The 144,179-nt window shown below is 44.6% G+C and overlaps 7 long non-coding RNA genes across 8 annotated transcripts; all 7 read left to right on the forward strand.

The window, feature by feature from the left end:
- Positions 1 to 998: 998 nt before the first annotated feature.
- Positions 999 to 71,174, forward strand: LOC309536499. Its single transcript, XR_014221528.1, has 2 exons — positions 999 to 1,129; positions 71,015 to 71,174. It is a non-coding gene; the product is annotated as an uncharacterized lncRNA (long non-coding RNA).
- Positions 12,950 to 21,149, forward strand: LOC309536504. 2 transcript variants are annotated; one of them, XR_014221535.1, is made up of 4 exons: positions 12,950 to 13,021; positions 19,587 to 19,680; positions 20,241 to 20,370; positions 21,101 to 21,149. It is a non-coding gene; the product is annotated as an uncharacterized lncRNA (long non-coding RNA). The 2 variants fall into 2 exon arrangements; XR_014221536.1 differs by lacking the exon at positions 12,950 to 13,021 and adding an exon at positions 17,711 to 18,035.
- On the forward strand, positions 29,604 to 36,195 carry LOC309536492. Its single transcript, XR_014221520.1, has 5 exons — positions 29,604 to 29,758; positions 29,981 to 30,146; positions 31,383 to 31,476; positions 33,835 to 33,964; positions 35,457 to 36,195. It is a non-coding gene; the product is annotated as an uncharacterized lncRNA (long non-coding RNA).
- Positions 36,389 to 37,143, forward strand: LOC309537538. The gene is made up of 2 exons (XR_014221961.1): positions 36,389 to 36,713; positions 36,891 to 37,143. It is a non-coding gene; the product is annotated as an uncharacterized lncRNA (long non-coding RNA).
- Positions 71,175 to 91,615: 20,441 nt separating the features above from the next.
- Positions 91,616 to 98,239, forward strand: LOC309536494. Its single transcript, XR_014221523.1, has 5 exons — positions 91,616 to 91,803; positions 92,024 to 92,189; positions 93,428 to 93,521; positions 95,879 to 96,008; positions 97,501 to 98,239. It is a non-coding gene; the product is annotated as an uncharacterized lncRNA (long non-coding RNA).
- A 199-nt stretch (positions 98,240 to 98,438) lies between these two features.
- On the forward strand, positions 98,439 to 99,172 carry LOC309538263. Its single transcript, XR_014222150.1, has 2 exons — positions 98,439 to 98,763; positions 98,919 to 99,172. It is a non-coding gene; the product is annotated as an uncharacterized lncRNA (long non-coding RNA).
- Positions 99,173 to 117,764: 18,592 nt separating this feature from the next.
- On the forward strand, positions 117,765 to 124,749 carry LOC309535925. Its single transcript, XR_014221442.1, has 4 exons — positions 117,765 to 117,901; positions 119,283 to 119,379; positions 121,593 to 121,725; positions 124,602 to 124,749. It is a non-coding gene; the product is annotated as an uncharacterized lncRNA (long non-coding RNA).
- Positions 124,750 to 144,179: the final 19,430 nt, after the last annotated feature.

Consider the following 144,179-nt stretch of genomic DNA (forward strand, 5'->3'; position numbering starts at 1 on the left):
TGAGCTCCCGTCGTTCGGTCCCAGCTCCTGCCCACCTAGCAGTTCGAAAGCACTCTTAAGTGCAAGTAGATAAATAGGTACCGCTTTATAGCGGGAAGGTAAACGACATTTCCGTGTGCTGTGCTGGTGCTGGCTCGCCTGAGCAGCTTCGTCACGCTGGCCACGTGACCCGGAAGTGTCTGCGGACAGCGCTGGCCCCCGGCCTATAGAGTGTGATGGGCGCACAACCCTAGAGTCTGGCAAGACTGGCCCATACGGGCAGAGGTACCTTTACCTTTAATGTTGATAAGCAATCTATTTATGGCCAGATCATTATTTAATGTTTCAGAAATGTGTTCCTGACTAGAGATTTTTTAGCATACACCTACCAAATCTGCTCTTGCAGAACCAGAACACAGACCAAAGTGCAGCTACCTTCAAAATCTACACTTCTCCGGATGTTGTGATGCTGCTCAGAGTCTAAAATGACCTAACGCTGCTCCTGTCTCATCTTCTCATTGATGAGTCCCTGCTTAAGCTCTTACTTTTATTATGTATTTTGTGTTTCTTATATTGTATTTTTAGGTTGTGAACTGCCCTGAGGATGGTATATAAATAGTAATAATAATAACTGGTAGAAATTGAAACGGCCAGATTCCCCATCCACAGGGCACCCCATTCACTCCCACCCTGTTTTAAGCTTGGAACCACCGTCTGCAGACGCAAGCAGGAGATTGCATGGCCGCAGTATAAGCAAGACAGACGTCCAGGGTCACTACCTTTCTTGTCAGCAACCAGGACATGCAAGAATAAAGGTGGCAAAGCTTCCCACTCCACTCCGTGTCAGGAAACGCTTTACCTACTACATTTTCACGTATCAGGCTGCGGTCAGAAGCACAGGAGGAGCTGGACAAGTGGACGAGTTGCAGTCACTGTGCTTCTCTTGCGCAGTCTCTGCATTGTGCTGAGCAGCAGCTTCTGATTGCATTGATGCTAAATGTATGGGATTTCTCTCCCTAGGTCAGCCGGTGCTGCCCACTGAGTGTACCGATCTCAATGATGGGAGCAAGCATGCATTCGGAACTCAGTGGAATACAGCGGATTGCATGGAATGCACATGTAGTGAAAGGGGAATGGACTGCTGTTCCAGGTAGGCCAAATAACCAGAATAGCACTGGGTCTATTAATCTCTTTCAAATTATTTTGCTCCGTTCTCTCTGGAAGATCTTCTGCTCAATAAACATTCATGGACAGAATTAGCTGAAGACGAGTGATCCAATTAATCTATACATCTGAAGATAGGTTGCATAAAATTGTTGCCTACATTTCCTTGAATGAAACAGTGAATTGATTGATTAATTAAGATATTTATAGACTTTATAGAAAGCAGAGTCATGAAATTTGATCTGGTAACAAGTATTGAACATGTCTAGAGTGCCTTTCCAATCATCCGCTGACCAGGCATTCGCTGTGTGGAAGCTTGGACTTTGGGATCTCCCTGAGTCCCAGATCCTCTCAACCGGAGACCACCTAGGAGCTGGTGCTGGGGAGAGGGACCCCGATGCGCCCAATGGAAGAGGACCCCTCCTCTTTCCTGCACCTTCCTGTCTCCTTCTGTCTCCCTCCTGGCTGGCCTCTTGGTTTCGCACCAACATTTTGCTACACCCTTTTTTGTGCATGGGTGCTGCCCTCAACCACCGCAAACATATGGGGTGGGAGAATCATCATACAGCAACATGCAATGGCATATTGTGCAAGACATGTCCTTTGTGCATTCAGTTTGGGTTCCCCAGGTGAATTTGGCCTCAGGGCAAATGTTTTCCAAGGGCTTGGTTTTCCCTGGATCGAGGAAACATCTTGCAAAACTGATTTTCTGCCAGGTAGTTCCAATCATTCTTGGCATGTCCTAAGCGAGCAGGAGAAAGGAGCGCTCCTCTACAAGATCTCCATAAGCTCAGGGAAGCCTTAGTTTACACATTGTTCTTCTTCTTTTTAGGTACGGTGGTATTGTTGATGTTCCGGGATGTAAAGCAGTGGTAAATCCAAACACATGTAAATATGAGTTCTATAAACTGGATGATCCCTCCAAACCCTGTTTCTGAGCTTTACAAATTCCTTTCATGTAAGAGAATCTGAATAAATCAGTCATATATGCATTTTGGTGTGTATCTGTTGTCTTTGCTTGATATCACTACTTGCAGAATTTGGTACATATCATAATGATAGTGATGGACATGCCTATCTCAGCTTTCAGCAGCTTTTTAGATTCTAATGGGTGGTGCTGTGGTCTAAAAAACAGAGCCTAGGGCTTGCCGATCAGAAGGTCGGTGGTTCGAATCCCTGCCACGGGGTGAGCTCCTGTTGCTCGGTCCCTGCTCCTGCCCACCTAGCAGTTTGAAAGCATGTCAAGTGCAAGTAGATAAATAGGTACCACTCCGGCGGGAAGGTAAACGGCGTTTCTGTGCGCTGCTCTGGTTTTGCCAGAAACGGCTTAGTCATGCTGGCCACATGACCCGGAAGCTGTCTGTGGACAAACGCCGGCTCCCTTGGCCTATAGAGCGAGATGAGCACCGCAACCCCAGAGTCGTCCACAACTGGACATAACGGTCAGGGCTCCCTTTACCTTTACTTTTTAACTCCTAGGTAAGTGCAGGTGTGGATTTATAGTTCTTTGAGGCCCTCTTCCTTCACTTAAACAAATATGATTATGTCGACACTGGGGGTGAGTCAACAACAATAATATTTCTGGGATTGCACTGTGATTCCCCTCCCCAAACAACTTGGGAACAATTCCTGCTGGAGGAAAAGGTGGTGCTATGCTTCTGAAATACACGCCTTCCCCCCAAAAAAAAAATATTGGGGGGAAATATGATGACAAAGCTGCTGCTGCTGCTGATCTTGATGATACTTTTGTACTGCCTCCCAAGACAACTTGTGAATCATCTGGAGAAAGTTTATAACAATGCTGATGCCTCCACACTGGGAACCCCCTTCCCCATACAAGGGGGGGGGACTTGGAAGATTTAGGGAGAAGATCAATATGATTTAAATTCCGATAATGATTATAATAATGCATCTGCACTGCCCCCAACAACAATAGCTTGAGAAAAATTAGGTAAAATTAGATCATGGGGCCAGGGCCGGATTTAGAGAGGCCCTGTGCTATTCCACTTGTGAGACCCCTCCCCTACCTCCCCCCTCATGACTAGAATAAAATGGAAGAGTGTTATAAACAAAATTGAGTGAAGCCATGGATGATGCCGGGTATTTAAAATTCTGCAATTCACAATTTCTCCTTCTAAAGGACATAAGATGTTATGGTTAAATACCATGGAGATTTTAGAAATGCATAATATTAACCCTGAAAAACTTTTGCAATAAGTGAACTTGTAAACCTTTTGTGGAATAGGCATTTTTTTTAAGGAAAATGAAGTTGCACCTTGAGTTTACAAATTATATTGCAGTGGAAGTGTAAACAATATTATATGATTACCTGACAGTGTGGTACTTTTAGAATCCACTTTATGTTGTCATTAGAAAGTCATTTTTAAAATAGATATTAAGAAGTAAACTACAACCATCAAATACAGTAAGGCTAAAATGTTTTTTCCCTAACTTCCTCATAGCAAAATCATCAAAAACTTCATCAAAATTTGTTTGTCTAACTTTGTCACTTTCAAAGTATGGTCTTCCTGTTATATACCTGCTGAGATTGATAAGGCATCTGACCCTCATCTGAATCTCATAGCTCTCCTGACAGGTGATTTGGTCTGCAGTCACAGTGTGGAAATAAAGGAGGAGATTGCCCACAAGATACCAGGCACTCTACTATTCAAATTAGGCCCCAGTGTTTTTCTTACAATCCCCTTCTCAATGAATTAATCAATTTTAATCTAGCATGTAAAATCTCAAAACTTTCTTATTGTGAATTCGAGCAAGTAAGCTACAGTGGTGCCTCGCAAGATGAAATTAATTCGTTCCGCAAGTTTTTTCTTCTTGCGAGTTTTTTGTCTTGCGAAGCACGGTTTCCCATAGGAATGCATTGAAAATCAATCAATGCGTTCCTATGGAGACCGTCCGGGGACAGAGGGGAAGCGGCGCGCGCCTTCCCCTCTGTCCCCGGACCTGTTTAAAGCAAGGGGTGGCGGGGAGAAGATTGCTTCTCCCCGTTGCCTGCCCCGCAATCTCCGGGGACAGAGGGGAAGGTGCGTGCGCCTTCTCCTCTGTCCCTGGACCTGTTTTAAAGCAAGGGAAGGGGCAGCGGGGAGAATCGCTTCTCCCCGTTGCCGCCCCTTGGTTCAAAAGGGGTCAGGGGACAGCGAGGAAGACGCGCTGCGCTTCCCCGCTATCCCCGGAGCTTGCGGGGCAAGCTTCGTTTTGCGAAGCAAGCCCATAGGGAAATGCGTCTTGCGCAGCGGCTAAGAAAATGAAAAACTCCTTCGTCTAGCGAGTTTTCCGTCTTCCGAGGCGTTCGTCTTGCGGGGCACCACTGTACTGCTCTCACTTCATTACAAACAGTATTTCTACCTGCAACACACTTGAGCAAACCTGCTCCTCTTCCTTTCACAGATATTTTGTTTCCATTTGCAACTGTAACCGGGGGGGGGGGGGATTAGCATCAAACGTCATGTGCATGGAAGTTGCCAAATCAATTAACCAACTAGAAGGGTTACTGTTAATAGCACCAGTTTTCCTATAACTTGTTATTGCTGGACAGTTCGGATGAACTGCAAAAGCGTTTTTAGTTTGCTTTCTGTTGCCACCCTGGAACTTTTCTTTATTAGTGCCACTTTGTTTTGTACGTTTACTTGCAAATGAAGGAAAACAACTTTTCTGCTTGTATATGTTGATAATATAATTTTGGTTGCTGAGAACAAACAAGGTTGTACAAAAACAAGATTGTGAGCAGGCCTGGCCAGGACATAGGCGTCCTGACTGTGACAAAGGTGACCTCATAGAATCATAGAATCATAGAGTTGGAAGAGACCACAAGGGCCATCGAGTCCAACCCCCTGCCAAGCAGGAAACACCATCAGAGCACTCCTGACATATGGTTGTCAAGCCTCTGCTTAAAGACCTCCAAATGAGGAGACTCCACCACACTCCTTGGCAGCAAATTCCACTGTCAAACAGCTCTTACTGTCAGGAAGTTCTTCCTAATGTTTAGGTGGAATCTTCTTTCTTGTAGTTTGGATCCATTGCTCCGTGTCCGCTTCTCTGGAGCAGCAGAAAACAACCTTTCTCCCTCCACTATGTGACATACTTTTATATATTTGAACATGGCTATCATATCACCCCTTAACCTCCTCTTCTCCAGGCTAAACATGCCCAGCTCCCTTAGCCGTTCCTCATAAGGCATCGTTTCCAGGCCTTTGACCATTTTGGTTGCCCTCCTCTGGACACGTTCCAGTTTGTCAGTGTCCTTCTTGAACTGTGGTGCCCAGAACTGGACACAGTACTCCAGGTGAGGTCTGACCAGAGCAGAATACAGTGGCACTATTACTTCCCTTGATCTAGATGCTATATTCCTATTGATGCAGCCCAGAATTGTATTGGCTTTTTTAGCTGCCGCGTCACACTGTTGGCTCATGTCAAGTTTGTGGTCAACCAAGACTCCTAGATCCTTTTCACATGTACTGCTCTCAAGCCAGGTGTCACCCATCTTGTATTTGTGCCTCTCATTATTTTTTTTGCCCAAGTGCAATACTTTACATTTCTCCCTGTTAAAATTCATCTTGTTTGTTTTTGCCCAGTTCTCTAATCTGTCAAGGTCGTTTTGAAGTGTGATCCTGTCCTCTGGGGTGTTAGCCACCCCTCCCAGTTTGGTGTCATCTGCAAATTTGATCAGGATGCCCTTGAGTCCATCATCCAAGTCGTTGATAAAGATGTTGAATAAGACCGGGCCCAAGACAGACCCCTGTGGCACCCCACTAGTCACTCTTCTCCAGGATGAAGAGGAACCATTGATGAGCACCCTTTGGGTTCGGTCAGTCAGCCGGTTACAAATCCACTGAGTGGTAGCATAGTCAAGACTGCATTTTACCAGCTTCTTTACAAGAATATCATGGGGCACCTTGTCAAATGCCATTGTGTGCTTGCTTGCTTGCTTGATTAACAGCCGTTGGGAACTTCAAGGTTCCTGCTCTCCCTTCTTATGGTCTTTATACTGGACCTGGAGACTCCAATAGAGAGCATTCCATGTCAAGAAGTAGGGCAAGTGGGCACCCTATCAAATGGCAGGGCAGGAGCTACACGGAGCTGGGCCTTTTCACTGGTGGTGCCCATTGTATGGCTTGCTCTTCCCAGACCTGCTCTCTTTTGGCCTCTATTTTGGAGCTTTATAATTTAGGAAGACTTTGGAGGAACTGGTTGACAAGTCTTATCAGTCGCTGATGTATGAGTGGATTTTATTTGCTGCTATTCTGGGCTTCTGGTGCACCAGGGTTTACACCAGTGTTATAGAGTTGGCCAAGATGGCAGAAGGGATACAATTTGTGAGCTTTCTCCATTATCTGCACAGCAGGGGGTGTTCAGTCAACAGTGCAAAGGCTGAGCTGAAGTGCTTCCTGCTGGTTACCTGCTTTCAGCAATAGGGGTCGCTGTTTGGTAGTACCTGATTGGTAGCTGTCAGATTCTAGAGCTCCCTATTGGTGGCTCTTAGGTAATTCCAAAAATACAGAGTCTATTAATAAAACACAGTGTTCATTCATAAAGGAGTAACATAAATCTCCATTGCTACATATTGGGTGTGTATTTCAGCAGTTGAACGTACACACTTATGGCCATGCTGTAGTGTAGTGCTTATGTGACTGTGAATAAAAGATGGCTGGGCTCTGTCAGGAGTTCAGCCTACACTCGAGTAGGACACTGGCAGAGACACATGCCCGACTGGCATGTTTTCTCCCTCCTGGTCGATCGTTCAGGAGCTTCATAAGCTTTCTTTAGCCCGAACATCACAGCGACCAATGCCAACCGACACCGGCACACTTAGGGATCCGCAGAGTTTGCACAGCATTGCGTGACAGACCTCAGCAACTCAGCATGTTGGCTAATCTACTTTATTTACATATAAACACACACAGAGCACTACAACATGGCTCCCTCTCTCTCTAGCATCAGACAGCAAAGAGAAAAAGAACAAAGGACAATAGTCCCACTTCACGGAACACAGTAACACAAACATCCTGTCTCTATCAGTTCTCACTCTGTGGAGTCAGAACATATACCGTCATGTGGGAGACAACAATCCTATGACTGCAATCATAGATCAGGAATTCTAACAGGCTCATCATCCCGGGTTTTTTGGTTTTGTTTTTTTTTTTGACAAAACTGATTTCAAGTAAGTGCCCCCCCTTTTATTTCCATAACAAGTCCTTGAGTCTGTACTCTGAATAGTGACACCAGGGACCTAGAAGGTGCAGGGCTTGTCAATCCAACCCATGCACAGTCTCATCAGGGCTGACCTTAAGGCAATTGGAGAAATTTGTCTAAATTGGGCCCCATGGGCTGCTCCTAAGGGTGCTCCTGCACCAGGGCAATCTAGATGGATTTTATTTATATGTATAAGATTTTGCAGACTTTGGCTGTGACCTGGGGCCAAAAAACCCCTCAAGTTGGGCCCACCCCACTGCTTCTAACTGGGCCCCACTGGCTAGCCCTGAATCTCATAGTTGCTGGGCCGGAGTTGCCCTGCTCTCGCATGAAGTCTTGGGTTTGCAATTTTGGGAGAGGGGAGACTGCGGCACTAGGGAGATGGCAGGCTGACGAGGCCCTCTAGATTAAGAGGCCCAAGTTGCCCTGCCCTCACATGAAGTCTTGGGTTTGCATCTTGGGAGAGGGGAGGTTGCATGCTGGGGAGCGGGCAGGCTGGCGAGGCCCCCTAGATTTAGAGGCCCTAGGCTTCAGTCTACTTAGCCTATACATAAATCCCGCACTGCATGGGGCTGATGATGCCTCTGAACTAGGTGGCCTCCTGAAACCGCTTTGCAACAACCTCTGCTGTGCAGCAGGCAGCAGAAACAAAAAAGCATTGCCATCTCCTCCCCTCTCTCTCTCATATTCCACTGAGGCGCCTCTCAAGTAGCTGCCTGCTTCATATGTCTGCAGGCAAGAAAAGAAACACGGCAGCCATGGTTTGACCCCCCTATTTCTGCCTCCAACCCACCCCGGCATTTTCAAAAAGTCCCCCAAGGAGCAACACAAGCAACAGGCAATTCCTGCACTGCTCCGCATCCCAACACACACTTTTAAAAGAAAAAAGTAGCAGCCTGCCTACTGCTCCATGTGGCTGGCAGGCAGCAAAGCAAAACTAGCAAGTGGGTGGATTCTGCCCTTCTTCCTCCAGCACTACATAGGGTGAGATGGGGCAGATTGATGCAGATAAATTCAATATCATATTTTATGTAACAAAAATGAGTCAAATAATTTTTTTGCTTTATGCATGGCATAACTAATCAATATTATAATAGCAATCAAACTATTATAGTTAGAAGAACGAGAATATAATGACTTTAGTAAAAAAAAATATGAATTTTGTATCATTCTGCTCCACCTACAGGGCACTTTGATACATTGGATGGGGCACTTTGATACAAAGTGTAAATTTTATGGGAATGGTAACTATTTACAAAAAAATAATGAAAAAAACAATTTTTATTGTGAGAGATCATAATCAGCCATACAATTCATTACTTAAAATCTAAATAACATTTCAAAACTAACACATATCATAGACTTTATGGCAGGTTTTCTTAACAAAACATCAAAACTTATATTAATCTTTCATCAAACACCTATCCATTAAAAAAAACTTTGAAAAAACTTTAAAAAGTATAAGAACTCACATTAAATGGTTAAAAAACCGTAATGTAAACAAAATACTTATAAGAAATAAGATAATTACTTAATGTTTAGTTTCTATTGCACATTATATCCACTGAAGTCAATAGAAAAAGTATAAAGAGATGATCGAGATGTGCCCTTTGAGAAATTTGGTTTTGGCAACTGCAAAACAATATCCTTGAAATCAATACTTGCCTTATCTTCTAGAATGGGGAAGACAAACATACAAGATCCTGTTTTTTTCCTAAGATATGACACTTGAAAGTCGGTCATATTATATTATTATATACGATGTAAAACAGCATTCGAACACTTTTACATTTCATGTATTTTTTTAGTTGGCTAAAAACACACCTACTCTCATCAAATGATAACAGCTAACTGGCGGGCGGCGCGGTCTCAGCTGCTGTACTCACACATGTATAGAAACATTTTAGTGATGTCACGACACGAATAATGTTTCTCAAAATTGAAATATTGTTGGTGTATCAATGTGCCCCTTGCATCAATGTGCCCTTCCTCACCCTATACACACACTTTGAAACAAAAAACACTCCTCCGTGGCCGGAGCAGCTGCCTGGCAAAGCAAGGAGGAGGGAAGCAGACCCTGACATGTCTGCTCCCTCCTATTCAAAAAGACGACCCCCCCCCCCCGCAGACAATAAAATATTTCCCTCCACATTTTCCACATTTTCCATAAGCCCTTCCATGGGTGGCAAAGTAAAGGGAAGGCTGGTGGGTGTGACACTTTCTAGCTCTCATGCTTTTTCAAATGCCCTTTCATGGGCAGCCAAAGCAGAGGTGGTGAACTGCACTTCCCATAACCCTAACAGCACCCCAAAAGTCCCTCTCTGTTTTAGTCCCACAGCATCTGCCAAGGCAAGGGCTTCCCTCCAGAAAGGAGTGGAGGAAGGAACAGCAGAGCCAGTTGTAGCTGGAAGTGGGTGCTCTGGGCTGCAGAACCAGAAGAACCATTAGACTCAGCCCTCGCTTTGCGTTGGGTTATCAGCCCTCAGCTTAGATGGTTGCCTGCACATTATTTGTCAAAATATTTTGTTTCTAGAAGCTCATCCTACAGGCCCAGGCTAGCATAGGTTCAGGTGCAATTACTCTAACTGCACCATTAGAAATTGGGCCCTGCTAGGATGTTGGGAGGGACGCGGGTGGTGCTGTGCGTTAAACCACAGAGCCTAGGACTTGCCAATCAAACGGTCAGTGGTTTGAATCCCCGTGACGAGGTGAGCTCCCGTTGCTCAGTCCCTGCTCCTGCCAACCTAGCACTTCAAAAGCACGTCAAAGTTCAAGTAGATAAATAGGTACCACTTCAGCGGGAAGACCATGCACTGCTGGCCACATGACCCAAAAGCTGTATGCCGGCTCCCACAGCCAATAAAGCGAGATGAGCGCTGCAATCCCAGAGTCGGTCACGACTGGACCTAATGGTCAGGGGTCCCTTTACCTTTAGGATGTTGGGGGCTCCTATTCCTTGGTGTCCAAAGAACTCACCAATCACAATTCTGACTTAGCTGAAACCTCTGACAGACAGGAGAGACCAGGCTGGCTCATTTAACAGAAAATGCACATTGTGCTTCATAACTTTCTTCCTAGGAGGGTTAGAGACTCACCTTTTAAAAGGCACCTCTCTCTGGGGCGGGGGGGGGGGCAGTTCAGAGACCTGGAGTGGCAGCAGTGACTGTCCAGAGGACTCCCAAGGAGAGGGGAGAAGAGGAGGCTGAGGAACCCTCCACAAGGGAGGGAGAGGGGCTACCGGCTCTGCAGGAAAGAGGTGACACAACTGGGCTCCTGAGCCCCACAGGAGTCTGCAGAAAGAATGTAGTTGGTCAAGGGAGCTGTGGACTCAAAAAGGCTGAAAACCTCTGCTCTAGCCAATTATCCCAAACTGTCTTTGACGCTGAAAAAAACACACACAACCACAGTATAGCTCAACTCTTGTTTCTTGGGTAGCTCATTGACAGTGCCAGAATGAGGCTGGTGTAGGCAGCTCCCCCACCCAGGTATTAATAATAAAACCTTTACTTCTACGGGTACCTACTCAAAGTTAAACCCTGGGTTATTGAGTCACCCCAACTATGACATAATGCACTTGAGAGCATGCGCTGAATGGAAGGTGGGAGGAGGAAGGGTGCCAAATGAATCTTTGGGGCGCCAAATTTTGTCCTCGCTCAGAGCGCCATATTCCTAAAGTCTGCCCCTGCCATTGAGTGAGATGCCTTTTTGTGCATCTCAGTGGAGCTGAAGTTCCTCCTCCAGATTTCACTGGAGTGCAACTCCCATCAGTTTCCCTGATTACAAAAGCAGATAAAGAAGCCGGTTTTGTTTCTGACACAGTTCATTAAAATGGCAATCAGCTTAATCTTATGGCTTAATTTAAAAACACAGCTAAATGAGCAAGCAAATGATCTCCAGATCTTGATAGATCCAGAATTGTTATAGTCATCTGCTGATTTTCCTTCTCTTTTGCCTCTTTCAGAAAGTCATCCTACCACTGATTGTTTTGCCCCATGGGTTTTGCTTCCTTGGCCCCTTCAAAGCAGAGATAAAAAATGGCAACATTGTCAAGCAGCCTATTAATATGAGCAAAGGATGATTTGATGCTTTGAACACACACACACACACACACACACACACACACACACAGAGAGAGAGAGAGAGAGAGAGAGATAAAGGACCCCTGTCCAGTCCAGCCAAAGGCGACTATCTCACTATATAAATGTGTTTTCCTACATTTTGTTATTTTCCAATTCAACAAAACTAGTGACTTCCCGCTCACCCAACATTGATGCTTATCACCCAGTTATCCAATTTCATCCTCTTTAGCATGTTTCTTAATATGTTCTGCTCTTTTCTTACACTTCAATCCCCACTATGGTCTTCTCGTATGGGAAATAACTTCTTAAATAGATTACAGTCTATTTAAGGCCATCTTTAGCATATGCGCCACTGGGGTGCAAATTTACTTTAGCTCCCAAATTAACTTTTATTATGCCTGTGTCACTATTAACATTTGTTAAATAGAGCTCACACCTGCGCAGCTCCAAAAGGAGGGCTTTTGTGTGTTTTTTGGTTAAAACCAGCTTTTCTAAAGAAGACAAAGAACACTTGTAAAGTGTAAAGACTCCAGGCATGCGCTTACAGTCGTAGGGAGGTGTCTGGAAGATGAGACAGGCGGGCATTGTGCGCATGCGTGGGAGAGCCGTCTCGGGCAGCCTTTCATTGTGGGAGCAATCTTCTTTCTAGAAGAGCTGGGAGGGCCCTCGTGAGCACACATATACGAGTTCTTCTTGGGAAGGTTCCGGAGCCTGCGCACACTCCCGTCGCTAGATAGGCGCGTTCTCTTTCTGTCTCTCCCTCTTTCCTGTCACTCCCCCTCCTCCCAGCTTTGGTGAGCGGCAGGCATGCGGCGCAAGATCAGTCGTGTCGAAGGTGCTGCTGACCCCGCTGCCGCAGTGCAGCTCAATACAATATGCTTAGGTGGCTTCATCGGTGGGCGCCTGGTGCCCCCCAGAATTCGGCGCCCGGTGCTCTGCACCCTTGCACCCCCGGGTAAAGACGGCCCTGGGTATGGCCATTCCCTTTAATGCAGGCATGGCCAAACTTGGCCCTCCAGATGTCTTGGGACTACAACGCCCACCATCCCTAGCTAACAGGACCAGTGGTCAGGGATGGTGGGAACTGTAGTCCCAAAACATCTGGAGGGCCAAGTGTGGCCATGCCTGCTTTAAGCAGTCCTCCTTAAAAGATTCTCAATTTGTGTCTAAAATGTGATAAAATGACCCCTCACAGTTCTTGCATTTGCAACATTTCTTTGATACATTCTTATACATTTGAGCTAGTTCTTTGTAGATAGAAACCATCTGCACATCTTAGTTGCTCACTAAGTTTCAAATTTTGTTGAACTTTTTAAGCTTACATGCATTTTCCTGAAAGCTGAATAGATCTCTGTATAGAACCCATTTAGGCTGCATGTTTATTCTTTTATGCACAGAGGCCTCTTTAACTGTGTGTGTGTGTGTCTGTGTGTGTGTGTGTGTGTGTGTGTGTGTGTGTGTGTGTGTGTTTGTGTGTGTAACTGGTCCTGAAAGCATCTGCCTCTCCCACTCTGGAGGGCACAGCTAAAGAATACCAGGCCATCTAGTCTCGGTTCTAAAACTTCCAAGGAAGGCCAGTCCCACCTTCCCAGGTAATCTGTTTCTGAAGAAATTTGTGTTTGTTCATGCTTCAGTCATAAGGCATCTTTAGCAACCTATGGCCAGGGGCTTCTAGCAAGAAAAGAAGATCTTGCCATGCTTCAGTCATAAGGCATCTTTAGCAACCTTGCAGTCGGGGGCTTTTTAGCAAGAAGGGAGAGGCCCAACGGCCACGCAGGGAGGAAAACATGGCTAACCAGGACCAGACTACGGCTGCGCTGAGGCAGAAATCACCACTTCCCTGCAGCCCCAGTTAAGTGAATTCCTCAGCAATATTTTGGGAGATGTATGTGGGTAGCACTGTGGTGTAAGCCAGTGAGCCTTGGGCTTGCTGATCGGAAGGTCAGTGGTTCGAATCCCCGCAACGCCGTGAACTCCTGTTGCTTGGTCCCAGCTCCTGCCCACCTAGCAGTTCGAAAGCACGTCAAGGTGCAAGTAGTCAAGGTGCAATAGGTATCATTCCAGCGGGAAGGTAAACTGCGTTTCCATGCGCTGCTCTGGTTTCGCCAGAAGTGGCTTAGTCATGCTGGCCACATGACCTGGAAAAACTGTTTGCGGACAAACGTCAGCTCCTTCGGCCAGCAAAGCCAGAGTCGTTCGCGACTGGACTTAACTGTCAGGGGTCCTTTACCTTTTTACAAGTAGTGTCAATTCCTCTCAGCGAGAGTAGTTTAACAATCAATCCCTCTTCCCAGGCAAGTTTATTAAAACTTCAGCTGTAGGGAGACCTTGGCTTAGGCATTGGGTGTTTATCCCTCCCAGTCCCCGGCCAGGGATCTGGGGAACATCAGGGTTATCCAGAATATGTGGGGATTGGGCTGGCTCTGGAGAACGTCTGTTCAAGCAGACAGCCCGCCCCCCCATTTCGCCACCGTCGCAGGAGGAGAGCAATGACAACCTAACAGCGTATGGCCAATGCCTCCCCCTCAAAACAACCCCTTTAATGGGGAACCCTGGGATCGGCGCCGTGGGGGAGGGGTCACCGCTCCCCCCCCCATTTAGAGAAGACAGACTAAAGGATTCCGCCCAAGGCCTGAAACCGCCAAAGTTGTGAGGTTTTGCTACGGGGAAGGCAAAATCTGCCAATGCAGGAAAATTCCTTTCCAGCCCTTCAACAGCGACCATAATGTAGCAGCGCCTGCGTACCTGTGGAGAAGAGGTTAACCTGCAAAAGAAGGCTTAACTGCGGGAGGGCAGGGTGGGAGAAGCTCTGGAGCCGACTGAGAACTCCCAGGCAAGTTCTGCCCACTGTTGTGTGGGCTGGTCAGTCCCTCCCCTTACCTGGCCAACTCTCTCCTGGTAACGCAGGAGATGTCCACAAGTTCTACTCTTATGAGAGATAAAAACTTTACTTTCTCCACTTTGCTCCACCCCCTTCTTCATTTTGCTGGCCTTTTTTGACAGTATCCTTCTTGAGGTGAGGCTGTAAAGACAAATATCTAGAGCCATATCTCTTGCAGAACTCAACACTGTTGTTGTTGTTGTTTAGTCGTTTAGTCGTGTCCGACTGTTCGTGACCCCCTGGACCAGAGCACACCAGGCACTCCTGTCTTCCACTGCCTCCCGCAGTTTGGTCAAACTCATGCTGGTAGCTTCGAGAACACTATCCAACCATCTCGTCCTCAGTTGTCCCCTTCTCCTTGTGCCCTCCATCTTTCCCAACATCAGGGTCTTTTCCAGGGAGTCTTCTCTTCTCATGAGGTGTCCAAAGTATTGGAGTCTCAGCTTCAGGATCTGTCCTTCCAGTGAGCACTCAGGGCTGATTTCCTTCAGAATGCAGAGGTTGGATCTTCTTGCAGTCCATGGGACTCTCAAGAGTCTCCTCCAGCACCATAATTCAAAAGCATCAATTCTTCGGTGATCAGCCTTCTTTATGGTCCAGCTTTCACTTCCATACATCACTACTGGGAAAACCATAGCTTTTTCTATATGGACCTTTGTGGGCAAGGTGATGTCTCTGCTTTTTAAGATGTTGTCTAGGTTTGCCATCGCCTTCCTCCCAAGAAGCAGGCGTCTTTTAATTTCGTGGCTGCTGCCACCATCTGCAGTGATCATGGAGCCCAAGAAAGTAAGATCTCTCACCGCCTCCATTTCTTCCCCTTCTATTTGCCAGGAGGTGATGGGCCCAGTGGCAATGATCTTCGTTTTTTTGATGTTGAGCTTCAGACCATATTTTGCGCTCTCCTCTTTCACCCTCATTAAAAGGTTCTTTAATTCCTCCTCACTTTCTGCCATCAAGGTTGTGCCATCTGCATATCTGAGGTTGTTGATATTTCTTCCGGCAATCTTAATTCCGGCTAGGGATTCATCCAGCCCAGCCTTTCCCATGATGAATTCTGCATATAAGTTAAATAAGCAGGGAGACAATATACAGCCTTGTCGTACTCCTTTCCCTATGTTGAACCAATCAGTTGTTCCATATCCAGTTCTAACTGTAGCTTCTTGTCCCACATAGAGATTTCTCAGGAGACAGATGAGGTGATCAGGCACTCCCATTTCTTTAAGAACTTGCCATAGTTTGCTGTGGTCAACACAGTCAAAGGCTTTTGCATAGTCAATGAAGCAGAAGTAGATGTCTTTCTGGAACTCTCTAGCTTTCTCCATAATCCAGCGCATATTTGCAATTTGGTCTCTGGTTCCTCTGCCCTTTCGAAATCCAGCTTGCACTTCTGGGAGTTCTCGGTCCACATACTGCTTGAGCCTGTCTTCTAGAATTTTAAGCATAACCTTGCTAGCGTGTGATATGAGTGCAATTGTGCGGTAGTTGGAGCATTCTTTGGCACTGCCCTTCTTTGGGATTGGGATGTAGACTGATCTTCTCCAATCCTCTGGCCACTGCTGAGTTTTCCAAATTTGCTGGCATATTGAGTGTAGCACCTTAACAGCATCATCTTTTAAAATTTTAAATAGTTCAGCTGGAATATCATCACTTCCACTGGCTTTGTTATTTGCAGTGCTTTCTATGGCCCATTTGACTTCACTCTCCAGGATGTCTGGCTCAAGGTCAGCAACCACACTACCTGGGGTGTACGAGCCATCCATATCTTTCTGGTAAAATTCCTCTGTGTATTCTTGCCGCCACTTCTTGATTCTGTTAGGTCCTTACCACTTCTGTCCTTTATTATGGTAATCTTTGTACGAAAAGTTCCTTTCATATCTCCAATTTTCTTGAACAGATCTCTGGTTCTTCCCATTCTGTTGTTTTCCTCTATTTCTTTGCATTGCTCGTTTAAGAAGGCCTTCTTGTCTCTCCTTGCTGTTTTTTGGAAATCTGCATTCAATTTCCTGTATCTTTCACTATCTCCCTCACATTTTGCTTGCCTTCTCTCCCCCGCTATTTGTAAGGCCTCGTTGAACAGCCACTTTGCTTTCTTGCATTTCTTTTACATTGGGATGGTTTTTGTTGCTGCCTCCTGTATAATGTTGTGAGCCTCCATCCATAGTTCTTCAGGCACTCTGTCCAGCAAATCTAAATCCTTAAACCTGTTCCTCACTTCCACTGTGTATTCATAAGGGATTTGGTTTAGATTGTATCTTACCGGCCCAGTGGTTTTTCCTACTTTCTTCAGTTTGAGCTTGAATTTTGCTATAAGAAGCTGATGATCTGAGCCACAGTCAGCTCCAGGTCTTGTTTTTGCTGACTGTATAGAGCTTCTTCATCTTTGGCTGCAGAGAATATAATCAATCTGGAATGCTGGTGATGTCCATGTGTAGAGTCGTCTCCTGTGTTACTGGAAGAGTGTTTGTGATGACCAGCTTGTTCTCTTGACAGAACTCTATTAGCTTTTACCCTGCTTCGTTTTGATCTCCAAGGCCAAACTTGCCAGTTGTTCCTTTTATCTCTTGATTCCCTACTTTAGCATTCCAGTCCCCTATAATGAGAAGAACATCCTTCTTTGGTGTCACTTCTATAAGGTCTTTCTTGTAAGTCTTCATAAAATTGGTCAATTTCAGTTTCTTCAGCACCAGTAGTTGGTGCATAAACTTGGATTACTGTGATGTTAAAAGGTCTGCCTTGGATTAGTATCAAGATCATTCTATCATTTTTGAGATTGCATCCCAGTACAGCTTTCGCCAATCTTTTGTTGACTATGAGGGCCACTCCATTTCTTTTACGGGTTTCTAGCCCACAGTAGTAGATATGATAGTCATCCGAACTGAATTTGCCCATTCCCATCCATTTTAGTTCACTGATGCCCAGGATGTCAGTATTTATTCTTGCCATCTCATTTTTTACCAGATCCAACTTACCCAGGTTCATGGTTCGTACATTCCAGGTTCCTGTGCAATATTTTTCTTTACAGCATTGGACTTTCCTTTCGCTTCCAGGCATATCCACAACTGAGCGTCCTTTCGGCATTGGCCCAGCCGCTTCATCAGCTCTGGATCTACTTGTCCTCCGCTCTTCCCCAGTAGCATGTTGGACGGCTTCCGACCTGAGGGGCTCATCTTCCAGTGTCATAACTTTTATACGCCTGTTGTCATTGTCCATGGAGTTTTCTTGGCAGGGATACTGGAGTGGCTTGCCAGTTCCTCCTCCAGGTGGATCACGTTTGGTCAAAACTCTCCACTATGACCTATTCATCTTAAGTGCCCTGCCTGGCATAGTTCATAGCTTCTCTGAGTTATTCAAGCCCCTTCGCCACGGCAAGGCAGTGATCCATGAAGGAAGGAACTCAACACTATCCTGGTCTAATAACATTTAACATGATTTTCCTGTTCCCAGTTCTGGTTCTGATCTGCACTTATCAGTGAATATCTCTGGAAGACGTAGAACTCTCTCAGCTGTTCTTTTAAACATTTATGTCATCAGAAGCAAATGTTTCCTTCCTGGCAAGCATTTCCTTCCCCCGTTAGGACCTCCATCCCTCTCATTTTGCCCCTCCTCCTTCCCATTTGTATAAAAGGGGGCATGGGATTCTCCACAGACTTACAGGAGGGACACCAGAGCTCTTTCCTCCACGCCCCAATAAGAGTTTGCCAGCAACTCATTGAAAAACCAAGATGGTAAGTGGAATGCTTTGGGGACAGTTGGTACAAAATTTTTTCTTTAATCTAGATTAGGTTTAAATGGTGGAAAGGGGGATTTGAGGTGGGGAGAGGGGGTGTGCAAAGGCATTCAGAATTATGAGGATTAAGTACCTCACTTGCTGAGGCTTTCTCAGACTCCAGGCTTATCTGAAGGCTTATCCACCCTTACTTTTCCTCTGCTTTTTCCAGGCACAGTCTGTGCTTTATAGCAGGGGTAGGCAACCTAAGACTGGATGCGGCCCAATTGCCTTCTCAATCTGACCCGCGGATGGTCTGGGAATCAGTGTGTATTTGCATGAGTAGAATGTTTCCTTTTATTTAAAATGCAACTCTGGGTTATTTGAGGGGCATAGGAATTTGTTCATATTTTCTTCCAAAATATAGTCCAGCCCACCACAAGGTCTGAGGGACGGTGGGCTGACCCACGGCTGAAAAAGGTTGCTGACCCCTGCTTTATAGCTTTAGAGCTCACATTTGGGGATCAAATCCAAAGCCTTTTGTAATTCTGGAACTGTCCCTGGAAAATCAGAGCATTTGGAGGTTATGCCTTCTCTCTATCCAGACCCCCATTCAGACCAGTGCTCACAACATTATTTAGCTATCTTTAGCTGGGGTAGTGAAACTTTTTTTATATCAATTCCAGTGCAACCCCGCTGCTCAGGTTAATTACTTAGGACTCATTACAATGACCTACAGTTGGAACTCTCACAGCAACAACTCCAGGGTACAAACCACATAGCCTGAGCTTCCCTCTGACTGTTTTCTTTCCTGCGTTTGTCAGGAAATTGGCCGGGGGAATTGGCCAAAGGCATTTTCTTGGCCAACCTGAGCATCACCCTGTGCTTTAATGTAAATAATCATTTATCTCTGAACGCTCCTCTCTTTGCTGTGGCTCAGAATCCAAAACTGATAGACTTTGAGAACAGATATATACGTAAACAAAATCGATGTTTCTGAGGTATTGAATGCTATGGGATATGTGGGGGAGGGCAGTTTACTTTATAAAAAATCCCACTAAGTATAAAATGACCCAACTCAGCTACTGAAGTGTATAAGCTTAATGTAGAGGGAATTTTTCAAAGGCCTTGGGTTGAATCCAGTGTGAATCATACCCAGAGTAGATCCATTGAAATTGATGGACAAGACTAACTAAAAGGGTAAAGGGGCCCCTGACCATTAGGTCCAGTCGTGACCGACTCTGGGGTTGTGGTGCTCATCTCGCTTTGTTGGCCGAGGGAGCCGGCGTACAGCTTCCGGGCCAGCATGACTAAGCCGCTTCAGGCGAACCAGAGCAGCGCACGGAAACGCCGTTTACCTTCCCGCCGGAGCGGTACCTATTTATCTACTTGCACTTTGACGTGCTTTCGAACTGCTAGGTGGGCAGGAGCAGGGACTGAGCAACGGGCGCTCACCCCGTCACATACAATGCATTTAGTCACATACAATGCATTTTCCAACAGCAAGAGAGGCTATAAATATGATAACACCATCTTGAATGATTTGTGCATGTGTGTGTCTCTTTTGCAGAAAATCCTCTTGAGTCTGACTGCCTTGTCTTTGACACTTGCCTTGTGTCAGGGATCCTGCATATTTAGGGAGCCCAAAGAAGAGATTAAAGATGGTAAGTTAACAACAGCAGCAGCAACAACAAATGATGTTGCCAAGTAGCCTATTCATTTAGCCAAATCAGTATTTAATGTTTGGGAAATGTGTTTTTTAGCATAAACCTATCTCCGGATGTTGTGATGCTGCTCAGAGTCTAAAATGACCTGACGCTGCTCCCGTCTCATCTTCTCATTGATGAGTCCCTGCTTAAGCTCTTACTTTTATTACGTATTTTGTGTTTCTTATATTGTATTTTTAGGTTGTGAACTGCCCTGTGGATGGTATATAAATAGTAATAATAATAACTGGTAGAAATTGAAACGGCCAGATTCCCCATCCACAGGGCACCCCATTCACTCCCACCCTGTTTTAAGCTTGGAACCACCGTCTGCAGACGCAAGCAGGAGACTGCATGGCCGCAGTATAAGCAAGACAGATGCCCAGGAGTTGGACAAGTGGAAAATTTGCAGTCACTGTGCTTCTCTTGCGCAGTCTCTGCATTGTGCTGAGCAGCAGCTTCTGATTTCACGAGCTGTTTGGGGGCTGATGTTAAATGTATAGGATTTCTCTCCCTAGGTCAGTCGGTGCTGCCCACTGAGTGTACTGATCCCATGGATGGGAGCAAGCATCCATTAGGCTCCAAGTGGAATACAATGAATTGCATGGGATGTGTATGTAATGAAAGGGGAATGCTGTGCTGTTCCAGGTAGGCCAAATACCCAGAATGGCACTGGGTCTATTAATCTCTTTCAAATTATTTTGCTCCGTTCTCTCTGGAAGACCTTCTGCTCAATAAACATTCAGGGACGGAATTAGCTGAAGACGGGTGTCCCAATTAATCCTTACATCTGATAAGTTGCATGTCCAGAGTGCCTTTCCAATCATCCGATGACCAGGCATTCGCTGCGTGGAAGCTTGGACTTTGGGATCTCCCTGAGTCCCAGATCCTCTCATCCGGAGACCATCCAGGAGTTGGTCCTGGGGAGAGGGACCCCGATGCACCCAATGGAAGAGGACCCCTCCTCTTTCCTGCACCTTCCTGTCTCCTTCTGTCTCCCTCCTTGCTGGCCTCTTGGTTTCGCACCAACATTTTGCTACACCCTTTTTTTGTGCATGGGTGGTGCCCTCAACCACTGCAAACATATGGGGGGGGGGAGAGAATCATCGTAGAGCAACATGCAATGGCATATTGTGCAAGACATGTCCTTTGTGCATTCAGCTTGGGTTCCCCAGGTAAATTTGGCCTCAGGCCAAATGTTTTCCAAGGGCTTGGTTTTCCCTGGATGGAGCAAACATCTTGCAAAACTGCTTTTCTGCCAGGCAGTTTCAATCATTCTTGGCATGTCCTAAGCGAGCAGGAGAAAGGAGCGCTCCTCTACAAGATCTCCATAATCTGAGGGAAGCCTTAATTTACACATTCTTCTTCTTCTTTTTAGGCACTTTGATCTTGACGAACGTCAGGGATGTAAAGCAATGTTCAATCCACTTAAATGTGAATATCAGTACCATAAACTGGATGATCCTACCAAACTCTGCCCCTGAGCTTTACAAAGCCCACCCAAGGAGCAACACAAGCAACAGGCAATTCCTGCACTGCTCCGCATCCCAACACACACTTTTTAAATAAAAAAAGGAGCTGCCTGCCTGCAGCTCCATGTGGCTGGCAGGCAGCAAAGCAAAACTGGCTAGTGGGTGGATTCTGCCCTTCTTCCTCCAGCACTACATATACACACACTTTCAAGCAAAAACAAAACCCACTCCTCCATGGCCAGAGCAGCTGCCTGGCAAAGCAAGGAGGAGGGAATCAAACCCTGACATGTCTGCTCCCTCCTTTTCAAAAAGACTCCCCCCCCCCGACAAGAAAATGTCTCCCTCCACATTTTCCATAAGCCCTTCCATGCTTCTTCAAAGGCCCTTTCATGGGCAGCCAAAGCAGAGGTGGTAAACAGCACTTCCGGTACCCCTAACAGCACCCCCAAAGTCCCTCTCTGTTTTAGTCCCACAGCATCTGCCAAGGCAAGTGTGAAGGGTTTCAGAACTTACAGGGTTAAGAGTTCTGAGTGACGTCTCACATCATGAGGCGTGGCTACGTTACACATACGGGAGTGGTTTTCTCTGTGTGTGTTTTTCTCTTCCGCATTGTGCGAGAGGCGAGATGTGTGCTTTGTCACCGGGTGTTTGAAGCTGAATTTACGATGTTATGCTACACGATTAAAGACTGTTGGAGATAAGAGAACGGCTTGCCTGCGTTCTGTTTTATTACCCCCACAGAGTAGCGGCTTCTATCGCTGTGTTTTACTCTGCTAAAACGGCCAGAGAGGCTGGAGGATTTTCCGACTGGCACAGACAGCTCAGTGGCGCAGTGGAAGAGTGCCGGACCCCATTTTGGCCGCATAAGGACTTCCCTCCAGAAAGGAGTGGAGGAAGGAACAGCAGAGCCAGTTGTAGCTGGAAATGGGTGCTCTGGGCTGCAGAACCAGAAGAAGCATTAGACTCCCTCCTCGCTTTGCGTTGGGTTATCAGCCCTCAGCTTAGATGGTTGCCTGCACATTATTTGTCAAAATAATTTGTTTCTAGAAGGGCTAGAGACTTCCTTTTGTTAAAAAGAAAGCTCATCCTACAGGCCCAGGCTAGCATAGGTTCAGGTACAATTACTCTAACTGCACCATTAGAAATTGGGCCCTACTAGGATGTTGGGAGGGACGCAGGTGGCACTGTGCGTTAAACCACAGAGCCTAGGACTTGCCAATCAGACGGTCAGTGGTTCGAATCCCCACGACGGGGTGAGCTCCCGTTGCTCAGTCCCTGCTCCTGCCAACCTAGCAGTTCGAAAGCACGTCAAAGTGCGGGAAGACCATGCACATGAAGGAGGCACATGAAGAAGGGCCTCAGAAGGTGATTGTAGGGTCCGGGTAGTGTCAGGCTTTGGAGGATCAGATCCCTCTCACAGTGGCAGCCAAGAGGCAGAGAAAGGATGAAAGTTCTTACCAAGCCATTTATTCAATGATTCACAAAGCGTGACAAAGGAATGCAGTCTTCCCTAAATAATGGCATTGCTCCAAGTAAAGTCTCCTCCCCTCCAGGTCTCCCCTATTCTACGTCACTCCTGCATCGGCTGATTTGAGCTGTCTGCCTCTGCGATCTCTGTTCTGCTACCCTGGATTCCCACCTGGCCGCGGAAGGGGGGCTGGCCAGGAATCCTTTCCAAGGACACAGAGTCTGTCAGCTGTCTCTCCCCTGGTGCTGCTGCTTCTTCGGCTCTTCCTCTCCCAATATTTCCCAGCTTCTCCCCTCTGCAGCCTCTCAGCTATGCCCTTCTGCAAACCACTGTTCTTCATTGGCTTCCCGACAGATATGCTATTTCCACTAATATACAGTGGTGCCTCGCAAGACGAAAAGAATCCGTTCTGTGATTCTCTTCGTCTAACGGTTTTTTCGTCTTGCGAAGCAAGCCCATTGACGGATTAGCGGATTAGCACTATTAGCGGCTTTTAGCGGCTTATCCGATCAGCTGATAAGCGGCTTAGCGGCTTAGAAAAAGGTGCAGTGCAGTGTGTGTGTTTGAAATGTTGTGTAGAATGTTGTGTAGAATGAAACACATTTTTGCACAGCTGGGCCTGGTGCACGTCCAGCCCGAGATTCCCCAAGCAAATTTGCTTCAGGACAAGCCCAGGTATGATTTCCCAAACCTTCGTTTCCCCGGGATCCAGCAAAGCATTTCCAAGATAGATGAAGGCTGTGGAAGAAAAACACCTTGGCGACTTTAGATCAAGCTTGGCCTGCATGTTCAGCTCCTTCTTAGATACGGTGATTCTGCAGGTGCTGATGGATGCAAAGGGAGGATAGATTAAAAAACATGGGAATATAAGTATATTAAAATCCAAGGCCCCTCCAAGGCAAGTTTCTAAGCTTTCAACACACATCCCTGTCCTTTCACATATGGGAATCTAAATAAATCAGTTATGTGTGTGTGTCTCTTATCTTTTACTGAATATTTATTATCATGGATAAAAATAAGTACCGTATCTTTTGCTCTATAAGACTCACTTTTTCCCTCCTAAAAAGTAAGAGGAAATGTGTGTGCATTTTATGGAGCGAATGCAGGCTGCACAGCTATCCCAGAAGCCACAACAGCAAGAGAGATCGCTGCTTTTGCTGCGCAGTGATCCCTATTGCTGTTCTGGCTTCTGAGATTCAGAATATTTTTTTCTTGTTTTCCTCCTACAAAAACTAGGTCCGTCTTATGGTCTGGTGCGTCGTATAGAGCGAAAAATACGGAATATTCCACTGTGACCAAAAAACAACCCCCATTCTCCCAAGAAAACTCAGGCAAAGCACCTGAGGCCCACAAGTCACTTGGGTCAGCTGAGATTAAGGCCACATGAGCAGCATCCATTGAAAGCACTCGGGGGTCACTTTCACAGTCATGGTGTCCCCCAAATCATCTTGGGAAGGATGTGAAGGGTGCTGAGGGGTGCCCTAGTCCCTTCTCCAGACTTGCCTGGGAAGGGAGATTGATGGTTAAACTACTCTGGAAGTGTAGCTCGCTGAGAGGAATTGATACTACTTGTAAAAAGGTAAAGGTGGACCCCTGACAGTTAAGTCCAGTGGCGAACGACTCTGGCTTTACTGGCCGAGGGAGCTGACGTTTGTCCACGAACAGTTTTTTCGGGTCATGTGGCCAGCATGACTAAGCCACTTCTGGTGAATCAAGAGCAGCGCAGGGAAAGGCCGTTTACCTTCCCGCTGGAGCGATACCTATTTATCTACTTGCACATTGACGTCCTTTCATGCAAAAGAATCTGAATAAATCAGTCATATATGCATTTCAGTGTGTATCTGTTGTCTTTGCTTGATATCACTACTTGCAGAATTTGGTACATATCATAATGAAAGTGATGGACATGTCTATCTCAGCTATCAGCAGCTTTTTAGATTCTAATGTATTATTAAATATTGCTCAATTTGATATACACTGTTTATTTTAAAATTATTGTGACCTTTTTTTGTATTGGATCTGATACAAGTCACTTACCAATCACAATTCTGACTTGGCTGAACCCCCTGACAGACAGGAGTGGCCAGGCTGGCTCATTTAACAGAAGTTGCATAGAACATGCACATTGTGCTTCATAACCTTCTCCCTAGAAGGGTTAGAGACTCACCTTTTAACATTTATTTTTATTATATTTTATACTGCCCTCCACCCAAATATCTCAGGGTGGCTGGCAGCATAAAAATACGAAATAAAAACACAAAATACGTACTAAAAACAGGGAGAGAAAAAGAAAAGAAAAAAGAAAACTACCTCTCAAGAAAGGAGGAGGAGTGGTGTTATATGTCAGGGATGTGTATACCTGTGAAGAGATCCAAGATTTAGAACCTCAAAGCCAAAGTGAGAGCATTTGGGTCAAAATTAAGGGAGAGAAGAATAACAGAGACCTCATTGTGGGAGTTTACTATAGACCCCCAAGCCAAACGGAGGACATAGATGATGCCTTCCTGGAACAGATGGCCAAGCATGCAAAAGGAAGGGAGATAGTAGTAATGGGGGACTTCAATTACCCGGATATTTGTTGGATGTCAAACTCAGCCAAGAGCATAAGGTCAAACAGATTCCTCACTGGCCTTGCAGACAACTTCATTGCCCAGAAAGTGGGAGAAGCAACAAGAGGAGCAGGCATTTTAGATCTGGTCCTAACCAATGTTGATGACCTGGTTTGTGGGGTAGAAGTGGAAGGATCATTAGGTGCGAGTGATCATGCTCTTCTGAAGTTTACTATACAGCGGAAAGGGGCAGCCAAGCATACTAGGACTCAATTTCTTGACTTTAAGAAAGCCGACTTCATAAAACTTAGGGAAGTGCTGGGTGAGATCCCATGGACAGTAATACTAAAAGGAAAGGGAATTCATGATGGCTGGGAGTTTGTTAAGAGGGAGATAGTAAAAGCACAACTTCAGGCAATACCAAAGAGACGGAAACATGGAAGGTGCTTAAAGAAGCCAGGGTGGCTATCTAAAGAACTTTTAACTGAGTAAGGTTAAAAAAGGATGTGTACAAAAAATGGAAAAGGGGGGAAACCACCAAAGAGGAATTCAAACAAATAGCCAGCACATGTAGACACAAAGTCAGAAAAGCTAAAGCACAGAATGTGTTAGAACCCAATGTTAAGAATCTGTCAAGAATGTATAACTTGTTGCTTAAGTGGAATACACAAGACGAAACAGTTAAATCGGCCATGATTAAGTGGGCACAGGATATTGGTCATAACATTATGTTTGCTGACTGGGAATGGTTGTGGAACACCGGTATAAAATTTACGGCATGTAATGCTTTAAAGGAAAATATTATGAAAATGATCTATAGGTGGTACATGACCCCAGTCAAGCTAGCAAAAATCTATCATGTGCCTGATAATAAGTGTTGGAAGTGTAAGGAATCTGAAGGTACTTTCTACCACCTTTGGTGGACGTGCCCGAAGATTAAGGCTTTCTGGGAAATGATATATAATGAAATGAAAAAGGTGCTAAAATGTACCTTCCCTAAGAAACCAGAGGCCTTTCTCTTGGGCATTAGTAACCAATTGGTGTTGAAGAAAGATAGAACTTTTTTTATGTACGCTACTACAGCAGCAAGAATACTCGTCGCAAAGCATTGGAAGACCCAAGATCTACCCACCCTGGAAGAATGGCAGATGAAGGTGATAGACTATATGACATTGGCTGAAATGACCGACAGAATCCGTGAACAGGGGAAAGAGACGGCGGATAAAGACTGGAAGAAATTTAAAATTTATCTTAAGAAATATTATAAAATTAATGAATGCTAAAATGTTGAGGTTCTTAGTAAGAAAAGGAGATTACAGTGACAAAAGATTAAGTAAAAGAAAAGAACAAATAAGGAACAAAATTTGATAAAATTCAGTTTAGGACTTGCTGAAACAATTTTGGAAATTGGGATGTAGAAAGGGGAGGTTTGGGGGAGTCAGAGAAATGAGGCTTATGAAAAAAGGAGATGAAATTATACATGTTTGTTTTGTCTTTTTATTTGTTTGTATTGTTTATAAAAAATTTGTAAAATCAATTAAAAAAATTATAAAAAAAGAGAAAAGCTAAAGCACAGAATGAACTCAGGCTTGCTAGAGAGGTTAAAAGCAACAAAAAAGGCTTTTATGGGTATGTCCATAGCAAAAGGAAGAACAAAGAAACAGTGGGGTCACTCACAGGAGAAGGTGGTGAAATGCAGACAGCGGACAAAGAAAGAGCTAAACTCCTCAATGCCTTCTTTGCCTCAGTCTTTTCCGATAAAGAAAACAATGCCCGACCTGAAGAATTTGGAGCAAATGATTCAGCAAAGGAAACACAACCCAGAATAACTAAGGAGATAGTTCAAGAATACTTGGCTAGTTTAGATGTATTCAAGTCTCCAGGGCCAGATGAACTGCATCCAAGAGTATTAAAAGAACTGGCAGATGTGATCTCAGAACCACTGGCAGTCATCTTTGAGAATTCCTGGAGAACAGGCGAAGTCCCGGCAGACTGGAGGAGGGCAAATGTTGTCCCTATTTTCAAAAAGGGGGAAAGAGAGGACCCAAATAATTACCGCCCAGTCAGTCTGACATCAATACCAGGGAAGATTCTGGAGCAGATCATTAAGCAAACTGTCTGTGAGCACCTAGAAAGGAATGCTGTGATCACCAATAGTCAGCATGGATTTCTGAAAAATAAGTCATGTCAGACTAACCTGATCTCGTTTTTTGACAGAATCACAAGCCTGGTAGATGAAGGGAACACAGTGGATGTAGCCTACCTTGATTTCAGCAAGGCATTTGACAAGGTGCCCCATGATATTCTTGTAAAGAAGCTGGTAAAATGTGGTCTTGACTATGCTACCACTCAGTGGATTTGTAACTGGCTGACTGACCGAACCCAAAGGGTGCTCATCAATGGTTCCTCTTCATCATGGAGAAGAGTGACTAGTGGGGTGCCACAGGGTTCTGTCTTGGGCCCGGTCTTATTCAACATCTTTATCAACGACTTGGATGATGGGCTCAAGGGCATCCTGATCAAATTTGCAGATGACACCAAACTGGGAGGGGTGGCTAACACCCCAGAGGACAGGATCACACTTCAAAACGACCTTGACAGATTAGAGAACTGGGCAAAAACAAACAAGATGAATTTTAACAGGGAGAAATGTAAAGTATTGCACTTGGGCAAAAAAAAATGAGAGGCACAAATACAAGATGGGTGACACCTGGCTTGAGAGCAGTACATGCGAAAAGGATCTAGGAGTCTTGGTTGACCACAAACTTGACATGAGCCAACAGTGTGATGCGGCAGCTAAAAAAGCCAATGCAATTCTGGGCTGCATCAACAGGAGTATAGCATCTAGATCAAGGGAAGTAATAGTGTCACTGTATTCTGCTCTGGTCAGACCTCACCTGGAGCACTGTGTCCAGTTCTGGGCACCACAGTTCAAGAAGGACACTGACAAACTGGAACGTGTCCAGAGGAGGGCAACCAAAATGGTCAAAGGCCTGGAAACGATGCATTATGAGGAACGGCTAAGGGAGCTGGGCATGTTTAGCCTGGAGAAGAGGAGGTTAAGGGGTGATATGATAGCCATGTTCAAATATATAAAAGGATGTGACAATGTGACATAGAGGAGGGAGAAAGGTTGTTTTCTGCTGCTCCAGAGAAGCGGACACGGAGCAATGGATCCAAACTACAAGAAAGAAGATTCCACCTAAACATTAGGAAGAACTTCCTGACAGTAAGAGCTGTTCGACAGTGGAATTTGCTGCCAAGGAGTGTGGTGGAGTCTCCTACTTTGGAGGTCTTTAAGCAGAGGCTTGACAACCATATGTCAGGAGTGCTCTGATGGAGTTTCCTGCTTGGCAGGGGGTTGGACTCGATGGCCCTTGTGGTCTCTTCCAACTCTATGATTCTATGATTCTATGACTCTCCCACGCACTGGACCTCTTGGGAAGGAGGCACATGAAGAAGGGCCTCAGAAGGTGATTGTAGGGTCCGGGGAGTGTCTTGCTTTGGGGGGTCAGATCCCTCCCACGGTGGCAGCCAAGAGGCAGAGAAAGGATAAAAGTTCTTACCAAGCAATTTATTCAGTAATTCACAAAGCGTGACAAAGGAATGCAGTCTTCCCTAAATAATGGCATTGCTCCAAGTAAAGTCCCCTCCCCTCCAGGTCTCCCCTATTCTACGTCACTCCTGCATCGGCTTATCTGACCTGTCTGACTCTGCGCTCTCTGTTTTGCTACCCTCGATGCCCACCTGGCCCCGGAAGGGGGCTGGTCAGGAATCCTTACCAAGGACACTGAGTCTGTCAGCTGTCTCTCCCCTGGTGCTGCTGCTTCTTCTGCTCTTCCTCTCCCAATATTTCTCAGCTTCTCCCCTCTGCAGCCTCTCAGTTATGCCCTTCTGCAAACCACTGTTCTAAATCTATACTGCCCTCCTGTTCTCAGGCTGGTTCAGGAGAAGGGGGGGTCCCCACCATTCCTCCTTAGTCCAGGCCCTGACCAGTAGGAGAGAGTCAGTCCTTGGTATTGTGATCCTGAGCCCTTTAAGGCTGGCACACAGCAACACAAGCAACAGGCAATTCCTGCACTCTTCTCCATCCAAACAAACACTTTTTTTTTTAAAAAAAAGGAAAGTAACCGCTTGTCACTCCCGCATGTGGCTGGCAGGCAGCAAAGCTGAACAATTAGAGCAGTGAGCATGACATATACACCCCTTTCCGAAAACTCCTGTATGGCTAGAGCAGCTGCCTGGCCAGGATGTGGCAAACCAGCCCTGGCACCCCTCCCTGCTTTTCAAAAGCCCCTGCCTACAAGAGAATGTCTCCTGCTCCTTTTTGTTAAGCAGCAAAGCAAAGAGAAGGCAAATGGGAATGACACCTTTCAGGTCTCCCACTTTTTCAAAAGGCAGCCCAAGCAGGGGAAGTGAAATGGCCTCAACACTTCTCCCACCCTTTGGGATGATGCAGAAGGATGCCCAGGCTTCCATCAGAGTTGCCACTGCTGCAAACCGTAGGAAGGAAAAACAAAGAAGCTGTGATCCTACTTCTGCTAATGGTAAGACATGCTGGACATTTTCTCCTCTCCCTGGAGAAATTCAATGAAATCCCACTTTCTCTGCCCATAAATAAGCTGGAGGAGTTTTAAAGACTGTTGCTCAAAGCTCTGTTTCAAATATTCCTGAAGAGGCTTCTGTTGCCATTCTTCAAAATGAACACAAACTAAAGTCTGAAGCGAATATTTTCTTCTCGTTAACTTTTTTTTTTTTTGACACATTAGTACACCAGAACTGCAACATGAAGGAGGCATCTCCTCAGCTTCATCTCTGGCCCCATATCTGCATACATTTGGGAGGCAGATTCCCTGGAGTCACTTGCAAGGAACAGCCCTTGGAGAAGCAGCTGTGTCTTAGCTGGAAGGATTTGTGCATCGAAAAGCCAGGATGGTAAGCAGAATTGTAATAATAATAATAATAATAATAATAATAATAATAATAATAATATGCCACCCATCTGGATTGTCCCAGCCACTCTGAGCGCCTTACAACAAATTATGGTTTTATGTGTTAGTGTATCCAACAGTTTCTTACAATTGGATCTTGTAAAATGCTGGAAAAGTTGCAGTGGAAAGGCAGATTTACACGGATCAGCAGCGAAAGGATAAGGTGCTTGAACGTTTCTCTGTCCTCTTTGACCTTTGGACCATCTACTGTCTGCCCTGCATTCATCCTGTGCCTGCAGACCTTTCATGGTTTCCTGATGGTTTCTTTGGAGCTTTGCAGAGGATTGGTTTGGTTTTTTTTAATAAAAACTAGATTTTAGAAGTAGGCTTCTGAAAACCTTTACAAATCAAGTTAACTAGCATAACATTTCTGAGTGCAGAATTCATTTTTTCTTGGGAGGGGAGTCACAAACACACCCAACACAGATTCTGGGTATTTTGGAGTGGTAATTCTGTGCCATTTTTTAAAAATGCTCAGTCTCTCAGTATTAGCCTCAACACAAGTTTGCAGAGGCCCAGTTTGAGGGCCGGAGTGGGGGCAGTTCAGAGACCTGGGGCAGCAGCTGCGGCTGCCCAGAGGACTCCCAAGGAGAGGGGAGAAGAGAGGAGGCTGAGGGAACCCTCCACAAGGGAGGGGTGAGGGGCTGCCGGCTCTGCAGGCAAGAGGTGACACAACTGGGCTCCTGAGCCCCACAGGAATAATGTAGTTGATCAAGGGAGCTGTGGACTCAAAAAGGTTGAAAACCTCTGCTCTAGCCAATGATCCCAAACTGTCTTTGACGCTGAAAAAAACACACACAAACACAGTATAGCTCAGCTCCTGTTTCTTGGGTAGCTCACTGACAGTGCCAGAATGAGGGTGGTGTAGGCGGTTCCCACACCCAGGTCTCTAAGCTGAGCGGGTGAAACGTATTAATAATAAAACCTATATTTATACGGGTACCTACTCAAAGTTAAACCCTGGGTTATTGAGTTGCTGCAGCTATGACATATCGCACTTGAGAGCATGCACTGAATGGAAGGCAGGAGGCAGAAGGATGCCAAATGAATCTTTGGGGCGCCAAATTTTGTCCTCGCTCAGGGCGCCATATTCCTAAAGTCTGCCCCTGCCACTGAGTGCGATGCCTTTTTGTGCATCTCAATGGAGCTGAAGTTCCTCCTCCTTGTGCTTGTTTTTCAGAAAGATCTCCTCAGCCTGACTGTCCTCTGTTTCAGCCTGGCTTCCTGCTGTGGATTCTGCTTCCAAGAAGTGCATAAAATAAGGGTTAGAAATGGTAAGGCTACAGTGGGTGACTACCTGTTCCTTTTGTTAGGGAGATTGCTGGCCAGTGGTCCTTAAGGGCCCATGTGGGGTGGTCAGTTTACTAAAGACAGTCCTCTATCTGGAGGGGGTCAGGGGCAGTTCTCTAGATGAAGAAGCCCTCTTTTGGAAGCAATGGCTGGTCCAAGATCAGTTCAAAGAAAAATTAGAGCAGGGGCCCTGAAGTTGCTCACCAACAATGAGCACCTAGGAAGCCAACCGGTTAGCCATACATATATATTGCACCTATACATATACAATAGCAGGTGCAAAGTTTGTGCAAATCTGTGCCCTCTGTTAGTAATGTCTTTCCTCTTTTTTGTGATCCATTAGTGGCCACTCATTGATATATCTTTAGAGGAGCAAACTGTTAGATCAGGGGTCAGCAAACCTTTTCAGCCGTGGGCCGGTCCATCGTCCCTCAGACCATGTGGTGGGCCGGACTGTATTTTGAAAAAAAATATGAACAAATTCCTATGCCCCACAAATAACCCAGAGATTCATTTCAAATAAAAGGACACATTCTACTCATGTAAAAAGACGCTGGTTCCTGGACCGTCCACAGGCCGGAGTGAGAAGGCAATTGGGCCGCATCCAGCCCCTGGGCCTTAGGTTGCCTACCCCTGTGTTAGATGGTTTCCTGTTGATAAAGAGATGCCCTTGAATGTGCCAAGGTCAGAGGCAGTGTCCCTCTGAACAGCACTCCACGCCACCCAGTGCAGGCATGGGGGGGGGGGAGCGAGGGGTGAAGGACAAATGAAGCCCACCCAGCCCCCGCCAGAGTGACACCAGCCCCAAGTGGCATGGCTGTTGCACCCCCCTCCCCAGTTCCGAACCTTGTGAGGCTCACACAAGGCTGGGATTGAAGGGCGCATGGTTGCCGCGTCCCCGCACCCCCTCCCTGAGCAGCCTTGCAAAGCTCGGATCGAGGGAGGGCGGCACAAGAAGGGCGCAACAGCCATGGCATGCTGGGGGGCCTGCACTGGGGCACCTGCTTCACACCCCTTCAGAAACCTGCGCCCAGGGCCAGGGCCCCTCTGGCTCTTCAATCTGCAGAGTTCATTTTATTTATTTATTTAGAGAGAGAGCGCGTGCAAGTTTTTAGCATTTGTAGAAACTGAGATCAACATGTCCGCAGATGTATTAATCATTTTATTGCTTGCTGGGGTCCTTTTGGAGAAAGGATGAGATATAAACAAAATAAAAAATAAAATAAAATGATATGCAGGTGCTATTCTCATCATTTTTAAAAAAGTGAAAAGCTTACCTACTCCTACCTTTCAGTTATTTATTTTATTTGGAGTATTTGCTTTGCTCTCATCTCTCTCTTGAAAAAAATCCTATGGACATCAGTAGGAGTTCCTATCTCCAAGTCTCTCTTTTCCCCCATAGATCACTTTATTTTGGTCATTCCATTGCCTGCTGGTAGGTGGAGGGGCTTGGTGGAACCTTGACCAGTTAGGCAAGAGCGGGAGATGGATGAGGTCCCCCCTGCACAATTCTTTAAGGTGCCAGATATTATCCCCATGTCTCTTTGTGACTATGGCCTGGTTCAGATGCTCAGTGGCCCTGGCAGGATTGCCTGTGTCTGAGGCCACTGCCATTTGCACATGCTCACATCATCTTAGAAACATGGCTCTGTGAATGCAACTGCATATCTCAGCCCCACGGAGGCCTGAGGATTCTCCTCATGAGGCTCCATGCTCCCTCACATGGGGCAAACAAAGGAGCATGTGAGATATTTGTGCAACAGGCATCATTTTGAATACAGTTATCTTGTGTCTGGTTTCCCTGTTTGATGCTAACATGATAAAAAAGCAACAACAGCTCCATAAAGGAAGCAGCGGAAAGTTTCTTTCTTGTTTCCTTTTCAAACAAAGAAGCTTGTCTTATTTCTCTAGCAAGTGTCCTTCATGCATTCCATGGCAGTATCTGTTTCACAGGTTAAGCCTGGGAATGTGAGAGCTATTATGTAGATTCCTGGTGACATAAGCCTTCTTTCATGAAACCCATTTCCCTTGCCTTAAAATTCCCTGGTGTCCAGGGGATCCCCGACACTGAGAGCATGTTATATATAAAAAATAGCTAGTAAATCATTGCATCACATAGCAAGGAAGTGTATACGCTGTGTTTAGAACCCCACAACCTGATTCCCTTTTGCCTATCAGGTGTTTAGTGGGGTGCATCTGAAAGGGGGAAAAGGTTTGACTTTGTGCAAAGTGTGCAATTACCGTACATTTCCTGGGTAATTACATTTCCTGGGTTTCATTGATACTTGGAGATTGATGCTATTGCCAAGGAGATTGGTGGGATTTCTTCTCCCCCACCCCAGGTGAACTCCTGCATCCAAGTGAGTGTACGGATATATATGACGGGAGCCAGCATCCATTGGGAACTGCCTGGAATACAGCTGAGTGCATGCGATGTGAATGCAAGGAAGGAGGAATGGAATGCTGTGCCAGGTAGGCAAAAACCCTGAGTGGGATTGGATTCATTCACCCTTTTGAAAGTAGGGTATTAGGAGTGGAAGCAGCAGCCCCTCTCTCCCGCTGCACATAGGGCAGGGCCTTTAGAAGTGGGAGATCAACAGTAGGTAGCTCCAGAACCAGCTAATTTTAGCTTTGCCTCCATGTTGCTTCCTGCTGAGTTTTGCTGAGACGAAGGAGGAGGAAGCTGCCAAGGCAGTGCCACCCCTGGACTGATTTGCAAGTAGGCAGGCAGGTTTGGTCAGACTGAGGTGGGTGGGTCAGGGCATTTGCCCTAATGGACCAGCCTCCACCAGGCAGGGCAAAGAGCAGTTGGAAGGAGAGCTTGTAGCCTCTGTAGGCGGGTGGAGATTTCTGCCATCATTTGAGAGGGTAGCACATGCCCAGCTCTGACGATAATTCTGCATATGGATCCAAACAGTTCCTTCCTTAGTATTCCTCAAAAAAGAAACAACAAGCCCTGATACCCTCAGCATCATAGGAAGCTGCCTTATACAGAGTCAGACCATCGGTCCATTTACAGGGCTCAGCACTGTCTGCTGTGACTGGCACTGGCTTTGCAGGGTTTCAGGCGGGGGCCCAGGTAGGCTGGCCCTCCCTGGAGAACCCCACAACCTCTTTTAGTGCTCAGCTCTGCTCCAGAAAGTACAAAGAGGGGTCTGAGCACAGTGCAGAGTCACTTTGCCTCACCATTGCAGGATAGTCCCTAGCCCTAAGCTAGTTGGGACTGTGTAGTTGACCGCCAACACTATGAATTGGAACCAGAAACAAACTGGAAGCCAATGCAACTGATGTAAGACCAGTATAACATGGTCTTAAAGACATACAGTACACCAGAAAGCAAAGCAACTGTTGCCTTTTGTCCAAAGCTGCAGTTTCTGAACATTCTCCCAGGGCAGCTCCAGGGAAAGCATGTTGTAGTCATTGAGCCAGGAGATGATGAGGTGATACAGGAATGAATGCAGGTGGTACATCAGCTGCAGGTGGGCAAAATGCTCCTGGGCACACCAGCCACCCAGGCATGCAGGAGCATTGCCGAATCCAGGAGCACTCCCCAAACTCTCTTGATAGACAGGGATGGGGAACTTTAAGATTGGGGGTCAAATGTGACCCTGCAGTTCTCTCTTTCTTACCCTCAGGACCCTGGCAAGGCTCATCCTGGTCATGTCCTGTACTCCTTTCAAGTGATGTTGCCTCTCTGAAATGGGACTTTGTTGTCTGGAAAGAGAAAAGTTCTGGCTTCTGCCTGGCTGGAACATAGCCTGTGATACAAAAGAAAGAGCCCCACCCTTTGCTCTGCGCACTTTAGCCACCACTAACTTGTGCCCCTCCCCAAGTTGCCCATTGGGGAATGCAGCCCTCAACTTGAAAAGGATTCTTCACCCTGTTGTAAATCCTTATTAAGTATCTTTATGAAAAGGTGGTCCATAAATGATTTAAAAATAGTTTTTTTTCTTTTTCTTTTCAGATATGGTGGCATTCTAGATGTTGTAGGATGCAAAGCAGTGATTGATCCAGAAACGTGCCAGTATAAGTTATATAAGCTTGATGACCCCACAACGCTGTGTGCCTATTAATTTCCAGAGGGTCCTGGCAGTGTCCTCCCTGGGAGTTCACTCTCTTTTGAGGTGGCCTCTGGACAGACCCACTTTGGGGACTGTTTTAAGCCTCACCTTCCATGTGTCTCACCTGCCGAACAGCGAAACAAGGGACCGGCTTGAATTTCATATTAACTTAATGCTTGCTAAATGCTAAAACAACAGCAGCAGATTCTCACTCCCAGTAGAGAACATAAGTGATCTTCAGTTGTGGGGATGGCTTTCAACCCAAGAGCCACATCCCCTCCACACAGGGCCAGTGGGGGGGGGCAGAGGGACAAAGTTGGTGCAGCAATAGATGTGAACCTGACCTTTGTACCACAGGCTACATTCCAGTTCCACAAATCTAGGGTGTCTCCCCCATCTTCCCCACATATCTCTCTGAACAATACGGTTCAGAATCACATTCTTGCAGATCAAAGCATTTGAGGAGGGGGCAGAGCAGGGCCAGAGAGGGTGTGGCCTGAGAAGGAGACAGGATTCGGGGAGATCCTGACATGGGATGGATAGCGAGGCCTCCAGGGTTGCCTGGATCCCCCAGGCCTGCAGACCCACCACCACCACCACCTAAGGAACACTGACACCATTGGTTACCAGATATGAAGAAGAAGAAGAAGAAGAAGAGTTTGGATTTGATATCCCGCCTTTCACTCCCCTTCAGGAGTCTCAAAGCAGCTAACATTCTCCTTTCCCTTCCTCCCCCACAACAAACACTCTGTGAGGTGAGTGGGGCTGGGAGACTTCACAGAAGTGTGACTGGCCCAAGGTCACCCAGCAGCTGCATGTGGAGGAGCGGAGACTTTATCACAGAAGAACATCTTGGAAACATTTTCAACTACAGTAGTCTGACTAGGAAAAACTGGCAGGGACATGTTAGGATACCTACAGCAAGTTCCTTTGCATGTTTACTTTGAAGTAAGTCCCCTCTGTTCCTTGTGGTGGAAGTGAAGAGAGTTGGACCTGGTTTCACAGCTCTCTGTGCAGAAGAGCACATTCCTCTGTGGCCTACCCTCATGCCCGATGCCCTCCTGTTTCTTTGCTACCGGAATAAAACAACTTGATTTGTAATTCAAGGCAGCCTTCACAACCTCCAATCTGTGTTGTAGTTAGCAATAAATATGGAGGAGGCAGTGGCATAGCGTGGGGGGTGCAGGGGGGGGCGGCCGCACCGGGCGCAACATCTGGGGGTTAGGGTTAGGGGGCGCAAATCCACAGGTTAGGGGGCGCAAATCCACGGGTTAGGGGGCGCAAATTACTTGCCTTGCCCCGGGTGCTGACAACCCACGCTACGCCACTGGGAGGAGGGGAAGTCAGGTAAAAGCCAAACTTGCTCTGTTGTTTCAGCTGTAGCAGGAGAATGAAAGCAAATCCCCACCCTATAGTTAAAGCACATTCAATGCACACAGCTGCCCCCCCCCAAGAATCCTGGGAACTGTACCCCCCCCCTCACAGAGCTATACAGTAGGACATTGGAAAAGAAGCAAAGAAAATAAAGGGACTGTCTGGATGCTGTTATGTTTCTCATTTCTATAGTGAACGAATAAAAGCTAATCTTCACACTGCTCTCCATTGATATCTTTTCTTTAAAATGTTACTGTCATTTGATAGTTTCATCACTGCAGCTATTTTCCATGCTGTTTATTCCATGAATAATCAAGAGTCACACCAAACATATTTTAGTTGCACACAATAATTTGTGGATTTTAATTCATTACATTTATCCATTAATCCATATCCTTGTCTTTCAAAATATCCAGATTGCATGCTTCAGGATGAAGAAGCAGTTAGAAATAGTGGCATATGAAGGGCAGAGCAATCCTCCCCTCCCCATCCTAATACCCAACCCAGTGCTTTCAGGGGTTAGGATTCAGTGCAGCTGCTCCTCCCCTTCACTGGGATCCCCTGGGCTGTGCCAGCAGGGGAGGGGGCACCTTCAAAGAGGTGCCAATCTGCCAAAAGTGTGGAAGAGTGCATGCAACCCCTGGCAACAGCTGCTGCAAAATGGGGCAGGTCAGGTGATGGATCAACTGCATACAAGTTGTGTCCATTTCCTGGGCAGGAGCCCAATCCAGACTGGATGAACCAAGGAACTGGTGCAGTGAAAAGGGAATAATATATATACACCTCCTTCTCTCTCTTTCTCTTTCTCTCTCTCCCTCTCTCCTTCTGCTGTAGATGTAGTTTAGCAGGGGGCAGCAAGATTTATCTTGCCTGGGCCGGATTGGTCCCACAGAGATCCCTCCATGGGCTGGATTTTGTGTGTGTGAGCACGTGTGCCCGCAATTTTCAGCACTGCGGAAGTGAGTCCCTGCATCGCGCTGTGCCAGTTTAGTGCAGCGTGCAAGCAAGCGACTCAGTTTGGGGACGGCTCGGGGGCTGGTCAAACGACCTCTGTGGGCCGCCTCTGGCCCATGGGCCTTAGGTTGCTGACCCCTGTAGTGGAGAATCCTCCACTGCTTGCCTTCCTGGTTAGACAGGAAATGCATTGTAAATGCAAACGCATCTGCAAATGTTGTAGAGCTGTAGAAGAAGAAGAAGAAGAAGAAGAAGAAGAAGAAGAAGAAGAAGAAGAAGAAGAAGAGTTTGGATTTGATATCCCGCCTTTCACTCCCCTTCAGGAGTCTCAAAGCGGCTAACATTCTCCTTTCCCTTCCTCCCCCACAACAAACACTCTGTGAGGTGAGTGGGGCTGAGAGACTTCACAGAAGTGTGACTGGCCCAAGGTCACCCAGCAGCTGCATGTGGAGGAGCGGAGACACGAACCCGGTTTCCCAGATTACGTGACTACCGCTCTTAACCACTACACCACACTGGCTCCACACTGTAGTGAACAAAACTGAGAGGCAGTGTTTAAAACTGGGATTAGGATCATGAAAGACGATAATCTGTTTTTTTTTGGTAGCCTTCCAAACACTGCCCTGGGACAACAGGAATTCTACCCTGAGGAAAGTGTTGCCAAACAAAGTGAATTTGCACAACCCCCTTTCTAAAATCTGGCTTTTCAAGGAGGGGTGTTGGTGCCAGATCCTTGACTAGAACGGATGGACTGGGAGTCAGAGAGGACAGGGAATGTTTCTGAAGCCCATTTTGGCAAGACCAAATATAGTTGCATCGTCACAACAATCTTCACAGCATTTCCATAGAGAACAGATTAAAGATTTGGATATCTGGCCTTCCTGAAACACAAAAGCATTAGTTGACTTTCTAGTTTTGCTGTGCAGATGGAAAGTCTTCATGGTGAGAAATGGCTCCTAAAGAAAAGGAGTGTTCTATGGTAATGGCAGCAAGGAATCTACATTTATAAAAGGAGGAAAAGCCAAATGAAGGGCAGAGGTTGGATGGCCATCTGTCTTGGGTGCTTTAGTTGAGATTCCTGTGATATCATTCTTATTAGTGGATGCAGAGGCCAATAAAGAAGATGCCTACAGAGGCCTCCGCTGCCAACTGATGGTGCCCTTCTCTCAACCCCTTCACTTACCTGAAAGAGAGAGAGAGAGAAGCCATTCCTGCATGCATAGAATAGTCCAGGGGTCAGCAACCCGCGGCTCCAGAGCCACATGTGGCTCTTTTACACCTTTGCCGCGGCTCCGGGGCGGATACTAGCGAGGGGAGGAGGCGCATTGTGCGCCCCGACACTCCCCACTGTGGCGGGCGCTGTACTGGCTATGACGTCACATGGGGGCGGTGCACGCGTTAGTCACGCACCGTCCCGACGTCACCTTCCCGCCCGCTGTCAGATCGGAGAGCAGCGGCACGCATGTTTGTGGCTCCCAGTTTTTTTTCCTTCGGAAACGGGTCCAAGTGGCTCTTTTTGTCTTAAAGGTTGCAGACCCCTGGAATAGTCTCAGCAGGGGTGATGGCCAGTTTCCTGAGAATGGAAATCAGTTTCGTATTATGGCATCACCATTGTCACTTAAGCTTCTGAAGGCTTCAAATACAGTGGTACCTCTGGATGCGAACGGGATCCGTTCCAGAGCCCCGTTCGCATCCAGAGCAGAATGCAACCCGCGTCTGCGCGTGCGCGGGTCGTGATTCACCGCTTCCGCACATGACGTCATTTTGAGCATCTGTGCATGCGCGAGTAGCACAACCCGGAAGTAACCTATTCTGTTACTTCCGGGTCACTGCGGAGCGCAACCCGAAAATGCTCAACCCAAAACTACTTCAACCCGAGGTATCACTGTAATAAGAATTTGCAAGATCATAACAGGTGATTTCTCATCCTCTCGGAAAAGCAGAAGTTTCAGAAATAAGAAGCGGCTGAGATACAGTGCAATGACATGTACAAGACACACACTGTCTGAGGTTGCTCACGCATGCCATGCAGGTACATGGGAGGGGTCCTGGTGGGGTCCATCGCTCACTGATAGAGCACCTCCTTTGGGGGGAAGGTCTGCAGCTCAGCACCAGAGGGCACATCTGTCCATTTCATTTCCCCTCAGGTTCTCATTTTCCTAAGCCTCAATTTCGTCTTCCACATGTTAGGGAGATTGCTGGTTACTTAATGGCCTAGGTAGGCTGGTCAGTTTACTGAGGACAGTCCTCTATTCTGCCCACAAGGCTCTATGCTATGGTTACCAGACGTCCCCATTTCCCGGGGACAGTCCCCGGATATACAAATCTGTCCCCGGACAAAATCTGTCCCCAGAATGTCCCCGGATTTCATTTAATCTCCCTGGATTTATATTTTAAGTGTTGTAGATTTATTAGTAGGGAATGAATGTTGTGTGATTAATTCAACGGCACAAGACACATCATATGGGGACTTCCAGCGAGGCAAAATGGCGGGCACCATGGCAGCAAGTAGCTCCTGAAGCCAGCCAGAGCCAACTGCACTACCAGGCTGGCAGACTGCTGCTGCGGCCGCCACTGCCAAGGGGGAAGTGGGGGTGCCTGGCACATCAAGTGGGGGGACCGCTGACACCCCCCCTGTGACCCAAATCAAGCCAGGTGCAAGAGTGTGTGGCCAACTGCCCAGTGGAGCTCTGGTGCCAGGAAAACCCTGGAGCCGACGCAGGGAGAAGGAGGAGCAGAGAAGGAGAAGGAAGAGAGAGAAAGAGGAAGGAGAAAAAAGAGAGGAGCCCCGACCTTGCCGCGCCACTGCTGCCTCTCAGGAGGAAAGGTAGGAGAGCACCGGAAGGGCAAGGACACGTGGCCAAGCCCAGGTCCGACCCGAGCCTACTCCACGGCAGCTAGCACTCCAGAGTAAGGTCGCATGACAGAGGAGACCACAGAAGAGAAGATATCTTAATATTTTATTTTTCCCCCAAAATGAATTTTTATTGGTTTATCATTATATATACATATAAACAAATACAAAATATAATACATAAATTACATGTGTCATATCCAGTCCATGAATCATACATATATTACATAGTTGTTTTAAGCTCCACTGAGCCTTAGACTTCCATCCACTCCTTTGGTAAGTATCAAATAAATTCTGGAATCACATATTTTCTCTCCTTTACTTATTAGCCGTTCGCTGTTAGAGTTATTCCAGTCCCGCCAGTGTTGTCAAAGTTCTACAATTAGTTCTTATATACGTCAAATATTTATTCCAGTTGTCATGAAATTTTTGTTTGTCCTGATCCCTTAATCTTCCTGTTATTTTAGCTAGCTCAGCATAGTTTATCATCTTGACTTGCCAGTCACTTATAGTAGGTATTACCTCCATTTTCCAGTTTTGTGCTAACATGGATATCTTAATTTTTAAATAACTTTTTAAAAATATATTTTCTCTCTTTTTTAAAAAAAAGTTTCCCTTGATTCTTTGAAAAAAATCTGGTAACCTTACTCTATCCACCCTTGCAAGCGGCAGATTTAGGAGCAAGTGAGGCTTTTTTACAAGCACCAACCATCTTGAATACTGTAATAGATCTGTGGTGCTAAATGTTTAGGTACAGTAGTACCTTGGTTTTCGAATGTAATCCATTCCAGAAGACCTTCGAGTTCTGAAACATTTGAAAACCGAAAACACAATAGCCGACAGCTAGGCCTCGGGATCTTGCACTCGGCGGAAGTCACGTGGCATGTTCGACTTCCGAGGCGTGTTCGAAAACTGAAGCATTTATTTCTGGGTTTACGGCATTCAAAAACCAAAATGTCTGTTAACAGAGAAGTTCGAAAACTGAGGTACCACTGTATAGTAAATATCAGGATTTAATTAGAACTTCTTTGTTATAACTGGAAAATGTTATAAGACAGCTTCAATGTGTCTTAGAAAGGAGGCTATGCAAGGGTTTAATTAGTGTTTATGTGTAAAGACTGTGTGTCAGACTTTGAGATCCATGGATATTGGAATGTGTATACCTACCTCTGTGTATCAGCAATTAGCATGTGAAGAGTTAATTAATCTATGTAAATGTCCTAAGTGTGTACCAGTCTGTAATCCTACTCCATCAACAAGTGTTGACGAATTCAGGGGAACTCCTTTGTTACGTGACACCTGCGGGGATTACTCATTAGTAATCTTGGCCCTGTTGCCATATGTAAGGTGAGCATTCCACTTCTCATTATATGTGGTACATTTATGGCACCAAAATTGTGTCCCTGGGTCTTCAGTTTCTCATCTTGCTAATGACACTGTAATCTCTGCATTGTGCAGAGGTCTACCAAATATTCTGGAAGAACAAGAACCAGGGATTTTCCTTGTTCTTGTTTAACTCATGTTTAGCCAATGTTTAACTCATACTGCCCAGAAAATTTTCTGGAGATTGTGTTGCTCAAGGTGGCTGATGTCTAGTCAAAGTCATAATTCCTGTGTGCTCCTTCAAAAAAAAGAGTAAGCCATTTACAAGGGGTATTCATTCTCTTTGGAAGATTCCCAAATTGAAGTGAGCCAATTGGGAGAGTCAGAAGCTGCCAAAAGGGAAGGGGGTTCCCCTCTGAATCGGACTGTGCTGCATTCCAGAAGGTTTACATTCCCCAAAATTTAAGACCTATTTGCAGTTTTCTCAAATGAAAACAACACTCTCCTCCTATGTTCTCCATAGAATCATAGAATCATAGAGTTGGAAGAGACCACAAGGGCCATCGAGTCCAACCCCCTGCCAAGCAGGAAACACCATCAGAGCACTCCTGACATATGGTTGTCAAGCCTCTGCTTAAAGACCTCCAAAGTAGGAGACTCCACCACACTCCTTGGCAGCAAATTCCACTGTCGAACAGCTCTTACTGTCAGGAGGTTTTTCCTAATGTTTAGGTGGAGTCTTCTTTCTTGTAGTTTGGATCCATTGCTCCGTGTCCGCTTCTCTGGAGCAGCAGAAAACAACCTTTCTCCCTCCTCTATATGACATCCTTTTATATATTTGAACATGGCTATCATATCACCCCTTAACCTCCTCTTCTCCAGGCTAAACATGCCCAGCTCCCTTAGCTGTTCCTCATAAGGCATCGTTTCCAGGCCTTTGACCATTTTGGTTGCCCTCCTCTGGACACGTTCCAGTTTGTCAGTGTCCTTCTTGAACTGTGGTGCCCAGAACTGGACACAGTACTCCAGGTGAGGTCTGACCAGAGCAGAATACAGTGACACTATTACTTCCCTTGATCTAGATGCTATACTCCTATTGATGCAGCCCAGAATTGCATTGGCTTTTTTAGCTGCCGCGTCACACTGTTGGCTCATGTCAAGTTTGTGGTCAACCAAGACTCCTAGATCCTTTTCACATGTACTGCTCTCAAGCCAGGTGTCACCCATCTTGTATTTGTGCCTCCCATTTTTTTTGCCCAAGTGCAATACTTTACATTTCTCCCTGTTAAAGTTCATCTTGTTTGTTTTGGCCCAGTTCTCTAATCTGTCAAGGTCGTTTTGAAGTGTGATCCTGTCCTCTGGGGTGTTAGCCACCCCTCCCAGTTTGGTGTCATCTGCAAATTTGATCAGGGTGCCCTTGAGTCCATCATCCAAGTTGTTGATAAAGATGTTGAATAAGACCGGGCCCAAGACAGAACCCTGTGGCACCCCACTAGTCACTCTTCTCCAGGATGAAGAGGAACCATTGATGAGCACCCTTTGGGTTCGGTCAGTCAGCCAGTTACAAATCCACTGAGTGGTAGCATAGTCAAGACCGCATTTTACCAGCTTCTTTACAAGAATATCATGGGGCACCTTGTCAAATGCCTTACTCAAATCAAGGTAGGCTACATCCACTGTGTTCCTTTCATCTACCAGGCTTGTAATTCTGTCAAAAAACGAGATCAGGTTAGTCTGACATGACTATTTTTTCAGAAATCCATGCTGACTATTGGTGATCACAGCATTCCTTTCTAGGTGCTCACAGACGGTTTGCTTAATGATCTGCTCCAGAATCTTCCCTGGTATTGATGTCAGACTGACTGGGCGATAATTATTTGGGTCCTCTCTTTTCCCCTTTTTAAAAATAGGGACAACATTTGCCCTCCTCCAGTCTGCCGGGACTTCGCCTGTTCTCCAGGAATTCTCAAAGATGACTGCCAGTGGTTCTGAGATCACATCTGCCAGTTCTTTTAATACTCTTGGATGCAGTTCATCTGGCCCTGGAGACTTGAATACATCTAAACTAGCCAAGTATTCTTGTACTATCTCCTTAGTTATTCTGGGCTGTGTTTCCTCTGCTGAATCATTTGCTCCAAATTCTTCAGGTCGGGCATTGTTTTCTTTATCGGAGAAGACTGAGGCAAAGAAGGCATTGAGGAGTTCAGCCCTTTCTGTGTCCCCTGTTTGCATTTCACCATCTTCTCCTCTGAGTGACTCACTGTTTCTTTGTTCTTCCTTTTGCTACGGACATACCCATAAAAGCCTTTTTTGTTGCTTTTAACCTCTCTAGCAAGCCTGAGTTCATTCTGTGCTTTAGCTTTTCTGACTTGGTGTCTACATGTGCTGGCTATTTGTTTGAATTCCTCTTTGGTGGTTTCCCCCCTTTTCCATTTTTTGTACACATCCATTTTTTGCACACAACAAAATGCCAGGGAGTGAGGATGAAAAGGATGGGGTGAAGTTTTATGACAGTCAAGCTAACAGAAGCTAATTATAGTGGTACCTCAGGTTACAGATGCTTCAGGTTACAGACTCCGCTAACCCAGAAATAGTGTGATAGGAATTTTATGGTCTTAAATATATAGTAATGTTCATAACTGCACATACATAGATCAGCACAGGAAAGCCAACCTGGAACCATTTTGATTCCTAAACTGACCAAATCCTTTCTCTGCAAGGTTAAACTGGAAAAGCCTCCCCATTGTCTCTTCCTTCACAAATCCTGTCTTAATCTGTGTTTGAATAAGGTGTGAGCCTGTGACCTGGCCCAGGAAATAAGTATTTTACCACTACAAAAGAATGGCCAGGCTCCCCAGAAAATCCAATCAAGTAACCTGCTAGACAGGAGATAAACAAGGACAAGAGAAAAACAACATTTAAATTTCTGTGATGTAGGTGGGATGTATCTGAGGGGTGGTCTTAGGTTACACCCCTTCTGTGATGTATGTTTCTGGGGGTGGTCTTGATCTAGAGGATGGGAATTTCAAAAGTCTTTATAAGGCCTTGCAGGCCATTGTTCTGGGTCCTCTTCCTCTCCTGCGTGTGAGGGGAGTACCCTGTTGCAACAGATCAATAAAGATCAAGCTTACTAGCTGCTTTGCTTCTCAATATTCTCTGGTTGGCCTCTGTTATTTTCTCCTACCAATAGGGAACCTATGTAAGGACTCTATATGGGCTCTTGGATACCCCATAAGGGAAAAGGGCATATTTTTATTTACAACAATAGTAACTCGGGTTAAGAACTTTGCTTCAGGATGAGAACAGAAATCGTGCTCTGGTGGTGCGGCGGCAGCAGGAGGCCCCATTAGCTAAAGTGGTAGCTCAGGTTAAGGACAGTTTCAGGGTAAGAATGGACCTCCAGAACAAATTAAGTTCTTAACCCAAGGTGCAGGGAATGGTTTTACCAAGACTCTCCAATTACAGTGCTTTGGGGAATGATATGGAAGCAACATATCAGAAAAGAGTACAAAACTATGGTGTGTGTATATGAAGTGAATCCTTTTTTATCCTCCCACAATTCAACTTTAAAGGCACTTGGCACAACCACCCTGCCCCATCCTGCCCAGCCCAGCACAGCTGTCTGAAATCTGGCAGATTTCATACCCTTAGAATTCCATCCATTTGCAAATTCCATCCATTTCTGCTAAAACATTTAAAAAAGTCATAGACTGTTATCCTTTTTAAATAAACTTTAACTTTAATTAATTTATATAGTTTTAAAAAATAGTTACATACTGCAGTTTCATTTTTAAAAACTTAAATTAGTTTACAACACGCACACACATACACACATTCCCATCAGTTTTGCCTTGTACAATATAGTTTTGTATGTTATCTTTGGTAACAATTTTGTATGTTATTTTTGTAGATGTGGCACATAGAAGTGCGTCATCTAAATTTGTGTTTCTACAACACAAAGTTAGATGACTCACTCCTTTTCACCACGTTGCATTTGAAAAGGTTAATAAGTTAAGTTCACATTAAAATGTAAAACGACTCAAATTTCTTCCCCATCCACATAAGAGAAGAGTGTTCCGCCTGTGTTCCAGTAATTCACATAGCACCTTGAATTAGCCTCTCGGACTTTTTCTGGATATATAAATGTGGTGGATAGTTAACTGGCATTATCACACAGAACTGCTTTAAGAGCAGTATTTCTTACTTAGTTTCACTAAGGTCTCCTGTGATGTGGTTTGCATAGAATTTTTGTAAAGGTTTTGATGGTAGTGCAAATTTATTTGGTCTGGCTACAGTGGGCTTCAAAATTGCTCGAACATTGCCAGATACTTCCAGCAAAAGAACGTTAGGCATGTTTTGTTCCAATTAATGAGGCATTAAGATTGATGGGAGAGGTAATTAAGGTACAAGTCTATAGGTTCTTGAATGCTGCTTAAGCAATTAGCATCCCCAAGGAACACAATCTAAACAGGAAATCTCCTTCCATGTAGAAGGCAAAAGTCCTCAACCTTCCTGGGCTGTGAAGGCCCATAGATAAAGATCAAAGAGAGGAGGGTTTTACTCATGTTTGCTAGAACACATCTCAGATCTTCCGCATGATTCCCCGCCTTTGTGGATGCTCAATTGTGCAGAGAGAGCTAATGAAATCTTTTGAATTTCATTTTTTTAAGTTAACCTTTATTTTATTCTATATATACAAATACTTATATACTCCAGTTTTGTAAAATAAAAAATTAAAGCAGTTTTCAACAGTTCAACAGTTATATATTTGCAATAAAAGCCACACAGCAAATTTAATTCAGAAATCACCAACTAACTATTATAGAAGTTATGTTATTTGTCTGCATGAGTGTTCAGCAAAAGTTTAAAAGTTACAGCAGAGAACACCTGCTGAAACTCAAGTGGAAGACTGCACTGAAGGTGGAATTGTGTTGACAACAGATGGGGATGGATGGTGTCAATTTCAGTTTCTCATTTATCAAAGCTTATGTTTGGTTTGCCACATCTCCAAATCAGCCTGCAATTCTTAGTGCCCCAATGAAAATCTGCCACCATTTTAGGGTTCACTCAAGCAAATATACAAGTTGGTTTGCAATTTTGCATAATACACGTTTTCCAGGCAATTTAGCCTAACACTGTGTTCTTGTATTTTATTTCCAGTAACATATGTGAGATTATGTACACTTCCCCTAAAATGTGAATTTTTGTACACATCATTTAGACTGAAAAAATAAAATAAGCCCAAATTTAAAAGAATCAATTCTGCTTGCTACATTTCCACTTCAGATTGCAAATGTAAATTAAAGGTAAAGGTAAAGGTAAAGGGACCCCTGACCATTAGGTCCACTCATGGCTGACTTTGGGGTTGCAGTGCTCATCTCACTTTCTTGGCCGAGGGAGCCAGCGTACAGCTTCCGGGTCATGTGGCCAGCATGACTAAGCCGCTTCTGGCGAACCAGAGCAGCGCACGGAAACGCTGTTTACCTTCCCGCCGGAGCAGTACCTATTCATCTACTTGCACTTTGATGTGCTTTCACACTGCTAGGTTGGCAGGAGCAGGGACCGAGCAACGGGAGCTCACCCCGTCGCAGGGATTCGAACTGCCAACCTTCTGATCAGCAAGTCCTAGGTTCAGTGGTTTAACCCACAGCGCCACCCACGTCCCACCAAATGTAAATTAGTTATGTCCTTATTAAAACATGACATTTCTTCCCCTTTCTGTACAGGAAGAAGAGGTTTTTTTTGTTTTTGTGTGTGTGTTTTTGGCGGGGGTGGTCACATTAATTCAAAAAGAAGGAGGCGTTCTCTTTGATTTTGCCTCTTGGGCATATATAAATGTGATAGATTCCTTGCTCCCATTACCACAGAACACTCCTTTATTCTAGCAGCCATTTTTTTAGCAAGAAGTCCTTTTTGTCTACACAGCAAAAAGTCAAGATGGTAAGTGGATTAATGCTTTTGTGCCTCACTAAGGTCAGTGATCCAAACCTTTCACCTGTTGCAAAGGCTTATGTGGCAATGCAAATTTATTTGCTCTGACTAAAATGGGCTTCAGAATTAGGGTGCTTCAAAGGCTCCCTGTCCCCTCTGACTCCTGCCAGTCAATATCAGAATCCTAGTCATTAGTCACGTAACCTACTTGCAGTTAATTGAAACCCTCTCACTCTATTCACTCTTTATTACAGTTTTCCAGAGTTCAGGGGGGGGAGTTTAGTTGCCCCCACAGTTGAGGTATTTCAAAAGAAGATTATGCGTACAGTGCAGATATTTGGGGATATATTAATGTCCTCCCCTTAGAAGTGGTGCAGAACTCTTTCCTGAAATCACTGTTGATTGTCCCCAAAGGTACACCTGCCCCCTTTTAAGAGCTGAAACAGGGCTAATCTGCTTACAAACCAGTGTGCATGTATTGCTAGCCCTATACTGGCTGAAGCTGGCTAGCATGAGTAATACCAGGCTCCCTAAAAATGCCTCCGAGAGCAATTGCATTTTACACCCTGAAGCTCTTGGGCAAAGTCAGTCAGTAAGATTCTCCATTATTATGGGATTAATGTGGACTCCCTACCAAATCTTGCCTCTAACAGAGTCAAACAACTCATCAAAGATAAAAACCATTTGGACTCTAAATGGCGGGACCTTCATTTACTTTCCCAGATGGCATACTCATCCTGGTATCCAATATAGAAAACATATTTTGGGCTGGAGCCGTACTTCATTAATCTCACGCTGGCACCACTTAGAAAAGCATTTACAGCTTTGCGTCTTCAGTGTATGCCCTCTGCATATCTAGTGGGGAGATTCAATAACGCCCTTGTGCACCAAAGACTCTGCATCTGTGAGTCGGGAGACATGGAGGACATTCCATCCCATTTGTTACTGTGCCCTTTATAGACAAAAATTCCTTCATTACATCCTTTCCTCTCTTTCCCCTTGATCAAATCTCTATTTTGCTGGCTGGCAATAACATATTTATTACTGCACAGGTTGCAAAATTTGCCTTGGCTGCAAGTAAGTTGAGCACTAGGCACCAAGACACGTATCGTAAGGGGGAGTGTGAGATGTGGAGTGCTTAACTTATGCAGGTGTGATTTTTGAATTTCTGCTTTGCTGTTGTTGCTGTTTAGTTTTAAATCAATTATTTGTATTCTATGCATTGTGACCAATTGTGACAGCTTATAGCTTTTAGCAGTAAATATTTCATTCATTTATTAAAATGTAAATAACCACAAAGTTCTAGTGGAGTCAAAGCTTAGTGTAAACTCTCAAAGCAACTGAAAGCCTGTTTTGCTGAATTCTTCTCCCTTCCCATTCCTCTTTTTCAGAAAGTTGCTCTCATCCTGATCATGTTATGCATCACCTGGCTGGGCAAGGGCCAAGGCTCTTGTGTCCGAACCATAAATAAAGCAGAAGTTAAAGATGGTAAAGTTATTGAACAGCCTACTGATTTGTGCAATTGATTATTTCATGGTTGGCTTTTTTTAAAAAAATAAATTGATCCTGACTCAGGATTAGGGATGTGAGAGAAATTCCATTCAGTTTGCATTTGAAGGTGAATCTATCAAATTATCAATTTCTAGAAGACATGAGAAACAAAACAAAGTCTTCCTTTGCAATCTGTTGTTGTATGAATTTTGCAAGGCAGTTCTCCAAGCAAATAGTGTTTACAAAAATGCATATGCTAGGTAAAAGTGTGCGTAAAAATGAACATATTAGCAAAAATATAAAAACAAATGCAATATATTGGGAGAAATCACTTGCAAAAATGGGGACATTAGTCAAAACTGCATACAAAATGTGCTTATTATGAAATATTTGCACTAGCAATGTTGAACAATTTTCATGAAGAAAGAGCAGGGCCTGCACACTCAAGCAAGCATTTCCATAGACTTCAACCCACCCCTACTTGCTGGGACAAGGCACCAGATGGCCAAATTCATGGAGATCCAGGCTTGGGCTGAGTCAGCTTGAGACAGCCCTAAATTGCCCTGGGTTGAATCAGGCCTCCAGAGCAATGAAAAGCTGTCAGGAGACAGCATGTCCAGAAGGAAGACTGCAGAGGTCAGCTTCACCACCTTGTTAAAAGCAACAGCTAAGCATTAACTCTCCACCCAAATTGATTCAGGACTGGTTCGTGGGTGGGAGGGTTGATTCCTAGATTGTCCTGGATCAGGTGAAGGGTGTTTTGGAAATTCAAGCATTCTTTTGGATTCAGTGGCAACAGCAACAGTAGTGGAGAGGAGTTCACTGCCTTTATAGTGTCAGGCTCGAACACAGCATAAAAAACAGTGACACATACTTTTAGCAGAATAACATAGCATAAGCAAGATAAAATACTTTCCCCTTCAGTTATCAGGAGCACCAGAGGATGATAACAGAGAGATTTTAGCTGGCCAGTACACAGCAGGAACAGATCAGCGCCTACGTCAAAGCTCAAAGGTCAGACCCTATCAGGAAGATTGACATCCCTGAGAGGCCGCATGCTGGCTGGACTGACATCCAAAGGTCCTCCCGCACCCTGCCAGCACTTATCCTTGAAGCACATTAGCCATTCAGGGCAATAAAGCAACCCCTGAGAGTCCTAAAGGGTGTAACCTTTTAGGATGGGCCAATAATGGCAAGTTCTTAAAGAAATGGAAGTGCCTGATCACCTCATCTGTCTCCTGCGAAATCTCTATGTGGGACAAGAAGCTACAGTTAGAACTGGATATGGAACAACTGATTGGTTCCAAATTGGGAAAGGAGTACGGCAAGGCTGTATATTGTCTCCCTGCTTATTTAACTTATATGCAGAATTCATCATGCGAAAGGCTGGGCTGGATGAATCCCAAGCCGGAATTAAGATTGCCGGAAGAAATATCAACAACCTCAGATATGCAGATGACACAACCTTGATGGCAGAAAGTGAAGAGGAATTAAAGAACCTTTTAATGAGGGTAAAAGAGGAGAGCGCAATATATGGTCTGAAGCTCAACATCAAAAAAACGAAGATCATGGCCACTGGGCCCATCACCTCCTGGCAAATAGATGGGGAAGAAATGGAGGCAGTGAGAGATTTTACTTTCTTGGGCTCCATGATCAGTGCAGATGGTGACAGCAGTCACGAAATTAAAAGACGCCTGCTCCTTGGGAGAAAGGCGATGGCAAACCTAGACAACATCTTAAAAAGCAGAGACATCACCTTGCCAACAAAGGTCCGTATAGTAAAAGCCATGGTTTTCCCAGTAGTGATGTATGGAAGTGAGAGCTGGACCATAAAGAAGGCTGATCGCCGAAGAATTGATGCTTTTGAATTATGGTGCTGGAGGAGACTCTTGAGAGTCCCATGGACTGCAAGAAGATCAAACCTCTCCATTCTGAAGGAAATCAGCCCTGAGTGCTCACTGGAAGGACAGATCGTGAAGCTGAGGCTCCAATACTTTGGCCACCTCATGAGAAGAGAGGACTCCCTGGAAAAGACCCTGATGTTGGGAAAGATGGAGGGCACAAGGAGAAGGGGATGACAGAGAATGAGATGGTTGGATGGTGTTCTTGAAGCTATTAGCATGAGTTTGATCAAACTGCGGGAGGCAGTGGAGGACAGAAGTGCCTGGCGTGCTCTGGTCCATGGGGTCACGAAGAGTCGGACACGACTAAACGACTAAACAACAACAACAATAATGAAGCAGGAAGACTTGTATAAACCAAAAAACCTATCTCCTCAGTATTATTCCGCAATAGGTTTTCCCTATAGAGGGGAGTGTGTGCACAGCCTTACGATGTACCAGGAACTATTCTTATTTCCTGATCCATGCACTTGATCAGTTACCATCCATATTTTGGTCCTTTGGTTTGCCTTCTGGGCATACCTTCTCAAACTGTGTTTTGCAGGATTGCCAGAGTTGTCCTCCTTCAGTATCCAGTCCCCTCTTCAGGTTCCCTAAAAATTAAAGATTTGAGTGGGCAATGGTGTGTATCTTCTCTTTCCCACAGGAGTGGGGAATCTATGGGCCATCACTCTCACCACCCCCAGCCATTAATCACGCTGGTGTGTGGAGTCTAAAATGCAAATTGGAGTCTAAAAACACCTGGAAGGTCGCAGCTTGTCCATCCCTGGCCTAATATACAACTTGGTGAATGCACACACATGCACCCAAAGGCACCAGCCAGACCAGAACCTGTCATTTCATCAACCATTTCATCAACCACTGCAGCTGCAGAGGTGTATTTTGAAACCATTGGTTGTGGTGATGGGCATCCATGCAGGCAGGGGTGGGGGGAACCACTGCCCTCTCTCACAGGTGCCTCGTAATTTCCAGATCCCCATTTTTATTTTTTAAAAGTGGGAGGAGAGTGCATTTCTAACATTTGTATAATTTGAACTTTCAGGCAAGATGTACAGGTGCTATTCTTCTCAATCTTGGGAGATAAACTAGTCTGTTCCCCCAGGAGGAAGCCCACAAGCGGAGAACAGGAGCAACTGGGACTCAGAAACAGGCTGTCTCCCACAGTGGGAAGAGCCAGACTGGAGAAATAAGCTGTGGGTGCTGTTACAGGCTGGGCAACCATGAGAGTGTGGTGCCAAGTGGTGATAATTTCCCCAGGTTATCTTCTGATTTGAACAGCTGCTTTTTGTTGCATTTTGGAAGTGCGGGCACTGATGCCGATGAAACTGACCGTGTTCTCCCTGCCATCTCTAGGATCAGTCATTCCTCCAGATGGATGCACTTCTCCTTTGGATGGGACAAAACACGGAATGGGGTCTGAGTGGAATGGAGCTAAAGGCATGAAATGCAAGTGCAGCAGAAGCGGAGCAGAATGCTGTGACAATAGGTAGGAAAAAGTAAAAGATTGGCACTGGGCCTATTCATCCATTGCCCACACTGGCAGGGGGAGAATCTCCCTCTGTCAGCGAATAGAGGCTTGATCAGTTATGGACACAGATTTACATGTGCTACTTTATATTTATTGGTGCAAATTTAGAAACAGTTAGAAATACAAGGCATTATAATCATCATCATCATCATCATCATCATCATCCTGCCCTTCCTCCCCCAGGAGCCCTTGGCAGCATACAGAAGTAGAATTTAATAGAGAAACAATGCAAATATTTTAAAAAAGATTAAAACATTCTAAAAAGATCTAAACTCAATTGCAGCTTTAAGAAAACATTGTAAAAAACAATTTAAAACATTCTTTCATCCAAAGCTCTTAGGGCCGGTTAAACGACCCCCGTGGGCTGCTTGTGGCCCATGGGCCTTAGGTTGGCAACCCCTGCTTTAAAGCATGGGCTGTGCCTAGGAAGTGCATGGAAAGTAAGTGTGGAGAAGCCCTGAGACAAAGAAGACTGACAGGCAGTGCCATTCCCTGGAGTGGCTGTCAGCAAGGAGGCAGGCGCTGGCTGAGGACCTCCTGAGCTTGCCTTAATGGACTGCCCGCCACTGAGCCGGACACCGTGAGTAGCCCCTCTCGTTGGTGTTGTGGCACCACATTAAGATTGCAATCCTGTATAGCGATGTGCTTATCGAATTGACTCCCATGATCTATCAAGCTGAACCAGGGGCAAAGGACATGCAGTTAGAAGGAAAGGACAGGGTGAGCAGAGGGATTTCTTTTCAGGACCAGAACTGAGCAGAGCTCACACATCCCTTCCACACAGAAGTGCACATCTGGTTAGCCTTCTCCATTTCAGCCACATGTTTAGGACCTTGGCTTTTTTGTTGCTGTTGGTAAGCAACTGGGAGGCAGAAGCAGCTGTATTTGAAGAACTGCTGCAAATCACTAGGGGAATCAGTCTGCCAGGAGACCTTGATCTACCTTCTGCCCACACACCAAGAGAAGGCAAGCTGCTGAACTCCACGTTCAACTCCTACTTTCACCAGTCCTGACCAGCATAGCTAATAGTCAGGGGTGATGGTAGCCTTGTTGGCTACTCCCAGTATATACACTTAGTGCCAATCCACATTTGCCTGAAAAATCCTGACTTGCTTTGCTCGGTGGCTCCACGGGTGCACTTTCTACTTCTGTCCTGGAACCATCTCCAGGAAACCAGGTTTCTTTGTGCACACTTGGGTTGTGCATTGTCAGATTTTTCTGCCTTGCTCCACCCTCTGGGGGTCAGTGTGGGGGTTACCTGTTGCTAAAAGGTAAAGAGAATAAGCTAAGTTTCCAGGACTCTTTGCTCCCCCCTCCAAATAGGTTATTAAGAGGGTTTCTAAAGGCACTCTAGGCTTCTGGCCTCCTTGCTCCCAACTTATCACCTCTGCATTCTCTAGAATGGCCTTTCAGTTTTTTAAGAGGGAAGGTTTTGCAGTTATGCAGAAAGATGTGATACGATCAGAACGTGAGTGTTTTATTGCAGAACAGGGTCATCTGGAAAATGAGGGGGAAATCCCAGGTCCCAGACAGGCAATAACTGGGGGGGGGGTGCAGTTCAATGGTGGGAAGCTCTAATGAAAAACTATTGCCAGGGAGGGGGCATGGGAAGAAAGGGAGGAGGTGGGAGGAAACGGCCCCTGCCAGCAGATCTGCAGAAACTTCAAAGAAAGCTATTCACAAGCCCTTCCAAAATCAGTTTGCGTGGACAGGCAAAGTCCCCCAAACCCTGGGCGGCCCCCATGTGGAATAACGACTCAAGACAACGTGCTATGGGATTAAAATTGGCCACAACTTTATTATGTTTCAGATGTGGGTAGACCTTGGCTCAGGCACTGGGCGTTTATCCCTCCCCAGTCCCCAGCGGGGATCTGGGGAACATCAGGGTTATCCGGGGGGGGGGCTGGCTCTGGAGAACATATGTTCAAGCAGAGAGAGTCTGCCCCCATTACGGCACCGTCGCAGGCATATGGTCAAAGCCTCCCCTCAAATAACCCCTTTAACGGGGAACCCTGGTATCGCCGCCGCAAAGAGGAAGGAGGCGTGGGTCACCGCTGCACCCCCCCCCATTCAGAGAAGATAGACTAAAGGATTCCGCCCAAGGCCTGATACCGCCAAAGTTGTGATGTTTTGCTACGGGGAAGGCAAAACCTGCCAATGCAGGGAAATTCCTTTCCGGCCCTTCAACAGCGACCCTGACGTAGCAGCGCCCGCGTACCTGTGGAGAAGAGGTTAACCTGCAAAAGAAGTCTTAACTGAGGGTGGGTAGGGTGGGAGAAGCTCTGGAGCCAACTGAAGATTCCCAGGTAAGATCCTCCCTCTATTGTGTGGGCAGGGGTCCCTCCCCCTACCTAGCCTGATCACCTTGGCAACGCCTGCCCAGGCGGAATTCGGCAACTGACTGAGGTAGGTAGAGACCTCTAGGTATCTCACCTGGGGGAGGCGAAGCCAAGCCTGTGCTAATGGTGCCGCGTAGGGTCCAGGGGCTGCGTGCGACCATGCAAAGGGCCCCCCCCATTTAATGTGGGGAGCGGTCATTATCAAGTGGGCCAAATCTCTCTTCAGGTTTTCTGGCAAGATCAGATTTTCTCAAGAAACTTATGGCACAGCTGCAGAACAGCATGAAAAGCTCTAGGACCCAGAATAATTAGTTGGTACACAATAGGATCAAAATACAAGTCAAGCGAATGTGAATGTGGACTTATGAGTAGGCAGGCAGAGACTGCACTGAAAGATGTTAGCGATAGCTAAACTGGTGTGTCATTTTAGAGCTTCTTTAAAGACTGTTGCAATTCAAGACAAACCTTGTTTCATACTTAATGCTTCTTCTTTTATTAGCAAACCTGGAACCAAGGGGAAATGATGATGCTTCGCAGCTGAATTTTGAAGCTATAAAGGGACCCATCACAACTGTGTTTTGAAGCTATACAAACCTATTCCATTCCCTTCATGATAGAGAACCTGAATAAATCAGTCAATGTCTTCATCTCTGCCTCTTTTCTTCCATGAGTGCCCAAAGGATGAGTGTGTCTTTATTGAATGACATGGCGGGGGCCTCATCAGGTGGAGGGTCTCTCAAAGGGTTGGCCTGGGTCAATTTTTCATGTGTCCATTCCTACAATCTTTCTATTTCCAGATTTAACTGTGGATTCTGTTTTCTAAATCTCTTAGAAAATCCATACTTAAATACTATTTAAATGTGTGCTTTACCACAAAATACATGTTTAAATGTTGTATCTCAGCTCCTAAACACCTTTTATCAAAGATTAACAAATCTAAAAATGCATTTTAGGTAGGTTTTTGAGCCAAGAACTGAATCTCAGGTTTTGCGAGAGGAACAAAAATCGAAGTGTAATTATGATCCATGTATTAGTTTGGGAAGTAAGCTGAGGATTCAGTCGTGTGGGTTCTGCTTTGCAGGGGCTTTCCTTGGGGCAAAGGCACTGGCAAAGCAGACAAGGCCCTGCAGCTTCGCTTTCCTTTTTCCCAACTGACATTCCTTCCCACCCTTCTTCCTACCCTGACCTCTTCCCATTCACCTCTCCTTCTTGTCTGATGCCCCACCCCCCTGGCAGCCTAGGATCACTCTGGGCAGCCTGGGGTGATCCCCCTAGATTGGTCTGGTTCCAGGGTCAGACTCTGGTAATCTTTGGTAATATGCGCCAAGTGAGCCCAAAATTTGGCACCCCAAAATGGATCTTCTCAAATTTGCGCCCCCTTGGCTCAGCGCCCTGTATAGGGGAACCACTCGCACCACCCTAAATCTGGCACTGCTGGTTCTTGAACCAGGATTTGGTGGAGTTGGGCACACAGCCACAATCCCTACCTGACAAATTCACTTTATTTCGGTTTGATTCCTCTGCCAAGGGATACTGAGGTCTCCCAAATCTTGGCCGGTGAGGGAATTAAGACTCCACGAGCCTCAGAATGCAGTCCTTCCCTGGAGCTTCTTGCCTTCCAAAAGTGGGAGACATTTAATCTACAGGTTCAGAATCCCTGGGAGGTGGGTGCCACATTTATGAGTGTCTTTGTTCTATGCACAAACTCAAGTGCATGCAGGGTATGTATGCAATTACTCATGCATTCACCACCCATCACTATTATAAGTAACCACACAGTGACAATGCACAATGTAACATACAGACAAAGTATCTGTTATTTTTGTAAGCCACTTAGAGACTGTTTTAGTATTAAGCTGTATACAGTGGCATAGCGTGGGTTGTCAGCACCCGGGGCAAGGCAAGTAATTTGCGCCCCCTAACCCGTGGATTTGCGCCCCCTAACCTAACCCCCAGATGTTGCGCCCGGTGCGGCCGGGCCCCCCTGCACCCCCCACGCTACGCCACTGGCTGTATATAAAGATATGAAATAAAGAAAGGATAAATAAATAATATTGGGGAAAGGCTATTACATACCCTGCCACTGTCTTCTCTTTAGCCTTTCCTCATAGGGCTTGTTTCTATACTGCTGCTCACTATATATGCCCCCCGCCCCAATATCATGAGGAAACGTGGTCAGAGATACTCATTCAAAGAACAGAAAAGAAGGAGACATCCACCATTTCAAACCAATAAATCTATCGCAAAATCACACAGATCAACTTTTCAGATTACATGCCTTTGTTTATGGGTCGCAAGATGTGTAACAGGTGATTTGTGGGACCACAGGGGATAAAGTATGTCACATCACTAGGTTTTCTGGGGCAACTTGTCTGTCCTGTGACTCTGGTTCCAAATTCCTGCAGTAAACACTCCTAGATACCTATCAAGCAGCTGGCCTAAGGTCAGCTGGAGAAAACGTCAGACTAAGATGCTGCAGGTAACAAGTCTCTGCTAGGTTGACAGGCTTTTTCGTTTAATAAATTTATAAAGGGCACAAAAGGTACAATTTTGAAACAATAACAGAGTAAAATAAAACTTAACAATACATAATTCCAGGGTGGCAGTAAAGTTGGTAAAATTTATAAAAGCAATGAAAACACTATAAAAACATACTGGGAAAATAAAATAAAAACAAATCTTTGCCATCAAAAAGATACCAAGACATCCTATATGAGAAGAGCTACGACTGAGAAGCACACAAGGTTGCTATTTAGCAGAGATCCAGATATTTATTTTATTTTATTGCATTTGCATGGTTCTCCCCTTCTTCATCTAGTCCCCACAACAACCCTAAGAGGTAGGATGGACTGAGGGGCAGAGAGACGGGCCCAAGGTCCTAGTCTGACACTCTAACCACGACACCACACTGGCTCTGAGGGGACATGCACTGCTGTGGTGGGCTTGTCATAAGCATCTGGTTGGCTTATGTGGGAAAGAGTGTGCGCTACAATTCTATTAAACAGGCAAATCCCGTGCTAGGGATCATTAGGGAAGGCACTGGAAATAAAGCTGCTGATATCATGAAGCTGTTAGGCAAATGTATGATGCGATGGCATTTGGAGTACTGTGCACAGATCTGGTCACCTCACCTCCCAAAGGATATTGTACAGTTGGAAGAGGGCGGCCAAACCAATTAAGCAGGTAGAGAAACTCCTCTGCGGGGAAAGGTGGGTGGGTGGGTAGTTTAGAGAACAGGTAGGCCAGCGGTAGCATCAGGGAGGTCTGTGCATTTATGCAGAGCATAGAGAAAGTGGAGAGAGAGAACCTTCTCCCTCTCTCTCTCTCGCTCATAACAATAAAACTGTTGGACATCCAATGAGTCTGAACGTTGGAAGATTCAGGACATATAAAAGGAAGCATTTGTTCTTACAGCACACAGATTAATTATGGAACTTTATCCCCCAGAAGAAAGTTCCATAATGGTCACCAGCTTGGGTGGCTTTGGGCCAAGTGGACCAATTCATGGAGGAGAGGGCTATGGGGGCTACTCACTCTGATGGCTCGGATGTCAGAGGCACTATGTTTCTGAATGCCAATTGTTGGAAACCACAGGGGGGGCGCTGTTGTGCTCAGGTCCTGCTTGTGGGTTTCCCATCAGCCTCTTGTGGTTTTTTAAAAATTATTTTTCATATTTTTTAACATTACAAACGTCAGTTGAAGCAAAATAACAAACTCCACCCCGGTTTTCAAAATGTACATTTTTTTATATTTACCGCATTTGATTACATTTATCTAACTTTAATTTAATCCTTTTTTTTAGTCTTTTGGTTTTTGCAAATTACAAGTGTTATAAAAAAAAATAACCTCTTTAAGTGTTTACAATATTCTTTAATATAGTCTATGTATTTTTTCCATTCTGTATTAAATTTGTTGTCCTCTTGGTGTCTGTTTCTTCCAGTCATCTTTGCCATTTTAGCCTATTCCATCGCCTTCATAATCTGCTCTTCCTTAGTTGGTGTTTTCTCTTCCTTCCATCCCTGGGCGTAAAGCATTCTCGCAGCTGCCATCATATACATAAACAGTCTTTTCATATCCTTTGGTAATTCTTCTTCTATTATACCTCTTTAAAAGGCTTCTGGTTTCTTAACAAAAGTTATCTTAAACATTTTTTTCAATGCATTATATATCATTTCCCAGAATGCCTTTGGCTTTTTGCATCTCCACCACATGTGGTAGAACGTGCCTTCTTTCTCTTTACACTTCCAGCATATGCTAGTATTGTTTTTATATATTTATGCTAGTCTTACCAGAGTCAAATACCATCTATACATCATTTTCATATAGTTCTCTTTTAACGTACAGCATGCTGTAAATTTCAAGTCCTCCTTCCACAGTCTTTCCCAATCTGCAAGTTGTATATTATACCCCAGATCTTTTGCCCAGTGGATCATTAGTGATTTTACCTCTTCATCTTTAGTTTCCCATTCCCGCAATAATTTATACATTCCCATCATCACTGTGAGAAAAGGTAAGAGGCGGCATGATAGAGGTGTATGAAATCATGTCTGGTATGGAGAAAACAGGTAGAGAAAGGTTTTTCTCCCCATCTCTCTCACAGAGATGAACTCGTGGTCATCTAATGAAACTGAAGATTCAGGGAAGATAAAATGGTGCATGCTGCCCATAGTTAAATTATGGAAACGTCTCACATGGCAGACAGTGGTGGCTACCAACTTGGAGGGCTTGAAAAGAGGATTGGACAAGTTCATGGAGGGTTAGGCTACTAACTCGGATGGCTGTCTTCTCCCTCCACTTTCATGAGCCGTAGACTTCTCAGTAGGCGTTGTGTTGGCGGCTGTGAGAACAGGATGCTGGACTGGGAAGGGCCATTGGCCGGATTCAGCAGGCTCTGCACACAATGCATAAAGTGATGGAAGCTGCTCCCACAAGATGTAATGATGGCCACCAATTTGCTAAATTTAGGTAAGTGTGGATTTTGAAGGTGGCTGTATTGCAGTTCTCTTACTGTTTTGGAAAGTGCAAACCTGTTAAATTTTGGGTTAAATGTGAACTGAATCAAATTTCTTTCCCCCCCCCAAGAGAAAGTGGTAGCCACTTTCACCCAAGAGTGGCCTCTAAAAATGCCAGGCGCTGGGGGGGGGGGGTTTCCTACTGAGGAGTGCTATTTTTCCCATTACAATGCAGGGGAAAGAATGGGGGGAAACCATGATACACAATCAAAGAACATTGTTATTGTCCAACAAAAGCCTGGGGTGGGGGGATATCATTCTTTACCACACCCGGAAAAGGTGTCAACAAAAATGCCAGGTGGATCTCATTAGGAGGGTGTTCCACAAACCATCAACAATTCCCGCTTTGAAACTGCCTGGCTTCAAATCCTGACCTGGCATAAATTCACTGGTCATCTTCCTCTCAGCCCAAATTCTCTGTGACTCTGCCCCAACCCAATCCAGCTAGAAGAACTGCTATTTGCAGTGCTCAAAGGTGGGCCAGTTCTGTCTGCCTGAAAAGGATGGTTGATTACATCCATTTCATCATGCCCTGCTTATTCCCAGCCTATCCCAACTCTACAGCCCTCGTTCTCAGGTAAGTTATTGTCCCCAAGCCATCTCCCCCTCAAATGACACCCCATTTCAGGCCCCTCTCCTCAGCGGGCAGCCCTCTCTTTCCACAGCCTGTTGTTGTGAATATCTGGAGCTAAACTTCATGCAGGCTTCACTTTGCCAATGATGTTTTACAAGCTGTTCCTGTTCTGGTTTCTGCATGTTCTTACCAAGAAACAGCTCTGAAGACGATTCAGCTGATAATACTCTGCCACCTACTCTAGTGTTCTCCGTGCAAAGAGAAAAAAGGCCCGGCTGAGACAGAAGCAAATGTTTTCTTCAAAACAAACATGATGTGGGCACAATAGTACACCACGAACACCAGGTCAAGGGAGACTTTCCCCTCAGCTTTGCCTCTCCACCTTCTCCTTCGTATAAATGTAGGCAGTGGATTCCCTGCCTACACACCCCATACATTTCCCCATCACTTTCCTTTTTTTTTTTAAAATAATTTTTATTACATTTTTCCCAATTACAGATAGAACAGAAAAAAGAAAGAACATAGAAGATAGAAAGAAAAGAAAAAGAAAAAAAACAAACCATTTCAGCAACTTCTTTCAAATTTCTATCGAACTTCCCCACATCTCCCGCATAGTGCGTTCTTAACAATAAAATTATCAGCAAATTATGCCCTTGTTTCATTTGTTTCTTTGTACTTTCAATTACAGTTTAAGTTTAAATCCCTTATTTTCCATTTACTCTAAAAATATAGCATATTATCGTTTATACCCATTTAAACTTTGATTCTTTCAAAAATATTATCCAATTTCATATATAATCCACTCTCGTTGCTGGGGCTAACCTTCCAAGTCATGCGGCATCTTAAATTTCATATAACTTATAGTACTTTTGCAAATAGTCCTTAAATTTTTTCCAGTCCTCCTCCATTGCTTCTTCTCCCATATCTCGGATCCTGGCAGTCATCTCGGCTAGTTCCATGTAGTTCATCAATTGCGTCTGCCAATCTTCCAGTGTGGGCAAATCTTGAGTCTTCCAATGCTTAGCTATGAGGATTCTTGCTGCTGTGGTAGCATACATGAAAAAAGTTCTATCCTTCTTTAACACCTTCTGGCCGACAATGCCCAGAAGGAAGGCCTCCGGTTTCTTAGGGAAGGTGTACTTAAACACCTTTTTTAACTCGTTATAAATCATTTCCCAGAAGGCCTTCACTCTTGGACAAGTCCACCAAAGGTGAAAGAATGTCCCCTCAGCCTCCTTACATTTCCAACATTTATTATCGGACAAATGGTATATCTTAGCCAGCTTGACCGGGGTCATGTATACCATTTTCATAATGTTTTCTTTCAGGGCATTACATGCGGTGAACTTCATACCGGTGGTCCATAACCTCTCCCAGTCTTCAGACATGATATTATAACCAATGTCCTGAGCCCATTTTATCATGGCTGATTTAACTGTCTCATCCTGAGTATTCCATTTAAGCAGCAAGTTATACATTCTCGATAATAACTTGGTCTTTGGTTCTAACAACTCTGTCTCAAGTTTCGATTTTTCCACCTGGAATCCTGTTTTTTTGTCTAGCTTAAAGACCTCATTAATTTGGGCATAATGAAGCCAATCTTGCACCTTACCCTTTAATTTTTCAAAGCTCTGCAACCTCCAATTATCTCCAATGTTTTCTATTATTTCCCAATATTTCGGCCAGCCGGCCTCCATATTAGGTTTTTTTCGAGCCTTGGCCTCTGTTGGTGATACCCACCTCGGGGTTTTGCTTTCCAATAAGTCTTTGTATTTTTTCCAGACCATAAATATTGCTTTTCTGACAATATGGTTTTTGAACATTCCGAATGTTTTTACCTTGTCATACCACAAATACGCATGCCAACCTAGCGAATTATTGAAGCCTTCCAGATCTAGGACATCAGTGTTTTCTAACAGAATCCAATCTTTCATCCAGCAGAAGGCCGCAGCTTCATAGTATAACCTTAAGTCCGGCAGGGCAAACCCCCCTCTCTCCTTTGCATCAGTTAGTATTTTAAACTTTATTCGGGGCTTTTTGCCCTGCCAGACAAATTTAGAAATATCCTTCTGCCACTTTCCAAAACATTCCACTCTGTCCACAATCTGCAAGGCTTGAAGCAAAAACAACATTTTTGGCAAAACGTTCATTTTTATAGCTGCAATTCAGCCTAACAAGGATAGTTTCAGTCTTGACCAAATTTCTAGATCTTTTTTAACTTCTGACCAACATTTCTCATAATTATCTTTAAATAAATTCAAATTCTTAGAAGACAGATTGACCCCCAGGTATTTCACTTTTTTAACAATGTTTAGTTCTGTTTCCTTCTGAAACCCCTCTGTTTCAGTAGCTGTCAAGTTTTTCCCTAACACCTTAGTTTTTTGTTTGTTCAGCTTAAAACCCGCCACCCGACCAAATTTCTGAATCAATTCCAAAACTCTTTTTGTACTAGATTCTGGCTCCTGTAATGTTAAGACCAAGTCATCTGCAAATGCTTTCAGTTTATATTGTTTCGCTCCGACCCGTATTCCTTGTACCTGCTGATCCTTCCTTATCATGTTCAGCAACACCTCCAGGACCGAAATAAATAATAGAGGGGATAGGGGGCACCCCTGTCGTGTTCCTTTTTCAATATTAAACCCTTCTGTCACCACATTGTTCACTATCAACTTAGCCTTTTGTTCTGAATAGATTGCTTCTATTCCATTCTCAAACCCCCGTCCCACTCCCATCCCTTCCAAGTTTTTCTTCATAAACTTCCAAGAAATATTATCAAAGGCCTTCTCTGCATCAATAAATATTAGCACTGCTTTGGTATTGATATTTGTTTGCAACAGTTCCAAAATATCAATAATATTCCTGGTATTATCAAACAAATGCCTGCCTGGGAGAAAGCCTGCTTGGTCCTTATGAATTACTTCATTTAGTACTTTTTTAAATCTATTTGCCAAAATGTCTGCAAATATTTTGTAATCCACGTTTAGGAGTGAGATGGGGCGGTAGTTCTTAAGTTGAGTCTTTTCAGTTTCCACTTTAGGTATCAGTGTGATGAATGCTTCTTTCCACGTTTCTGGTGTCCTCCCTCCCCCCATGATCTGGTTGCAAACCTCCATTAATGGTTGTATCAAGTAGTCTTTTAACGTCCTGTAATACTTGGAGGTAAGTCCATCAGGGCCTGGAGATTTGCCTAGCTGCATATTCTGAATGGCATCCTCAATTTCCTGTTGTGTTATTTTACAATTCAAGATTGATCTCTTCTCTTGAGATAGTTCTGGTAGGCCATTGTCTTTCAAAAATTGTTCTATCTCAGTCACTTCCTCAGACCCTTGGGTGTACAGTTTTTTGAAGTATTTCTGGAAACACTTTCTAATTTCTCCCGGTTTCTGAATATTTTTCCCTTCCATCCCCCATCACTTCCTTCTCTCAGATAGTCCAGTCTTTTGAGGAGGTAGGCTTGTTGTGGAAAACCTCCAAATCAATTTTAATTGTGCAACCTGATCTTGCCGGCATGTGACTGAATCCCACCTTAATGCGACAGTTGGAAGCTCCCTCTGACATTACTGATTTATCCAAATTATGTCAACAAGATTAAATCAATTGTATCACTTTTGAGGAGTCTCTGCTAGAGAAATAAAGGTGGTTTATCTGCTATACCTCTGTATATCAGGTTACTATCAAACGTAGAGGAGCCGTATCAGAAAAACAAACAATCTGGCAACTACAACTTGATTGTAGTGATCATTGTGACAAATGGCGGTTTCCACAGATATACCTATAATTTCACTGACACTTGGAGGCTTGACACTAATGCAGAGGAAATTGGTTCCAGGTGAATGTACTGATTCTTATGATGCAAGCAAGCATCCACCTGGGTCAGCATGGAATACATCTGAGTGCATGAGTTGCGAGTGTAATAATGGCACCATGAGCTGCTGTTCCAGGTAGGTATGAGCTTCCAAATTATTGATCTCTCAGCAAGTGGGTTTCCCAAAAAACCCCACCCAACCCCAATTGCCGTGTGGCAGAGATTTGGGAAGAGGGTACCACACAACCCTTTCCTCTCGGTTGTGACCTTCCTAACACACCACCCCCTCCGCCATGCAGCAGTCAGCCTTGGGAATAAGGCTTCCGTTGTTACCAGTGTAAGGTTTTCCTCTTAGGGTTAAGAGGGCTAATTGCTGGAGCAAGCAGGGCTGAGACGGGATAATGGTGTGACTCCACAGGCAGGCAGCTTTGTGTTTGCAAAGACAGAGCTGCATTCCATACTGGGACATTAACTTGCAATAAACATTCAAAAGTTAAGCTGTATTTAAGTCAGCTTCTTTTAAGTCACCATCTATCAAAAGGGGTCGATTTAGAGAGGCACTTAGCAAGGTTTATTTTTCTGCTTCATCTTTATTGGTGATGTTTCTACAGAACTTCAATTAGCACACTGTTACGGTAAAATCTGGGTGCGGGGCTACTCTGCCACCCAGCTCGGCGGACTAAGTTCGCAGGTCCCTGCGGAGGAAAATGAGCTCAGCCCGAGACAGGAGCAAGATGCAGAAGATCCAGGTTTATTGCGCAACAGGTTCAAGGCGAGATTGAACAGCGGGAAAGGGGTGACATGAACTTTTAAAACTTCCCTCCATGTCCCAGAATATAGTGCAAAATACATCATAGTTACATCATGAATACATTAAGAAGAGGTTGAGTTACACAGATTACATCATGAATGCATTAGGAAGAGGTTGGGTTACACCGGATTAACATATGGAGGAGGGAGGGGTGAACATGCAGAGCTGGAGATATGTGTGGATAAGCACCTCTTGAATACTGGTGATGAGAAGACAATGGTCCATGTATGCATAGTCTGCCACCTGGCATTGCCCGGAGGAAAGGCTTGGCAGAGCGATTTGACCGGATTAGGGTCTTCCTGAGGGATCATGGAAGCAGGGGAGGTGTCATGGAGTCCTGAAGAGACTGAGCCGATTGGCACCAAAAGCAAGGAAATCGGAGTTGTGGCTGATTTTATACGAATTTCTAAAGATTTCAGTCAATTTTATATTGATAACTGAGGTCGGAAACAAAATAGATACATTGTAGCAAGATTTGACACTTTTGGGAGTTGGGGGGGCGCTAGGGGCGCCTTGGAAGAAGGCTGACAATACCATCTCTCCAGCTTGCACGAGGAGAAATTCACACCAAACTACTGATGTGGGAATGTGGAAAGCTGAGAGTTGAAGGAGGAGGGAACTGTAACTCACAGATCTTCCCATTCTTGGCTTAAGACCAGCTTGCCTTTTTCTTCAAGCCCTACTTGGGCCAATGTCCATCCCTCCACGATTCCCACCATACAAGGGGTGCAGTGGACAGGGGCCTAGCCAGGATTTATATTAAAGGGCAGGCTTTTCGTTGGGGGGGGGGGCAGAACTGAGTTATCTGTGATGCAATTGGTTAGTTAAGTTTGGGGAGCAGCTGCTCCCCCAGCACCCCCCTGGCTATGCCCATAGCAGTAGAGACAGTCTAGCTGTCCCTGGTCCTACAAATGCAACCCCTATAACTGGCCCCATTGCTCTCCATGCATTGGGGCTAGGCTCCTTTGCAATGGGGAGCCTTTTCTCCTTATGTGGGGCTACCCCGTGTGATTTTGAACCCTGAGCTTCCAGAATCCTACATCACTGCGAGAACCAACACAGATTGGGAAGGATGATTTGAGAATCCTTGCCCTGTAGTTCCATGCATAAATAAATAAATAAATAAATAAATAAATAAATAAATAAATAAAGCTCAGGCTTTCTTTGGAATTTTGCTTTCTAATATCCCTAGCAGGAAGAATTCTGGCCTCTTGGGAAAGGTCAGTTAATCCCCGCCCCCCCTTATGTATCATGTCCCAAAAGGCCTTGGTCTTCCTGCAGATCCACCGCATGTGATAAAATGACCCCTCACAGTTCTTGCATTTGCAACATTTCTTTGATACATTCTTATACATTTGAGCTAGTTCTTCGTAGATAGAAACATCTTAGTCGCTCACTAAGTTACATATTTTGTTGAACTTTTTAAGCTTACATGCATTTTCCTGAAAGCTCAAGAGATCTCTGTATAGATGCAGCCTAAATGGGTTCTATACAGAGATCTCTTGAGCTTTCAGGAAAATGCATGTAAGCTTAAAAAGTTCAACAAAATATGTAACTTAGTGAGCGACTAAGATGTTTCTATCTACGAAGAACTAGCTCAAATGTATAAGAATGTATCAAAGAAATGTTGCACACAGCCCTCTGTTGGTAATAGTCATGGGGGGGGGGTTGTGTTCCAGAAGCTTTTTATTTCTCTTCTACATCTCCAGCAGATTCCTCCTTATATAATGGTTAAGAACATCATCTTTAAGCACTTTGACTTTGTCAAACCACAAATATGAATGCCACCTTTATCTTCTGTCAAATCCTTCCAAATCCAGTAACCTGGTATTCCTTAATGTTACCCACTCTTTAACCATGTGTGTGTGTGGTGTGTGTGTGTGTGTGTGTGTGTGTGTGTGTGTGTGTGTGTGTAACTGGTCCTGAAAGCAACTGCCTCTCCCACTCTGGGGGGTACTTTCCCCCAGATTGACTTCTGACTTCATGAGCAGGTTTTCACTGACACTTTGCAGGTTTGGTTCCAGAGCTTTTCCCACCTTGCCCTCCCTTAGTTAAGCCTTCTTTTGCAGGTTAACCTCTTCTTCACAGGTACGCGGGCGCTGCTATGTCATGGTCACTGTTGAAGGGCCGAAAAGGAATTTCCCTGCATTGGCAGGTTTTGCCTTTCCCATAGCAAAACATCACAACTATGGTGGTTTCAGGTGTTGGGCGGAATCCTTTAGTCTTTCTTCCTAAATGGTGTGTGTGTGTGTGTGTGTGTGTGTGTGTGTGTGTGTGTGAAGCAGTGACCCATGCCCCCCTTGCAGTGGTGATCCCAGGGTTCCCCGCTAAAGGGGTCTTGAGGGGAGGCAGTGGCCATACGCTGAGCGGCGAAACAGGGGGCAGGAACATATGTTCTCCAGAGCCAGCCCAATCCCCACACATTCTGGATAACCCTGATGTCTCCCAGCTCCCCAGCTGGGGACTGGGAAGGATAAGTGCCCAGTGCCTGAGCCAAGGTCTTCCTATGCCTGAAACGTAATAAATTTCTGGCCAATTTTAATCCCATAGCACGTTGTCTTGAGTCCTTATTCCGCTTGGGGGGCGCCTAGGGTTGGGTGGACTCCGCCTGTCGATGCAAATGGATTGAATTTCTCTCTATGCCCCAATAGATATGAGCAGAGCATGCACTCACATGGCTACTCATGGAACACAGCTAAATGCATGAGTTGCAAATGTAGTAGTCATGGGATGCAATGCTGTCCCAGGTAGGCAAAAGCCTCCAAGCAGTGTTGTATTTATTCATCTCTAAAAGTATCACTAGAGCGTTTTGTCTCTCTGCCTGGAAGGAGAGTCATAGCCTGCATAGGGAGATGGCAATGGCTGTCCTCATTAAGAATTTAATGTGTGCATAGCGCTGATGATGTTCTGTGTATTGATCCAAATGCTTCCTCTAAAAAAGTAAAAGGTAAAGGACCCCTGACAGTTAAGTCCAGTAGCAGATGACTCTGGGGTTGTGCGCTCATCTCACTCTATAGGCCGAGGGAGCCAGCGTTTGTCCGCAGACACTTTTTCCGGGTCATGTGGCCAGCATGACTAAGCCGCTTCTAGCGAACCAGAGCAGCACACGGAAATGCAGTTTACCTTCCCGCCGGAGTGGTATCTATTTATCTACTTGCAGTTTGACGTGCTTTCTAACTTTCTAACTTTCCTTACAAACAAACAAAAGCATACTACGCCCCAGTTCCTATCACTCTGTCTTGGACAGAAACATAGGGCTACATTTCCCTAATATAAAGCATTTGTATATGCTATTTCCACTAATATATTCATTTTTAAGCACATTTTTACCCACTACATGTATTTTGGTAAACAATGGTTAGTTGGTGAACTGCATCACAAAATTTGGATAACTGTAAAGACAAACATCTAGAGCCATATCTCTTGCAGAACTCAACACTATCCTGGTCTAATAACATTTAATGTGATTTTCCTGTTCCCGGTTCTGGTCTGAACTTATCAATGAATATCTCTGGAAGACGTAGAACTCTTCTAGCTGTTCTTGTAAACATTTTTGTCAGCAAAAGCTAATATTTCCTTCTGATGCAAGCATTTCCTTCCCCCGTTAGGACCTCCATCCCTCTCCTTTTGCCCCTCCTCCTTCCCATTTGTATAAAAGGGGGCATGGGATTCTCCACAGACTTACAGGAGGGACCCCAGAGCTCTTTCCTCCACGCCCCAATAAGAGTTTGCCAGCAACTCATTGACAAACCAAGATGGTAAGTGGAATGCTTTGGAGACAGTTGCCACACAACTTTTTCTTTGATCTAGATTATGTTTAAATGATGGAAAGGGAGATTTGTGGTGTGGAAAGGGGGTAAAATTTAGTCACATAGAATCCATTTTTAAACAGAACGAGAGGTTCTACATATAAATATATGATAGCATCATGTGGAACGATTTGTGTATGTGTGTGTCTCTTTTCCAGAAAATCCTCTTGAGCCTGACTGCCTTGTCTCTGACACTTGCCTTGTGTCAGGGATCCTGCATGTTCAGCGAGCACAAAGCAGAGATTAAAGATGGTAAGTAAACAGCAACGTAATGTTAATATGTAACCTATTCATGGCCAAATAATTATTTAATGTTTGAAAAATGTGTTCCTGACTAGAGATGAGGGGGAAATGCACCCCATTCGTATTTTAGCATACACCTACCAAATCTGCTCTTGCAGAACCAGAACACAGACCAAAGTGCAGCTACCTTCAAAATCTACACTTCTCCGGATGTTGTGATGCTGCTCAGAGTCTAAAATGACCTGACGCTGCTCCCATCTCATCTTCTCATTGATGAGTCCCTGCTTAAGCTCTTACTTTTATTGTGTATTTTGTGGTTCTTATATTGTATTTTTAGGTTGTGAACTGCCCTGAGGATGGTATATAAATAGTAATAATAATAACTGGTAGAAATTGAAACGGCCAGATTCCCCATCCACAGGGCACCCCATTCACTCCCACCCTGTTTTACGCTTGGAACCATCGTCTGCAGACGCAAGCAGGAGACTGCATGGCCGCAGTATAAGCAAGACAGATGCCCAGGAGTTGGACAAGTGGAAAATTTGCAGTCACTGTGCTTCTCTTGCGCAGTCTCTGCATTGTGCTGCGCAGCAACTTCTGATTGCATTGATGTTAAATGTATAGGATTTCTCTCCCTAGGTCAGCCGGTGCTGCCCACTGAGTGTACCGATCCATATGATGGCAGCAAGCATCTATTCGGAACTCAGTGGAATACAGCGGATTGCATGGAATGCACATGTAGTGAAAGTGGAATGCAGTGCTGTTCCAGGTAGGCCAAATAACCAGAATAGCACTGGGTCTATTAATCTCTTTCAAATTATTTTGCTCTGCTCTCTCTGAAAGACCTTCTGCTCAATAAACATTCATTAGCTGAATTAGCTGAAGACGGGTGTCCCAATTAATCTTTACATCTGAAGATATGTTGCATAAAATTGAGCATGTCCAGGGTGCCTTTCCAATCATCTGATGACCAGGCATTCGGTGTGTGGAAGCTTGGACTTTGGGATCTCCCTGAGTCCCAGATCCTCTCAACCGGAGACCACCTAGGAGTTGGTGCTGGGGAGAGGGACCCCGATGCACCCAATGGAAGAGGACCCCTCCTCTTTCCTGCACCTTCCTGTCTCCTTCTGTCTCCCTCCTGGCTGGCCTCTTGGTTTCGCACCAACATTTTGCTACACCCTTTTTTTGTGCATGGATGCTGCCCTCAACGACTGCAAACATAGTGGGGGGTGGAGGGTCATCGTACAGCAACATGCAATGGCATATTGTGCAAGACATGTCCTTTGTGCATTCAGCTTGGGTTCCCCAGGTGAATTTGGCCTCAGGGCAAATGTTTTCTAAGGGCTTGGTTTTCCCTGGATGGAGCAAACATCTTGCAAAACTGCTTTTCTGCCAGGCAGTTCCAATCATTCTTGGCATGTCCTAAGCGAGCAGGAGAAAGGAGCGCTCCTCTACAAGATCTGCATAATCTGAGGGAAGCCTTAGTTTACACATTGTTCTTCTTCTTTTTAGGTACGGTGGTACTCTTGATGTTCAGGGATGTAAAGCAGTGTTAAATCCAAACACATGTGAATATGAGTTCTATAAACTGGATGATCCCTCCAAACCCTGTTTCTGAGCTTTACAAATTCCTTTCATGTAAGAGAATCTGAATAAATCAGTCATATATGCATTTCAGTGTGTATCTGTTGTCTTTCCTTGATATCACTACTTGCAGAATTTGGTACATATCATAATGAAAGTGATGGACATGCCTATCTCAGCTATCAGCAGCTTTTTAGAGACTAATGGATTGTTGTTGTTGTTTAGTCGTTATGTCCGTCTCTTCGTGACCCCATTGGACGAGAGCACACCAGGCAATGGATTATTAAATATTGCTTAATTTGATATTTTGTTTATTTTAAAGTTATTCTGACTTTTTTGTATTGGATCAGATGGTTATTATTAGTGTTTGACATCTTATTCTGTTTCTGTGTGTGTTGGGAGCAGCCCAGAGTAGCTGGGGCAACCCAACCAGATGGGTGGGGAATAATAATAATAATAATAATAATAATAATAATAATAATAGGCAAAGTTAATGTAGGGACTAAATGGCCCATCACAAAACCATCTGTGGCTCCAATCCTCGTTATGTCTACTCAGAAGTAAGTCCCATTGAATTCAGTTGTGCTAACTCCCAGGGAAGTGCAGGTGTGGATTTATAGTTATTTGTGGCCCTCTTCCTTCACTTAAACAAATATGATTATGTCGACATTGTGGGGGGTGAGTCGACAACAATAATATTTCTGGGTTTGCACTTTGATTCCCCTTCCCAAACAATTGGGGAACAATTCCTGTTGGAGGAAAAGGTGGTGCTATGCTTCTGAAATACATGCCCTCACCTCTTCCCCCCCCCCAAAAATTGGGGGAAATATGGTGACAATGCTGCTGCTGCTGATCTTGATGATACTTTTTTACTGCTTCCCAAGACAACGTGAATTATCTGGGGAAAGTTTATAACAATTCTGATGCCTCCATACTGGGAACCCCCTTCCCCATACAAGGGGGGGGGGGCGACTTGGAAGATTCAGGGAATAGATCAAGACGATTTAATTTCTGATAAAGATTAAACTAGAGCATCTGCACTGCCCCCAACAACAATGGCTTGGGAACAATTAGGTAAAAGTGGATCATGGATGGGGCTGATGATGCCTCTGAACTAGGTGGCCTCCTGCAACTGCTTTGCAACAACCTCTGCTGTGCAGCAGGCAGCAGGAACAAAAAAGCATTGCCATCTCCTCCCCTCGCTCTCTCATATTCCACTGAGGCGCCTCTCAAGTAGCTGCCTGCTTCATATGTCAGCAGGCAAGAAGAAAAACACGGCAGCCATGGGTTGACCCCCGCCCATTTCTTCCTCCAACCCACCCCGGCATTTTCAAAAAGTCCCTCAAGGAGCAACACAAGCAACAGGCAATTCCTGCACTGCTCCGCATCCCAACACACACTTTTTAAATAAAAAAAGGAGCTTCCTGCCTGCAGCTCCATGTGGCTGGCAGGCAGCAAAGCAAAACTGGCTAGTGGGTGGATTCTGCCCTTCTTCCTCCAGCACTACATAGGGTGAGGTGGGGCAGATTGATGCAGAAAAATTCAATATCATATTTTATGTAACAAAAATGAGTCTTTTTTTTGCTTTATGCATGGCATAACTAATCAATATTATAATAGCAATCAAAAGAACCATTATAGCTAGAAGAACGAGAATATGAGTTTAGTAAAAAAAAAAAAAAGAATTTTGTATCATTCTGCTCCACCTACAGGGCACTTTGATACATTGGATGGGGCACTTTGATACAAAGTGTAAATTTTATGAGAATGGTAACTATTTACAAAAAATTAATGAAAAAAACAATTTTTATTGTGAGAGATCATAATTAGCCATACAATTTATTTCTTAAAATCTAAATAACATATCGAAACTAACAGTGTTTCACACATATCATAGACTTTATGGCAGGTTTTCTTAACAAAACATCAAAACCTATATTAATCTTTCATCAAACACCTATCCATTAAAAAAAAACTTTGAAAAAACTTTGAAAAGTATAAGAACTCACATTAAATGGTTAAAAAATAATAATGTAAACAAAATACTTATAAGAAATAAGATAATTACTTAATGTTTAGCTTCTATTGCACATTATATCCACTGAAGTCAATAGAAAAAGTATAAAGAGATGATGTTTGAGATGTGCTCTTTGAGAAATTTGGTTTTGGCAACTGCAAAACAACATTCTTGAAATCAATACTTGCCTTATCTTCTAGAATGGAGAAGACAAACATACAAGATCCTGTTTTTTTCCTGAGATATGACACTTGAAATTCGGTCATATTATATTATTATATACGATGTAAAACAGCATTGGAACACTATTACATTTCATGTAATTTTTTAGTTGAGCTGGCCACGTTAAAAAGACACCTACTCTCATCAAATGATAACAGCTAACTGGTGGGCGGCGCGGTCTCAGCTGCTGTACTCACACATGTATAGAAACGTTTTAGTTATGTCACGACACGAATAATGTTTCTCAAAATTGAAATATTGTTGGTCTATCAATGTGCCCTGCCTCACCCTATACACACACTTTGAAACAAAAAACAAAAAACACTCCTCCGTGGCCGGAGCAGCTGCCTCGCAAAGCAAGGAGGAGGGAAGCAGACTGCACCCTCTTTTTTAAAAAGACTCCCACCCCCCAGACAAAAAAATGTTTCCCTCCACATTTTCCATAAGCTCTTCCATGGGTGGCAAAGTAAAGGGAAGGCTGGTGGGTGTGACACTTTCTAGCTCTCATGCTTTTTCAAAGGCCCTTTCATGGGCAGCCAAAGCAGAGGTGGTGAACAGCACTTCCCATACCCCTAACAGCACCCCCAAAGTCCCTCTCTGTTTTAGTCCCACAGCATCTGCCAAGGCCAGGGCTTCCCTCCAGAAAGGAGTGGAGGAAGGAACAGCAGAGCCAGTTGTAGCTGGAAGTGGGTGCTCTGGGCTGCAGAACCAGAAGAAGCATTAGACTCTCCCCTCTCTGTGCTTTGCGAAGGTCGGCAGTTCGAATCCCCACAACGGGGTGAGCTCCCATTGCTCAGTCCCTGCTCCTGCCAATCTAGCAGCTCGAAAGCACGTCAAAGTGCAAGTAGATAAATAGGTACCACTCCGGCGGGAAGGTAAACGGCGTTTCCGTGCACTGCTCTGGTTTGCCAGAAGCGGCTTAGTCATGCTGGCCACATGACCCGGAAGCTGTACGGCAGCTCCCTCGGCCAATAAATCAAGATGAGTGCTGCAATCCCAGAGTTGGTCACGACTGGACCTAATGATCAGGGGTCCCTTTACCTTCAGGATGTTGGGGGCTCCTATTCCTTGGTGTCCAAAGAACTCACCAATCACAATTCTGACTTGACTTGGCTGAAACCCCTGACAGACAGGAGAGGCCAGGCTGGCTCATTTAACAGAAGTTGCTTAGAACATGCTCATTGTGCTTCATAACCTTCTGCCTAGAAGGGTTAGAGACTCACCTTTTAACATCTATTTTTATTATATTTGTACACTGCCCTCCACCCAAAGATCTCAGGGTGGTAAAAATACAAAATAAAAACACAAAATACCTACTAAAAACAGGAGGAGAAAAATAAAAGGAAGAAGGAAACTACCTCTCCCACCCACTGGACCTCTTGGGAAGGAGGCACATGAAAAAGGGCCTCAGAAGGTGATTGTAGTGTCAGGCTTTGGGGGATCAGATCCCTCCCACGGTGGCAGCCAAGAGGCAGAGAAAGGATGGAAGTTCTTACCAAGCCATTTATTCAATGATTCACAAAGCGTGACAAAGGAATGCAGTCTTCCCTAAATAACGGCATTGCTCCAAGTAAAGTCCCCTCCCCTCCAGGTCTCCCCTATTCTACGTCACTCCTGCATCGGCTGATTTGAGCTGTCTGCCTCTGCGATCTCTGTTCTGCTACCCTGGATGCCCACCTGGCCGCGGAAGGGGGGCTGGCCAGGAATCCTTTCCAAGGACACAGAGTCTGTCAGCTGTCTCTCCCCTGATGCTGCTGCTTCTTCGGCTCTTCCTCTCCCAATATTTCCCAGCTTCTCCCCTCTGCAGCCTCTCAGCTATGCCCTTCTGCAAACCACTGTTCTTCATTGGCTTCCCGACAGATATGCTATTTCCACTAATATACAGTGGTGCCTCGCAAGACGAAAAGAATCCGTTCTGTGATTCTCTTCGTCTAACGGTTTTTTCGTCTTGCGAAGCAAGCCCATTGACGGATTAGCGGATTAGCGCTATTAGCACTATTAGCGGCTTTTAGCAGCTTATCTGCTGATCGCATCAGCTGATAAGAGGCTTAGCGGCTTAGAAAAAGGGGGGAAGGGTAAAAAACCAGCAGGAACTCGCAAGACATTGTTGTCTTGCAAAGCAAGCCCATAGGAAATTCGTTTTGCGAAGCACCTCCAAAACGGAAAACTCTTTCGTCTAGCGAGTTTTCCATCTTGCGAGGCTTTCATCTTGCGGGGCACCACTGTATTCATTTTTAAGCACATTTTTACCCACTTCATGTATTTTGGTAAACAATGGTTAGTTGGTGAACCGCATCACAAATTTGGATAACTGAATTTCCAGAGATGCCTCTGTTTTGGTTCTCATATTATTTTGGAAAGTGCAAATTTGATAAATTTGCCTTTCAGTATGAACTTAAGTGAACCCCCCCATCCCTAATCAAGACCGGTTTCTTCTAATGTGCAGCCAAGCACATTTCGTGCAGTGTGTGTGTTTGAAATGTTGTGTAGAATGAAACACATTTTTGCACAGCTGGGCCTGGTGCACGTCCAGCCCGAGATTCCCCAAGCAAATTTGCCTCAGGACAAGCCCAGGTATGATTTCCCAAACCTTCGTTTCCCTGGGATCCAGCAAAGCATTTCCAAGATAGATGAAGGCTGTGGAAGAAAAACACCTTGGCGACTTTAGATCAAGCTTGGCCTGCATGTTCAGCTCCTTCTTAGATACGGTGATTCTGCAGGTGCTGATGGATGCAAAGGGGGGATAGATTAAAAAACATGGGAATATAAGTATATTAAAATCCAAGGCCCCTCCAAGGCAAGTTTCTAAGCTTTCAACACACATCCCTGTCCTTTCACATATGGGAATCTAAATAAATCAGTTATCTGTGTGTGTCTCTTATCTTTTATTGAGTATTTATTACTGTGGATAAAAACAAGTGTATTCCACTGTGACCCCAAAACAACCCCCATTCTCCCAAGAAAATGCAGGCAAGGCACCTGAGGCCCCCAAGTCACTTGGGTCAGCTGAGATTAAGGCCACATGAGCAGCATCCATTGAAAGCACTCGGGGGTCACTTTCACAGTCATGGTGTCCCCCAAATCATCTTGGGAAGGATGTGAAGGGTGCTGAGGGGTGTCCTAGTCCCTTCTCCAGACTTGCCTGGGAAGGGAGATTGATGGTTAAACTACTCTGGGAGTGTAGCTCGCTGAGAGGAATTGATACATCACCCAAAATATTGCTGAGGAATTCACTTTCCTGGGGCTCCAGGAAAGTGGTGTTTTCTGCCTCAGCGCAGCCGTAGTCGGGTCCTGGGGGTCCATGTTTCCCTCCCTGTGTGACCGTTGGCACCTCTCTCTTCTTGCTAGAAAGCCCCTGACCACAAGGTTGCTAAAGATGCCCTATAATTGAAGCATGAACAAAGACAAATGTAACATGTTTTTCTTACTAAAAAGTCCCTAGCCTCACGATTTCTAAAGAAACAACACCCTAAAGAATGTTTAGCCACAGCTATTTTGAAATAGCAACCTACACCCTAGATGCTATAGTCCTGTAGCCTTGAGCCCTTCATAATTAATAAAAAAGCATGTTTTATTTTGTGAAAGCAATCTGAAAAGACAACCTATATAATTTCTCACAGCCACAGAGGAATTTTTCCTGCAGATAAATGGGCTTTTGCTTGTCTCAGAGCAAATGTCACAACTTTGGCAGATGACTGCTGAGGCAGAACAGTGACTGGTAGTGGATGAAAGCCCTCTCCTAATTTCATATGCCCGTATCATGTCACCTCTTACTTGCCTTTTCTCTAGGGTAAGAAATCCCAGATGCTGCAATCTTTCCTTGGGGGAGTTGCTCCACCCCCTTCTTCATTTTGCTGGCCTTTTTTGACAGTATCCTTCTTGAGGTGAGGCCCTGGAGACAAATATCTAGAGCCATATCTCTTGCAGAACTCAACACTATCCTGGTCTAATAACGTTTAACCTGATTTTCCTGTTCCCGGTTCTGGTTCTGAACTGCACTTATCAATGAATATCTCCAGAAGACGTAGAACTCTCCTAGCTCAGCTGTTACTGGAAACATTTATGTCAACAGAAGCAAATATTTTCTTTGGCCAGTTAGGACCTCCATCCCTCTCATTTTGCCCCTCCTCCCTCCCATTTGTATAAAAGGGGGCATGGGATTCTCCAGAGACTTACAGGAGGGACACCAGAGCTCTTTCCTCCACGCCCCAATAAGAGTTTGCCAGCAACTCTTTGAAAAACCAAGATGGTAAGTGGAATTCTTTGGAGACAGTTGGTACACAAGCTTTTCTTTAATCTACATTAGGTTTAAATGGTGGAAAGGGAGATTTGTGTGTGGAGAGGGGGTGTGCAAAGGCATTCAGAATTATGAGGATGAAGTACCTCACTTGCTGAGGCTTTCTCAGACTCCAGGCTTATCTGAAGGCTTATCCACATTTACTTTTCCTCTGCTCTTTCCAGGCACAGTCTGTGCTTTGCAGCAGGGTTGGCAACCTAAGGCCCAGGGGCAGGATGCAGCCCAATCGCCTTCTCAATCCGGCCCGCGTACAGTCCAGGAGTTTTTACATGAGTAGAATGTGTCCTTTTATTTATAATGCATCTCTGGATTAATTGTAGGGCATATGAATTTGTTCATATTTCCCCCCAAAATATAGTCCAGCCCACCACATGCTCTGATGGACGGTGGGCTGACCCATGGCTGAAAAAGGTTCCTGAAAGGTTGCTCTATAGCTTTAGAGCTCACATTTGGAGATCAAATCCAAAGCCGGGATGGCTTTTGTAATTCTGGAACTGTCCCTCTTAAAAATCCCTCTTAAGAATAAAATGACCCAACTCAGCTACTCAAGTGTAGAAGCTTAATATAGAGGGATTTTTACAAAGGCCTAGGGTTGAATCAAGTGCAAATCATACCCAGAGTAGATCCATTGAAATTGATGGAGAAGACTAACTAAGGCACATTAATTTCAGTGACTCTGGACTTACCAAAAATTCGTCACATACAATCTAATTTTAAACAGAACGAGAGGTTCTACATATAAATATATGATAGCATCATGTGGAACGATTTGTGTATGTGTATGTCTGTTTTGCAGAAAATCCTCTTGAGCCTGACTGCCTTGTCTCTGACACTTGCCTTGTGTCAGGGATTCTGCACGTTCAGCGAGCACAAAGCAGAGATTAAAGATGGTAAGTAAACAGCAACGTAATGTTGATATGTAACCTATTCATGGCCAAATAATTATTTAATGTTTGGAAAATGTGTTCCTGACTAGAGATGAGGGGGAAATGCACCCCATTCATATTTTAGCATACACCTACCAAATCTGCTCTTGCAGAACCAGAACACAGACCAAAGTGCAGCTACCTTCAAAATCTACACTTTTCCGGATGTTGTGATGCTGCTCAGAGTCTAAAATGACCTAACGCTGCTCCCGTCTCATCTTCTCATTGATGAGTCCCTGCATAAGCTCTTACTTTTATTATGTATTTTGTGTTTTTTAGGTTGTGAACTGCCCTTAGGATGGTATATAAATAGTAATAATAATAACTGATAGAAATTGAAATGGCCAGATTCCCCATCCACAGGGCACCCCATTCACTCCCACCCTGTTTTAAGCTTGGAACCACCGTCTGCAGATGCAAGCAGGAGACTGCATGGCCGCAGTATAAGCAAGACAGACGTCCAGGGTCACTACCTTTCTTGTCAGCAACCAGGACATGCAAGAATAAAGGTGGCAAAGCTTCCCACTCCACTCCATGTCAGGAAACGCTTTACCTATTACATTTTCACATATCAGGCTGCAGTCAGAAGCACAGGAGGAGCTGGACAAGGGGACAAGTTGCAGTCACTGTGCTTCTCTTGCGCAGTCTCTGCATTGTGCTGAGCAGCAGCTTCTTCCTGCATGAGCTGTTTGGGGTCTAATGTTAAATTTCTCTCCCTAGGTAAGCCGGTACTGCCCACTGAGTGTACCGATCCATATGATGGGAGCAAGCATCCATTCGGCTCTAAGTGGAATACAGCGCAGTGCATGGAATGCACATGTAGTGAAAGGGGAATGGGATGTTGTTCCAGGTAGGCCAAATACCCAGAATGGCACTGGGTCTATTAATCTCTTTCAAATTATTTTGCCCTGTTCTCTCTGGAAGATCTTCTGCTCAATAAACATTCATGGACGGAATTAGCTGAAGACGGGTGTCCCAATAAATCTATACCTTTGAAGATAGGTTGCATAAAATTGAGCATGTCCAGGGTGCCTTTCCAATCATCCGATGACCAGGCATTCGGTGTGTGGAAGCTTGGACTTTGGGATCTCCCTGAGTCCCAGATCCTCTCATCTGGAGACCACCTAGGAGCTGGTGCTGGGGAGAGGGACCCCGATGCACCCAATGGAAGAGGACCCCTCCTCTTTCCTGCACCTTCCTGTCTCCTTCTGTCTCCCTCCTGGCTGGCCTCTTGGTTTCGCACCAACATTTTGCTACACCCTTTTTTGTGCATGGGTGCTGCCCTCAACCACCGCAAACATAGTTGGGGTGGAGGGTCATCATACAGCAACATGCAATGGCATATTGTGCAAGACATGTCCTTTGTGCATTCAGCTTGGGTTCCCCAGGTGAATTTGGCCTCAGGGCAAATGTTTTCTAAGGGCTTGGTTTTCCCTGGATGGAGCAAACATCTTGCAAAACTGCTTTTCTGCCAGGCAGTTCCAATCATTCTTGGCATGTCCTAAGCGAGCAGGAGAAAGGAGCCCTCCTCTACAAGATCTCCATAATCTGAGGTAAGCCTTAGTTTACACATTCTTCTTCTTCTTTTTAGGTACGGTGGTACTGTTGATGTTCCGGGATGTAAAGCAGTGTTAAATCCAAACACATGTAAATATGAGTTCTATAAACTGGACGATCCCTCCAAACCCTGTTCCTGAGCTTTACAAATCCCATCCAAATTCCTTTCATGTAAGAGTATCTGAATAAATCAGTCATATATGCATTTCAGTGTGTATCTGTTGTCTTTGCTTGATATCACTACTTGCTGAATTTGGTACATATCATAATGAAAGTGATAGACATGCCTATCTCAGCTATCAGCAGCTTTTTAGATTCTAATGGATTATTGTTGTTGTTATTTAGTCGTGTCTGACTCTTCGTGACCCCATTGACCAGAGCACACCAGGCAATGGATTATTAAAGGTAAAGGTAAAGGTACCCCTGCCCGTACAGGCCAGTCGTGTCCGACTCTGGGGTTGTGCGCCCATCTCACTTAAGAGGCCGGGGACCAGCGCTGTCCGAAGACACTTCCGGGTCACGTGGGCAGCGTGACAAGCTGCATCTGGCAAGCCAGCGCAGCACACGGAAACGTTGTTTACCTTCCCGCTAGTAAGCGGTCCCTATTTATCTACTTGCACCCGGGGGTGCTTTCGAACTGCTAGGTTGGCAGGCGCTGGGACCGAACGATGGGAGCGCACCCCGCCGCGGGGATTCGAACCGCCGACCTGACGATCAGCAAGTCCTAGGCGCTGAGGTTTTACCCACAGGGCCACCCGCGTCCGTGGATTATTAAATGTTGCTTAATTTGATATGTTGTTTATTTTAAAGTTATGGAGATATTTGGTCTGGATAAAGAGCTATGAAAAATACATGAGCTATGAAAAAGTAAAGCATAAGGTGCAAGACTGGTTTCATTATGCTCAAATTCAAGAGATTTTTAAGTTGGACAAAAAAACAGGATTCCAGGTGGAAAAATTGAAACTAGAGACAGAATTGTTAGAACCAAAGACAAAGGTACTTTCGAGAATGTATAACTTGCTGCTTAAATGGAACACCCAGGATGAGACAGTTAAATCCGCCATGATAAAATGGGCTCAAGACATTGGGCACAACATCATGTTTGGGAAAGGTTATGGACCACCGGTATGAAATTCACGGCATGTAGTGCCCTGAAAGAAAACATTCTGAAAATGATATATAGGTGGTACATGACCCCAGTCAAGCTTGCTAAAATATACCATTTGTCTGATAATAAATGTTGGAAATGTAAGGAGGCGGATGGGACATTCTTTCACCTCTGGTGGACTTGCCCAAGGGTAAAGGCTTTCTGGGAAATGATTTACAATGAGTTAAAAAAGGTATTTAAGTATACCTTTCCTAAGAAACCAGAGGCCTTCCTTTTGGGCATTGTCAGCCAGAAAGTGTTAAAGAAGGATAGAGTATTTTTTATGTATGCAACAACAGCAGCAAGGATACTCATCGCAAAGCACTGGAAGACACAAGATTTGCCCACACTGGAAGAGTGGCATATGCAACTGATGGACCATATGGAACTGGACGAAATGACTGGCAGAATCCGGGATTTGGCAGAAGAAACAACGGAGGAGGACTGGAAAAAATTCAAAGACTATCTACAAAAACATTACAAGTTATATGAATGCTAATAATTTGCATGAACTGGAAAACTAAGCTCCAGCAATAAGATTTTGTATATTGGAAATTAAGATATGATCAGGAAAGGACTAAAGTTTAAAATAATATTGTGTTTAGCTTAAAGTAAAAGTAAATTGATAATAGGCATTTTGAACCTAAAAGAGAATTATTTGAAAATATTAATAACACACGAAACAAGCCATTAATTTGCTGAAATTTTATTGTTAAGAAAGCAGGGTGAGGGAGACGTGGGGAAGTCCAGTAAGTTATGGAAAAATGTAATCGAAAGTTGGATTTCTTTTGTTTTTTCTTTTTCTTTTTTCTTTTGTTGTTTGATATGATAACTGGAAAAATGCAATAAAAATATATTTTTTTTTAAAAAAAATAAAGTCATGGAGATATTCCATAACTTTAATGGAAATGGAGTGTAATGAATATAGGGGTTGCTCGTGCGTAAGTTGGTGCCACTCCTGGCTATGTTGCCTTGTTAAACCCTTTCTGTTTGGACAGCCCTTCACTTCGTGGCTGCCTCAGTCGCTGGCAGAATCCGTCAGTGGGCGTTTCTTAAACCTTTTCCAGCATAAAAGCTGTTTGACCCCAAGTCTCCTCCTACTCTCCCTGCGCGGAAGTCTTCTGTGCAGGGAGGGTGTGGGTAGTGGAGGACCCGTGCGCTCCCCGCTGGTCTCCGGCGAGGAGTCTTGGAGCCCCCTCGCCGATTCCCCCATCTGCCCCCCTTTATCCCTGGTGTTACGCTGATTTCCTTCCCCAGGTGATGAGCTGCCTCTCTCCCTGCTGGGCCCTTCTCCAGCATCGCTTGAGAGCCTTGCCTCTGCCTCTGGTTCCGATGTCAGTTCCCTGACATGGAGATATTCATTTCCATTCTGATAATGATTATACTAGCGCATCTGCACTGCCCCCAACAACAATAGCTTGGGAACAATTAGGTAAAAGTAGAACATGGATGGGGCTGATGATGCCTCTGAACTAGGTGGCCTCCTGCAACCACTTTGCAACAACCTCTGCTGTGCAGCAGGCAGCAGAAACAAAAAAGCATTCCCATCTCCTCCCCTCTCTCTCTCATATTCCACTGAGGCGCCTCTCAAGTAGCTGCCTGCTTCATATGTCAGCAGGCAAGAAAAGAAACACGGCAGCCATGGGTTGACCCCCGCCCATTTCTTCCTCCAACCCACCCCTGCATTTTCAAAAAGTCCCTCAAGGAGCAACACATGCAACAGGCAATTCCTGCACTGCTCCGCATCCCAACACACACTTTTTAAATAAAAAAAGGAGCTGCCTGCCTGCAGCTCCATGTGGCTGGCAGGCAGCAAAGCAAAACTGGCTAGTGGGTGGATTCTGCCCTTCTTCCTCCAGCACTACATATACACACACTTTCAAGCAAAAACAAAACCCACTCCTCCATGGCCAGAGCAGCTGCCTGGCAAAGCAAGGAGGAGGGAATCAAACCCTGACATGTCTGCTCCCTCCTTTTCAAAAAGACTCCCCCCCCCCCGACAAGAAAATGTCTCCCTCCACATTTTCCATAAGCCCTTCCATGCTTCTTCAAAGGCCCTTTCATGGGCAGCCAAAGCAGAGGTGGTAAACAGCACTTCCGGTACCCCTAACAGCACCCCCAAAGTCCCTCTCTGTTTTAGTCCCACAGCATCTGCCAAGGCAAGTGTGAAGGGTTTCAGAACTTACAGGGTTAAGAGTTCTGAGTGACGTCTCACATCATGAGGCGTGGCTACGTTACACATACGGGAGTGGTTTTCTCTGTGTGTGTTTTTCTCTTCCGCACTGTGCGAGAGGCGAGATGTGTGCTTTGTCACCGGGTGTTTGAAGCTGAATTTACGATGTTATGCTACACGATTAAAGACTGTTGGAGATAAGAGAACGGCTTGCCTGCGTTCTGTTTTATTACCCCCACAGAGTAGCAGCTTCTATCGCTGTGTTTTACTCTGCTAAAACGGCCAGAGAGGCTGGAGGATTTTCCGACTGGCACAGACAGCTCAGTGGCGCAGTGGAAGAGTGCCGGACCCCATTTTGGCCGCATAAGGACTTCCCTCCAGAAAGGAGTGGAGGAAGGAACAGCAGAGCCAGTTGTAGCTGGAAATGGGTGCTCTGGGCTGCAGAACCAGAAGAAGCATTAGACTCCCTCCTCGCTTTGCGTTGGGTTATCAGCCCTCAGCTTAGATGGTTGCCTGCACATTATTTGTCAAAATAATTTGTTTCTAGAAGGGCTAGAGACTTCCTTTTGTTAAAAAGAAAGCTCATCCTACAGGCCCAGGCTAGCATAGGTTCAGGTACAATTACTCTAACTGCACCATTAGAAATTGGGCCCTACTAGGATGTTGGGAGGGACGCAGGTGGCACTGTGCGTTAAACCACAGAGCCTAGGACTTGCCAATCAGACGGTCAGTGGTTCGAATCCCCACGACGGGGTGAGCTCCCGTTGCTCAGTCCCTGCTCCTGCCAACCTAGCAGTTCGAAAGCACGTCAAAGTGCGGGAAGACCATGCACATGAAGGAGGCACATGAAGAAGGGCCTCAGAAGGTGATTGTAGGGTCCGGGTAGTGTCAGGCTTTGGAGGATCAGATCCCTCTCACAGTGGCAGCCAAGAGGCAGAGAAAGGATGAAAGTTCTTACCAAGCCATTTATTCAATGATTCACAAAGCGTGACAAAGGAATGCAGTCTTCCCTAAATAATGGCATTGCTCCAAGTAAAGTCTCCTCCCCTCCAGGTCTCCCCTATTCTACGTCAATCCTGCATCGGCTGATTTGAGCTGTCTGCCTCTGCGATCTCTGTTCTGCTACCCTGGATGCCCACCTGGCCGCGGAAGGGGGGCTGGCCAGGAATCCTTTCCAAGGACACAGAGACTGTCAGCTGTCTCTCCCCTGGTGCTGCTGCTTCTTCGGCTCTTCCTCTCCCAATATTTCCCAGCTTCTCCCCTCTGCAGCCTCTCAGCTATGCCCTTCTGCAAACCACTGTTCTTCATTGGCTTCCCGACAGATATGCTATTTCCACTAATATACAGTGGTGCCTCGCAAGACGAAAAGAATCCGTTCTGTGATTCTCTTCGTCTAGCGGTTTTTTCGTCTTGCGAAGCAAGCCCATTGACGGATTAGCGGATTAGCACTATTAGCGGCTTTTAGCGGCTTATCGGATCAGCTGATAAGCAGCTTAGCGGCTTAGAAAAAGGGGGGAGGGGAAAAAAAACAGCAGGAACTTGCAAGACATTGTCGTCTTGCGAAGCAAGCCCATAGGAGATTCGTTTTGCGAAGCACCTCCAAAACAGAAAACTCTTTCGTCTAGCGAGTTTTCCGTCTTGCGAGGCATTCGTCTTGCGGGGCACCACTGTATTCATTTTTAAGCACATTTTTACCCACTTCATGTATTTTGGTAAACAATGGTTAGTTGGTGAACTGCATCACAAAATTTGGATAACTGAATTTCCAGAGATGCCTCTGTTTTGCTTCTCATATTATTTTGGAAAGTGCAAATTTGATAAATTTGCCTTTCAGTATGAACTTAAGTGAACCCTCCCCCCCCAATCCCTAATCAAGACAAGCACATTTCGTGCAGTGTGTGTGTTTGAAATGTTGTGTAGAATGAAACACATTTTTGCACAGCTGGGCCTGGTGCACGTCCAGCCCGAGATTCCCCAAGCAAATTTGCCTCAGGACAAGCCCAGGTATGATTTCCCAAACCTTTGTTTCCCCGGGATCCAGCAAAGCATTTCCAAGATAGATGAAGGCTGTGGAAGAAAAACACCTTGGCGACTTTAGATCAAGCTTGGCCTGCATGTTCAGCTCCTTCTTAGATACGGTGATTCTGCAGGTGCTGATGGATGCAAAGGGGGGATAGATTAAAAAACATGGGAATATAAGTATATTAAAATCCAAGGCCCCTCCAAGGCAAGTTTCTAAGCTTTCAACACACATCCCTGTCCTTTCACATATGGGAATCTAAATAAATCAGTTATCTGTGTGTGTCTCTTATCTTTTACTGAATATTTATTATCATGGATAAAAATAAGTACCGTATCTTTTGCTCTTTAAGACTCACTTTTTCCCTCCTAAAAAGTAAGAGGAAATGTGTGTGCATTTTATGGAGCGAATGCAGGCTGCACAGCTATCCCAGAAGCCACAACAGCAAGAGAGATCGCTGCTTTTGCTGCGCAGTGATCCCTATTGCTGTTCTGGCTTCTGAGATTCAGAATATTTTTTTCTTGTTTTCCTCCTACAAAAACTAGGTCCGTCTTATGGTCTGGTGCGTCGTATAGAGCGAAAAATACGGAATATTCCACTGTGACCAAAAAACAACCCCCATTCTCCCAAGAAAACTCAGGCAAAGCACCTGAGGCCCACAAGTCACTTGGGTCAGCTGAGATTAAGGCCACATGAGCAGCATCCATTGAAAGCACTCGGGGGTCACTTTCACAGTCATGGTGTCCCCCAAATCATCTTGGGAAGGATGTGAAGGGTGCTGAGGGGTGCCCTAGTCCCTTCTCCAGACTTGCCTGGGAAGGGAGATTGATGGTTAAACTACTCTGGAAGTGTACCTCGCTGAGAGGAATTGATACTACTTGTAAAAAGGTAAAGGTGGACCCCTGACAGTTAAGTCCAGTGGCGAACGACTCTGGCTTTACTGGCCGAGGGAGCTGACGTTTGTCCACGAACAGTTTTTTCGGGTCATGTGGCCAGCATGACTAAGCCACTTCTGGTGAATCAAGAGCAGCGCAGGGAAAGGCCGTTTACCTTCCCGCTGGAGCGATACCTATTTATCTACTTGCACATTGACGTCCTTTCATGCAAAAGAATCTGAATAAATCAGTCATATATGCATTTCAGTGTGTATCTGTTGTCTTTGCTTGATATCACTACTTGCAGAATTTGGTACATATCATAATGAAAGTGATGGACATGTCTATCTCAGCTATCAGCAGCTTTTTAGATTCTAATGTATTATTAAATATTGCTCAATTTGATATACACTGTTTATTTTAAAATTATTGTGACCTTTTTTTGTATTGGATCTGATACAAGTCACTTACCAATCACAATTCTGACTTGGCTGAACCCCCTGACAGACAGGAGTGGCCAGGCTGGCTCATTTAACAGAAGTTGCATAGAACATGCACATTGTGCTTCATAACCTTCTCCCTAGAAGGGTTAGAGACTCACCTTTTAACATTTATTTTTATTATATTTTATACTGCCCTCCACCCAAATATCTCAGGGTGGCTGGCAGCATAAAAATACGAAATAAAAACACAAAATACGTACTAAAAACAGGGAGAGAAAAAGAAAAGAAAAAAGAAAACTACCTCTCAAGAAAGGAGGAGGAGTGGTGTTATATGTCAGGGATGTGTATACCTGTGAAGAGATCCAAGATTTAGAACCTCAAAGCCAAAGTGAGAGCATTTGGGTCAAAATTAAGGGAGAGAAGAATAACAGAGACCTCATTGTGGGAGTTTACTATAGACCCCCAAGCCAAACGGAGGACATAGATGATGCCTTCCTGGAACAGATGGCCAAGCATGCAAAAGGAAGGGAGATAGTAGTAATGGGGGACTTCAATTACCCGGATATTTGTTGGATGTCAAACTCAGCCAAGAGCATAAGGTCAAACAGATTCCTCACTGGCCTTGCAGACAACTTCATTGTCCAGAAAGTGGGAGAAGCAACAAGAGGAGCAGGCATTTTAGATCTGGTCCTAACCAATGTTGATGACCTGGTTAGTGGGGTAGAAGTGGAAGGATCATTAGGTGTGAGTGATCATGCTCTTCTGAAGTTTACTGTACAGCGGAAAGGGGCAGCCAAGCATACTAGGATTCAATTTCTTGACTTTAAGAAAGCCGACTTCATAAAACTTAGGGAAGTGCTGGGTGAGATCCCATGGACAGTAATACTAAAAGGAAAGGGAATTCATGATGGCTGGGAGTTTGTTAAGAGGGAGATAGTAAAAGCACAACTTCAGGCAATACCAAAGAGACGGAAACATGGAAGGTGCTTAAAGAAGCCAGGGTGGCTATCTAAAGAACTTTTAACTGAGTAAGGTTAAAAAAGGATGTGTACAAAAAATGGAAAAGGGGGGAAACCACCAAAGAGGAATTCAAACAAATAGCCAGCACATGTAGACACAAAGTCAGAAAAGCTAAAGCACAGAATGTGTTAGAACCCAATGTTAAGAATCTGTCAAGAATGTATAACTTGTTGCTTAAGTGGAATACACAAGACGAAACAGTTAAATCGGCCATGATTAAGTGGGCACAGGATATTGGTCATAACATTATGTTTGCTGACTGGGAATGGTTGTGGAACACCGGTATAAAATTTACGGCATGTAATGCTTTAAAGGAAAATATTATGAAAATGATCTATAGGTGGTACATGACCCCAGTCAAGCTAGCAAAAATCTATCATGTGCCTGATAATAAGTGTTGGAAGTGTAAGGAATCTGAAGGTACTTTCTACCACCTTTGGTGGACGTGCCCGAAGATTAAGGCTTTCTGGGAAATGATATATAATGAAATGAAAAAGGTGCTAAAATGTACCTTCCCTAAGAAACCAGAGGCCTTTCTCTTGGGCATTAGTAACCAATTGGTGTTGAAGAAAGATAGAACTTTTTTTATGTACACTACTACAGCAGCAAGAATACTCGTCGCAAAGCATTGGAAGACCCAAGATCTACCCACCCTGGAAGAATGGCAGATTAAGGTGATAGACTATATGACATTGGCTGAAATGACCGACAGAATCCGTGGACAGGGGAAAGAGACGGCGGATGAAGACTGGAAGAAATTTAAAATTTATCTTAAGAAATATTATAAAATTAATGAATGCTAAAATGTTGAGGTTCTTAGTAAGAAAAGGAGATTACAGCGACAAAAGATTAAGTAAAAGAAAAGAACAAATAAGGAACAAAATTTGATAAAATTCAGTTTAGGACTTGCTGAAACAATTTTGGAAATTGGGATGTAGAAAGGGGAGGTTTGGGGGAGTCAGAGAAATGAGGCTTATGAAAAAAGGAGATGAAATTATACATGTTTGTTTTGTCTTTTTATTTGTTTGTATTGTTTATAAAAAATTTGTAAAATCAATAAAAAAAATTATAAAAAAGAGAAAAGCTAAAGCACAGAATGAACTCAGGCTTGCTAGAGAGGTTAAAAGCAACAAAAAAGGCTTTTATGGGTATGTCCATAGCAAAAGGAAGAACAAAGAAACAGTGGGGTCACTCACAGGAGAAGGTGGTGAAATGCAGACAGCGGACAAAGAAAGAGCTAAACTCCTCAATGCCTTCTTTGCCTCAGTCTTTTCCGATAAAGAAAACAATGCCCGACCTGAAGAATTTGGAGCAAATGATTCAGCAAAGGAAACACAACCCAGAATAACTAAGGAGATAGTACAAGAATACTTGGCTAGTTTAGATGTATTCAAGTCTCCAGGGCCAGATGAACTGCATCCAAGAGTATTAAAAGAACTGGCAGATGTGATCTCAGAACCACTGGCAGTCATCTTTGAGAATTCCTGGAGAACAGGCGAAGTCCCGGCAGACTGGAGGAGGGCAAATGTTCTCCCTATTTTCAAAAAGGGGAAAAGAGAGGACCCAAATAATTACCGCCCAGTCAGTCTGACATCAATACCAGGGAAGATTCTGGAGCAGATCATTAAGCAAACTGTCTGTGAGCACCTAGAAAGGAATGCTGTGATCACCAATAGTCAGCATGGATTTCTGAAAAATAAGTCATGTCAGACTAACCTGATCTCGTTTTTTGACAGAATCACAAGCCTGGTAGATGAAGGGAATGCAGTGGATGTAGCCTACCTTGATTTCAGCAAGGAATTTGAAAAGGTGCCCCATGATATTCTTGTAAAGAAGCTGGTAAAATGTGGTCTTGACTATGCTACCACTCAGTGGATTTGTAACTGGCTGACTGACCGAACCCAAAGGGTGCTCATCAATGGTTCCTCTTCATCCTGGAGAAGAGTGACTAGTGGGGTGCCACAGGGTTCTGTCTTGATCAACGACTTGGATGATGGACTCAAGGGCATCCTGATCAAATTTGCAGATGACACCAAACTGGGAGGGGTGGCTAACACCCCAGAGGACAGGATCACACTTCAAAACGACCTTGACAGATTAGAGAACTGGGCAAAAACAAACAAGATGAATTTTAACAGGGAGAAATGTAAAGTATTGCACTTGGGCAAAAAAAAAATGAGAGGCACAAATACAAGATGGGTGACACCTGGCTTGAGAGCAGTACATGCGAAAATGATCTAGGAGTCTTGGTTGACCACAAACTTGACATGAGCCAACAGTGTGACGCGGCAGCTAAAAAAGCCAATGCAATTCTGGGCTGCATCAACAGGAGTATAGCATCTAGATCAAGGGAAGTAATAGTGTCACTGTATTCTGCTCTGGTCAGACCTCACCTGGAGCACTGTGTCCAGTTCTGGGCACCACAGTTCAAGAAGGACACTGACAAACTGGAACGTGTCCAGAGGAGGGCAACCAAAATGGTCAAAGGCCTGGAAACGATGCCTTATGAGGAACGGCTAAGGGAGCTGGGCATGTTTAGCCTGGAGAAGAGGAGGTTAAGGGGTGATATGATAGCCATGTTCAAATATATAAAAGGATGTGACATAGAGGAGGGAGAAAGGTTGTTTTCTGCTGCTCCAGAGAAGCGGACACGGAGCAATGGATCCAAACTACAAGAAAGAAGATTCCACCTAAACATTAGGAAGAACTTCCTGACAGTAAGAGCTGTTCGACAGTGGAATTTGCTGCCAAGGAGTGTGGTGGAGTCTCCTACTTTGGAGGTCTTTAAGCAGAGGCTTGACAACCATATGTCAGGAGTGCTCTGATGGAGTTTCCTGCTTGGCAGGGGGTTGGACTCGATGGCCCTTGTGGTCTCTTCCAACTCTATGATTCTATGATTCTATGACTCTCCCACGCACTGGACCTCTTGGGAAGGAGGCACATGAAGAAGGGCCTCAGAAGGTGATTGTAGGGTCCGGGGAGTGTCTTGCTTTGGGGGGTCAGATCCCTCCCACGGTGGCAGCCAAGAGGCAGAGAAAGGATAAAAGTTCTTACCAAGCAATTTATTCAGTAATTCACAAAGCGTGACAAAGGAATGCAGTCTTCCCTAAATAATGGCATTGCTCCAAGTAAAGTCCCCTCCCCTCCAGGTCTCCCCTATTCTACGTCACTCCTGCATCGGCTTATCTGAGCTGTCTGACTCTGCGCTCTCTGTTCTGCTACCCTCGATGCCCACCTGGCCCCGGAAGGGGGCTGGTCAGGAATCCTTACCAAGGGCACTGAGTCTGTCAGCTGTCTCTCCCCTGGTGCTGCTGCTTCTTCTGCTCTTCCTCTCCCAATATTTCCCAGCTTCTCCCCTCTGCAGCCTCTCAGTTATGCCCTTCTGCAAACCACTGTTCTAAATCTATACTGCCCTCCTGTTCTCAGGCTGGTTCAGGAGAAGGGGGGGTCCCCACCATTCCTCCTTAGTCCAGCCCCTGACCAGTAGGAGAGAGTCAGTCCTTGGTATTGTGATCCTGAGCCCTTTAAGGCTGGCACACAGCAACACAAGCAACAGGCAATTCCTGCACTCTTCTACATCCAAACAAACACTTTTTTTAAAAAAAAAAGGAAAGTAGCCGCTTGTCACTCCTGCATGTGGCAGTGAACAATTAGAGCAGTGAGCATGACATATACACCCCTTTCCAAAAACTCCTGTATGGCTAGAGCAGCTGCCTGGCCAGGATGTGGCAAACCAGCCCTGGCACCCCTCCCTGCTTTTCAAAAGCCCCTGCCTACAAGAGAATGTCTCCTGCTCCTTTTTGTTAAGCAGCAAAGCAAAGAGAAGGCAAATGGGAATGACACCTTTCAGGTCTCCCACTTTTTCAAAAGGCAGCCCAAGCAGGGGAAGTGAAATGGCCTCAACACTTCTCCCACCCTTTGGGATGATGCAGAAGGATGCCCAGGCTTCCATCAGAGTTGCCACTGCTGCAAACCGTAGGAAGGAAAAACAAAGAAGCTGTGATCCTACTTCTGCTAATGGTAAGACATGCTGGACATTTCCTCCTCTCCCTGGAGAAATTCAATGAAATCCCACTTTCTCTGCCCATAAATAAGCTGGAGGAGTTTTAAAGACTGTTGCTCAAAGCTCTGTTTCAAATATTCCTGAAGAGGCTTCTGTTGCCATTCTTCAAAATGAACACAAACTAAAGTCTGAAGCGAATATTTTCTTCTCGTTAACTTTTTTTTTTTGACACATTAGTACACCAGAACTGCAACATGAAGGAGGCATCTCCTCAGCTTCATCTCTGGCCCCATATCTGCATACATTTGGGAGGCAGATTCCCTGGAGTCACTTGCAAGGAACAGCCCTTGGAGAAGCAGCTGTGTCTTAGCTGGAAGGATTTGTGCATCGAAAAGCCAGGATGGTAAGCAGAATTGTAATAATAATAATAATAATAATAATAATAATAATAATATGCCACCCATCTGGATTGTCCCAGCCACTCTGAGCACCTTACAACAAATTATGGTTTTATGTGTTAGTGTATACAACAGTTTCTTACAATTGGATCTTGTAAAATGCTGGAAAAGTTGCAGTGGAAAGGCAGATTTACACGGATCAGCAGCGAAAGGATAAGGTGCTTGAACGTTTCTCTGTCCTCTTTGACCTTTGGACCATCTACTGTCTGCCCTGCATTCATCCTGTGCCTGCAGACCTTTCATGGTTTCCTGGTGGTTTCTTTGGAACTTTGCAGAGGATTGGTTTGGGTTTTTAATAAAAACTAGATTTTAGAAGTAGGCTTCTGAAAACCTTTACAAATCAAGTTAACTAGCATAACATTTCTGAGTGCAGAATTCATTTTTTCTTGGGAGGGGAGTCACAAATACACCCAACACAGATTCTGGGTATTTTGGAGTGGCAATTCTGTGCCATTTTTTAAAAATGCTCAGTCTCTCAGTATTAGCCTCAACACAAGTTTGCAGAGGCCCAGTTTGAGGGCCGGAGTGGGGGCAGTTCAGAGACCTGGGGCAGCAGCTGCGGCTGCCCAGAGGACTCCCAAGGAGGGGGAAGAAGAGAGGAGGCTGAGGGAACCCTCCACAAGGGAGGGGTGAGGGGCTACCGGCTCTGCAGGCAAGAGGTGACACAACTGGGCTCCTGAGCCCCACAGGAGTCCGCAGAAATAATGTAGTTGATCAAGGGAGCTGTGGACTCAAAAAGGTTGAAAACCTCTGCTCTAGCCAATTATCCCAAACTGTCTTTGACGCTGAAAAAAAGACACACAAACACAGTATAGCTCAACTCCTGTTTCTTGGGTAGCTCACTGACAGTGCCAGAATGAGGCTGGTGTAGGCAGTTCCCCCACCCAGGTCTCCAAGCTGAGCGGGTGAAACGTATTAATAATAAAACCTATATTTATACGGGTACCTACTCAAAGTTAAACCCTGGGTTATTGAGTTGCTGCAGCTATGACATATCGCACTTGAGAGCATGCACTGAATGGAAGGCAGGAGGCAGAAGGATGCCAAATGAATCTTTGGGGCGCCAAATTTTGTCCTCGCTCCGGGCGCCATATTCCTAAAGTCTGCCCCTGCCACTGAGTGCGATGCCTTTTTGTGCACCTCAATGGAGCTGAAGTTCCTCCTCCTTGTGCTTGTTTTTCAGAAAGATCTCCTCAGCCTGACTGTCCTCTGTTTCAGCCTGGCTTCCTGCTGTGGATTCTGCTTCCAAGAAGTGCAGAAAATAAGGGTTAGAAATGGTAAGGCTACAGTGGGTGACTACCTGTTCCTTTTGTTAGGGAGATTGCTGGCCAGTGGTCCTTAAGGGCCCATGTGGGGTGGTCAGTTTACTAAAGACAGTCCTCTATCTGGAGGGGGTCAGGGGCAGTTCTCTAGATGAAGAAGCCCTCTTTTGGAAGCAATGGCTGGTCCAAGATCAGTTCAAAGAAAAATTAGAGCAGGGGCCCTGAAGTTGCTCACCAACAATGAGCACCTAGGAAGCCAACCAGTTAGCCATACATATACATTGCACCTATACATACACAATAGCAGGTGCAAAGTTTGTGCAAATCTGTGCCCTCTGTTAGTAATGTCTTTCCTCTTTTTTGTGATCCATTAGTGGCCACTCATTGATATATCTTTAGAGGAGCAAACTGTTAGATCAGGGGTCAGCAAACTTTTTCAGCCGTGGGCCGGTCCATCGTCCCTCAGACCATGTGGTGGGCCGGACTGTATTTTGAAAAAAAATATGAACAAATTCCTATGCCCCACAAATAACCCAGAGATTCATTTCAAATAAAAGGACACATTCTACTCATGTAAAAAGATGCTGGTTCCTGGACCGTCCACAGGCCGGAGTGAGAAGGCAATTGGGCCGCATCCAGCCCCTGGGCCTTAGGTTTCCTACCCCTGTGTTAGATGGTTTCCTGTTGATAAAGAGATGCCCTTGAATGTGCCAAGGTCAGAGGCAGTGTCCCTCTGAACAGCACTCCACGCCACCCAGTGCAGGCATGGGGGGGGAGCGAGGGGTGAAGGACAAATGAAGCCCACCCAGCCCCCGCCAGAGTGACACCAGCCCCAAGTGGCATGGCTGTTGCACCCCCCTCCCCAGCTCCGAACCTTGTGAGGCTCACACAAGGCTGGGATTGAAGGGCGCATGGTTGCCGCGTCCCCGCACCCCCTCCCTGAGCAGCCTTGCAAAGCTCGGATCGAGGGAGGGCGGCACAAGAAGGGCGCAACAGCCATGGCATGCTGGGGGGCCTGCACTGGGGCACCTGCTTCACACCCCTTCAGAAACCTGCGCCCAGGGCCAGGGCCCCTCTGGCTCTTCAATCTGCAGAGTTCATTTTATTTATTTATTTAGAGAGAGAGAGCGTGCAAGTTTTTAGCATTTGTAGAAACTGAGATCAACATGTCCGCAGACGTATTAATCATTTTATTGCTTGCTGGGGTCCTTTTGGAGAAAGGATGAGATATAAACAAAATAAAAAAATTAAATAAAATGATATGCAGGTGCTATTCTCATCATTTTTTTAAAAAGTGAAAAGCTTACCTACTCCTACCTTTCAGTTATTTATTTTATTTGGAGTATTTGCTTTGCTCTCATCTCTCTCTTGAAAAAAATCCAATGGACATCAGTAGGAGTTCCTATCTCCAAGTCTCACTTTTCCCCCATAGATCACTTTATTTTGGTCATTCCATTGCCTGCTGGTAGGTGGAGGGGCTTGGTGGAACCTTGACCAGTTAGGCAAGAGTGGGAGATGGATGAGGTCCCCCCTGCACAATTCTTTAAGGTGCCATATATTATCCCCATGTCTCTTTGTGACTATGGCCTGGTTCAGATGCTCAGTGGCCCTGGCAGGATTGCCTGTGTCTGAGGCCACTGCCATTTGCACATGCTCACATCATCTTAGAAACATGGCTCTGTGAATACAACTGCATATCTCAGCCCCACGGAGGCCTGAGGATTCTCCTCATGAGGCTCCATGCTCCCTCACATGGGGCAAACAAAGGAGCATGTGAGATATTTGTGCAACAGGCATCATTTTGAATACAGTTATCTTGTGTCTGGTTTCCCTGTTTGATGCTAACATGATAAAAAAGCAACAACAGCTCCATAAAGGAAGCAGCGGAAAGTTTCTTTCTTGTTTCCTTTTCAAACAAAGAAGCTTGTCTTATTTCTCTAGCAAGTGTCCTTCATGCATTCCATGGCAGTATCTGTTTCACAGGTTAAGCCTGGGAATGTGAGAGCTATTATGTAGATTCCTGGTGACATAAGCCTTCTTTCATGAAACCCATTTCCCTTGCCTTAAAATTCCCTGGTGTCCAGGGGATCCCCGACACTGAGAGCATGTTATATATAAAAAATAGCTAGTAAATCATTGCATCACATAGCAAGGAAGTGTATACGCTGTGTTTAGAACCCCACAACCTGATTCCCTTTTGCCTATCAGGTGTTTAGTGGGGTGCATCTGAAAGGGGGAAAAGGTTTGACTTTGTGCAAAGTGTGCAATTACCGTACATTTCCTGGGTAATTACATTTCCTGGGTTTCATTGATACTTGGAGATTGATGCTATTGCCAAGGAGATTGGTGGGATTTCTTCTCCCCCACCCCAGGTGAACTCCTGCGTCCAAGTGAGTGTACGGATATATATGACGGGAGCCAGCATCCATTGGGAACTGCCTGGAATACAGCTGAGTGCATGCGATGTGAATGCAAGGAAGGAGGAATGGAATGCTGTGCCAGGTAGGCAAAAACCCTGAGTGGGATTGGATTCATTCACCCTTTTGAAAGTAGGGTATTAGGAGTGGAAGCAGCAGCCCCTCTCTCCCGCTGCACATAGGGCAGGGCCTTTAGAAGTGGGAGATCAACAGTAGGTAGCTCCAGAACCAGCTAATTTTAGCTTTGCCTCCATGTTGCTTCCTGCTGAGTTTTGCTGAGACGAAGGAGGAGGAAGCTGCCAAGGCAGTGCCACCCCTGGACTGATTTGCAAGTAGGCAGGCAGGTTTGGTCAGACTGAGGTGGGTGGGTCAGGGCATTTGCCCTAATGGACCAGCCTCCACCAGGCAGGGCAAAGAGCAGTTGGAAGGAGAGCTTGTAGCCTCTGTAGGCGGGTGGAGATTTCTGCCATCATTTGAGAGGGTAGCACATGCCCAGCTCTGACGATAATTCTGCATATGGATCCAAACAGTTCCTTCCTTAGTATTCCTCAAAAAAGAAACAACAAGCCCTGATACCCTCAGCATCATAGGAAGCTGCCTTATACAGAGTCAGACCATCGGTCCATTTACAGGGCTCAGCACTGTCTGCTGTGACTGGCACTGGCTTTGCAGGGTTTCAGGCGGGGGCCCAGGTAGGCTGGCCCTCCCTGGAGAACCCCACAACCTCTTTTAGTGCTCAGCTCTGCTCCAGAAAGTACAAAGAGGGGTCTGAGCACAGTGCAGAGTCACTTTGCCTCACCATTGCAGGATAGTCCCTAGCCCTAAGCTAGTTGGGACTGTGTAGTTGACCGCCAACACTATGAATTGGAACCAGAAACAAACTGGAAGCCAATGCAACTGATGTAAGACCAGTATAACATGGTCTTAAAGACATACAGTACACCAGAAAGCAAAGCAACTGTTGCCTTTTGTCCAAAGCTGCAGTTTCTGAACATTCTCCCAGGGCAGCTCCAGGGAAAGCATGTTGTAGTCATTGAGCCAGGAGATGATGAGGTGATACAGGAATGAATGCAGGTGGTACATCAGCTGCAGGTGGGCAAAATGCTCCTGGGCACACCAGCCACCCAGGCATGCAGGAGCATTGCCGAATCCAGGAGCACTCCCCAAACTCTCTTGATAGACAGGGATGGGGAACTTTAAGATTGGGGGTCAAATGTGACCCTGCAGTTCTCTCTTTCTTACCCTCAGGACCCTGGCAAGGCTCATCCTGGTCATGTCCTGTACTCCTTTCAAGTGATGTTGCCTCTCTGAAATGGGACTTTGTTGTCTGGAAAGAGAAAAGTTCTGGCTTCTGCCTGGCTGGAACATAGCCTGTGATACAAAAGAAAGAGCCCCACCCTTTGCTCTGCGCACTTTAGCCACCACTAACTTGTGCCCCTCCCCAAGTTGCCCATTGGGGAATGCAGCCCTCAACTTGAAAAGGATTCTTCACCCTGTTGTAAATCCTTATTAAGTATCTTTATGAAAAGGTGGTCCATAAATGATTTAAAAATAGTTTTTTTTCTTTTTCTTTTCAGATATGGTGGCATTCTAGATGTTGTAGGATGCAAAGCAGTGATTGATCCAGAAACGTGCCAGTATAAGTTATATAAGCTTGATGACCCCACAACGCTGTGTGCCTATTAATTTCCAGAGGGTCCTGGCAGTGTCCTCCCTGGGAGTTCACTCTCTTTTGAGGTGGCCTCTGGACAGACCCACTTTGGGGACTGTTTTAAGCCTCACCTTCCATGTGTCTCACCTGCCGAACAGCGAAACAAGGGACCGGCTTGAATTTCATATTAACTTAATGCTTGCTAAATGCTAAAACAACAGCAGCAGATTCTCACTCCCAGTAGAGAACATAAGTGATCTTCAGTTGTGGGGATGGCTTTCAACCCAAGAGCCACATCCCCTCCACACAGGGCCAGTGGGGGGGGGCAGAGGGACAAAGTTGGTGCAGCAATAGATGTGAACCTGACCTTTGTACCACAGGCTACATTCCAGTTCCACAAATCTAGGGTGTCTCCCCCATCTTCCCCACATATCTCTCTGAACAATACGGTTCAGAATCACATTCTTGCAGATCAAAGCATTTGAGGAGGGGGCAGAGCAGGGCCAGAGAGGGTGTGGCCTGAGAAGGAGACAGGATTCGGGGAGATCCTGACATGGGATGGATAGCGAGGCCTCCAGGGTTGCCTGGATCCCCCAGGCCTGCAGACCCACCACCACCACCACCTAAGGAACACTGACACCATTGGTTACCAGATATGAAGAAGAAGAAGAAGAAGAAGAAGAAGAGTTTGGATTTGATATCCCGCCTTTCACTCCCCTTCAGGAGTCTCAAAGCGGCTAACATTCTCCTTTCCCTTCCTCCCCCACAACAAACACTCTGTGAGGTGAGTGGGGCTGGGAGACTTCACAGAAGTGTGACTGGCCCAAGGTCACCCAGCAGCTGCATGTGGAGGAGCGGAGACTTTATCACAGAAGAACATCTTGGAAACATTTTCAACTACAGTAGTCTGACTAGGAAAAACTGGCAGGGACATGTTAGGATACCTACAGCAAGTTCCTTTGCATGTTTACTTTGAAGTAAGTCCCCTCTGTTCCTTGTGGTGGAAGTGAAGAGAGTTGGACCTGGTTTCACAGCTCTCTGTGCAGAAGAGCACATTCCTCTGTGGCCTACCCTCATGCCCGATGCCCTCCTGTTTCTTTGCTACCGGAATAAAACAACTTGATTTGTAATTCAAGGCAGCCTTCACAACCTCCAATCTGTGTTGTAGTTAGCAATAAATATGGAGGAGGCAGTGGCATAGCGTGGGGGGTGCAGGGGGGGCCGGCCGCACCGGGCGCAACATCTGGGGGTTAGGGTTAGGGGGCGCAAATCCACAGGTTAGGGGGCGCAAATTACTTGCCTTGCCCCGGGTGCTGACAACCCACGCTACGCCACTGGGAGGAGGGGAAGTCAGGTAAAAGCCAAACTTGCTCTGTTGTTTCAGCTGTAGCAGGAGAATGAAAGCAAATCCCCACCCTATAGTTAAAGCACATTCAATGCACACAGCTGCCCCCCCCAAGAATCCTGGGAACTGTAGTCCCCCCCCCTCACAGAGCTATACAGTAGGACATTGGAAAAGAAGCAAAGAAAATAAAGGGACTGTCTGGATGCTGTTATGTTTCTCATTTCTATAGTGAACGAATAAAAGCTAATCTTCACACTGCTCTCCATTGATATCTTTTCTTTAAAATGTTACTGTCATTTGATAGTTTCATCACTGCAGCTATTTTCCATGCTGTTTATTCCATGAATAATCAAGAGTCACACCAAACATATTTTAGTTGCACACAATAATTTGTGGATTTTAATTCATTACATTTATCCATTAATCCATATCCTTGTCTTTCAAAATATCCAGATTGCATGCTTCAGGATGAAGAAGCAGTTAGAAATAGTGGCATATGAAGGGCAGAGCAATCCTCCCCTCCCCATCCTAATACCCAACCCAGTGCTTTCAGGGGTTAGGATTCAGTGCAGCTGCTCCTCCCCTTCACTGGGATCCCCTGGGCTGTGCCAGCAGGGGAGGGGGCACCTTCAAAGAGGTGCCAATCTGCCAAAAGTGTGGAAGAGTGCATGCAACCCCTGGCAACAGCTGCTGCAAAATGGGGCAGGTCAGGTGATGGATCAACTGCATACAAGTTGTGTCCATTTCCTGGGCAGGAGCCCAATCCAGACTGGATGAACCAAGGAACTGGTGCAGTGAAAAGGGAATAATATATATACACCTCCTCCTCTCTCTTTCTCTTTCTCTCTCTCCCTCTCTCCTTCTGCTGTAGATGTAGTTTAGCAGGGGGCAGCAAGATTTATCTTGCCTGGGCCGGATTGGTCCCACAGAGATCCCTCCATGGGCTGGATTTTGTGTGTGTGAGCACGTGTGCCCGCAATTTTCAGCACTGCGGAAGTGAGTCCCTGCATCGCGCTGTGCCAGTTTAGTGCAGCGTGCAAGCAAGCGACTCAGTTTGGGGACGGCTCGGGGGCTGGTCAAACGACCTCTGTGGGCCGCCTCTGGCCCATGGGCCTTAGGTTGCTGACCCCTGTAGTGGAGAATCCTCCACTGCTTGCCTTCCTGGTTAGACAGGAAATGCATTGTAAATGCAAACGCATCTGCAAATGTTGTAGAGCTGTAGAAGAAGAAGAAGAAGAAGAAGAAGAAGAAGAAGAAGAAGAAGAAGAGTTTGGATTTGATATCCCGCCTTTCACTCCCCTTCAGGAGTCTCAAAGCGGCTAACATTCTCCTTTCCCTTCCTCCCCCACAACAAACACTCTGTGAGGTGAGTGGGGCTGAGAGACTTCACAGAAGTGTGACTGGCCCAAGGTCACCCAGCAGCTGCATGTGGAGGAGCGGAGACACGAACCCGGTTTCCCAGATTACGTGACTACCGCTCTTAACCACTACACCACACTGGCTCCACACTGTAGTGAACAAAACTGAGAGGCAGTGTTTAAAACTGGGATTAGGATCATGAAAGACGATAATCTGTGTTGTTTTTGGTAGCCTTCCAAACACTGCCCTGGGACAACAGGAATTCTACCCTGAGGAAAGTGTTGCCAAACAAAGTGAATTTGCACAACCCCCTTTCTAAAATCTGGCTTTTCAAGGAGGGGTGTTGGTGCCAGATCCTTGACTAGAACGGATGGACTGGGAGTCAGAGAGGACAGGGAATGTTTCTGAAGCCCATTTTGGCAAGACCAAATATAGTTGCATCGTCACAACAATCTTCACAGCATTTCCATAGAGAACAGATTAAAGATTTGGATATCTGGCCTTCCTGAAACACAAAAGCATTAGTTGACTTTCTAGTTTTGCTGTGCAGATGGAAAGTCTTCATGGTGAGAAATGGCTCCTAAAGAAAAGGAGTGTTCTATGGTAATGGCAGCAAGGAATCTACATTTATAAAAGGAGGAAAAGCCAAATGAAGGGCAGAGGTTGGATGGCCATCTGTCTTGGGTGCTTTAGTTGAGATTCCTGTGATATCATTCTTATTAGTGGATGCAGAGGCCAATAAAGAAGATGCCTACAGAGGCCTCCGCTGCCAACTGATGGTGCCCTTCTCTCAACCCCTTCACTTACCTGAAAGAGAGAGAGAGAGAAGCCATTCCTGCATGCATAGAATAGTCCAGGGGTCAGCAACCCGCGGCTCCAGAGCCACATGTGGCTCTTTTACACCTTTGCCGCGGCTCCGGGGCGGATACTAGCGAGGGGAGGAGGCGCATTGTGCGCCCCGACACTCCCCACTGTGGCGGGCGCTGTACTGGCTATGACGTCACATGGGGGCGGTGCACGCGTTAGTCACGCACCGTCCCGACGTCACCTTCCCGCCCGCTGTCAGATCGGAGAGCAGCGGCACGCATGTTTGTGGCTCCCAGTTTTTTTCCTTCGGAAACGGGTCCAAGTGGCTCTTTTTGTCTTAAAGGTTGCAGACCCCTGGAATAGTCTCAGCAGGGGTGATGGCCAGTTTCCTGAGAATGGAAATCAGTTTCGTATTATGGCATCACCATTGTCACTTAAGCTTCTGAAGGCTTCAAATACAGTGGTACCTCTGGATGCGAACGGGATCCGTTCCAGAGCCCCGTTCGCATCCAGAGCAGAATGCAACCCGCGTCTGCGCGTGCGCGGGTCGTGATTCACCGCTTCCGCACATGACGTCATTTTGAGCATCTGTGCATGCGCGAGTAGCACAACCCGGAAGTAACCTATTCTGTTACTTCCGGGTCACTGCGGAGCGCAACCCGAAAATGCTCAACCCAAAACTACTTCAACCCGAGGTATGACTGTAATAAGAATTTGCAAGATCATAACAGGTGATTTCTCATTCTCTCGGAAAAGCAGAAGTTTCAGAAATAAGAAGCGGCTGAGATACAGTGCAATGACATGTACAAGACACACACTGTCTGAGGTTGCTCACGCATGCCATGCAGGTACATGGGAGGGGTCCTGGTGGGGTCCATCGCTCACTGATAGAGCACCTCCTTTGGGGGGAAGGTCTGCAGCTCAGCACCAGAGGGCACATCTGTCCATTTCATTTCCCCTCAGGTTCTCATTTTCCTAAGCCTCAATTTCGTCTTCCACATGTTAGGGAGATTGCTGGTTACTTAATGGCCTAGGTAGGCTGGTCAGTTTACTGAGGACAGTCCTCTATTCTGCCCACAAGGCTCTATGCTATGGTTACCAGACGTCCCCATTTCCCGGGGACAGTCCCCAGATATACAAATCTGTCCCCGGACAAAATCTGTCCCCAGAATGTCCCCGGATTTCATTTAATCTCCCTGGATTTATATTTTAAGTGTTGTAGATTTATTAGTAGGGAATGAATGTTGTGTGATTAATTCAACGGCACAAGACACATCATATGGGGACTTCCAGCGAGGCAAAATGGCGGGCACCATGGCAGCAAGTAGCTCCTGAAGCCAGCCAGAGCCAACTGCACTACCAGGCTGGCAGACTGCTGCTGCGGCCGCCACTGCCAAGGGGGAACTGGGGGTGCCTGGCACATCAAGTGGGGGGACCGCTGACACCCCCCCTGTGACCCAAATCAAGCCAGGTGCAAGAGTGTGTGGCCAACTGCCCAGTGGAGCTCTGGTGCCAGGAAAACCCTGGAGCCGACGCAGGGAGAAGGAGGAGCAGAGAAGGAGAAGGAAGAGAGAGAAAGAGGAAGGAGAAAAAAGAGAGGAGCCCCGACCTTGCCGCGCCACTGCTGCCTCTCAGGAGGAAAGGTAGGAGAGCACCGGAAGGGCAAGGACACGTGGCCAAGCCCAGGTCCGACCCGAGCCTACTCCACGGCAGCTAGCACTCCAGAGTAAGGTCGCATGACAGAGGAGACCACAGAAGAGAAGATATCTTAATATTTTATTTTTCCCCCAAAATGAATTTTTATTGGTTTATCATTATATATACATATAAACAAATACAAAATATAATACATAAATTACATGTGTCATATCCAGTCCATGAATCATACATATATTACATAGCTGTTTTAAGCTCCACTGAGCCTTAGACTTCCATCCACTCCTTTGGTAAGTATCAAATAAATTCTGGAATCACATATTTTCTCTCCTTTACTTATTAGCCGTTCGCTGTTAGAGTTATTCCAGTCCCGCCAGTGTTGTCAAAGTTCTACAATTAGTTCTTATATACGTCAAATATTTATTCCAGTTGTCATGAAATTTTTGTTTGTCCTGATCCCTTAATCTTCCTGTTATTTTAGCTAGCTCAGCATAGTTTATCATCTTGACTTGCCAGTCACTTATAGTAGGTATTACCTCCATTTTCCAGTTTTGTGCTAACATGGATATCTTAATTTTTAAATAACTTTTTAAAAATATATTTTCTCTCTTTTTTTAAAAAAAAGTTTCCCTTGATTCTTTGAAAAAATCTGGTAACCTTACTCTATCCACCCTTGCAAGCGGCAGATTTAGGAGCATGTGAGGCTTTTTTACAAGCACCAACCATCTTGAATACTGTAATAGATCTGTGGTGCTAAATGTTTAGGTACAGTAGTACCTTGGTTTTCGAATGTAATCCATTCCAGAAGACCTTCGAGTACTGAAACATTTGAAAACCGAAAACACAATAGCCGACAGCTAGGCCTCGGGATCTTGCACTCGGCGGAAGTCACGTGGCATGTTCGACTTCCGAGGCGTGTTCGAAAACTGAAGCATTTATTTCTGGGTTTACGGCATTCAAAAACCAAAATGTCTGTTAACAGAGAAGTTCGGAAACTGAGGTACCACTGTATAGTAAATATCAGGATTTAATTAGAACTTCTTTGTTATAACTGGAAAATGTTATAAGACAGCTTCAATGTGTCTTAGAAAGGAGGCTATGCAAGGGTTTAATTAGTGTTTATGTGTAAAGACTGTGTGTCAGACTTTGAGATCCATGGATATTGGAATGTGTATACCTACCTCTGTGTATCAGCAATTAGCATGTGAAGAGTTAATTAATCTATGTAAATGTCCTAAGTGTGTACCAGTCTGTAATCCTACTCCATCAACAAGTGTTGACGAATTCAGGGGAACTCCTTTGTTACGTGACACCTGCGGGGATTACTCATTAGTAATCTTGGCCCTGTTGCCATATGTAAGGTGAGCATTCCACTTCTCATTATATGTGGTACATTTATGGCACCAAAATTGTGTCCCTGGGTCTTCAGTTTCTCATCTTGCTAATGACACTGTAATCTCTGCATTGTGCAGAGGTCTACCAAATATTCTGGAAGAACAAGAACCAGGGATTTTCCTTGTTCTTGTTTAACTCATGTTTAGCCAATGTTTAACTCATACTGCCCAGAAAATTTTCTGGAGATTGTGTTGCTCAAGGTGGCTGATGTCTAGTCAAAGTCATAATTCCTGTGTGCTCCTTCAAAAAAAAGAGTAAGCCATTTACAAGGGGTATTCATTCTCTTTGGAAGATTCCCAAACTGAAGTGAGCCAATTGGGAGAGTCAGAAGCTGCCAAAAGTGAAGGGGGTTCCCCTCTGAATCGGACTGTGCTGCATTCCAGAAGGTTTACATTCCCCAAAATTTAAGACCTATTTGCAGTTTTCTCAAATGAAAACAACACTCTCCTCCTATGTTCTCCATAGAATCATAGAATCATAGAGTTGGAAGAGACCACAAGGGCCATCGAGTCCAACCCCCTGCCAAGCAGGAAACACCATCAGAGCACTCCTGACATATGGTTGTCAAGCCTCTGCTTAAAGACCTCCAAAGTAGGAGACTCCACCACACTCCTTGGCAGCAAATTCCACTGTCGAACAGCTCTTACTGTCAGGAAGTTCTTCCTAATGTTTAGGTGGAGTCTTCTTTCTTGTAGTTTGGATCCATTGCTCCGTGTCCGCTTCTCTGGAGCAGCAGAAAACAACCTTTCTCCCTCCTCTATATGACATCCTTTTATATATTTGAACATGGCTATCATATCACCCCTTAACCTCCTCTTCTCCAGGCTAAACATGCCCAGCTCCCTTAGCTGTTCCTCATAAGGCATCGTTTCCAGGCCTTTGACCATTTTGGTTGCCCTCCTCTGGACACGTTCCAGTTTGTCAGTGTCCTTCTTGAACTGTGGTGCCCAGAACTGGACACAGTACTCCAGGTGAGGTCTGACCAGAGCAGAATACAGTGACACTATTACTTCCCTTGATCTAGATGCTATACTCCTATTGATGCAGCCCAGAATTGCATTGGCTTTTTTAGCTGCCGCGTCACACTGTTGGCTCATGTCAAGTTTGTGGTCAACCAAGACTCCTAGATCCTTTTCACATGTACTGCTCTCAAGCCAGGTGTCACCCATCTTGTATTTGTGCCTCCCATTTTTTTTGCCCAAGTGCAATACTTTACATTTCTCCCTGTTAAAGTTCATCTTGTTTGTTTTGGCCCAGTTCTCTAATCTGTCAAGGTCGTTTTGAAGTGTGATCCTGTCCTCTGGGGTGTTAGCCACCCCTCCCAGTTTGGTGTCATCTGTAATTATTTTGAAATAGGTCAATATTTTTAGTTGTTATCCATATGCCCAAGTATTTCACCTTCCTGACAATTTCGATACCTATTTGTTGTTGTAATATCTCTCGCATTGTTTGGTCCATATTTTTTGTTAAGATCTTTGTCTTCCCCCTATTTAACATAAAACCGGCCACCTCACCAAATTTTTCAATTTCCTCTATCACCTCAGTTGCATTATCCGTCGGTTCCTCCACCATTATAACCAAATCGTCCGCAAAGGCTCTAACTTTATATTCATTGCGGCCTACTGTCACCCCCTTTATCTTTTTATTTTCTCTAATTGAATTCAGAAGAATCTCCAGCACCATGATGAACAGCAGTGGCGAGAGCGGGCAGCCCTGTCTTGTACCCTTTGATATTTTAATTTCTTCTGTTGTCACATTATTTACTAACAGTTTTGCCCTTTGATCCATGTATATTGCCCTTATTCCAAATCGTCAAGAAAAATAAAAAGAAAAAAGAAAGAGAAGAAGGAATCAATTGTAGTTTCTCCCCTGTCCACCAGGGGTCTAGTAGCCAACTAACGGAGGAGTGGCAGAGAAGAAGGAAAGAGCGAAAGAAAGGAGGAAAGAAATGAGAGTTTGTTCAACTTCTCTTTTAATTTTTGCCCACCGCTTCTTCTTTAGTTTTGCCACCAACAAATAGAGGCTTTTATAAAGTTATTAAACTTGGCTGAAATATTCGGAGGACTTAGCAAAGGTGATATCCTCTTCCTCTCCTCCTTCCGCTGGTACTTCAAAGCGTTTGTAATGGAGACCCAACTTTCACGAAATGGAGACCTCCGTTGTGCAGAGCTTCCTAAATGAAACTAAGTTTCACCTCCTTCCCCCGTCACCGGGAGGGCTAAGAAGAAGCCAAAAGTAGCAAAAAATTATCTCTTTGCTCTCCCTCTAAATTCCTCTTTTTGTTAGTTACTTAATATCTTCCCATACAAACAAAGGGAATTAGAAAGGAGAGAAGAACTTTGTCCGCTAGCGTCACTCACATTTCTCTCTGCTTTGCCTATTCCTTGCGTTCAAAATGATTCCAGGTAAGGATTGTGCTCTTTTTCGACTTCTTTTTTACCCAGCCTTTCCTTTAATAGTATCCAAGCTGTTTCTCTCTTTATTAGGCTTGAGTTTCCTTTTCTTTGAGAATCCAGCCTTCTCCTACAGGCACGGGGCTTCGCTTTTTCCGGAGACAGCCATGGTTTCCCTCTGCCCGCTTCTCCCCCCGCCGTGCTCTTCGCTCCGAAAAAACGGAGTTACCTGACAGCCGAGAGGTCTGCGTTTAGGCTCTGCGGGAACCTGTGTGTCTGGACACCCACCAGACACTTTTCAGGGGACCACTGCGCCCTGTGGAACCCCTATTTTCTCCGGAAAGCTCAGGATCCTCCGCAAGGAAGAAATCCCCGCCTGCGCTGGAGTCGGGCTGAACCGGAAGTCATCGCAAGCCAGGTGTCACCCATCTTGTATTTGTGCCTCCCATTTTTTTTGCCCAAGTGCAATACTTTACATTTCTCCCTGTTAAAGTTCATCTTGTTTGTTTTGGCCCAGTTCTCTAATCTGTCAAGGTCGTTTTGAAGTGTGATCCTGTCCTCTGGGGTGTTAGCCACCCCTCCCAGTTTGGTGTCATCTGCAAATTTGATCAGGGTGCCCTTGAGTCCATCATCCAAGTTGTTGATAAAGATGTTGAATAAGACCGGGCCCAAGACAGAACCCTGTGGCACCCCACTAGTCACTCTTCTCCAGGATGAAGAGGAACCATTGATGAGCACCCTTTGGGTTCGGTCAGTCAGCCAGTTACAAATCCACTGAGTGGTAGCATAGTCAAGACCGCATTTTACCAGCTTCTTTACAAGAATATCATGGGGCACCTTGTCAAATGCCTTGCTCAAATCAAGGTAGGCTACATCCACTGTGTTCCTTTCATCTACCAGGCTTGTAATTCTGTCAAAAAACGAGATCAGGTTAGTCTGACATGACTATTTTTTCAGAAATCCATGCTGACTATTGGTGATCACAGCATTCCTTTCTAGGTGCTCACAGACGGTTTGCTTAATGATCTGCTCCAGAATCTTCCCTGGTATTGATGTCAGACTGACTGGGCGATAATTATTTGGGTCCTCTCTTTCCCCCTTTTTAAAAATAGGGACAACATTTGCCCTCCTCCAGTCTGCCGGGACTTCACCTGTTCTCCAGGAATTCTCAAAGATGACTGCCAGTGGTTCTGAGATCACATCTGCCAGTTCTTTTAATACTCTTGGATGCAGTTCATCTGGCCCTGGAGACTTGAATACATCTAAACTAGCCAAGTATTCTTGTACTATCTCCTTAGTTATTCTGGGCTGTGTTTCCTCTGCTGAATCATTTGCTCCAAATTCTTCAGGTCGGGCATTGTTTTCTTTATCGGAGAAGACTGAGGCAAAGAAGGCATTGAGGAGTTCAGCCCTTTCTGTGTCCCCTGTTTGCATTTCACCATCTTCTCCTCTGAGTGACTCACTGTTTCTTTGTTCTTCCTTTTGCTACGGACATACCCATAAAAGCCTTTTTTGTTGCTTTTAACCTCTCTAGCAAGCCTGAGTTCATTCTGTGCTTTAGCTTTTCTGACTTTGTGTCTACATGTGCTGGCTATTTGTTTGAATTCCTCTTTGGTGGTTTCCCCCCTTTTCCATTTTTTGTACACATCCATTTTTTGCACACAACAAAATGCCAGGGAGTGAGGATGAAAAAGATGGGGTGAAGTTTTATGACAGTCAAGCTAACAGAAGCTAATTATAGTGGTACCTCAGGTTACAGATGCTTCAGGTTACAGACTCCGCTAACCCAGAAATAGTGTGATAGGAATTTTATGGTCTTAAATATATAGTAATGTTCATAACTGCACATACATAGATCAGCACAGGAAAGCCAACCTGGAACCATTTTGATTCCTAAACTGACCAAATCCTTTCTCTGCAAGGTTAAACTGGAAAAGCCTCCCCATTGCCTCTTCCTTCACAAATCCTGTCTTAATCTGTGTTTGAATAAGGTGTGAGCCTGTGACCTGGCCCAGGAAATAAGTATTTTACCACTACAAAAGAATGGCCAGGCTCCCCAGAAAATCCAATCAAGTAACCTGCTAGACAGGAGATAAACAAGGACAAGAGAAAAACAACATTTAAATTTCTGTGATGTAGGTGGGATGTATCTGAGGGGTGGTCTTAGGTTACACCCCTTCTGTGATGTATGCATAATGTTTCTGGGGGTGGTCTTGATCTAGAGGATGGGAATTTCAAAAGTCTTTATAAGGCCTTGCAGGCCATTGTTCTGGGTCCTCTTCCTCTCCTGCGTGTGAGGGGAGTACCCTGTTGCAACAGATCAATAAAGATCAAGCTTACTAGCTGCTTTGCTTCTCAATATTCTCTGGTTGGCCTCTGTTATTTTCTCCTACCAATAGGGAACCTATGTAAGGACTCTATATGGGCTCTTGGATACCCCATAAGGGAAAAGGGCATATTTTTATTTACAACAGATGGCAACCACGAAGGGACTTTTGGTTACCCAGATTCTGGAAGCGAGGAAGGACTGGTTATCCAGCGCGCACCAGGCAGTTTGCCAGGAGGAATAACCAGTCTTCCATCGGTCCCAGGGTCTGGAAATAACTTGGAGTTTCAGCGGGGCTAACCAGAGGAAGCAAATCTTGATCAGGCCGGCCTTAAACAACCAGTCAAGACATCATGGGATCACCAGGAACAGCGCATGCGGAAGTGAGTATTAAGTAGGAAACACGGGTAGTGGGTTGGGGTCTCTAAACCACAGCAACCAAAATTCTTTAATTCTTCCTTTTCCCTTCAAATCTAAAATTTCTACTTTTTAAAAAAATTGCCTTCTCCTCCTTTCTGTCCCCTCGATCTCAACACCAGCCCTAGCCCTTTGGAGTATGCCCAGGCAAAAGTTGTGTGTGACTTCTTTCATTTCCCTTCTACAGTCTATATGCCGACCTATTCCTTTGGAGTTTTGCCCAGAAAAAGGTCGTGCTTTTTCTTCTGTACTGAAAACTATTTAACTCCCAGGTGTAGCCGCACCTCTGCCATGGCGATCTTTGTTAGAGATGACCTGTGAGCAGAGAAAGCAAGGGCACCTGATTCCTTTCCTTCTTTGTCATTTCTGAGTCCCAATCTGGCACTGCGCCATGCAAGCGTCCAGTAGGGAACTCTCAGGTTAGATTGTAAGAGGCAGGAGGTTGCTGTGGGCTCCCTGGCTGAGTAATGACCAAAGGGGGGGTTTGAGATCGCTGACCGCACTGTTAGCTTAGTAGCCAGGAAAGGCCAACAGCTGTACCAGCCTAGTAAGTCAGGCCAGACGAACGGCGGTGTGTCACAGTACTAATTCTCGGAGTTGTCCAAATTGAGTGTACTGTGGGTTATTTATTGTGTTTCCTGAAAAGTGGGGATAAAACCCCGACTGCAGTATAAAAGTAAAAGCTAGCGCTATTAAAATTCTTAAAATGGGTGCACCTCAATCAAAAGAAATGGACCCACAGACTCCTGATGGGAAAGAAGCCCAGTTGGTGCTTACTTCCCGCCTGGACTTTAAGAAACGTTTTTCCTGTGTTTAAATTGTACTTAGGTAACATCCAGCAGCTGCTTATCTTAAATGTGCCATCTAAAATAAAAATGCAAGCTTGCTCCAAATTCTAAATCTAAGGAAGCCATGTTGAGCCTTATCAATCTTAAAGCAAGACAAAGTGGAGAATGAAGTGTGCAAATGTTTGTTATTTGAGAGAGGCTCTAAAAGAGAGTCTTCCTCCCAAGTGGTAAAATCCTGTATACGTGCTACTTGTGTTCTGAAAGGAGGATTACCCCACCTCCTTCCTCTAGTTTAAGAGAGGAAGGTGATTTTAAGTCTAATGGTAAATGATGTTGTGTTGTAACTTTTGAGTTTGTGAGTACACCTGTGTTTCAGTCTATCTTGGAATGTGAAGTTAACCTAATGTTTCTGCTGCAAAAGCCTAGTTGAGCCAATTCCTCTCTCAAGCTAAAATGCAGTGTATGTACTTCATTAAGCATATGCCTATGAAAGTATGGTGTTCCTTCTAAGAAAAATATCTGAGTCCAGTTTTAACTTTGATTTGGTTGGACAGAAGAGTTATTGTAAGGCTCCTGATATCAGTTTCTATAAGACTTCCTCTTTTCTTAGAAAATGCCCCCCCCCCTTGTTTCATTCTGTCTCTTTCAGGTTTTTTTCCCCTTCTCCTCCTTACTTCTGTGCCAAGTAAATTTACTCCCGAGTAAGCTTCCTTTAAAGGAAACTGCAAAGGTGGGGGGGGGCATAGATTAGGCTTACTATTCCTCTGCAAGTTCAGGAAAAATTGTTCACTTTTGTATTCCTTTTAAATCAAATCTATGGCTGTTTTAACTGTGCTTTATAAAAGATCCTCTCCCTATCCTAGGAAAAAACTGTTCAATTCAATCTTCCTTTATTTCTCTAGGAACTTGCATTCTTTAGTCTAAGGAAGCAAACTCACTCAAACTAGCTTCAAGATCTGCTAAAAGGGTTCTGTATAGAATTGGGTACTTTTATTTTCCTCTTCCTTAGTACATGATAGGCGCATGGCTTGTGATCTCTTCTCCAGTTGTGTCTGTGTACATAAGTATGTGTGTGTTTCTGGTAGTACAAATCTTGCTATGAACCCTGTATTTTAGGGTTGGACTAGATGACCCCAGGCCCCTTTCAACTTTCCCAATTTGTGGCTGATGAGTTGAAATTCAGCCCAGATTTGCTCTTTGTTTTTTAAAAGGTGTGAGGTGAAGCCATGATGTTTGAAGCAGAACTGGTGATATCAGGCATTTAAGTGATTACAGTGTTTATCATTTTGTCTATTATTTAAAAAAATCAAACTTAAAAGTCTATTAAAAGTTTAAGCACATAAAAATTCATATAGTCAAGTAGAATTAGCCTTGACCATCCATCCTGTAAATAAAGGGCAGTAAAATTTGTCTGCAAATGGTAAGGCTGAAATGACTGAGAATGTTAAAAAAAAAAAATCCTATGAATTCTGATTCTGGCCATTTTTACTCATAAATAAGAGAGCGGTTGATTGTTCCGCGAATGACCAGATAAAATGACCAATAATGATAGCCCTTTCCTGTACATAAAGGAAGCACTCCTTTTGCTTGGGCTGAAATTGCTAGCTTTGGTGAATACTTAAATTGCTGAGTTTCTCTTTTTTGTTTTAAAATCTAACCCTATTTTTAAAATCTACCCCTTACCTTTCCCTTCCTTATTCTAATTGAGCCAAAAGATGCAACATTTTCAATGGTATAAAAGGTTTGCTGAGACATGAACTCTGCACATGCACAGAGGCTAGATCAGCTTACAAAAAAGAGAGCGCGAGAGAAAGGAGGGGGGGAGAGAGAAGGTTTGGAGAGTGTGAAACCTATACAAATTTCCTTATGTAAAACTTGGAACCATTGAGGGAAATCACCCTTAATGTCTTGCTCCAGGGGCTACGTAAGACAAAAGGTTCGCCTCCCAATGGAATTTAAATTTTATAAGTTTTTTTTGGTGTGTGTGTGTATATGCCTATGCATTTTAGGAACAGCATTTCCTGACAGACCTCTCACATGAAATAATTTTCCCTTTTAACAGAGTGTCCTTTCTTTTCTCCCACAGCACAAATGATAATGAGGGGATGCAAACAGTGATTTAAATACTCTATAAAAAGTAATTGCATTTGTTTTCCTTTTGTCTTTCTTCACTTAAAGCCAAACAGTCACTTTCTTTCTGTTCAGCAAAACAAGTCTGAATCCCTGCTACATTAGTTGATTTCCTTCTATCTCTTTGTGGCTTTGACATTTTTTTAGGTTACAAATAATTTGTTTTCGTTTATTAAGTTCGTTTTATCAGTTCTTCCATTATATATATGAAATTAATTGAAGCACAACCAAACATTGTTTGTGGAATGGTATTGTTTACCTTTTTGCCTGAGCATTTCTTAATTCTGTCATTTTGGCTAGTGCAAGGTACTTGTACAACTTTAAATTGCCATTCATTTTTTCTTGGTATTAACTCATTTCCCAGTATTAACATTACAGCTGATGTTGTCACATCAAGAAACACTATTTTATTTTCATTTGGGATGTTAGAATGCCAAAACAGATTACTTCAGGTTACTTCAAGTTTCTTATTAATTGTGTGTCTTAGCATTTATTTATTTTTGGTTCCTCATAGGTCATTTTGTGTGTGTGTTCTACTTTGGGGACATGTTCATCACATGTTGAAAGTCAGTTTCATGAAGTTCTTTTATCAGATAGCACATGGTGAATTTAAAGTTTTTCCCCCATTGTTTTCCCATTTTTTTCAGTCTAGTAGTAATCTGCGTGGTTTTGATAATATATTTAATAATAATTCTTTTCTAAATCTGATGTCCTTGTGTCAAGTTTGTTTTCATCTGACTGGTAATCTAATTTTTTGCTTTCTTTTGTATTTTTTAACCTTTGTATTTTTTACAGTTCTCTTTCTATACATGTGGAGTAATTTTTATTTTATAATATGAAAAGAACAACAACAACAAAAACTAAGTGAAGGAAAGCAAACAAACTTAGCAGATAATAACAGTAATTATGTGGAAATGTGATAATAATATTGAAATAAATAAAATGCTTAATGTGCTAAGATTTTTTATTATCTGCAGCTTCCCACGGAAAACTCAAGGACATCCTTTTTGCCTTTTGCCCCTTCCTTGTCTAACTGTGTGTTTAAGTCTCCCCAAAACCCTGCCCCCTTACAGGATATCACTTCTACAGATGTGCAATGATGAAAAGCAGCAACAACCCCTCAACTCAGTTCTTCGCCATCACAAGACCTGCAACACCAGAGTTTTCAAAGTGCCCACAGCTATCTCTTTCAAAGGCTATAGACTGACGGGGGGGCTGATAAAGGGGGGGAGGAGTTGAATTGCAAGGACATTTTTTCACTTGAACCTCAAGCCTCTGCTCCAGGATTCAAAAGATACATACGTAAAAGATCACAATTGTGTCAAGATATGCAAGAGATATTTAATTATTTTGTTTTGTATTATGTGTTATTATGTAAGAATGTTGAAATGTGTCTGACAGTGTGATTTCCACAAAGGGGGGCAATTTATTGTGTGTAACTGTTGTTATGTTTAATGTCTTATTGCTTACACCCCAATGGAGAATTCTCATGCATTTTATACTTTCTAATAGCTCACACTATTGTGTAGTGCAATGTTTAGATAACCACATTTCATTGTCCCACCTGGCACTATGCCAATCTTCCCTATCCATTTTAAAATGTGTTAAACCTCGCTTTGCCAAGGACAAACTTATGGATCCATAAAACACCAGGTACATGAAGGTGGATATGCTTTGGTTTAGCAGGAATGATCCCTTATAGACTTAAATTGACTTATTTGGACAACTGCCCTTGTTAAGAATGGTTTTCTTTTAACAGATTGGTTTGAAGACTTGAGAACCATGGGGCAAGATAAATTCAAATTGGACTCAGTTTGAATTGGGCAAGTGTATCCAGGCTGCAATTAGCTTTTTGGTCCTTTAAGTGCAAGTGAGCAACTTTCCATGAGTGCGAGACCACAGCCTATAATAAAATCCCATAGCTAAAGGCCAAGGCGAAGACCTCTCCCTCACGAGATGCCCAAACCTGTGCCAGCTATGGTGAATGCTAGGCAACATGGTTAAATGAAAGCCCCGAGGGGATTCAACAGACAGGATGTGTTGCTGTAGCACTGTCGGTGTGAGACCACAGAAGAGCTACCTTGACACCTGAGAACACAAAAATGGCGGGGGGGGGGGAAGCAAACTGCACTTTTCAGTCATTAGTGGACCTTCCTGCTAGGTGTAAAGCATAGAACACTATTGAGTAAATGGTCTCTCCCAAAGTGTTAGAATGCCACAAGTAATTTAGTAGCAAAACGCAACATGTGTTATTTTTATATGATATATTTATACAAAGACATCCATTTACAACATACGATGTTATTATTTGTGGGGCAAAAAATTTTAAGAAAAATTCTAGCCCCAAAGGGGGGAATAATGTGATAGGAATTTTATGGTCTTAAATATATAGTAATGTTCATAACTGCACATACATAGATCAGCACAGGAAAGCCAACCTGGAACCATTTTGATTCCTAAACTGACCAAATCCTTTCTCTGCAAGGTTAAACTGGAAAAGCCTCCCCATTGTCTCTTCCTTCACAAATCCTGTCTTAATCTGTGTTTGAATAAGGTGTGAGCCTGTGACCTGGCCCAGGAAATAAGTATTTTACCACTACAAAAGAATGGCCAGGCTCCCCAGAAAATCCAATCAAGTAACCTGCTAGACAGGAGATAAACAAGGACAAGAGAAAAACAACATTTAAATTTCTGTGATGTAGGTGGGATGTATCTGAGGGGTGGTCTTAGGTTACACCCCTTCTGTGATGTATGTTTCTGGGGGTGGTCTTGATCTAGAGGATGGGAATTTCAAAAGTCTTTATAAGGCCTTGCAGGCCATTGTTCTGGGTCCTCTTCCTCTCCTGCGTGTGAGGGGAGTACCCTGTTGCAACAGATCAATAAAGATCAAGCTTACTAGCTGCTTTGCTTCTCAATATTCTCTGGTTGGCCTCTGTTATTTTCTCCTACCAATAGGGAACCTATGTAAGGACTCTATATGGGCTCTTGGATACCCCATAAGGGAAAAGGGCATATTTTTATTTACAACAATAGTAACTCGGGTTAAGAACTTTGCTTCAGGATGAGAACAGAAATCGTGCTCTGGTGGTGCGGCGGCAGCAGGAGGCCCCATTAGCTAAAGTGGTAGCTCAGGTTAAGGACAGTTTCAGGGTAAGAATGGACCTCCAGAACAAATTAAGTTCTTAACCCAAGGTGCAGGGAATGGTTTTACCAAGACACTCCAATTACAGTGCTTTGGGGAATGATATGGAAGCAACATATCAGAAAAGAGTACAAAACTATGGTGTGTGTATATGAAGTGAATCCTTTTTTATCCTCCCACAATTCAACTTTAAAGGCACTTGGCACAACCACCCTGCCCCATCCTGCCCAGCCCAGCACAGCTGTCTGAAATCTGGCAGATTTCATACCCTTAGAATTCCATCCATTTGCAAATTCCATCCATTTCTGCTAAAACATTTAAAAAAGTCATAGACTGTTATCCTTTTTAAATAAACTTTAACTTTAATTAATTTATATAGTTTTAAAAAATAGTTACATACTGCAGTTTCATTTTAAAAAACTTAAATTAGTTTACAACACGCACACACATACACACATTCCCATCAGTTTTGCCTTGTACAATATAGTTTTGTATGTTATCTTTGGTAACAATTTTGTATGTTATTTTTGTAGATGTGGCACATAGAAGTGCGTCATCTAAATTTGTGTTTCTACAACACAAAGTTAGATGACTCACTCCTTTTCACCACGTTGCATTTGAAAAGGTTAATAAGTTAAGTTCACATTAAAATGTAAAACGACTCAAATTTCTTCCCCATCCACATAAGAGAAGAGTGTTCCGCCTGTGTTCCAGTAATTCACATAGCACCTTGAATTAGCCTCTCGGACTTTTTCTGGATATATAAATGTGGTGGATAGTTAACTGGCATTATCACACAGAACTGCTTTAAGAGCAGTATTTCTTACTTAGTTTCACTAAGGTCTCCTTTGATGTGGTTTGCATAGAATTTTTGTAAAGGTTTTGATGGTAGTGCAAATTTATTTGGTCTGGCTACAGTGGGCTTCAAAATTGCTCGAACATTGCCAGATACTTCCAGCAAAAGAACGTTAGGCATGTTTTGTTCCAATTAATGAGGCATTAAGATTGATGGGAGAGGTAATTAAGGTACAAGTCTATAGGTTCTTGAATGCTGCTTAAGCAATTAGCATCCCCAAGGAACACAATCTAAACAGGAAATCTCCTTCCATGTAGAAGGCAAAAGTCCTCAACCTTCCTGGGCTGTGAAGGCCCATAGATAAAGATCAAAGAGAGGAGGGTTTTACTCATGTTTGCTAGAACACATCTCAGATCTTCCGCATGATTCCCCGCCTTTGTGGATGCTCAATTGTGCAGAGAGAGCTAATGAAATCTTTTGAATTTCATTTTTTTAAGTTAACCTTTATTTTATTCTATATATACAAATACTTATATACTCCAGTTTTGTAAAATAAAAAATTAAAGCAGTTTTCAACAGTTCAACAGTTATATATTTGCAATAAAAGCCACACAGCAAATTTAATTCAGAAATCACCAACTAACTATTATAGAAGTTATGTTATTTGTCTGCATGAGTGTTCAGCAAAAGTTTAAAAGTTACAGCAGAGAACACCTGCTGAAACTCAAGTGGAAGACTGCACTGAAGGTGGAATTTGTGTTGACAACAGATGGGGATGGATGGTGTCAATTTCAGTTTCTCATTTATCAAAGCTTATGTTTGGTTTGCCACATCTCCAAATCAGCCTGCAATTCTTAGTGCCCCAATGAAAATCTGCCACCATTTTAGGGTTCACTCAAGCAAATATACAAGTTGGTTTGCAATTTTGCATAATACACGTTTTCCAGGCAATTTAGCCTAACACTGTGTTCTTGTATTTTATTTCCAGTAACATATGTGAGATTATGTACACTTCCCCTAAAATGTGAATTTTTGTACACATCATTTAGACTGAAAAAATAAAATAAGCCCAAATTTAAAAGAATCAATTCTGCTTGCTACATTTCCACTTCAGATTGCAAATGTAAATTAAAGGTAAAGGTAAAGGTAAAGGTAAAGGGACCCCTGACCATTAGGTCCACTCGTGGCTGACTTTGGGGTTGCAGTGCTCATCTCGCTTTCTTGGCCGAGGGAGCCAGCGTACAGCTTCCGGGTCATGTGGCCAGCATGACTAAGCCGCTTCTGGCAAACCAGAGCAGCGCACGGAAACACTGTTTACCTTCCCGCCGGAGCAGTACCTATTCATCTACTTGCACTTTGATGTGCTTTCACACTGCTAGGTTGGCAGGAGCAGGGACCGAGCAACGGGAGCTCACCCCGTCGCAGGGATTCGAACTGCCAACCTTCTGATCAGCAAGTCCTAGGTTCAGTGGTTTAACCCACAGCGCCACCCACGTCCCACCAAATGTAAATTAGTTATGTCCTTATTAAAACATGACATTTCTTCCCCTTTCTGTACAGGAAGAAGAGGTTTTTTTTGTTTTTGTGTGTGTGTTTTTGGCGGGGGTGGTCACATTAATTCAAAAAGAAGGAGGCGTTCTCTTTGATTTTGCCTCTTGGGCATATATAAATGTGATAGATTCCTTGCTCCCATTACCACAGAACACTCCTTTATTCTAGCAGCCATTTTTTAGCAAGAAGTCCTTTTTGTCTACACAGCAAAAAGTCAAGATGGTAAGTGGATTAATGCTTTTGTGCCTCACTAAGGTCAGTGATCCAAACCTTTCACCTGTTGCAAAGGCTTATGTGGCAATGCAAATTTATTTGCTCTGACTAAAATGGGCTTCAGAATTAGGGTGCTTCAAAGGCTCCCTGTCCCCTCTGACTCCTGCCAGTCAATATCAGAATCCTAGTCATTAGTCACGTAACCTACTTGCAGTTAATTGAAACCCTCTCACTCTATTCACTCTTTATTACAGTTTTCCAGAGTTCAGGGGGGGAGTTTAGTTGCCCCCACAGTTGAGGTATTTCAAAAGAAGATTATGCGTACAGTGCAGATATTTGGGGATATATTAATGTCCTCCCCTTAGAAGTGGTGCAGAACTCTTTCCTGAAATCACTGTTGATTGTCCCCAAAGGTACACCTGCCCCCTTTTAAGAGCTGAAACAGGGCTAATCTGCTTACAAACCAGTGTGCATGTATTGCTAGCCCTATACTGGCTGAAGCTGGCTAGCATGAGTAATACCAGGCTCCCTAAAAATGCCTCCGAGAGCAATTGCATTTTACACCCTGAAGCTCTTGGGCAAACTCAGTCAGTAAGATTCTCCATTATTATGGGATTAATGTGGACTCCCTACCAAATCTTGCCTCTAACAGAGTCAAACAACTCATCAAAGAGAAAAACCATTTGGACTCTAAATGGCGGGACCTTCATTTACTTTCCCAGATGGCATACTCATCCTGGTATCCAATATAGAAAACATATTTTGGGCTGGAGCCGTACTTCATTAATCTCACGCTGGCACCACTTAGAAAAGCATTTACAGCTTTGCGTCTTCAGTGTATGCCCTCTGCATATCTAGTGGGGAGATTCAATAACGCCCTTGTGCACCAAAGACTCTGCATCTGTGAGTCGGGAGACATGGAGGACATTCCATCCCATTTGTTACTGTGCCCTTCATAGACAAAAATTCCTTCATTACATCCTTTCCTCTCTTTCCCCTTGATCAAATCTCTATTTTGCTGGCTGGCAATAACATATTTATTACTGCACAGGTTGCAAAATTTGCCTTGGCTGCAAGTAAGTTGAGCACTAGGCACCAAGACACGTATTGTAAGGGGGAGTGTGAGATGTGGAGTGCTTAACTTATGCAGGTGTGATTTTTGAATTTCTGCTTTGCTGTTGTTGCTGTTTAGTTTTAAATCAATTATTTGTATTCTATGCATTGTGACCAATTGTGACAGCTTATAGCTTTTAGCAGTAAATATTTCATTCATTTATTAAAATGTAAATAACCACAAAGTTCTAGTGGAGTCAAAGCTTAGTGTAAACTCTCAAAGCAACTGAAAGCCTGTTTTGCTGAATTCTTCTCCCTTCCCATTCCTCTTTTTCAGAAAGTTGCTCTCATCCTGATCATGTTATGCATCACCTGGCTGGGCAAGGGCCAAGGCTCTTGTGTCCGAACCATAAATAAAGCAGAAGTTAAAGATGGTAAAGTTATTGAACAGCCTACTGATTTGTGCAATTGATTATTTCATGGTTGGCTTTTTTTAAAAAAAATAAATTGATCCTGACTCAGGATTAGGGATGTGAAAGAAATTCCATTCAGTTTGCATTTGAAGGTGAATCTATCAAATTATCAATTTCTAGAAGACATGAGAAACAAAACAAAGTCTTCCTTTGCAATCTGTTGTTGTATGAATTTTGCAAGGCAGTTCTCCAAGCAAATAGTGTTTACAAAAATGCATATGCTAGGTAAAAGTGTGCGTAAAAATGAACATATTAGCAAAAATATAAAAACAAATGCAATATATTGGGAGAAATCACTTGCAAAAATGGGGACATTAGTCAAAACTGCATACAAAATGTGCTTATTATGAAATATTTGCACTAGCAATGTTGAACAATTTTCATGAAGAAAGAGCAGGGCCTGCACACTCAAGCAAGCATTTCCATAGACTTCAACCCACCCCTACTTGCTGGGACAAGGCACCAGATGGCCAAATTCATGGAGATCCAGGCTTGGGCTGAGTCAGCTTGAGACAGCCCTAAATTGCCCTGGGTTGAATCAGGCCTCCAGAGCAATGAAAAGCTGTCAGGAGACAGCATGTCCAGAAGGAAGACTGCAGAGGTCAGCTTCACCACCTTGTTAAAAGCAACAGCTAAGCATTAACTCTCCACCCAAATTGATTCAGGACTGATTCGTGGGTGGGAGGGTTGATTCCTAGATTGTCCTGGATCAGGTGAAGGGTGTTTTGGAAATTCAAGCATTCTTTTGGATTCAGTGGCAACAGCAACAGTAGTGGAGAGGAGTTCACTGCCTTTATAGTGTCAGGCTCGAACACAGCATAAAAAACAGTGACACATACTTTTAGCAGAATAACATAGCATAAGCAAGATAAAATACTTTCCCCTTCAGTTATCAGGAGCACCAGAGGATGATAACAGAGAGATTTTAGCTGGCCAGTACACAGCAGGAACAGATCAGCGCCTACGTCAAAGCTCAAAGGTCAGACCCTATCAGGAAGATTGACATCCCTGAGAGGCCGCATGCTGGCTGGACTGACATCCAAAGGTCCTCCCGCACCCTGCCAGCACTTATCCTTGAAGCACATTAGCCATTCAGGGCAATAAAGCAACCCCTGAGAGTCCTAAAGGGTGTAACCTTTTAGGATGGGCCAATAATGAAGCAGGAAGACTTGTATAAACCAAAAAACCTATCTCCTCAGTATTATTCCGCAATAGGTTTTCCCTATAGAGGGGAGTGTGTGCACAGCCTTACGATGTACCAGGAACTATTCTTATTTCCTGATCCATGCACTTGATCAGTTACCATCCATATTTTGGTCCTTTGGTTTGCCTTCTGGGCATACCTTCTCAAACTGTGTTTTGCAGGATTGCCAGAGTTGTCCTCCTTCAGTATCCAGTCCCCTCTTCAGGTTCCCTAAAAATTAAAGATTTGAGTGGGCAATGGTGTGTATCTTCTCTTTCCCACAGGAGTGGGGAATCTATGGGCCATCACTCTCACCACCCCCAGCCATTAATCACGCTGGTGTGTGGAGTCTAAAATGCAAATTGGAGTCTAAAAACACCTGGAAGGTCGCAGCTTGTCCATCCCTGGCCTAATATACAACTTGGTGAATGCACACACATGCACCCAAAGGCACCAGCCAGACCAGAACCTGTCATTTCATCAACCATTTCATCAACCACTGCAGCTGCAGAGGTGTATTTTGAAACCATTGGTTGTGGTGATGGGCATCCATGCAGGCAGGGGTGGGGGGAACCACTGCCCTCTCTCACAGGTGCCTCGTAATTTCCAGATCCCCATTTTTATTTTTTAAAAGTGGGAGGAGAGTGCATTTCTAACATTTGTATAATTTGAACTTTCAGGCAAGATGTACAGGTGCTATTCTTCTCAATCTTGGGAGATAAACTAGTCTGTTCCCCCAGGAGGAAGCCCACAAGCGGAGAACAGGAGCAACTGGGACTCAGAAACAGGCTGTCTCCCACAGTGGGAAGAGCCAGACTGGAGAAATAAGCTGTGGGTGCTGTTACAGGCTGGGCAACCATGAGAGTGTGGTGCCAAGTGGTGATAATTTCCCCAGGTTATCTTCTGATTTGAACAGCTGCTTTTTGTTGCATTTTGGAAGTGCGGGCACTGATGCCGATGAAACTGACCGTGTTCTCCCTGCCATCTCTAGGATCAGTCATTCCTCCAGATGGATGCACTTCTCCTTTGGATGGGACAAAACACGGAATGGGGTCTGAGTGGAATGGAGCTAAAGGCATGAAATGCAAGTGCAGCAGAAGCGGAGCAGAATGCTGTGACAATAGGTAGGAAAAAGTAAAAGATTGGCACTGGGCCTATTCATCCATTGCCCACACTGGCAGGGGGAGAATCTCCCTCTGTCAGTGAATAGAGGCTTGATCAGTTATGGACACAGATTTACATGTGCTACTTTATATTTATTGGTGCAAATTTAGAAACAGTTAGAAATACAAGGCATTATAATCATCATCATCATCATCATCATCCTGCCCTTCCTCCCCCAGGAGCCCTTGGCAGCATACAGAAGTAGAATTTAATAGAGAAACAATGCAAATATTTTAAAAAAGATTAAAACATTCTAAAAAGATCTAAACTCAATTGCAGCTTTAAGAAAACATTGTAAAAAACAATTTAAAACATTCTTTCATCCAAAGCTCTTAGGGCCGGTTAAACGACCCCCGTGGGCTGCTTGTGGCCCATGGGCCTTAGGTTGGCAACCCCTGCTTTAAAGCATGGGCTGTGCCTAGGAAGTGCATGGAAAGTAAGTGTGGAGAAGCCCTGAGACAAAGAAGACTGACAGGCAGTGCCATTCCCTGGAGTGGCTGTCAGCAAGGAGGCAGGCGCTGGCTGAGGACCTCCTGAGCTTGCCTTAATGGACTGCCCGCCACTGAGCCGGACACCGTGAGTAGCCCCTCTCGTTGGTGTTGTGGCACCACATTAAGATTGCAATCCTCTATAGCGATGTGCTTATCGAATTGACTCCCATGATCTATCAAGCTGAACCAGGGGCAAAGGACATGCAGTTAGAAGGAAAGGACAGGGTGAGCAGAGGGATTTCTTTTCAGGACCAGAACTGAGCAGAGCTCACACATCCCTTCCACACAGAAGTGCACATCTGGTTAGCCTTCTCCATTTCAGCCACATGTTTAGGACCTTGGCTTTTTTGTTGCTGTTGGTAAGCAACTGGGAGGCAGAAGCAGCTGTATTTGAAGAACTGCTGCAAATCACTAGGGGAATCAGTCTGCCAGGAGACCTTGATCTACCTTCTGCCCACACACCAAGAGAAGGCAAGCTGCTGAACTCCACGTTCAACTCCTACTTTCACCAGTCCTGACCAGCATAGCTAATAGTCAGGGGTGATGGTAGCCTTGTTGGCTACTCCCAGTATATACACTTAGTGCCAATCCACATTTGCCTGAAAAATCCTGACTTGCTTTGCTCGGTGGCTCCACGGGTGCACTTTCTACTTCTGTCCTGGAACCATCTCCAGGAAACCAGGTTTCTTTGTGCACACTTGGGTTGTGCATTGTCAGATTTTTCTGCCTTGCTCCACCCTCTGGGGGTCAGTGTGGGGGTTACCTGTTGCTAAAAGGTAAAGAGAATAAGCTAAGTTTCCAGGACTCTTTGCTCCCCCCTCCAAATAGGTTATTAAGAGGGTTTCTAAAGGCACTCTAGGCTTCTGGCCTCCTTGCTCCCAACTTATCACCTCTGCATTCTCTAGAATGGCCTTTCAGTTTTTTAAGAGGGAAGGTTTTGCAGTTATGCAGAAAGATGTGATACGATCAGAACGTGAGTGTTTTATTGCAGAACAGGGTCATCTGGAAAATGAGGGGGAAATCCCAGGTCCCAGGCAGGCAATAACTGGGGGGGGGGTGCAGTTCAATGGTGGGAAGCTCTAATGAAAAACTATTGCCAGGGAGGGGGCATGGGAAGAAAGGGAGGAGGTGGGAGGAAACGGCCCCTGCCAGCAGATCTGCAGAAACTTCAAAGAAAGCTATTCACAAGCCCTTCCAAAATCAGTTTGCGTGGACAGGCAAAGTCCCCCAAACCCTGGGCGGCCCCCATGTGGAATAACGACTCAAGACAACGTGCTATGGGATTAAAATTGGCCACAACTTTATTATGTTTCAGATGTGGGTAGACCTTGGCTCAGGCACTGGGCGTTTATCCCTCCCCGGTCCCCAGCGGGGATCTGGGGAACATCAGGGTTATCCGGGGGGGGGGGGGCTGGCTCTGGAGAACATATGTTCAAGCAGAGAGAGTCTGCCCCCATTACGGCACCGTCGCAGGCATATGGTCAAAGCCTCCCCTCAAATAACCCCTTTAACGGGGAACCCTGGTATCGCCGCCGCAAAGAGGAAGGAGGCGTGGGTCACCGCTGCACCCCCCCCATTCAGAGAAGATAGACTAAAGGATTCCGCCCAAGGCCTGATACCGCCAAAGTTGTGATGTTTTGCTACGGGGAAGGCAAAACCTGCCAATGCAGGGAAATTCCTTTCCGGCCCTTCAACAGCGACCCTGACGTAGCAGCGCCCGCGTACCTGTGGAGAAGAGGTTAACCTGCAAAAGAAGTCTTAACTGAGGGTGGGTAGGGTGGGAGAAGCTCTGGAGCCAACTGAAGATTCCCAGGTAAGATCCTCCCTCTATTGTGTGGGCAGGGGTCCCTCCCCCTACCTAGCCTGATCACCTTGGCAACGCCTGCCCAGGCGGAATTCGGCAACTGACTGAGGTAGGTAGAGACCTCTAGGTATCTCACCTGGGGGAGGCGAAGCCAAGCCTGTGCTAATGGTGCCGCGTAGGGTCCAGGGGCTGCGTGCGACCATGCAAAGGCCCCCCCCCATTTAATGTGGGGAGCGGTCATTATCAAGTGGGCCAAATCTCTCTTCAGGTTTTCTGGCAAGATCAGATTTTCTCAAGAAACTTATGGCACAGCTGCAGAACAGCATGAAAAGCTCTAGGACCCAGAATAATTAGTTGGTACACAATAGGATCAAAATACAAGTCAAGCGAATGTGAATGTGGACTTATGAGTAGGCAGGCAGAGACTGCACTGAAAGATGTTAGCGATAGCTAAACTGGTGTGTCATTTTAGAGCTTCTTTAAAGACTGTTGCAATTCAAGACAAACCTTGTTTCATACTTAATGCTTCTTCTTTTATTAGCAAACCTGGAACCAAGGGGAAATGATGATGCTTCGCAGCTGAATTTTGAAGCTATAAAGGGACCCATCACAACTGTGTTTTGAAGCTATACAAACCTATTCCATTCCCTTCATGATAGAGAACCTGAATAAATCAGTCAATGTCTTCATCTCTGCCTCTTTTCTTCCATGAGTGCCCAAAGGATGAGTGTGTCTTTATTGAATGACATGGCGGGGGCCTCATCAGGTGGAGGGTCTCTCAAAGGGTTGGCCTGGGTCAATTTTTCATGTGTCCATTCCTACAATCTTTCTATTTCCAGATTTAACTGTGGATTCTGTTTTCTAAATCTCTTAGAAAATCCATACTTAAATACTATTTAAATGTGTGCTTTACCACAAAATACATGTTTAAATGTTGTATCTCAGCTCCTAAACACCTTTTATCAAAGATTAACAAATCTAAAAATGCATTTTAGGTAGGTTTTTGAGCCAAGAACTGAATCTCAGGTTTTGCGAGAGGAACAAAAATCGAAGTGTAATTATGATCCATGTATTAGTTTGGGAAGTAAGCTGAGGATTCAGTCGTGTGGGTTCTGCTTTGCAGGGGCTTTCCTTGGGGCAAAGGCACTGGCAAAGCAGACAAGGCCCTGCAGCTTCGCTTTCCTTTTTCCCAACTGACATTCCTTCCCACCCTTCTTCCTACCCTGACCTTCTTCCCATTCACCTCTCCTTCTTGTCTGATGCCCCACCCCCCTGGCAGCCTAGGATCACTCTGGGCAGCCTGGGGTGATCCCCCTAGATTGGTCTGGTTCCAGGGTCAGACTCTGGTAATCTTTGGTAATATGCGCCAAGTGAGCCCAAAATTTGGCACCCCAAAATGGATCTTCTCAAATTTGCGCCCCCTTGGCTCAGCGCCCTGTATAGGGGAACCACTCGCACCACCCTAAATCTGGCACTGCTGGTTCTTGAACCAGGATTTGGTGGAGTTGGGCACACAGCCACAATCCCTACCTGACAAATTCACTTTATTTCGGTTTGATTCCTCTGCCAAGGGATACTGAGGTCTCCCAAATCTTGGCCGGTGAGGGAATTAAGACTCCACCAGCCTCAGAATGCAGTCCTTCCCTGGAGCTTCTTGCCTTCCAAAAGTGGGAGACATTTAATCTACAGGTTCAGAATCCCTGGGAGGTGGGTGCCACATTTATGAGTGTCTTTGTTCTATGCACAAACTCAAGTGCATGCAGGGTATGTATGCAATTACTCATGCATTCACCACCCATCACTATTATAAGTAACCACACAGTGACAATGCACAATGTAACATACAGACAAAGTATCTGTTATTTTTGTAAGCCACTTAGAGACTGTTTTAGTATTAAGCTGTATACAGTGGCATAGCGTGGGTTGTCAGCACCCGGGGCAAGGCAAGTAATTTGCGCCCCCTAACCCGTGGATTTGCACCCCCTAAACTAACCCCCAGATGTTGCGCCCGGTGCGGCCGGGCCCCCCTGCACCCCCCACGCTACGCCACTGGCTGTATATAAAGATATGAAATAAAGAAAGGATAAATAAATAATATTGGGGAAAGGCTATTACATACCCTGCCACTGTCTTCTCTTTAGCCTTTCCTCATAGGGCTTGTTTCTATACTGCTGCTGACTATATATGCCCCCCGCCCCAATATCATGAGGAAACGTGGTCAGAGATACTCATTCAAAGAACAGAAAAGAAGGAGACATCCACCATTTCAAACCAATAAATCTATCGCAAAATCACACAGATCAACTTTTCAGATTACATGCCTTTGTTTATGGGTCGCAAGATGTGTAACAGGTGATTTGTGGGACCACAGGGGATAAAGTATGTCACATCACTAGGTTTTCTGGGGCAACTTGTCTGTCCTGTGACTCTGGTTCCAAATTCCTGCAGTAAACACTCCTAGATACCTATCAAGCAGCTGGCCTAAGGTCAGCTGGAGAAAACGTCAGACTAAGATGCTGCAGGTAACAAGTCTCTGCTAGGTTGACAGGCTTTTTCATTTAATAAATTTATAAAGGGCACAAAAGGTACAATTTTGAAACAATAACAGAGTAAAATAAAACTTAACAATACATAATTCCAGGGTGGCAGTAAAGTTGGTAAAATTTATAAAAGCAATGAAAACACTATAAAAACATACTGGGAAAATAAAATAAAAACAAATCTTTGCCATCAAAAAGATACCAAGACATCCTATATGAGAAGAGCTACGACTGAGAAGCACACAAGGTTGCTATTTAGCAGAGATCCAGATATTTATTTTATTTTATTGCATTTGCATGGTTCTCCCCTTCTTCATCTAGTCCCCACAACAACCCTAAGAGGTAGGATGGACTGAGGGGCAGAGAGACGGGCCCAAGGTCCTAGTCTGACACTCTAACCACGACACCACACTGGCTCTGAGGGGACATGCACTGCTATGGGGGGCTTGTCATAAGCATCTGGTTGGCTTATGTGGGAAAGAGTGTGCGCTACAATTCTATTAAACAGGCAAATCCCGTGCTAGGGATCATTAGGGAAGGCACTGGAAATAAAGCTGCTGATATCATGAAGCTGTTAGGCAAATGTATGATGCGATGGCATTTGGAGTACTGTGCACAGATCTGGTCACCTCACCTCCCAAAGGATATTGTAGAGTTGGAAGAGGGCGGCCAAACCAATTAAGCAGGTAGAGAAACTCCTCTGCGGGGAAAGGTGGGTGGGTGGGTAGTTTAGAGAACAGGTAGGCCAGCGGTAGCATCAGGGAGGTCTGTGCATTTATGCAGAGCATAGAGAAAGTGGAGAGAGAGAACCTTCTCTCTCTCTCTCTCTCGCTCATAACAATAAAACTGTTGGACATCCAATGAGTCTGAACGTTGGAAGATTCAGGACATATAAAAGGAAGCATTTGTTCTTACAGCACACAGATTAATTATGGAACTTTATCCCCCAGAAGAAAGTTCCATAATGGTCACCAGCTTGGGTGGCTTTGGGCCAAGTGGACCAATTCATGGAGGAGAGGGCTATGGGGGCTACTCACTCTGATGGCTCGGATGTCAGAGGCACTATGTTTCTGAATGCCAATTGTTGGAAACCACAGGGGGGGGGGCGCTGTTGTGCTCAGGTCCTGCTTGTGGGTTTCCCATCAGCCTCTTGTGGTTTTTTAAAAATTATTTTTCATATTTTTTAACATTACAAACGTCAGTTGAAGCAAAATAACAAACTCCACCCCGGTTTTCAAAATGTACATTTTTTTATATTTACCGCATTTGATTACATTTATCTAACTTTAATTTAATCCTTTTTTTTAGTCTTTTGGTTTTTGCAAATTACAAGTGTTATAAAAAAAATAACCTCTTTAAGTGTTTACAATATTCTTTAATATAGTCTATGTATTTTTTCCATTCTGTATTAAATTTGTTGTCCTCTTGGTGTCTGTTTCTTCCAGTCATCTTTGCCATTTTAGCCTATTCCATCGCCTTCATAATCTGCTCTTCCTTAGTTGGTGTTTTCTCTTCCTTCCATCCCTGGGCGTAAAGCATTCTCGCAGCTGCCATCATATACATAAACAGTCTTTTCATATCCTTTGGTAATTCTTCTTCTATTATACCTCTTTAAAAGGCTTCTGGTTTCTTAACAAAAGTTATCTTAAACATTTTTTTCAATGCATTATATATCATTTCCCAGAATGCCTTTGGCTTTTTGCGTCTCCACCACATGTGGTAGAACGTGCCTTCTTTCTCTTTACACTTCCAGCATATGCTAGTATTGTTTTTATATATTTATGCTAGTCTTACCAGAGTCAAATACCATCTATACATCATTTTCATATAGTTCTCTTTTAACGTACAGCATGCTGTAAATTTCAATTCCTCCTTCCACAGTCTTTCCCAATCTGCAAGTTGTATATTATACCCCAGATCTTTTGCCCAGTGGATCATTAGTGATTTTACCTCTTCATCTTTAGTTTCCCATTCCCGCAATAATTTATACATTCCCATCATCACTGTGAGAAAAGGTAAGAGGCGGCATGATAGAGGTGTATGAAATCATGTCTGGTATGGAGAAAACAGGTAGAGAAAGGTTTTTCTCCCCATCTCTCTCACAGAGATGAACTCGTGGTCATCTAATGAAACTGAAGATTCAGGGAAGATAAAATGGTGCATGCTGCCCATAGTTAAATTATGGAAACGTCTCACATGGCAGACAGTGGTGGCTACCAACTTGGAGGGCTTGAAAAGAGGATTGGACAAGTTCATGGAGGGTTAGGCTACTAACTCGGATGGCTGTCTTCTCCCTCCACTTTCATGAGCCGTAGGCTTCTCAGTAGGCGTTGTGTTGGCGGCTGTGAGAACAGGATGCTGGACTGGGAAGGGCCATTGGCCGGATTCAGCAGGCTCTGCACACAATGCATAAAGTGATGGAAGCTGCTCCCACAAGATGTAATGATGGCCACCAATTTGCTAAATTTAGGTAAGTGTGGATTTTGAAGGTGGCTGTATTGCAGTTCTCTTACTGTTTTGGAAAGTGCAAACCTGTTAAATTTTGGGTTAAATGTGAACTGAATCAAATTTCTTCCCCCCCCCAAGAGAAAGTAGTAGCCACTTTCACCCAAGAGTGGCCTCTAAAAATGCCAGGCGCTGGGGGGGGGGGGTTTCCTACTGAGGAGTGCTATTTTTCCCATTACAATGCAGGGGAAAGAATGGGGGGAAACCATGATACACAATCAAAGAACATTGTTATTGTCCAACAAAAGCCTGGGGTGGGGGGATATCATTCTTTACCACACCCGGAAAAGGTGTCAACAAAAATGCCAGGTGGATCTCATTAGGAGGGTGTTCCACAAACCATCAACAATTCCCGCTTTGAAACTGCCTGGCTTCAAATCCTGACCTGGCATAAATTCACTGGTCATCTTCCTCTCAGCCCAAATTCTCTGTGACTCTGCCCCAACCCAATCCAGCTAGAAGAACTGCTATTTGCAGTGCTCAAAGGTGGGCCAGTTCTGTCTGCCTGAAAAGGATGGTTGATTACATCCATTTCATCATGCCCTGCTTATTCCCAGCCTATCCCAACTCTACAGCCCTCGTTCTCAGGTAAGTTATTGTCCCCAAGCCATCTCCCCCTCAAATGACACCCCATTTCAGGCCCCTCTCCTCAGCGGGCAGCCCTCTCTTTCCACAGCCTGTTGTTGTGAATATCTGGAGCTAAACTTCATGCAGGCTTCACTTTGCCAATGATGTTTTACAAGCTGTTCCTGTTCTGGTTTCTGCATGTTCTTACCAAGAAACAGCTCTGAAGACGATTCAGCTGATAATACTCTGCCACCTACTCTAGTGTTCTCCGTGCAAAGAGAAAAAAGGCCCGGCTGAGACAGAAGCAAATGTTTTCTTCAAAACAAACATGATGTGGGCACAATAGTACACCACGAACACCAGGTCAAGGGAGACTTTCCCCTCAGCTTTGCCTCTCCACCTTCTCCTTCGTATAAATGTAGGCAGTGGATTCCCTGCCTACACACCCCATACATTTCCCCATCACTTTCCTTTTTTTAAAAAAATAATTTTTATTACATTTTTCCCAATTACAGATAGAACAGAAAAAAGAAAGAACATAGAAGATAGAAAGAAAAGAAAAAGAAAAAAAAACAAACCATTTCAGCAACTTCTTTCAAATTTCTATCGAACTTCCCCACATCTCCCGCATAGTGCGTTCTTAACAATAAAATTATCAGCAAATTATGCCCTTGTTTCATTTGTTTCTTTGTACTTTCAATTACAGTTTAAGTTTAAATCCCTTATTTTCCATTTACTCTAAAAATATAGCATATTATCGTTTTTACCCATTTAAACTTTGATTCTTTCAAAAATATTATCCAATTTCATATATAATCCACTCTCGTTGCTGGGGCTAACCTTCCAAGTCATGCGGCATCTTAAATTTCATATAACTTATAGTACTTTTGCAAATAGTCCTTAAATTTTTTCCAGTCCTCCTCCATTGCTTCTTCTCCCATATCTCGGATCCTGGCAGTCATCTCGGCTAGTTCCATGTAGTTCATCAATTGCGTCTGCCAATCTTCCAGTGTGGGCAAATCTTGAGTCTTCCAATGCTTAGCTATGAGGATTCTTGCTGCTGTGGTAGCATACATGAAAAAAGTTCTATCCTTCTTTAACACCTTCTGGCCGACAATGCCCAGAAGGAAGGCCTCCGGTTTCTTAGGGAAGGTGTACTTAAACACCTTTTTTAACTCGTTATAAATCATTTCCCAGAAGGCCTTCACTCTTGGACAAGTCCACCAAAGGTGAAAGAATGTCCCCTCAGCCTCCTTACATTTCCAACATTTATTATCGGACAAATGGTATATCTTAGCCAGCTTGACCGGGGTCATGTATACCATTTTCATAATGTTTTCTTTCAGGGCATTACATGCGGTGAACTTCATACCGGTGGTCCATAACCTCTCCCAGTCTTCAGACATGATATTATAACCAATGTCCTGAGCCCATTTTATCATGGCTGATTTAACTGTCTCATCCTGAGTATTCCATTTAAGCAGCAAGTTATACATTCTCGATAATAACTTGGTCTTTGGTTCTAACAACTCTGTCTCAAGTTTCGATTTTTCCACCTGGAATCCTGTTTTTTTGTCTAGCTTAAAGACCTCATTAATTTGGGCATAATGAAGCCAATCTTGCACCTTACCCTTTAATTTTTCAAAGCTCTGCAACCTCCAATTATCTCCAATGTTTTCTATTATTTCCCAATATTTCGGCCAGCCGGCCTCCATATTAGGTTTTTTCCGAGCCTTGGCCTCTATTGGTGATACCCACCTCGGGGTTTTGCTTTCCAATAAGTCTTTGTATTTTTTCCAGACCATAAATATTGCTTTTCTGACAATATGGTTTTTGAACATTCCGAATGTTTTTACCTTGTCATACCACAAATACGCATGCCAACCTAGCGAATTATTGAAGCCTTCCAGATCTAGGACATCAGTGTTTTCTAACAGAATCCAATCTTTCATCCAGCAGAAGGCCGCAGCTTCATAGTATAACCTTAAGTCCGGCAGGGCAAACCCCCCTCTCTCCTTTGCATCAGTTAGTATTTTAAACTTTATTCGGGGCTTTTTGCCCTGCCAGACAAATTTAGAAATATCCTTCTGCCACTTTCCAAAACATTCCACTCTGTCCACAATCTGCAAGGCTTGAAGCAAAAACAACATTTTTGGCAAAACGTTCATTTTTATAGCTGCAATTCGGCCTAACAAGGATAGTTTCAGTCTTGACCAAATTTCTAGATCTTTTTTAACTTCTGACCAACATTTCTCATAATTATCTTTAAATAAATTCAAATTCTTAGAAGACAGATTGACCCCCAGGTATTTCACTTTTTTAACAATGTTTAGTTCTGTTTCCTTCTGAAACCCCTCTGTTTCAGTAGCTGTCAAGTTTTTCCCTAACACCTTAGTTTTTTGTTTGTTCAGCTTAAAACCCGCCACCCGACCAAATTTCTGAATCAATTCCAAAACTCTTTTTGTACTAGATTCTGGCTCCTGTAATGTTAAGACCAAGTCATCTGCAAATGCTTTCAGTTTATATTGTTTCGCTCCGACCCGTATTCCTTGTACCTGCCGATCCTTCCTTATCATGTTCAGCAACACCTCCAGGACCGAAATAAATAATAGAGGGGATAGGGGGCACCCCTGTCGTGTTCCTTTTTCAATATTAAACCCTTCTGTCACCACATTGTTCACTATCAACTTAGCCTTTTGTTCTGAATAGATTGCTTCTATTCCATTCTCAAACCCCCGTCCCACTCCCATCCCTTCCAAGTTTTTCTTCATAAACTTCCAAGAAATATTATCAAAGGCCTTCTCTGCATCAATAAATATTAGCACTGCTTTGGTATTGATATTTGTTTGCAACAGTTCCAAAATATCAATAATATTCCTGGTATTATCAAACAAATGCCTGCCTGGGAGAAAGCCTGCTTGGTCCTTATGAATTACTTCATTTAGTACTTTTTTAAATCTATTTGCCAAAATGTCTGCAAATATTTTGTAATCCACGTTTAGGAGTGAGATGGGGCGGTAGTTCTTAAGTTGAGTCTTTTCAGTTTCCACTTTAGGTATCAGTGTGATGAATGCTTCTTTCCACGTTTCTGGTGTCCTCCCTCCCCCCATGATCTGGTTGCAAACCTCCATTAATGGTTGTATCAAGTAGTCTTTTAACGTCCTGTAATACTTGGAGGTAAGTCCATCAGGGCCTGGAGATTTGCCTAGCTGCATATTCTGAATGGCATCCTCAATTTCCTGTTGTGTTATTTTACAATTCAAGATTGATCTCTTCTCTTGAGATAGTTCTGGTAGGCCATTGTCTTTCAAAAATTGTTCTATCTCAGTCACTTCCTCAGACCCTTGGGTGTACAGTTTTTTGAAGTATTTCTGGAAACACTTTCTAATTTCTCCCGGTTTCTGAATATTTTTCCCTTCCATCCCCCATCACTTCCTTCTCTCAGATAGTCCAGTCTTTTGAGGAGGTAGGCTTGTTGTGGAAAACCTCCAAATCAACTTTAATTGTGCAACCTGATCTTGCCGGCATGTGACTGAATCCCACCTTAATGCGACAGTTGGAAGCTCCCTCTGACATTACTGATTTATCCAAATTATGTCAACAAGATTATATCAATTGTATCACTTTTGAGGAGTCTCTGCTAGAGAAATAAAGGTGGTTTATCTGCTATACCTCTGTATATCAGGTTACTATCAAACGTAGAGGAGCCGTATCAGAAAAACAAACAATCTGGCAACTACAACTTGATTGTAGTGATCATTGTGACAAATGGCGGTTTCCACAGATATACCTATAATTTCACTGACACTTGGAGGCTTGACACTAATGCAGAGGAAATTGGTTCCAGGTGAATGTACTGATTCTTATGATGCAAGCAAGCATCCACCTGGGTCAGCATGGAATACATCTGAGTGCATGAGTTGCGAGTGTAATAATGGCACCATGAGTTGCTGTTCCAGGTAGGTATGAGCTTCCAAATTATTGATCTCTCAGCAAGTGGGTTTCCCAAAAAACCCCACCCAACCCCAATTGCCGTGTGGCAGAGATTTGGGAAGAGGGTACCACACAACCCTTTCCTCTCGGTTGTGACCTTCCTAACACACCACCCCCTCCGCCATGCAGCAGTCAGCCTTGGGAATAAGGCTTCCGTTGTTACCAGTGTAAGGTTTTCCTCTTAGGGTTAAGAGGGCTAATTGCTGGAGCAAGCAGGGCTGAGACGGGATAATGGTGTGACTCCACAGGCAGGCAGCTTTGTGTTTGCAAAGACAGAGCTGCATTCCATACTGGGACACTAACTTGCAATAAACATTCAAAAGTTAAGCTGTATTTAAGTCAGCTTCTTTTAAGTCACCATCTATCAAAAGGGGTCGATTTAGAGAGGCACTTAGCAAGGTTTATTTTTCTGCTTCATCTTTATTGGTGATGTTTCTACAGAACTTCAATTAGCGCACTGTTACGGTAAAATCTGGGTGCGGGGCTACTCTGCCACCCAGCTCGGCGGACTAAGTTCGCAGGTCCCTGCGGAGGAAAATGAGCTCAGCCCGAGACAGGAGCAAGATGCAGAAGATCCAGGTTTATTGCGCAACAGGTTCAAGGCGAGATTGAACAGCGGGAAAGGGGTGACATGAACTTTTAAAACTTCCCTCCATGTCCCAGAATATAGTGCAAAATACATCATAGTTACATCATGAATACATTAAGAAGAGGTTGAGTTACACAGATTACATCATGAATGCATTAGGAAGAGGTTGGGTTACACCGGATTAACATATGGAGGAGGGAGGGGTGAACATGCAGAGCTGGAGATATGTGTGGATAAGCACCTCTTGAATACTGGTGATGAGAAGACAATGGTCCATGTATGCATAGTCTGCCACCTGGCATTGCCCGGAGGAAAGGCTTGGCAGAGCGATTTGACCGGATTAGGGTCTTCCTGAGGGATCATGGAAGCAGGGGAGGTGTCATGGAGTCCTGAAGAGACTGAGCCGATTGGCACCAAAAGCAAGGAAATCGGAGTTGTGGCTGATTTTATACGAATTTCTAAAGATTTCAGTCAATTTTATATTGATAACTGAGGTCGGAAACAAAATAGATACATTGTAGCAAGATTTGACACTTTTGGGAGTTGGGGGGGCGCTAGGGGCGCCTTGGAAGAAGGCTGACAATACCATCTCTCCAGCTTGCACGAGGAGAAATTCACACCAAACTACTGATGTGGGAATGTGGAAAGCTGAGAGTTGAAGGAGGAGGGAACTGTAACTCACAGATCTTCCCATTCTTGGCTTAAGACCAGCTTGCCTTTTTCTTCAAGCCCTACTTGGGCCAATGTCCATCCCTCCACGATTCCCACCATACAAGGGGTGCAGTGGACAGGGGCCTAGCCAGGATTTATATTAAAGGGCAGGCTTTTCGTTGGGGGGGGGGGCAGAACTGAGTTATCTGTGATGCAATTGGTTAGTTAAGTTTGGGGAGCAGCTGCTCCCCCAGCACCCCCCTGGCTATGCCCATAGCAGTAGAGACAGTCTAGCTGTCCCTGGTCCTACAAATGCAACCCCTATAACTGGCCCCATTGCTCTCCATGCATTGGGGCTAGGCTCCTTTGCAATGGGGAGCCTTTTCTCCTTATGTGGGGCTACCCCGTGTGATTTTGAACCCTGAGCTTCCAGAATCCTACATCACTGCGAGAACCAACACAGATTGGGAAGGATGATTTGAGAATCCTTGCCCTGTAGTTCCATGCATAAATAAATAAATAAATAAATAAATAAATAAATAAATAAATAAATAAATACAGCTCAGGCTTTCTTTGGAATTTTGCTTTCTAATATCCCTAGCAGGAAGAATTCTGGCCTCTTGGGAAAGGTCAGTTAATCCCCGCCCCCCATTATGTATCATGTCCCAAAAGGCCTTGGTCTTCCTGCAGCTCCACCGCATGTGATACAATGACCCCTCACAGTTCTTGCATTTGCAACATTTCTTTGATACATTCTTATACATCTGAGCTAGTTCTTTGTAGATAGAAACATCTTAGTCGCTCACTAAGTTTCATATTTTGTTGAACTTTTTAAGCTTACATGCATTTTCCTGAAAGCTCAAGAGATCTCTGTATAGAACCCATTTAGGTTGAATGTTTATTTCTTTATGAACACAGCCCTCTGTTGGTGATAGTCATGGGGGGGAGGTTGTGTTCCAGAAGCTTTTTATTTCTCTTCTACATCTCCAGCAGATTCCTCCTTATATAATGGTTAAGAACATCATCTTTAAGCACTTTGACTTTGTCAAACCACAAATATGAATGCCACCTTTATCTTCTGTCAAATCCTTCCAAATCCAGTAACCTGGTATTCCTTAATGTTACCCACTATTTAACCGTGTGTGTGTGTGTGTGTGTAAAACTGGTCCTGAACGCAACTGCCTCTCCCACTCTGGGGGGTACTTTCCCCCAGATTGACTTCTGACTTCATGAGCAGGTTTTCACTGACACTTTGCAGGTTTGGCTCCAGAGCTTTTCCCACCTTGCCCTCCCTTAGTTAAGCCTTCTTTTGCAGGTTAACCTCTTCTTCACAGGTACGCGGGCGCTGCTATGTCATGGTCACTGTTGAAGGGCCGAAAAGGAATTTCCCTGCATTGGCAGGTTTTGCCTTTCCCATAGCAAAACATCACAACTATGGTGGTTTCAGGTGTTGGGCGGAATCCTTTAGTCTTTCTTCCTAAATGGTGTGTGTGTGTGTGTGTGTGTGTGTGTGTGTGTGTGTGAAGCAGTGACCCATGCCCCCCTTGCAGTGGTGATCCCAGGGTTCCCCGTTAAAGGGGTCTTGAGGGGAGGCAGTGGCCATACGCTGAGCGGCGAAACAGGGGGCAGGAACATATGTTCTCCAGAGCCAGCCCAATCCCCACACATTCTGGATAACCCTGATGTCTCCCAGCTCCCCAGCTGGGGACTGGGAAGGATAAGTGCCCAGTGCCTGAGCCAAGGTCTTCCTATGCCTGAAACGTAATAAATTTCTGGCCAATTTTAATCCCATAGCACGTTGTCTTGAGTCCTTATTCCGCTTGGGGGGCGCCTAGGGTTGGGTGGACTCCGCCTGTCGATGCAAATGGATTGAATTTCTCTCTATGCCCCAATAGATATGAGCAGAGCATGCACTCACATGGCTCCTCATGGAACACAGCTAAATGCATGAGTTGCAAATGTAGTAGTCATGGGATGCAATGCTGTCCCAGGTAGGCAAAAGCCTCCAAGCAGTGTTGTATTTATTCATCTCTAAAATTATCACTAGAGCGTTTTGTCTCTCTGCCTGGAAGGAGAGTCATAGCCTGCATAGGGAGATGGCAATGGCTGTCCTCATCAAGAATTTAATGTGTGCATAGCGCTGATGATGTTCTGTGTATTGATCCAAATGCTTCCTCTAACAAGGTAAAAGGTAAAGGACCCCTGACAGTTAAGTCCAGTAGCAGATCACTCTGGGGTTGCGGCGCTCATCTCACTCTATAGGCCGAGGGAGCCAGCGTTTGTCCGCAGACACTTTTTCCGGGTCATGTGGCCAGCATGACTAAGCCGCTTCTAGCGAACCAGAGCAGCACACGGAAATGCAGTTTACCTTCCCGCCGGAGTGGTACCTATTTATCTACTTGCAGTTTGACGTGCTTTCTAACTGCTAGGTTGGCAGGAGCTGGGACCAAGTCGCAGGCATTCGAACTGCTGACCTCCTGAGAGGCTCAGTGGTTTAGACCTCAGCACCATCTGCATCCTAAATGCTTCCTTACAAACAAACAAAAGCATACTACGCCCCAGTTCCTATCACTCTGTCTTGGACAGAAACATAGGGCTACATTTCCCTAATATAAAGCATTTGTATATGCTATTTCCACTAATATATTCATTTTTAAGCACATTTTTACCCACTACATGTATTTTGGTAAACAATGGTTAGTTGGTGAACTGCATCACAAAATTTGGATAACTGAATTTCCAGAGATGCCTCTGTTTTGGTTCTCATATTATTTTGGAAAGTGCAAATTTGATAAATTTGCCTTTCAGTATGAACTTAAGTGAACCCCCCCCCCAATCCCTAATCAAGACCAGTTTCTTCTAATGTGCAGCCAAGCACATTTCGTGCAGTGTGTGTGTTTGAAATGTTGTGTAGAATGAAACACATTTTTGCACAGCTGGGCCTGGTGCACGTCCAGCCCGAGATTCCCCAAGCAAATTTGCCTCAGGACAAGCCCAGGTATGATTTCCCAAACCTTCGTTTCCCCAGGATCCAGCAAAGCATTTCCAAGATAGATGAAGGCTGTGGAAGAAAAACACCTTGGCGACTTTAGATCAAGCTTGGCCTGCATGTTCATCTCCTTCTTAGATACGGTGATTCTGCAGGTGCTGATGGATGCAAAGGGAGGATAGATTAAAAAACATGGGAATATAAGTATATTAAAATCCAAGGCCCCTCCAAGGCATGTTTCTAAGCTTTCAACACACATCCCTGTCCTTTCACATACGGGAATCTAAATAAATCAGTTATCTGTGTGTGTCTCTTATCTTTTATTGAGTATTTATTACCGTGGATAAAAACAAGTGTATTCCACTGTGACCCAAAAACAACCCCCATTCTCCCAAGGAAACTCAGGCAAAGCACCTGAGGCCCCCAAGTCACTTGGGTCAGCTGAGATTAAGGCCACATGAGCAGCATCCATTGAAAGCACTCGGAGGTCACTTTCACAGTCATGGTGTCCCCCAAATCATCTTGGGAAGGATGTGAAGGGTGCTGAGGGGTGCCCTAGTCCCTTCTCCAGACTTACCTGGGAAGGGAGATTGATGGTTAAACTACTCTGGGAGTGTAGCTCGCTGAGAGGAATTGATACATCACCCAAAATATTGCTGAGGAATTCACTTCCCTGGCGCTCCATAGCGCAGCCGTAGTCGGGTCCTGGGGGTCCATAGAATCATAGAATCATAGAGTTGGAAGAGACCACAAGGGCCATCGAGTCCAACCCCCTGCCAAGCAGGAAACACCATCAGAGCACTCCTGACATATGGTTGTCAAGCCTCTGCTTAAAGACCTCCAAAGTAGGAGACTCCACCACACTCCTTGGCAGCAAATTCCACTGTCGAACAGCCCTTACTGTCAGGAAGTTCTTCCTAATGTTTAGGTGGAATCTTCTTTCTTGTAGTTTGGATCCATTGCTCCGTGTCCGCTTCTCTGGAGCAGCAGAAAACAACCTTTCTCCCTCCTCTATGTGACATCCTTTTATATATTTGAACATGGCTATCATATCACCCCTTAACCTCCTCTTCTCCAGGCTAAACATGCCCAGCTCCCTTAGCCGTTCCTCATAAGGCATTGTTTCCAGGCCTTTGACCATTTTGGTTGCCCTCCTTTGGACACGTTCCATGTTTCCCTCCCTGTGTGACCGTTGGCACCTCTCTCTTCTTGCTAGAAAGCCCCTGACCACAAGGTTGCTAAAGATGCCCTATAATTGAAGCATGAACAAAGACAAATGTAACATGTTTTTCTTACTAAAAAGTCCCTAGCCTCACGATTTCTAAAGAAACAACACCCTAAAGAATGTTTAGCCACAGCTATTTTGAAATAGCAACCTACACCCTAGATGCTATAGTCCTGTAGCCTTGAGCCCTTCATAATTAATAAAAAAGCATGTTTTATTTTGTGAAAGCAATCTGAAAAGACAACCTATATAATTTCTCACAGCCACAGAGGAATTTTTCCTGCAGATAAATGGGCTTTTGCTTGTCTCAGAGCAAATGTCACAACTTTGGCAGATGACTGCTGAGGCAGAACAGTGACTGGTAGTGGATGAAAGCCCTCTCCTAATTTCATATGCCCGTATCATGTCACCTCTTACTTGCCTTTTCTCTAGGGTAAGAAATCCCAGATGCTGCAATCTTTCCTTGGGGGAGTTGCTTCACCCCCTTCTTCATTTTGCTGGCCTTTTTTGACAGTATCCTTCTTGAGGTGAGGCCCTGGAGACAAATATCTAGAGCCATATCTCTTGCAGAACTCAACACTATCCTGGTCTAATAACGTTTAACCTGATTTTCCTGTTCCCGGTTCTGGTTCTGAACTGCACTTATCAATGAATATCTCCAGAAGACGTAGAACTCTCCTAGCTCAGCTGTTACTGGAAACATTTATGTCAACAGAAGCAAATATTTTCTTTGGCCAGTTAGGACCTCCATCCCTCTCATTTTGCCCCTCCTCCCTCCCATTTGTATAAAAGGGGGCATGGGATTCTCCACAGACTTACAGGAGGGACACCAGAGCTCTTTCCTCCACGCCCCAATAAGAGTTTGCCAGCAACTCTTTGAAAAACCAAGATGGTAAGTGGAATTCTTTGGAGACAGTTGGTACACAAGCTTTTCTTTAATCTACATTAGGTTTAAATGGTGGAAAGGGAGATTTGTGTGTGGAGAGGGGGTGTGCAAAGGCATTCAGAATTATGAGGATGAAGTACCTCACTTGCTGAGGCTTTCTCAGACTCCAGGCTTATCTGAAGGCTTATCCACATTTACTTTTCCTCTGCTCTTTCCAGGCACAGTCTGTGCTTTGCAGCAGGGTTGGCAACCTAAGGCCCAGGGGCAGGATGCAGCCCAATCGCCTTCTCAATCCGGCCCGCGTACAGTCCAGGAGTTTTTACATGAGTAGAATGTGTCCTTTTATTTATAATGCATCTCTGGATTAATTGTAGGGCATATGAATTTGTTCATATTTCCCCCCAAAATATAGTCCAGCCCACCACATGCTCTGATGGACGGTGGGCTGACCCATGGCTGAAAAAGGTTCCTGAAAGGTTGCTCTATAGCTTTAGAGCTCACATTTGGAGATCAAATCCAAAGCCGGGATGGCTTTTGTAATTCTGGAACTGTCCCTCTTAAAAATCCCTCTTAAGAATAAAATGACCCAACTCAGCTACTCAAGTGTAGAAGCTTAATATAGAGGGATTTTTACAAAGGCCTAGGGTTGAATCAAGTGCAAATCATACCCAGAGTAGATCCATTGAAATTGATGGAGAAGACTAACTAAGGCACATTAATTTCAGTGACTCTGGACTTACCAAAAATTCGTCACATACAATCTAATTTTAAACAGAACGAGAGGTTCTACATATAAATATATGATAGCATCATGTGGAACGATTTGTGTATGTGTATGTCTGTTTTGCAGAAAATCCTCTTGAGCCTGACTGCCTTGTCTCTGACACTTGCCTTGTGTCAGGGATTCTGCACGTTCAGCGAGCACAAAGCAGAGATTAAAGATGGTAAGTAAACAGCAACGTAATGTTGATATGTAACCTATTCATGGCCAAATAATTATTTAATGTTTGGAAAATGTGTTCCTGACTAGAGATGAGGGGGAAATGCACCCCATTCATATTTTAGCATACACCTACCAAATCTGCTCTTGCAGAACCAGAACACAGACCAAAGTGCAGCTACCTTCAAAATCTACACTTTTCCGGATGTTGTGATGCTGCTCAGAGTCTAAAATGACCTAACGCTGCTCCCGTCTCATCTTCTCATTGATGAGTCCCTGCATAAGCTCTTACTTTTATTATGTATTTTGTGTTTTTTAGGTTGTGAACTGCCCTTAGGATGGTATATAAATAGTAATAATAATAACTGATAGAAATTGAAATGGCCAGATTCCCCATCCACAGGGCACCCCATTCACTCCCACCCTGTTTTAAGCTTGGAACCACCGTCTGCAGATGCAAGCAGGAGACTGCATGGCCGCAGTATAAGCAAGACAGACGTCCAGGGTCACTACCTTTCTTGTCAGCAACCAGGACATGCAAGAATAAAGGTGGCAAAGCTTCCCACTCCACTCCATGTCAGGAAACGCTTTACCTATTACATTTTCACATATCAGGCTGCAGTCAGAAGCACAGGAGGAGCTGGACAAGGGGACAAGTTGCAGTCACTGTGCTTCTCTTGCGCAGTCTCTGCATTGTGCTGAGCAGCAGCTTCTTCCTGCATGAGCTGTTTGGGGTCTAATGTTAAATTTCTCTCCCTAGGTAAGCCGGTACTGCCCACTGAGTGTACCGATCCATATGATGGGAGCAAGCATCCATTCGGCTCTAAGTGGAATACAGCGCAGTGCATGGAATGCACATGTAGTGAAAGGGGAATGGGATGTTGTTCCAGGTAGGCCAAATACCCAGAATGGCACTGGGTCTATTAATCTCTTTCAAATTATTTTGCCCTGTTCTCTCTGGAAGATCTTCTGCTCAATAAACATTCATGGACGGAATTAGCTGAAGACGGGTGTCCCAATAAATCTATACCTTTGAAGATAGGTTGCATAAAATTGAGCATGTCCAGGGTGCCTTTCCAATCATCCGATGACCAGGCATTCGGTGTGTGGAAGCTTGGACTTTGGGATCTCCCTGAGTCCCAGATCCTCTCAACCGGAGACCACCTAGGAGCTGGTGCTGGGGAGAGGGACCCCGATGCACCCAATGGAAGAGGACCCCTCCTCTTTCCTGCACCTTCCTGTCTCCTTCTGTCTCCCTCCTGGCTGGCCTCTTGGTTTCGCACCAACATTTTGCTACACCCTTTTTTTGTGCATGGGTGCTGCCCTCAACCACCGCAAACATAGTGGGGGGTGGAGGGTCATCGTACAGCAACATGCAATGGCATATTTTCCAAGACATGTCCTTTGTGCATTCAGCTTGGGTTCCCCCAGGTGAATTTGGCCTCAGGGCAAATGTTTTCCAAGGGATTGGTTTTCCCTGGATCGAACAAACATCTTGCAAAACTGCTCTTCTGCCAGGTAGTGCCAATCATTCTTGGCATGTCCTAAGCGAGCAGGAGAAAGGAGCGCTCCTCTACAAGATCTCCATAAGCTCAGGGAAACCTTAGTTTACACATTCTTCTTCTTCTTTTTAGGTACGGTGGTACTGTTGATGTTCCGGGATGTAAAGCAGTGTTAAATCCAAACACATGTAAATATGAGTTCTATAAACTGGACGATCCCTCCAAACCCTGTTCCTGAGCTTTACAAATCCCACCCAAATTCCTTTCATGTAAGAGTATCTGAATAAATCAGTCATATATGCATTTCAGTGTGTATCTGTTGTCTTTGCTTGATATCACTACTTGCTGAATTTGGTACATATCATAATGAAAGTGATAGACATGCCTATCTCAGCTATCAGCAGCTTTTTAGATTCTAATGGATTATTGTTGTTGTTATTTAGTCATGTCTGACTCTTCGTGACCCCATGGACCAGAGCACACCAGGCGATGGATTATTAAAGGTAAAGGTAAAGGTACCCCTGCCCGTACAGGCCAGTCGTGTCCGACTCTGGGGTTGTGCGCCCATCTCACTTAAGAGGCCGGGGACCAGCGCTGTCCGAAGACACTTCCGGGTCACATGGGCAGCGTGACAAGCTGCATCTGGCAAGCCAGCGCAGCACACGGAAACGTTGTTTACCTTCCCGCTAGTAAGCGGTCCCTATTTATCGACTTGCACCCGGGGGTGCTTTCGAACTGCTAGGTTGGCAGGCGCTGGGACCGAACGATGGGAGCGCACCCCGCCGCGGGGATTCGAACCGCCAACCTGACGATCAGCAAGTCCTAGGCGCTGAGGTTTTACCCACAGGGCCACCCGCGTCCGTGGATTATTAAATGTTGCTTAATTTGATATGTTGTTTATTTTAAAGTTATGGAGATATTTGGTCTGGATAAAGAGCTATGAAAAATACATGAGCTATGAAAAAGTAAAGCATAAGGTGCAAGACTGGTTTCATTATGCTCAAATTCAAGAGATTTTTAAGTTGGACAAAAAAACAGGATTCCAGGTGGAAAAATCGAAACTAGAGACAGAATTGTTAGAACCAAAGACAAAGGTACTTTCGAGAATGTATAACTTGCTGCTTAAATGGAACACCCAGGATGAGACAGTTAAATCCGCCATGATAAAATGGGCTCAAGACATTGGGCACAACATCATGTTTGAAGACTGGGAAAGGTTATGGACCACCGGTATGAAATTCACGGCATGTAGTGCCCTGAAAGAAAACATTCTGAAAATGATATATAGGTGGTACATGACCCCAGTCAAGCTTGCTAAAATATACCATTTGTCTGATAATAAATGTTAGAAATGTAAGGAGGCAGATGGGACATTCTTTCACCTCTGGTGGACTTGCCCAAGGGTAAAGGCTTTCTGGGAAATGATTTACAATGAGTTAAAAAAGGTATTTAAGTATACCTTTCCTAAGAAACCAGAGGCCTTCCTTTTGGGCATTGTCAGCCAGAAAGTGTTAAAGAAGGATAGAGTATTTTTTATGTATGCAACAACAGCAGCAAGGATACTCATCGCAAAGCACTGGAAGACACAAGATTTGCCCACACTGGAAGAGTGGCATATGCAACTGATGGACCATATGGAACTGGACAAAATGACTGGCAGAATCCGGGATTTGGCAGAAGAAACAACGGAGGAGGACTGGAAAAAATTCAAAGACTATCTACAAAAACATTA

This window comes from Podarcis vaucheri, assembly GCF_965113315.1.
Source record: "Podarcis vaucheri genome assembly, chromosome: 7".
In the NCBI taxonomy this organism is placed as follows: domain Eukaryota; kingdom Metazoa; phylum Chordata; class Lepidosauria; order Squamata; family Lacertidae; genus Podarcis; species Podarcis vaucheri.